This window comes from Pinus tabuliformis, chromosome 9 (assembly GCF_031772625.1).
Source record: "Pinus tabuliformis cultivar Carrire ecotype Pingquan chromosome 9, CPIR1, whole genome shotgun sequence".
NCBI lineage: Eukaryota > Viridiplantae > Streptophyta > Pinopsida > Pinales > Pinaceae > Pinus > Pinus tabuliformis.
In genome coordinates, this window is record NC_142307.1 from 611,262,827 (window position 1) to 611,407,005 (window position 144,179).

A 144,179-nucleotide genomic window follows, 5' to 3' on the forward strand; every position below is an offset into this window, starting at 1 on the left:
GCGTTGATTTTGACCTTTGGATGATTTTGAGCAAATGCTGAAGATTTCAAGAGCATTTTTGGATCCCTTGGGATGATTTTAAGCAAATTTGGAAACTTTAAGAGCATATATGGATCCAATTTTGGGCCTTTTGCTAGCGAGGCTAATAGTTGCCACAACAATTGCATTGCGGTTTTCCTGAGATGGGGCATTATATTAGAGCTTGTTTATAAGGAGAATTTGGTCGAGACTCTATAGTTTACCATCCTCGGTCATATTTGAAAGAACCTACAAACTTGTAGACATAACATCAACTTATTTACTTGGACATAGGTGTTAAAGCTTTGCAAAACTAGTATTAAGAATGTTGCTAATGAGACATAGGTCCCTTACTTACAATCTATAACCAGGGAGGATAATGTTAGAAGACAGACAAATATTGCCAAAATGAATAATTCAATTAAACTAGAGACTAAGAATGGATCTCTTGAAAATCCATTTTGCCCTCAAATTTCGAAGCAACTATTGCAACAGTGCTCATCTGAGACTGGAGGACAAGAGGGGGCTGAAGTAATAAAAGCACAAGCTAGCAAACCAATCATTTGATAGCCTAATTGTCAAATCTAGATTTCTTGGCACATTTTATTTAACATGAGGCATAAAGGAATCCCTGGCAACAAATGAAGGAGCCCCTCCCAGTTTTGTGGCAAGGTATTGTGAATTTGGTAAACATATGTCCATATTCTAGTTATAAAATAGAAAACAATTCCAAGAGTGACATTTGAATCACAATGAGTATCCTTAGGAATCCAATCAACAGGTCAAATAGTGACCAAATAAAAGTGTAGAGGTTGAGATTTTCTAAGCTCAAAATCAGCGACAACATTTCGTGGCGGATTTTTTTATTTTTGTTAGGATCCAAAGGACCATAGCTGGGAATCTAATGAACACTTGGCAGACAATAGATTCTAAATATGATGCTAAACACTCTAGCAATACTTACGGCTTGAGACACTTTGTAACAATTTTCCAGATTCTAAGGCAAAGAATTTGAAAACAGTTCCAAATTTCTTGCAGACTATTCAGAGATTGTTTTCTTTTTAGTATATTGTTCAGGATTTTATTCCATAATTATTGTAACAGTGAGGAGAGATTTTGTCTATATATTATTTCATTTGTAATAAACAAGGGTTGGCTTTTGAAGCCAAAACCTTTCAGCTCTGTAAAACTTCTATTATAGAATTCCTAATCAAAGCCTTTTGGCTCCAGTTTATGAAAGAATTTATGTTTCTAGTATGTTTTTCTAGTGTTTCCATAACTTGTTTTCTGCACATGTTCAAAGTATTATAGGAGATCTAGGTAAGAATAGATTGAGTTTCAATCTCTCTTAAATCCCCTGCAAATTTATAATTGTTTAAAGAGATTAGTATATGGGACTGTCTATCTAAGGTAGCTCTTCTTTGAACTAGTTATTATTTGTCCTTCTATCTTCTCTTGAATGTGTTTTGTTGGGTTGTAGAAGTATTCTACACGCATCCAATTTTGCCTAGTTAATTAAGTATTATATTTGACTCCTTAATTATCAGGAACGCCCTTATATTCTTCTTTTAAATTCTTTAAAAGTTAAGCTCTTCTGTCAGGCTGGAAGCTGACACTTTGAGAAAGGACTCTGCAAGAGAGGGATTTATTCATGAACATGAATTGTGCAATCATTAGCAACCACCCCATTAAATCCTAAATCTAGCCATTGTGCTTCATAGGTTGTTGTTCAGTGATAAGTGAACAGCGTTAAACAAAGCCTCGTAACAATTGAGGGAGCCCCCTTTGGTTCAAGGGCTAGCTTGATCCTAAAGACTAGTCGAGTTAGTTTCCTGGCATAGTTTTTGCAGCCAAGGACTCAAGAAACACGTACAACAACGCAAACTGGCACTTATTGAGATTTGCCAACAGTTGGTGCTTCTTCAATGTTTCCAACACTTATGTGAAATATGCTCCTCCCAGGTAGCACTATATACCAGTATATCATCCAAATAGACAATAACAAATGAATCTATAAAAAGGCGCAGTACATCATTCATTAATCGCATAAATGTAGTCGGTGCATTACATAGGCCAAATGGCATAAATAACCATTCATACAAACCTTGCATGGTTTTGAAGGTGGTCTTCCATGTATCTTCTTCTTTGACTCGAACCTGGTGATTTCTAGACTTCAAGTCTAGCTTGGTGAAGTACTTTTCTTGCTGCAATTGATCTAGCAAATCGTCTATCCTATGCAAGGGGTATATGTTCTTGAGCATGAATTTATTCAACGCCCTGTAATCTATACACATTTGCCAAGTCCCATTCTTCTTTAGCACAATGATGATGGGTGACCCAAATGGTGATGTACTCAGTGGAATGACACCTTGTTCCAACAGTTGTTGCAATTGTTTCTTCACCTCACTTGCTTCTATAAAAGATTGCCTGTATAGCCCAATATTTGGAAATGGGAGTCTGGCAATAGTTGGATCTCATGTTCCACTTCTCTCTTAGGTGCTAACCCTTTGAACTCTCGGAACAGATCCTTGTATGTTTGTAACAACTCCTCCAATTGTTGTTTATGTTTCTTAGTACACCCCTCCAGGGATGCCTTTCCTCTTATTGACTCCTCTTTAGATTGACTTTCTCTTAAAAACAATAAAACATACTTCTTTCTAGAACTGATCAATTTCGTGGCTTGGTTGGCACATACCAGTGAAATTTCTTACTTGTCTTTGTGCGCGTTGATGACAAACGATTTTCCACCCTTAACGTGTTGGTATTGGTTGGCTCTCCTCATGAATATTGCATCGCACATGTACATGTATGGACTCCCAAACACGAATCCACATACATCAAGGGGAACAACATCTAGATCTACTTCATCAATAAAATCAACAATGATAGCAAATCTAATTTTACAATGTTTTGATACCTTCAAATCTGCATCTTTATTTACCCATCCTAGTGGATATGGGTTTGGATGATCACAAACTTCCAGCCCCAACTTCTTGACCAGCTCCGTTGAAATGAGATTCGCCTGCAATCCTGAGTCAAACAAAGCATCAATATTTGTCTTCTTGACTTGTATCTTTACATGGAAGAGTTTGGTCATTTTTTTCTCTTCATGTTGTTGAATGCTACTCAGATTCACCTCCTTTTGCACTAACGTACAGACGATCTTCTCATCCATGTCCGAGTTGTTTTTAACTTGGTTGCTCGACGTTGTGGCCATGAGATTCTTCTTCTTATTATCTTTCTTCTTGTTCTTCGGGTTTAGCTCTAGTTGCAACTTCTAACACTTCTTCTTTGTATGGCCATCAATGTTGCAGTGGTTGCAGTGGTTGCTAGGATCTTTGCACTGGTGTGTTGTGGTTGTCGTCTTTTTATCTTTTCCCCCTTTTTGCTTCTTCTTTCCCTCCTTAGAGACTTCCTGTTGCTCATTTTGCTTCGATCCACTTTATTGCGCTCTTTTCAAGCCTATGTTCTCCAGGTATTGCACCTGTACACAAGCCTCGTCCACCGATTTGGGCATGAACAACATCACTTGTTCGCACAAATGGCGGTGCAGACCCCAAAATACTTGAGTACATTTGGGTTCTTTGGAGAGATACCCAACATTATAACCATCTTTCTTAATTTTGTGGTGTACTCCTACACGCTTTGGACCGGTTTTTGCCTGAAGTGATGCCATCAGATCCACTGGTCCTCCACGTACCCAATGGGATAAAACTAACTTAATGAGCGTTTTGAAATCTTCCCACTTAGTCACTGGAGGTTCTCCCTTTAACCTCAGAGTTTCTGTGTGGCTCTCCCACCAAGTCAGTGCATGGCCCTTTAATTTCAGTCACGTGAATGGGATCTTTTGCCCTTCCTTGATCTGATTGACACTGAAATAAACTTCTAGTTGTTGCAACCAATGGTTCTACTTCAGAGCGCCGATCTCGCCATGATATGTCTTGATATAGACTTTTTCTTCCATTTTAAACAAGGACTATGATTGGTTCACAACACTCAAACCAGTTTGATCTTTTTCAGGTTCTTTCTTCCACTGGTTCTCTTTTTCTCCTCGATCTTTTGATCTTCGTCTAATTTGTCCTCTGCATTCGAACCCCCATCTTCTCCAAATATTCCCAGCTTGTTATTCAAGGCCGCCATGAGGAGGTTTACATTGCGGTTGATATTTGCAACTTGTTGTTCCATCTGCATAAACCTCACCTCTACAAGATCACAAGGTTGGTTTACATTCGTCGACCATGATTAGGGTTTTACGATTTTCGGCATCGTCGATCTAGATTCCTGCAATCTCCACAAAATACCCAAAGAAACCTACTTTGATACCAAATGATCTGTAAGCTATCGTGGATATTCCACTAGACAGTTCGTCACAGCATATATGATAATAATATATTAAACTTATGAATTTTTACACTAGTACAGTTTTATTAACTTCTACATCTGTAAATTTAACTGTAATTAGTATATGCATGCGAATGGAAATTATGTAGAAAAGTAGAGAACGACAAAGTAAGCACACACACACGCACACAAGACACAAGATATGTTGTGGGAAAGCCTTTCGGAAGAAAACCCAACTGGAAGGTGAGGTTGCTTCACTCTCTTTCTATGTCTGGAAATATGGATGCAGGTACAAAGAAATACATGTGCCCGTGGGGTGCTACAATGAACAGATCATCTTTGTGTGCCCTACCTCCTATCTCCCATGGCTATCTTTGCTCAGTTATGGAACAAAATGCTCTCGAAAGAATGGAATGCATCTTCCTCCTAGTGGCCTGGTTATAATACAGTCACATAGCCTACTAGTGGTTAAGTTTGACTACATCAACTCTTAACTAGAGTTACAATATAGACTCTTCTAGAGTCTTTTACATCAAAAACATGTGGCTAGCCTCTTTTCCATGAATAATGGGGGCTGACGCGGCATCCTCCCAAACTATATGTGTGAAAATAAGAAAGTCAACTTCTAAGTAGCATAATGTTTACATACGAACTCTAATTAATGCGCTTCTTGGGTCATTGGAAAGATCTATGCATGTAGAACAGCATGAAAAAGTGTTGCGCTAAAGCGCCAAAGCTTACCCCCAAAAAATGTCGTTTGATGCCTCAAAACACTCCCAGAAGGTTTCAAACCTCGTTTCGCCAAACTGGGTCTCCCCAGTAAAAATGGTCCCATGAGTTGACTCCACTTTTTCCACTCTGAATGCATCGAGATTGATGACAAACAATATAATGATCCAATCTGGATCAGTGCATGACACATGGAGAATGCAGTGTCCATCAAGCTACTTGTTTTCTGTGGAGATATTAATAGTAGCTTATAGGTCTTCTAGATCTTTGTAGGGCTTAACAGCTCCTAATAACATCACATCATATCAAACTTCAACCTTCCTGGATCTTAACAATCATGATGCAACTTTGTCATCAAAATGGTTTATCTATCGTGTTCAAGGAGCCAAACTTCCTCACTACTGCTAGCATGTGCCTTCTTCCTTCATAATAGATATATGCCTCATATTCTTCAATAAGTCACATCAACTTTCCAAATATCAATTCTTCCCTCATGCTCTTCCAAACCATCAAAAGTGTTGTCCAGACAATCCATGTGCTTTCAAATCAAATCAAACAGTTGCCAGATATGATATCATCAAACAAGTTATCTCCATTGTTATCTTTCCAACCTCTTCACATACTTCTGCAATATATCCTTCCAGGGAGCCAAACCATATTCTATCATTATTAGAGTTGCCAAATCACAATAGCCTCCAGTCAAGGTGTGGGACTCTTCATGTCAATTTCTACTACTTGCTCCCTTTGAGGTCAACATTCCTTTGCATGGTCTATCTTCATATTGCAATAGATACCTGCTTCATGCTCGTCAATGTTACCTGCTTCATGCTCGTCAATGTGTTCCAAGCTTTAATCAATATTGTATCCATCAGGGTCTTTAGAGCTCCCTCTTTCCATCTGAGGTAAATGAACTTCTTTTCCTTTTAATTGACTTCTTTGATTCAAGTTTCAAACTTCTTTCATCATCTTTATGCTTTGTCACATCTTCCACTTCTTCCTTTTGTTAGTCAAGCTTCTAGATAAATCTTGTCTTGACCTACAACCTTTGTTAGAAGACCATGAAAGAACAAGAAGGACAAGGCATAAAGATAATAAAGAATGAGATATAAAATACTTATCTGTTGAGGACTAGCTCCCTCTTAATCTTGGAACTGTTCACAGACCTTATTCTCACATTAAACATCAAGGGTTAGATCTATCTTTAACAATGAACATGATTATATAGGGTTTTGCTTCTAGGGTTTCTTTTAGTCCAAACTATGCTAGGGCTTATAAACCCTATATGCCAAAGTCTTAAGACCTATTACTCAAGAATTGTGAACCCTAGATCCTTAATTCATAGTTATCAAGACTTGCCATCCATGCATTGCAGAATTCTACTATCATGCTGCAAAACCCTAATGATATTGTTTGGCATGCCTTTTATCCATCACATTTCTTGATCTATTCTTCATATGCAGTTATCTTCTTGGTGTGCTACCAAATCAGCGATATGTCATTGTCTCTAGTTTATATTTATGCATACCCTTTTACTATTTTTTTCAAATGATCATCACTAAGGTCTAGTAATCTTAATATAGGTGACATGGATCATAAAGTGTACAAAAAAATTGTACATACCTCTGCAGCCTTACATATGCCTCGATTTCTTCAATCTCAAAATTTTCATTGAGCTGCTTCTCAGAGGTATTTGGACTTCTTATTTAATTTTGTCCATAACTTTCATATGATCTTCTCATATATTTTAGTCCTTTGTCCTTCAAGCTAGGCATAGAGATGAATGCAATCTTCAAAATGCCACATTTCTATTATCTATTGGCAATGTTATGGCTTCACAGATAGGTCTGCTTCATTGATAGATCCTTCATTTATGTATTGAAAGGAAGATCATGTCACTGCCCCTCATACTTGTGCTTCTGATATCTTCTTGCAGAGATATATTTTTTATGTTTGTTCATAGAAGAATTCTTCGAAACTAAATGTTGTAACAAACTCGTGATTTTATACCATAGTGCCTCTCTAACTTTTAGGCTAGCCACAACAACATGGACCTCTTTCAAAACTCGTCATTTGTTACAGAACTAGAACTAATTTCAAACTTTCCTCAGGATTATAACTTGGAGAAAAGTATACTACATAAGTCACATAGAGATTTCACATCTTCAGTGCTATAACAATTTCAAATGTCATTATCACAGGTTCATATCTATTGTATATGCTTCTTGTCTTTGTTGATTCTTTAGTGTTGATGTAGACTGTCCACAGAGAATTATAGTGTTGTAGAAAATACTTGTTCTTGTAGCTCACGAAAAATGTTGTTACTGTCATATAAGGTTTGGATGGATGTCTCATAGAGGATTCAAATACCTCTTATCATAGTTTCGGCCTTCTTTTTCATATGTCACAATTTTTTGGTTATTTTATTCCAATTTGAGGTAATTATCATTGTCATGCTAAGATTACTGCCAAGTTATCACATGTCATAGCTACATGACTTGCCAACCAACTACCTTATATCAAGTACGCAACTTAATCATGTTATGTCTAACTGCAAAGTCACTGTCCATACATCATAATGTGAGCCATAACAATAGATGATATGAACCACAAAGTGATGTCATATATGTGATGCCATATAGCATTGATGCCACAGACCATTATAATATAGAGCAAGATCATTGTAATTGAGAGGTCATAAAACATTGGTGTGAGACAAGCCACAATTACAACTCATAGAGTAACTGATGTGCCACAGAGAATCATCAAGCCACTGTAAAATTGTGTGCCACAGAGAATCATCGAGCCATTGTAAAATTGCATGCCACAGAGTAATCATTGTATATACGAATCTCAAATGATACTAATATGAGCCATGTTGTAGCATGTATCAGAGTAGAGTGTGAGTTTCTTAGAGCAAGTTGCTTGTCACAGAGAATAAGCGAGCTACAGTGAGGAGAGCTACCATAGAGAATGTGATCCATTGTTCAGAGCATATGTGTCAATGAGCCATATTGTACGCCATATTGTAAATCTTTTAATTGAAAGTTGCAAACCTCATATCACAGTAGAAACATAGAGAGGTAATTCAAACTGTTTCATAACCTCAGAGGGAGAGTTCAAATTTCATCAAAAGGGAACAACAAAAACTTGTATTGACCATTCGCATTAACTCAACTCATTACTTGCTCACGGACCATCACAAAAGGAACAACACACTGTAACATGAGTGATTTTCAAAATTGCCATCCATTAACCTTAGCTTTGATACCATGTTGAGAAATCAAAAAGTGATGATTTCTCTTACTTGACAATTACTTGTGAAATTATTGTTGGCTTATTAGTATTACATTTGTATTCTTCTTTTCATCAAGAAATTATCAAAATGCAAAAATACAAAGATCGTAGAGAACAAGAGACACAAAATATAGGATCCAAGCCAAGGCAAAAACCCCACAAGGGAGAAAACCCTAGAAAATCTCCTCTTCTTATAGAATTAGATCAAAGTGAGAAATCCAAGACCCAAGATTGATACAAGAATCCAACCTCCAAGAAGCCAAGTCAAGCCCTCCAAACTTCAGTCAACAAATCTTCATCTTAGCTCGTGTTACTTCACAGAAATATAGCCTCGATCCCTTGCAAGTTGCATCTACTTCAGAAATATAGCCTCAAGAGACTCGCATCAATTGCAGAAGGTAAGCCATAGAAAATTCACATATTTTCCAGATTTCATACCATAGAAAAACTCTTATATTATCCTTTCGAACTAGCCACAGAACATCAACGAACTTTCTTGCCAAAAATGAATGAGAACAAGTGTCAATATACAGTTGTTCTCATATGCAAAAAGACACATCTTTTGAGTGAGCTAACTTGTTCATCTAAGAGGGCTAACTTGGCTTCTTGAGGTGAATTATCCAAATTACATTTAAGGATAAAGACAAAAAAACAAAAAAAAAAAACCTTTTTTCTTTACTAGAAGTCCAAATAGGGCTTTGACTCTTTGACTCAATAAATTCTAGAAGCATGAAGAACATGTTTAACTAATAATAATAATAATAATAATTTATTTTTCTCTCTTTTTCTTCTTTTTGTTTTTTACATAAAATATAAGATAATTATGAAAACTGAACCTAGTTACACTTTTCAACAGGATTGTCCACCTTCTAACATATGCTCTTGAAAAATGGGCAAGGGGCATATGATTGATAGGGAGCGGAGATCGAATGGCATAATACATTAGCTAAATCGATGGCTGTCAAAGGATGTTGGTTGCTAGTTGAACAGATATTGAGGAGAAAAATTCTCCTATGGGGTCGCCCACTTTTAGTGGGTAACAACCTACAGGCCATACTAAGGATAAGTGATAAAAATATTTATCTCTCGACCATAAATAAAAGATTTCGATGTCCATATCAAATAACATAATCCTATATCAACTTTATAGAGAAATAAAGTAGTTAAAAGTAAAAAGAAATTAAAAATTAAATAAAAATTAAAAAATAAAACTATATTTATATTATATAAAGCAATTGGAAAAAATATATTTTTTTTTATGGTTGAAACAATTTAAGCACTATCGCTATTTTATGTCCTAGTAAATTTTGAAGACGTTGAATCTATTTTATACATTCAAAAATGCAACTTAAACAATGAAAAATTACACATATATATATATATATATATATATTCAAAGAGATCAAATATGTCAAGGTGCAAACTTTTTATTCAAATTTTGCACTCTAAAAGAGGTTTGCACCTCGAGATTTCATGCCTCTCGGCTCTTGATAGATTTGTGGTTAAGATGGATCTATAGTGCTATATAAATAAATATGGCAAAAACTAGATGAGTCACTTGTTAAAAGAACAATAACAAACATCATAGACATAATAGGGAGTGTAACAATACTATACAGCAAGTGGCATTGGATCATATATGGATCTCAACGGCGTGAATGGGTCTCAACGGTGTGAAAGGATTGTAGAGGACCATACTCTAGTGTATCACTCAAAGGGTTCAAAAAGATAGCCCCCCATCCTATAATAACTAAATAGTTCCATTGAACGTTATGTTGCTAGGATGTGTGCGATTTTTATTGGTAAAGATATTCTTATACCTTGTTTTCTAGTGGCTAAACCAATTCTTTTTAAATTGGAAAGACTCTTCCATAAGGAATTCGAAAAACTCTTTCATTTAAAAGTTATAAGTTTCATCAATGATTCGTGACTAAACCAATTCTTTTTAAATTGCAAAGGTTCTTCCATAAGAAAATCGAGATAGTAGGGGAGTTTTGAGGTTTAAAATGAGTATTCTAAAGAAAATAATAAAATATGAATTATGAAATGTTAAAAGGAAAATAAAAAAAGCAACTTGTTTAATTGTATTTTTGGCTTATCTCCTCTTAGGTTTACTCAAATGTCCACTGTAGACTTAGATGCAGAATTAAATTAGACATCCAATGAGTACAAACTCTACATACTTTTGAGTCGACCCACACCATAAAAAATTGAGAAACACGTTTTTTCATGTATTTTTAATTATTTTTTTGGTGTGGGTATATACTCAAAAGTATGTAATGTGAGTACTCGTTGGATGCATAATTAAAGTTTACATTCAATGGGTGTCTAGACTTGACATTTAATTAAACCTATAAAAAGATAAGCTGAAAATACAATTTAACAAAAACAAAAAACAAAAAAACAAAAAAAAAAAAAAAACAAATAGTTCCTCCAAAAATATTTACTCCATAATAATAACAGCATTATCTTAAATCTTACTGATTCTTTTAAAGTTGATTTTTTGTATACATTTTTTTGTCATTTTTATCTCAAAGTTCTCCTAATTGAATCCCTTTTTAATCCTTTCTTTAAAATTGCACATATGTATACTAAAGGCTACGGCAACTAGTAGATAGATTTCTGTCTTGTCCATTTAAAATGGACTATCCTGCCAAGATTTCCTGATCTACAAAGTGAATTTACCAAAGCCTCGCCCTGGTTCAATTTGTTCTTCTAACAAAAATTGGGGACTTCTATATATATTTGGGGTTTCTATACATATTTGGAAGAAGCGTTGAAGAATAGCATCACTTCGATGACGAGCTTGCTATCTGCCTCTCTTTTGCCATCTTCAACTGCTTGTACCACATCTTTTCCATTATCAAACCTTTATTGGGATGATTTTTAATTCACACTGCTTAATCACAATCATTCCTTTCATCCACAGAACAAAACACTTTTGACACCTCCGAAGCTGAAACGGATACTATAATCTGTTTTTTCCAAACATGCCTATAAATGTAAGATATTTCGACAAAATACAATTGATTGCCTAATTGATATACCATCATTTGTCCACTTACCCAGTCAAAGTCTGCCAACAAGAAGTTTCACGGATTAGTGGATCTTCTCGGATGAACCAACAAAACACTTTGGCGTATCAAGCAAATCATTTAGAACACTCAATCGATGCGAAATCAGGAGAAAGAAACTACATGAACCAGACAACTGGATAGGATCTAAACAGATGCCCAGCGTGTTTTTAAGTAGCCATTTTATTCACTCAACCAAAGTGCCTGACAGCCACGGACCCGATATTTTCTTCAATTTGTCTGACACAAAGTGTCTGGGGTACTTTTACTTGCACTTGCACTTGCCCACCTGATTTTATTGTCTTTAGGAAATTATCTAACGCCTTCTGCTGTTGTGTTATTATCAAAAGAGATAAATAAATTTTCCTGATACAGTTCTGAAAACCTACCAACCCTTCGAACCCACGATTTCCTGAAAGTCGGGAATGTTGTAGATCAGCTCAACAAGCAGACAGAAATGCATATTGTAGAAATCATAATGACCCACAAAAATGTTTTACAATGGAATGTCAAGTAAAGAGAATGACAGATGAATTTGCATATAATACATTTTAGACTCATCTCAAAGCTTAAGGAAAGAATACCAGTTGAATGAGTCACATAGAATTGTTTCTCAAATTCCAGTTGAACATCCATAACCGCTATAATGAGGATTACGTTGTGGATATCACTTACGAGAAGGTATATTGAGAGCAAGAGAGAATACCAGCTGAGTGATAAAACATAATGTACATTTTAGTGTGTCATATCAAGCAGAGAGAGTCATTTCTCATATTCACATTAAAAATCCATTACCAATGTAATTAGAATTATATTCTGGATATCACTTATGAGAAGTTCAACGTGTAGTGCAACAAGAAGCTATACAGCTGGCTAAATATTACCTCCAAGCAATATGAAAAACCTAATTCAAACATACCAATCTCTGTAGGTTACAAAAAACAGTGATATCTGAAGGATCCCTAGAAAAATATCTTAAATCTACAAGACAATCAGACTAATATTATACTAACAGTTTCGAAAATCTCAATCACTAGGACTGCGATGATGGCCCATGGGCATATTCATAAAATTATTCTCACCAGTTTCTGCATTGAAGTACCAAATTAACCTGCAACACCCGAGACTAGCACCATCAGAAGGTAAAAAATGACTTCTCTCCGAAAAGAGAGTATCTTCCAACCCAGATTTACTCATTTGTCACAGTTTTCAAGGACAAAATGGTCAATGGAAAATTGAAATCGCCTAATTGTAACTTTCAACAATTCCTCAACATTAGCACACCTTTTAACGCTTTCTACTGTAAATCGTGAACCGTTGTAACAAAGCACACATAACAACAGTATCATTATTGTATCTACAAGGGTTAAGAAGCCCATTACATACAAAAGTGCAACAAAGGATGTATTGAATTCAAGAAGTATGCTTCCTTTCCTTTTCAACTCTTCAAAAATCAATCAAGCTAGAGTACAACTAGGAAATTTCCTGAAGATGACAACATTTCAAAAAAGTTCAACCAGCTACTTTTATCCGAGAAAATCTATAAAGAGTTGGATACTGAAGAGGTATCGCTCCCACCAATCTAGCATGTAGAGTCCGTAAGTCACATTATATAGAAAAATCTTGCTTCGTATCCATGCGCCAATACGACTGAATGATAGCTTCGACATTGTTGTTGACCTTGGAAAATGACCTAGCAACTGAGCATACAATTAAAAATACAGTTGAACCACGTCGCCTATACTTTCTGAATGGATAGTGTAAATAATAAATATGAAGCAATATATTACATTCAATCCCATGACTGCATGTGTTGGTAAATATTACTAATGGCAGTTAGCCTAGTCAAAGTTCAAACCAGAAGCATTTTTGTTCTGTATAATATAAACACAGCAACGAAAAAGCTCAAAATGCCCAAAATCTGGAGTTAAAATATAAAAGGCATTATGTAGAGCTTTGTATACTAGATATTAGATTGCAAGGACAACACAGCTTCTCCACCGGCTAGGTATATACCGTTTGGTTCTCCATCTATCTCAATTTCTTGGCTTGGTTTACTCGGCTATGCTCAAAGCTGACATTTCCATCCTTGGTGGATAATTAGTCGTAGTGAGTTTGGAGAAGGAAGAATGTTTAGAAACACAAAGTGACTCAATTAGGGCCTTGATATTGAAGATGCAGGTTGTATAAAAACAGGGGCTGATAACTCTAATATAAGCTATTGAGGCAGAAAAGTTGAGTCAGGGGTAATACCATAGCATTGATTTTCTTGAATAAAAAGGTCTTCTTTAACATTCAAACCAGTAATTCAAATAGACCACCACTATTTTCTTGAATAAAAAGGTCTTCTTTAACATTCAAACCAGTAATTCAAATAGACCACCACTATCTTCTTGTTTTGTCCTCATGACACAACTCATCCAGATATTTCCACTGTAAGCCTCTCATACCAAAATAACACATGCAGCTAGGTTCCACATGAGACATGCCAGAAATAAAAATCTATCATTCTCATACCAAAATAATATATGCAGCTAAGTTATGCGAGACAGTCAAGAAATAGAAATCTACCATTCTCATACCAAAATAATATATGCAGCTAAGTTATGCGAGGCAGTCAAGAAATAGAAATCTACCTTTAGACGACTACAAAACTATTTTTAAAATCATTCAATTACCTATTATACCAGGCAAAAGTTCAACTAGGGAATTGCATGTTAGACATAGTACAACTAAAAGATAACCTGCCTTTTGCTGCTGCTATTTTTCAATCACAGTAATTACAACTTGCAGACAACCTGTGTAAAGGAGACGTTCTTGTAACTTGAAACTTACTACAAGTTAAGTTTAATGGTCCTTAATAGGTTTGAAGATGATTCACAATAATAAATTAGAAATGCTTAATAATTTATTTAATATCGAAAACTGTTGAGAATCGCGATAGAGTAACACTATAAATGATCCCTTTATGGAAAAATCAACTTCTGTTCACTTATCATTTTGAGAGGGAAACAAGTTAAGCTCAAATACATGATCACATAAGTAGGACGCCATCCCTATTTATAACTACCTAGCAACTACTAACCATAACCAAATGCTAACTACCTAGTAGACTTTCTTTAATAAGGCCACATTACATTTATTCAATGCTCACAGCCTAGTCGATCTTCTTTAATGAGGCCACATTACATTTATTCAATGCTAACTACTTAGTGGGCCTACTGCACATTTCATTAATTATCCACCATACCTATCCCAATGTTAACTCTAATGGGCCCATAGGCCTATATTACACCCTTAGGGAGGATCCCACCATTGCATCCCCCTTTGAGGAGCATTGTCCTCAACTTTTTAACAATGATATACAACCATAAACCAAGGTCTCATGTACAAGTTCTAACCACAATGTTGAGTAGTCTAGAAAACCAAGGTTCCATGTACAAGTGCTAGCCTACACACTAGAAGTACAAGAGTTGTCCATAACACATGGTCCCATGCATAAGTGCTAACCTCAAAGCTTGCCCATACACCACAATCCCATGTGCCAATGCACACACTGACTCCCAACTGAAGACACATGAATGGCCACGTATGATGCTCAAAAGCTCACCATGATCATGTGGATCCAAAAAGAGAGAACCCTCCATAGCAAAAATAATATCCTCTGTATAGCCAAAAACATCCTTTGTTGTTCTGTCTAATATACACACAGCAATGAAAAAGCTAAATGCGCCCAAGTTCTGGACTTAAAAGATAAAAGGCACTACGTAGACTTTTGTATTCTAAATGTTAAATTGCATGAACACCACAGCTTCTCCATCAGTTAGGTATATACTGTTTGATTCTCCATCTATCATTGCATGGATGCCACAGCTTCTCCGTCAGTTATGTATCTACCGTTTGATTCTCCATTTATCTCAATTTTTTGGCTTGGTTACTCAGCTATCAAAGCATTATAGAGCGTAGATTAGCATTTCCATCTTCAGTGGATAATTAGTCGTAGTGAGTTTGGAGAAGGAAGAATGCTTAGAAAAATAGAGGTGACTCAGTTAGGGCCCAGATATCGAAGATGTAGGTTGTATACAATCAGAGGTAGATAACTCTAATATAACCCATTGATGCAGAAAAGTTAAGTCAGGGGTAATACCATGGCATGGATTTTTTAAATAAAAAGACCACCTTTAAGATTCAAGCCAGTAAATCGATTCGACCACCACTATCTTTATTTTTGTCTACATGACACATTGCTCAGCCAGATATCTCCACTGTAAACGTCTCACACCAAAACAATACATGCAGATAGGTTTCACACGAAACATGCAAGAAATAAAAATATCATTCAATCACCTATTATATCAGGCAAAAATTCAACTAGGCCATTGCATGTTAGATATAGTACAACTAAAAGATATCCTGCCTTTTGCTGCTGCTATTTTTCAATCACAGTAATTACAACTTGCAGACAACCTGTGTAAAGAAGGCGTTCTTGTGACTTGAAACTTACTATCAGTTAAGTTTAATGGTCCTTAATAGGTTTGAAGATGATTCACAACAATAAATCAAAAATGCTTTATACTTTATTCAATATCAAAAAACTTTGAGGTAGATAAGGTAACACTATCCAATGGTTCATTTATGGAAGAATCAACTTCTGTTCACATATCTTTTAGAGATGGCAATCTCTCGACAAGTTGGGCTCCGATACATGATCATAAGTAGAACACCATCCCTATTTATCGCAACTACTAATCATAACCAAATGTTGACCACCTAGTAGACCTTTAATGAGGCCACATTACATTTATTCAGTGCTAACTACCTAGTGGGCCTTCTTTAATGAGGTCATGTTACTTTATATGGGTGCTAACCACAATGTTCAAGTAGTTTAGGAAACCAGGGTTCTATGTACAAGTGTCAACCCAAACAATAAAGTAGTCCAAGAAGTTGTTCATAAGACAAGTTCCAATGTACAAGTGCTAACCTCAAAGCTGAAGTAGTCCAAGACACTTGTCCATTCACCACAATCCCATGTGCCAATGCTCACATTGACTCCCAACTGAAGATGCATGAATGACCATGTGTGATGTTGAAAACGCTCACCGTGGTCATGTCGATCCGAATAGAGAGAACCCTGAATAGCAAAAATATCCTCTGTACAGCCAAAAATGGATGGCTCTAGAAGGAACACTACCATTCTAGAAGAATCACACAAGAAACTAGTAGGCACCACCTTTTCATGTCTTCCCTCAAAGATGTGCTCTTCATATGGAGGGGTATGTACATCAAGGAGAAGCTGGAAGTACTTGTACTTCCATAATAACTTCTGTCCATATACCTAAGCCTCCTTTAGATTGCACCAACCATATAGATCGTTGGTATACTCCCATTCACTAGTCACCATGATCAACATTTCCTTGGCTAACTCCAACATTGGATCACATAGTATCCTCTGTTTTTTAAAAGATTCCATCACTGCTATTCAGTGTTTCCACAAGGGTTTAGGGGCAGGAATTTACAAATGCTATAGTGCACTAAATAATCGTCGGATGTATATCATATAATATACCAAATCAAGGCCACGGAAGCACTGTCTCCCTGCATTCTGGGCACTCTGTCCAAAGATATCTACTTCACAATACCTGCAGTCGTCACTGAAAGCACTAAAGAACACATATTTTTCCAACTGCAATATCTCGTTCCGACCTTCAATATGGACTGTTTTTTTAAAATCAAGCATTTTTGTGAGAAGAGGATAGATCTGCAGTTGATTTTTCGGAAATTTTACAAATAAATACTCAAAAACAGATCTGAGTGTGGCAACTGTAACAAACAAACAAAAAAACCTAAAACAATAGATTTTCGAAGTGCCATATCTTCTTTGTCTGACCTGCAATTTGAGTGATGTTTGTTTTCAAATTGCTTGTTTTTGTCCAAAGAATCCAGATTTACAATATGCTCTAGGAAATTCTGCTTAGAAGCTTCACAAATCAACTAGAGTGTTTCAACTCTAAATCTGAGAGAACCAAAAAAAAAAATTGGCCCTTTTGCCCTCGAAAATGCTCTGATGCCACTTTTAAAGTTACTTAATAGATCTGAAAGTGATTCACAGCAATAAATCGGAAATGCTCAATAATCTATTCAACATCAAAAACCCTTGACGATGATCTTTTATTGGAAAGGATCAATTACTATCCCCTTGCATCTTTGAGGAGGCAACCTCCCACTAAGCTAAAGCCCCAATACAATAATATTCCAATCATCGTTGACAAATTGGCATTGGAAAAAAATTAGCAAGGATCCATAACAGCACTTCTCGGCAACATCAGCAAAAAAATCAATGAAAATCAGAAAACCACAACAAACATTAAAAATTACAAAATAAATTTGTTTTTTTCAATTTTTAAACACACAAACCAACAACAATATCAAATAAATAAATTGGCACATAAATATGGAAAAAAACATCAATATCTATGATATGGTAGGTGCCAAATCAAAAATGATACTCAAAGTCAATACTGAGCAGCGAACCCTATTAGTTATCCAATCAAAGACTCCAAATTGGACAGCTAATACAAAATGAAATCAAACATATAAATGTATCTCATCATCACGAGTCAAAACCATGGTGTACCACTTGGCATTTGTATAGGATGGTTGAGAGCAGAGGAGTCCATGTAGGTGTATAGTCCATAGTCCTTTAATTGGAAAATTTTATCCTCTTAGCTATGTTCATAAGACCTTTGTGGTTCTCAAGGCTTACATTGGAAGTATCTGAGCCATAGCATGAACAAAGAGTAATTGCAACCTAAACCCTAGATCCACGAAAATGAATGTATACGTATATAATATTTTTTTTGGTGTCTCCATGTTGAATAGTAGTGTTGCAAAAGGTGAAGGTGACAGTCAATTAAAGAGTGCAAGAAAATAACTGAATTATGTCTCTAAGGTTTTCTTTAACATAGATGTTGTTCTAGAATATATCCATGTTTCAATATTTACTAATTCAATAACTCCAACCCTACCATTCAATCAAAATTTAAACCCTCATTGTACCAAATGTTGCACATAGATACAGAATAAATCTCAGTTTTCACTAGTCATCTTGCATCAGAATAAAAGGAACAAGAACAATAGTTTGTGTTGAGAAATCTATAGGGCAATGATTACAGTGATTTCTCTTTACTTGATAACTGCTTGTGATTTCTTTTTAGTTATTAGCTTTGTTACTTATTATTATATGTGTGTATCATTAAACAGCTACCAAAAACAAGAACAAGAACACAGAATATACACTGCAAGCCAGGGCTAAAACCTCTCCACTTGAGAGGTAACCCACAAAATCTCTTCTCTTCCTTATAGATTCTTCAATTGACAAATTCCAAGACCTTAAAGACCAACTCCAGTGCCCTCCAAGACCAAGACCAACCTCTCTGAATGATGTGCTAACTTTGATCCAATCAAACCCAATCAAATCTCTTCCAGTAGCACTTCTTCGACCTCCCGCTGCAAAACTTCGGCCTCCACTGCAGATCTAAAATCCCCCCCCCAGCAGTTGTTGTTGCCACACATGTGAGCTTCGATCTGCCTTCTGAGCCTTCCTTTTACCTTCGCTTGCCTTTACCTCACTTCTGGAACTTGAGGATGACCCTTGGAGACCTTCGCTTGACCTACTTGCCTTCTTTCCTCCAAGATCAAACTTGTAGATAGAAACCTTAGATCTGTCGGAAACCCCAGTCCCCCTTAGCACGTGTGAGATAGAAATAGCCCAAACAAAAGTTTCCTTTGTCCTCTTACTTTTCCATTGCCACCTTCTTCCTCCTTCTTTGCTAGAATGAGAGATAAGTGAATGTATCTCAAGGAGGATGAGTTCCCTCCTATATATAGGCTCTTCAAAGTGGACGTGGCTCTTCCTTTTAGGCCGACTTGCCAGCTACCGGGCCAACTTGGTCTTAGAGGGTATTTGAACACTTTTTAAGACAAAAAAAAAATCTTCACAAGTTACACTGTGCTCGATGGGGTCTTCAACTTATGACAATGACTCTTTTGACTTCTTGACCTAAAACAAACCCTAGAAGCACTCAATGGGTGCTTGACCTATAAAATAAAAGACCTTGAGCATGAAACCCATGCTTCAAAAATAATAGTAATTTTCTTTCATTTTACACTTTACAAGAATCAAAAGTACATTTCATCTTTATGAAAACCGAACCTAGTTACACATTTTTCAACACTCCCTTCTAACTAGGGAGGTATTCATATATGGTTAATGGACATTCTCAATCTGAAGAGATCTCATAAGAAGCATCGGATTGGTAACCCATCTATTTTAGCATCATACGAACCAGCATTGTCATATAGCAAGGCCTTGACTAACAGCTCTATCTCTCCACAAGATCAAAGCACAATGCTGGCGAGACCAACAATTTATAAACACCATCATCATTGTCTCTCAAGGTACATACTCCACCCGGGTGTTCAGAGAGTATGACTTCTTTGGACTATTCTTATCTTGTATAGCCAGTCCTCAAAGAATATTGATCCACGACTATTCTCATCTTGGATGCCCTACCACATCCTCATAGAGTATCGGATGCCAGATGCTTACCCAATCCTCTATTTTGTCTTCCCAAGTGAAGACAAGAATGATGTGCCTATCTCTCCCTCTCAACTAGGGAGTATACATCAACCAAACCACGCTTGTCTCTCAAATCTCTCAAATACACAAGCTTCTTATTAGGAGGAGATTTTTTTAATATGTCGACTACTTGTTCATCAAGGGAGACATGTTGTAGCTGCAATACACCATCTTGTACTAGATTCCGAATATAGTAATACTTGTTGTTGATATGCTTTGTCTTTTCATGAAATACTGGGTCTTTAGACAATCGTATACAACTGGTGTTATCACAATGTATCACTATAGGGTCTATAGGTCCTACAAATAGATCAGATAGCAGCTTCCTTAACTAGACCGCTTCTCTACTTGCTTCACGAGCTGCAATATACTCAGCCTCAGCACTACTCAAAGCAATTGTATCTTGCTTTTTGCTCATCCACGAAATCATGGAGGATCCCAAACTAAAACATCCTCCTGTGGTGCTCCTTCCATCCTACTCACTACCTCCCTAGTCAAACTCTGTATATCCCATCAAGTGGAAATCATTCCCCCTGCCATATTTCAGGCAGTAGTGGATGGTTCCTTGCAGATATCTTAGATATGTTTTGTTGTTATCCGATGATCATGCTTCAGTTCCACTTGGAATTCACTAAGAACATTCATTGCAAAGCATATGTCTAGCCAAGTATTCACCAAGTACATCAGCGAGCCAATCAATTATCTATGCTTGGAAGGATCCACAGGGCTTGATTCGGAACTCCTTAGTCCTTTCAAGTTTGTGATCATTGGAGTTGTCATTGGTTTGCAATCCATCATGTCAAACCTCTTCAACATCTTGATCACATACTTCCCTTGACCTAGATAGATCTCATCAGGTCCTTGCCAGACTTCTAGTCCCAAATAGTAATGCATCAGCCCTAGATCCTTCATGTCAAATTTTGTTGCTAGTTGCTTCTTACATTCTTCAATTCGACCTTCTACACCTATCAAGAGAAGATCATCTACATATAGAAGAATGATTACTGGTTCACCCTTCACAACCTTAATATAAAGGTTTAGATCAACAGAACTCTTTGTGAAGCCTAATCTCTGAAGGTATGCATCCATCCTGGCATATCATGCCCTTGGTGCTTGCTTGAGGCCATATAATGCCTTCTTCAATCTGCAAACATATGCCTTTTTGTCTTTGACTTCAAATCCCAAGGGTTGTTCTATATAGACTTCCTCATCAATTGTGCCATTCAAAAATGCAGTCTTGACATCCATTTGGTGGATGTTCCATCCCATCGATGCTGCCAAAGAGACCAATGAACAAATCGTTGTATACCTTGCTGTCAGAGCAAATGTCTCTTCATAGTCAATGCCTTCTTGTTGAGAGAACCCCCTAGCCACAAATCCTGCCTTATATTTGTCAAAACCTCCATCTGTGACATGTTTGATCTTATAGATCCATTTGGAAGTTACCACAAATTTATCATCGGGCCTAGGCACGATCTCCCAAACTCCATTCTTCATTATAGATTGATATTCTTCATTCATGGCATCCTTCCATTCTTGATGATTGACAACTTCTTCAAAAGTGGATGGCTCTGCTTCTATTAGTTTTGTCATGTAGGTTGCATACCCAGAATATCGTTTGGGCTTCTTGCTTTCCCTGAATGTGCCTTGAGTTGCTCCATGACCTTCTGCATCAAGTAGTGTAGACTTCAACCAATTAGGTCTCTTTCTTGATTCGGGGATGACCATAGGTTGAATAGGTTCACTGGGACCTTCATCTTCATGGTGAGATTCTTCTTCTTCCCTGTCAACTTCTTCTTCAAATACTAGAAGTTCTTCATCATCAAAGTCCATGGGAAGTTCCTTTGATTTCTTGAATGCAATACTTTCATCAAATATGACATCTCGACTGACTTCTATATGGTGTCCCTTTATGTAGATTCTATAGGCCTTAGAGGAGTTGTTGTAGCCAACAAATGTTCCTCTCATGCCTAATGGATCCAGCTTCTTTCTTTTTTCCTTCAGTATATGAATATATACAGGATAACCAAAGATTTGGAGATGATCTACAGTTGGTTTCTTCCTAGTGAATACTTCTTCGAGAGTTTTGTTATCCAGTGACCTGTGGGGACTTCGATTTTGAATATATAGAGTTGTCTCCGTGGCTTCTCCCCAGAAATTTCGATAGATCTTGATCATGCAACATTGCTTTTACACTTTCTTCTATGGATCGCTTCTTTTGCTCTGCAACTCCATTCTATTCTCGATTATATGGGACTATTAGCTCCCTCTTAATCCTAGACTCCTTACAGAAGGCTATGATTTCCTTGGATGTATACTCTCCTCCATTATCAGACCTTAGTATCTTGATTTTCCTTTTTGTAAGGTTCTCAACTTCAGCTTTGAATTCTTGAAATTTTGTAAATACTTCGTCCTTGGATTTCATCAAGTAAACCCAAGTTTTCCTTGAATGATCATCTATAAATGTGACATAATATAGATGACCTCCAAGTGATTTAGGAGTCATAGGACCACAGACATCAGAATGAATAAGATCCAAGATTTCTTTTGACCGTGAAGCACTGCTTCCAAATGGTCTCTTGGTATTCTTACCCAATGCACATCCTTTGCATACTCCTTCGTGATCTTCTTTCAATTCGGGGATTCCTTCTACTATAGAACTTAGAGTTGGAAGGATTTTGAAATGAAGATGGCCAAATCTTCTATGCCAGAGTTCACATGGGTTGATTTCAATGTGAACCAAAGCTTGTGCAAGAGGAGATATCAACCTGTAAAGTCTTCCTTCACGAATACCAATTACTCTAGCATTCTCTATGCTTGAGTTCTTACTCCATACTACAACTCTTCCATCAATGAAAGCTACTCTATCACCCTTATCTTCTAAACTTGAAATAGAAAGTAAGTTCTTATGCAAACCTAGAACAAATAGGATGTTGTTGAGATGAATGTTGCTTCCATTTTCCAGCTCTATAGAGGTTGATCCAATTCCTCTTACAGGATAGCTCTTATTATCTCCAAGTTCCACTGAGTAAGAAGATTTTCCCTTTGATAATGTCTTCAGTTGTTTGTGATGACCAGTCATGTGTCTAGATGCACCTTGATTACCCAAATGTTCTCGTCTTGGAATGTGCGAGTGTTCAGAAGAGTCCTTCATCCTTTATCTTAGTTACTACCTTCTTTGCAGTGAATAGAAGATTCCATGTTTCCTTGATGCCTCTCTTGAGATGGATTGCTACCTTTGAACACTTCTCGAAGAGCTTCCTCAATGTAGTAGAGATCTTCATAATGCCCTTAGCCAACATTAGCTCTGATACCATGTTGAGAAATCTATAGGGCAATGATTATAGTGATTTATCTTTACTTGATAACTGCTTGTGATGTCCTTTTAGTTATTAGCTTTGTTACTTATTATTATATGTGTGTATCATCAAACAGCTACCAAAAACAAGAAGATGGTCGGGAATTACACATTTAACACGTGGGCAAAAGCCAAACATGAGCTCTACCCCCTACCTACGACCATCACCCTGGTTCCTATGGGCCCTAAATGAGCACCCTCCATTATTAAGGAACCCATGATTTTCCTAACCCCCAGTGGGCAATGAACTGCCCCGACCTAAGGGGATATCCACTGCTATATCCTACACATCATTCTCCATCCCCTAGAGCCCTGAGCAGTTATAAAAAAAAATTAATAAAAGGAAGAAGGCATATGAAGAAGGGTGGAAAAACAAACATTGGGGTAACTCATGTACCACAATTGCGTTGAGAATTCAATAGGGCAATGTATATGTTAATTCTCTTAACTTGATAATTGTTTGTGTTACCTTTTCACTTATTAGCTTTGATCTTCCTCATTCCAATGTGCAATATATTGAACAGCTACCAAAACAGTAAGAACAATGACATAGTATATAGGCTGCAAGCCAGGGCCAAAATCCCTCCTCTTGAGGGGAAAACCCGCAAAATCTCTTCTTACCTTTTAGATCTTTCAATTGACGAATACCATGACCTAGACTCAAACAAATACCCTCCAAGATCAAGTCTTCCTCGGCCCCCTGCTGCAATATTTTCGACATCCCAGTAGATCCGAAATTCTGCTCCCCAGCAACTGCTGCTGCTTCTCTAGGAGATTTCGATCTCCCTCTAACAGCCTTACTCTTAACTTCGCTTGCCTTGACTTGAGTCCTAGGGCTAGTAGGATGCCCTAAGAGACCTTTGCTTGCCTTCCCTTCTCCCTTGCCTTCAAAATCAAACTTCGGACTATCCTAGCATAGAAACCCTAACTTCACACTTCCAGAAGAATAGAGAGAGACAAAAACACTTCGACTTCTTCATCCTTCTCTTCTTCACACTTCCTTCTTCAACTTTCTTCTTTTGGCTTCTTCACATAAGAGATGAGTGAGATGAATGATCCAAGTGGAGGACGAGTTCCTCTTATATATAGGCTTCCTCAAGGGTGGACGTGGCTCTTCATGTAGGCTGACTTGACAGCTCATTAGGCTAACTTGATCTTGGAGGTATTTTGACACTTTCAAGAAAATAATTTTTTCTTTACAATATACAATGTGCCCATAGGATCTTCCATATATGACAATGACTCTTATACCTGGGACAATCCCTAGAAGCACTCAATAGGTGCTTGACCTATAAAATAAAAAAACTTGAGCATGAAACCCATGCTTCAATAATAATAATAATTTCTTTTTCATTTTACATTTACAAGAATACATTTCATACTAATGAAGACCAAACCTAGTTACACATTTTTCAACACTCCCTCTTAACTAGGGAGGTATTCATTAGAGGTACATGGTCATTCTCAATCTGAAGAGATCTCATAAGAAGAGTCGGATTGGTAACCCATCTGTCTAACATCATAATAACCAACATTGTCACATAGCAAGGCCTTGACTAACAACTCTATCTCTCCACAAGATTAGAGCACAATGTTGGCGAGACCAATGATGTATAAACACCATCATCATTGTCTCTCCAAGGTACATACCCCACCCAAGTGTTCACAGAGTATGACCTCCCATTGGACTATTCTTATCTTGGGTAGCTAATCCTCAAAGAATATCGGTCCACGACTACTCTTGTCTTGAATGCCCTACCACATTCTCAAAGAGTATCGAATGCCAGATGGTTACCCAATCCTCCATTATTTCTTCCCAAGTGAAGACAAGAATGTTGTGTCTATCTCTCCCTCTCAATTAGGGAGGACAAATCCACCAAACCAAGCTTGTCCCTTAAGTATACAAGCTTCTTGTTTGGAAGTGATTTCGTCAATATGTCAGCTACCAGCTCATCAATGGAGATATATTGTAGCTGAACCACACCATTTTATACTAGCTCTCGTTTACAATGATACTTGTTATTGATGTGCTTTGTCTTCCCATGAAATACTATGTCCTCAGACAAACGAATACAACTGGTGTTACCATAAAGTATCACTGTAGGGTTCATCGGTCCTTCAAACAAGTCAAATAGCAGCTTCCTTTACCAAATTGCCTCCCTGCTAACTTCGCATGCTGCAACATATTCAGCTTAAGCACTACTCAAAGCAACAGTGTCTTGCTTTCTGCTCATCCATGAGACCATAGAAGATCCTAAACTAAAGCATCCTCCCGTAGTGCTTCTTCCATCTTGTTCACTGACTCCCCAGTCGGAATTTTTATAACCAATCAATTGAACATTATTCCTTCTATCATATTTCAGGGAGTAATTGATGGTTCCTCGCAGATATCTCAGAATATGTTTTGCTGCTATCCAATGATCATGCTTTGGCTCCACTTGGAATTCACTGAGTACATTTATTGCAAAACGTATGTCCGGTCGAGTATTCTAGAAGGATCCACACGGCTTGATTCAGAACTTCTTAGTCTTTTTAAGTTTGTGATCATCGGAGTGGTCATAGATTTACAGTCCATCGTGTCGAACTTCTTTAGTATCTCGATCACATACTTTCCTTGACCTAAATAGACTTCATTAGGTTCCTGCCAGACTTCCAGTCCCAAATAGTAATGCATCAGCCCAAGATCCTTCATGACAAACTCTGTTGCAAATTGTTTCTTACATTCTTCAATTCGACCCTCTAAACCTGTCAAGAGAAGGTCATCTACATACACAAGAGTAATTACAGGTTCATTGCTTACAACCTTAATATATAGGTTCGAAACAAGGCTTGATTCGAAACTTCTTAGTCTTTTTAAGTTTGTGATCATCGGAGTGGTCATAGATTTACAATCCATCATGTCGAACTTCTTCAGTATCTCGATCACATACTTTCCTTGACCTAAATAGACTTCATTAGGTTCCTGCCAAACTTCTAGTCCCAAATAGTAATGCATCAGCCCAAAATCCTTCATGTCAAACTCTGTTGCAAATTGTTTCTTACATTCTTCAATTCGACCCTCTAAACCTATCAAGAGAAGGTCATCTACATACAGAAGAATAATTACAAGTTCATTGTTTACAACCTTAATATATAGGTTCGAATCAACAAAACTTTTCGTGAAGCCTAATCTTTGTAGGTATGCATCCATCCTAGCATACCATGCCCTTGGTGCTTGCTTGAGGCCATATAATGCTTTCTTCAATTTGCAAACATATGCCTTCCTATCTTTGATTTCAAATCCCAAGGGTTGTTCTATGTAGACTTCTTCATCTATAGTGCCATTCAAAAACGCAGTCTTGACATCCATTTGATGGATGTTCCATCCCATCGATGCTACCAGAGAGACTAATGATCGAATTGTTGTATATCTTGTTGTTGGAGCAAATGTTTCTTCATAGTCGATGCCTTCAAGTTGAGAGAACGCTCTAGCCACAAATCTTGCATTATACTTATCTATACTTCCATCAGTTGCATGCTTGATCTTATAGATCCATTTGGAAGTAACCACATATTTGTCTTCAGGCCTAGGTACGATCTCCCAGACTCCATTCTTCATTATAGATTGATATTCTTCGTTCATGGCATCCTTCCATTCTCAATGTTCTACAGCCTCTTAAAAGGTGGATGGTTTTGCTTCTATTAATTTTGTCATGTATGCAGCATACCCAGAATATTTCTTAGATCTTTTACTTTCTCTAAATGATCCTTGAGCTGCCCCATGACCTTCTGCATCAAGTAATGTAGACTTCAACCAATTAGGTATTTTCCTTGTTTCTTGAATGACCACGGGTTGAACATGTTCACTAGGTCCTTCTTCCTCATGGTGAGATCCTTCTCCTTCCTTGTCAACTTCTTCCTCAAATATGGGAAGTTCTTCGTCATCAGAATCTATAGAAAGTTCTTTTGATTTTTTGAATGTTATGCTCTCATCAAATATGACATCACAACTAACTTCAATGTAATGTCCATCTTTCATATAGATTCTATAGGCTCTTGATGAGTTACTATACCCAACAAATATGCCCTTCACACTGAAAGGATCTATCTTCTTTCTTTTGTCCTTTGGTATATGAATATACATAGGACATCCAAAGATTCGGAGATGAACTACATATGGCTTCTTCCCAATGAACACTTCTTTCGGAGTCTTGTTGTCTAGAGATTTGTGAGGACATCGATTTTGTATGTAGATTGTTGTCTTTGTTGCCTCACCCCACAGAAACTTAGGTAGATCTTGATCGTGTAACATTGCTTTTACACTTTCTTCAATGGATCTGTTCTTTCTTTCTGCAACTCCATTTTGTTCGAGATTGTATGGAACTATCAGCTCCCTCTTAATCCCATATTCCTTACAAAATGCTATAATCTCTTTGGATGTATATTCTCCTCCATTATCAGATCTTAGTATCTTGATTCTTCTTTCTGTAAGATTGTCCACTTCAGCTTTGAATTCTTGAAATTTGGTAAATACTTCATCCTTGGCTTTCATTAAATAAACCCAGGCCTTTCTTAAGTGATCATCAATGAATGTGACATAATAAAGATGTCCTCCGAGTGATTTTGGAGTCATAGGGCCACACACATCAGAGTGAATGAGATCAAAGATTTCTTTTGATCGTGAAGCACTGCTTCCAAATGGTCTCTTGGTATTCTTGCCCAATGCACATTCTTTGCAAACACCTTCATGATCCTCCTTCAGATTTGGTATTCCATCTAGTATGGAATTTAGAGTCGGAAGTATTTTGAAATGTAGATGACCAAACCTTCGGTGCCAAAGTTCACATGGACTAATCTTAGTGTGAACTAGGGCATGGTTTATGGGAGATATTAATTTGTAGAGCCTTCCTTCTCGAATACCAATCACTTTTTCTTGTTCTATTATTGAGACTTTTGCCCATACAACTACTTTACCATCAATGAAGGCTACTCTATCTCCTTTATCTTCTAAGCTTGAAATAGAAAGTAGATTTTTGTGCAAACCTGGAACAAATAGAATGTTGTTGAGGTGGATGTTGCTTCCATCTTCGAGCTTTATGGATGATGATCCAATGCCTTTCACTGGATAGCTTTTGTTGTCTCCAAGTTCCACAGAGTATGCGGATTTTCCTTTTGACAAGGTCTTCAATTGGTGGGAGTGACCAGTCATGTGCCTTGATGCACCGCTATCAATCACCCAGATGTCTTCGTCTTGGAATGTCCTAGAGAGAGTCGAGAAGAGTCCCTTATCCCTTTCTTTGAGTGATACCTTCTTTGAAGAGAATATGAGACTCCATACTTCTTTGATACCTTTCTTGAGATGGCTTGCAATCTTCTTGATGACTTTCTTCATTGTAGAGGAGATCTTCATGATGCCCTTAGAGAACCAAAGCTCTGATACCATGTTGAGAATTCAATAAGGCAATGTATATGTTAATTCTCTTAACTTGATAATTGTTTGTGTTACCTTTTTACTTATTAGCTTTGATATTCCTTATTCCAATGTGCAATACATCAAACAGCTACCAAAACAGTAAGAAAAATGACACAGTGTATAGGCTACAACCCAGGGCCAAAACCCCTCCTCTTGAGGGGAAAACCCGAAAAATCTCTTCTTATCTTTCAGATCTTCCAATTGACGAATACCATGACCTAGACTCAGACAAATACCCTCCAAGATCAAGTCTTCCTCAACAACATGCTGCAATATTTTCGATCTTCCAGTAGATCCGAAATTCTGCTCCCCAGCAACTATCGCTGCTTCTCTAGGAGACTCTGATCTCCCTCTAACAGTCTTCCTCTTGACTTCGCTTGCCTTGACTTGAGTCCTAGGGCTAGTAGGATGACCTAAGAGACCTTCACTTGCCTTCCCTTCTCTCTTGCCTTCAAAATCGAACTTCAGACTATCCCAGCACAAAAACCCTAACTTCGCACTTCTAGAAGAATAGAGAGAGACCCAAGCACTTCGACTTCTTCGTCCTTCTCTTCTTCACACTTCCTTCTTCGACTTTCTACTTCTTCCTTCTTCGCATAAGAGATGAGTGAAATGAATGATCCAAGTGAAGGATGAGTTCCTCTTATATATAGGCTTCCTCAAGGGTGGGCGTGGCTCTTCATGTAGGCCGACTTGACAGCTCATTACGCCAACTTGATCTTGGAGGTATTTTGACACTTTCAAGACAAAATAAATTTTTCTTTACAATATACAATGTGCCCATAGGGTCTTCCATATATGACAATGACTCTTATAAATAGGACAATAGGACAATCCCTAGAAGCACTCAATGGGTGCTTGACCTATAAAATAAAAGAACTTGAGCATGAAACGCATGATTCAATAATAATAATAATTTCTTTTTCGTTTTACATTTACAAGAATACATTTCATACTAATGAAGACCAAACTTAGTTACACATTTTTCAACATATTGCTCCCTCCTACACTCATATCCTCGAGTGTGGGCCTCCCCTACTATAGCTACCCTTGTCCCATGGTGTGTGGCCCAGAGCTTCCCCTTCATGCCCCATTCCATTTTATCATTATATCACATGCCACCTACCATTTGATGGATGTACAATGGATGGACATGTCACCCCCTTTAGAAGTTGAAACCACCTAATAGGGTCCTTGGTTAACCCCCTTTTGAGCTTGGAGACACCTGTACATGCCAAAGCCCATTATGGAAGGGCATGCCATTATGAAATGTCCACTTGCGATTCATGATTTGTAAGCGCTTTTACTTGATTACTCTAATGATTTGTTGTGTTGGAAGCCGAGGAGACACATTGGATCTTATGCAGGATTGTAGGTGGGTCTCTATTTGGCACTCGCAAGGTGAGCGTAGAGAGCCATGGGCCTCCACCATAGCAGAGAGCACTTCATGGATCCCCAACACCCTTCAGTGTTTTCTCATGTTCCACCTTTTGGATGAGAATGATGCACTGGGATCACCATGCCCAACTGGCTTCACACTTGTACCACACATTTGGCAGATGTTCTAGGGTCCAAATGAGGATGTGTCTCACCGAGGGAGATCAAGGGAGGGTTTATGTCATCATCCTATCCCTTACAGATGGTTTACAGGCGTTATCGATCCACTTGGAGACCCATGAGGATGTCATTGTGCCCCCACACCCACTCGGGGACATTACTTGTGACTTGCTTGGATATCAACAGGCCAACCCCTTATTCACTATGTTTGGAGCCTCTTCTTGCACCTTGGCACACTTCGGACTCCATTAGGCCTTCTCACTGGCCCAACAACTCATCATGTTTACCATCTTTCACTCTTGAAAGGCTTTTTCTTTGTATTATTGAGCTATCTTGGTGGGCTTGTCACCAAGTTATATCATTATTGTAGATTATTTTATTATTTGGGGCATTATTAGGCTAATTAGGCTATTCGAAACCCCTTATGGATTGTATAAATAGATGAGAGGCTCATTCATTCCTCTCATCATCACTTGGATTGGATTAGTAGCTCTTTGGAGAATTTTGCATTCCCTTTTGGAGGATGAGTTTGGTTTCATGGATGAATTTTGATGTTTGGTTACTATTCTCTCAGTCTTGAAGCTTCAAATTTGTCTTCATTTAATGATTGAATATACTCATTGTACATGTAAGTGCTCTTTTTCATGTCTGTTCTTTACATATATCTTATCACATGAAGAATGTATGGGATTTTGTCTCTCTAGATCTGAAATTTTCCCTCAGTTATGCAAAATTGTGGAAGTTTTGGACTTTTGAAGTGTTGCATATATTACATGTGCCATGTATGATGAATGAATGTTCCTAGAGGTTTAATTTCATTGAATAAACCTTGATAAGTCATCAATTTTTGCACATCAAAGTATAAAATCCTTTGGTAGTGGCTCTCATGCCTTGATTTGCCATGTGAAGTTGCCTAAAGGTCTCCTTTATCAGGTTAAGTCCTTCCAAATCACAAAATCACCTTGACTCCATCTCTCCCAAAGGCAAGGCACTGATCTAACCATTGGTGGTCACCTTAAAGTTTATTTTTCTCACCTTTTCTTCTCCTTCTAGGCCTAACCCTAGTAGGTCACCTAGGGCATCAAGCAAATTTCTTTGCAGCATCCAAAGCCCTTGATTTTTTGTCCTCTACTACGATGGGGTCTTCTCTAGAGGCCCTCTAAATTTAAGGAAAATCTGACGATGGAATCTCGAGATAGAGCAAGCCATAAGACCAATTCTTTCCCTAGGTTGGTTCGGGTTAGCGTCCTCACTTGGATCATTGCACTCAAATATCAAAAAGAAAATTAGTCCTTTGATCCTATTCTCTTCCCTAATTATGTCAAGCCCCTCTTTGGTCAATCAACTCCATACCCTTGACCTAGTTTGGGCCCACTTGGGTTCTTTGTGGTCCTGCAACTCTATAACTCAAATTCCACAAGGATTACATAGAATCTATTTATCCACAAGGATCGTTAGGTCTAGAAGCCTCTTGTCAAGGCATATCCTCCAAACCTAGGCTCAAGTGTCCTCTTAGCCCTTCATAGAGAGCCTATCACCTTGCTTCTCAAGCAAGCTATTTAATTGAGTCTCTCTTGTGAATAGACTCTAGGAATCACTCTCCATCCATTGATTGGTCCATTTATCCAGGTGATTCCTCTTATATCGGGTCTCCTCCCATAAGTGAAAGTCTGTAAAGAGCAAGGAGTCTTAGCTAAAGTGACAGTGGGTTATCGCTCCATTGTTGCCACTTGACCTAGTAGTTGCTCTATAGAATCCCTTCCTGGTACCCCTGCTAATTTGATCGATAACATTTTGGCATCATTGTCGGGGACACAAGGTATGTGTCTTGTTCCCTTACAACAAATATTGACATATCATTCTTGGCAACTCCATTTGAAAAATGAAGCCCTAGTTCTTCATCGAGCTCTAAATATTAATGCTTGTAGGGTGAAGCAAGCATCTATCAAGGCACTTAGATTCACCATGGCAACTCCATTTTGGCATTATATGCAAGATCATGAAAAATGGATGATTTTGATAAGGAAAGTATCCATGATATTAGCCTTGAAGAAGTCCAAGACCTGTGGGAAAGATTGAATTTGTGGGCTGAGCTTTGTGACCATTTAATAGAGCAAGAGAACGAAGACTTCATACTCAATTTCTATAACAAGAGCAGGTTAAACCTCCACAGGTAGGAGTATGAAGAAAGCCCAACAGATTATCTCTTCTCTGATCTTGAATATTATACTAGTGCATTCAATTCCTTATCTCACAAGATCAAAGAAAAATATGGCTCATTACCAGATGAGGATTTGGATGACCAAGAAGATCAAGAAAGCAAGGACGATTAGGAAATATCAGTTGTAGAATTGGAGACAAATAGCAATGAGGTGGGGAACATCTCCTCAGGGGATGACGAAGAGCTTGATCCTAAAAGCCACCAAATCCTACAAGAAAGAATGGACAAATATAGTAGGTCACGCAGGGGGTTAGTAAGAAGATACAATGCTAAGGACTTATTCTTCCATTTATACAAGAAAGAGGAGAAGCTCTATAAAATTAAATGTGAATATAACATGAACCTTACTAATGCTTTCCTCCTAGAAGCATTATACCAAACTCATGTAGCAAATACCTTAGCTATTGTTCTCCAAGAAAAGAGGGAAGAAGAGAATTTTGCTTGCCTAGTAATGAAGGTGATTTTGAGGAAAATCAAAATAACCAAGAAAGTGAAGAATTTTTTAGAGATCTTGATTTGGGAATTGGTATGAATGATGCCCCCATTGAAATCCACAAAGAGGAGCATGATGATGTGGGGCCTCTCATTCGAGAAAAGACACTAGAGGAGCCCTGACAATGCCCGTTCTCATACCATCTCTAATAGTGATCCCTTTTCCCCCTTTTTGTATGAGGTTGAGGAAGAGCCATCCACTGGATGTACCCCAATCCCCCTCATACCCTCGAGATTGTGAATGCGATTATTCCATTAAACAACCTATTTGTTGTACCCTTCCGTGTCCCCAGTCCCCTTTTCCTTCCCATCATAACCCTATGATGTCCATGAAGCATAACAATATCAAGGGCCGTGAGAGGGAGTTCTTGAGTTTGATCATTCATTCTTCCATCGTGTTCGGAGAAGAGAGGCTCTACACTTCTAGATTAACTTACTTTCCTTCTTTTAGGACTTCCTTTCACATCAAATGGATATCATATTTTCTCGCATCCCTCCTGCACCATCCTCCACATGATTCTATCCATGTTCACTTTGGGATTTGTTACATGAGTAATCATATAGCCAGGCATATTTATATTGATCTATGACTACACTAGCTTTATGAATACACTTAGTATTAGTATTGTATTACATGCATGTTAGGGTAGGATGCATTGCATGTTGATTTTTGTATTAGAACTAACATCATATGATATTCTCACGCTAGATTACTTGCATTTAGATTGAAATTGCATTGTAAAAAGATAAAATTTATTTATTGATTGATTTTTAATGGCCTAATATAAGCATGTGCAATCATGAGACGTCACGAAACCATGTTGCCTCGTGTGTTCGATTTGTGATATGTGCAGGTAACAGGTTTGCAGTCCCAAGAGATTGTTGGTATTCTCTTGACCTCCTTGTTCGAGTACATTTGTTCACTCTTCTAAGAGATCACATCCCAGTTGGAGCCAGATGTTACCCACCACTTTGTGGGTGGCACCCATAGGAGAAAATTTCCTCCCAGATAGTTCTCAGCCAGCAACCAGCAACGACTTGAAGCCCCTGAATAGCTCGATGTGCCATTTTCTCCACCACTTGAGCCAGCGATGTGGTCCCTCGCCCATTTGTTATGATTGTATGTTTGAAGGTTCACCTTCCAAACCCGAAGGTATGGCTTATCATTGTGTGATCATGGACACTCTTGAACATGGATTAGTGGGGGAAATCGGCGGAAAGTGTGGACTAGGTTTGTACTCTTGTCTCCTCTACCCCTTTTGGTGGTTAACCTTGTATTCTAGTTCCGTGGGATCTCTTTTACTAGCTACTGAGCTTTAGAGATGGCACTACATGGGAAACCCTGATATTGGGTGTGTGGTCCCGCTTCCCAAAACCATATACATCACATCCCTTCTGCTCATTACAACCCCGTTCATCATATTTCCCATCTGGGTCCACAAGAAGTTAGCCTCCCCTCCCCTTGTCCACACCTTGGGTCAAGCCTGGAACGATGCCCGGCGGGTTCATGCAACTAAAAAGAAAAGTAAAAGCATATTTGGCCACTCTCAACAGGAATTTGTACTATAGAATGCAAAACATGGTCGAGACATACACATTTAACACGTGGGCAAAAGCCAAACATGAGCTCAACTCCCTACCTACGATCATCACCCTGGTTCCTATGGGCCCTAGATGAACACCCTCCATCATTAAGGAACCCATGATTGTCCCAATCCCCGGTGAGAAATGAACTGCCCCACCCTAAGGGGATATCCACTACTATATCCTACACATCATACTCTCATCCCCTAGAGCCCCAAGCAGTTATAAAGAAGAATTTATAGAAGGCAAAAGGCATATGAAAAAGGGTGGGAAAGCAAAGGTTGGGGTAACTCATATACCACGATTGCTCCCTCCTACACTCATATACCTAAGTGTGGGCCTCCCCTACTATAGGTACCCTTTTTCCATGGCATGTGGCCCAGAGCTTCCCCATCAAGCCCCATTCCATCAACTATATCACATGCCACTTACCATTTGATGGATGTACCACAGACCAAGGTTGCGAGGGAGCGCCCCCCCTCGAATCTGCTCCTAGAGCGCGCTCCGCTTGGGAGCGGATAGGGAGCGACCTCGGGAGAGCGCTCCCTTAAAAAATTCACTCCCTGTTTTTAAGGAACCGAATGAGGGAGCGATCAGGAGCTGTCGCTCCCTGACCGATCCCTTTCACTCTGGGAGCGAATTTTTTGAGGGAGCGGTCGAGAAGCGAATACTCTCGACCGCTCCCTCCTTAAAAAATTCGCTCCCACTGGCAAAAAAGCTACGTAGCAGACAGGCAAGGAAGGGGAGGGAAGGCGAGAGAAAAAAAGATAAAAGGACCTCCTCCCCTCCCATTATTCACCATTTGCATAGTGAGAGAGCAAGAGATGAGGGCTTTTGGAATTGGAGGCTTGAAGGAGGGAGATTGAGAGAAATATTGAGAGGATTGCTTGGGAGCTTGAGGAGCTTGCAAGGGAGATTGGAGCTTGGGATTGCAGGACAAAGAGGTAGGATCTACACTCTAATCTAGCATTTGTGTTTTTTATATGTTCATTGCTAAATGAAAATGTTCTCCTCTCTTTTCCATTCCCATTCCTCCATTTTATTGCAGGCTCAAAACTTCAAAAACCATGGCTATATGGCTTGGCATTCTCTTGTTGTTGGTTCCTTTTTTTGTTATTATGGTTTTGGAGAGTAGAAGGAGGAGGGTTGATCATGATGAAGAGGAGAGGGGAGATGATGAGGGCACAAAAAGTAAACCAGACCAAACCACATTATGGAAATATGTTTCTAGGCCTAAAGGAGGGAAAGGGGGTGGAAACACTAGGAGAGGGGAGATGATGAGGGCACAAAAAGTAAACCAGACCAAACCGCATTATGGAAATATGTTTCTAGGCCTAAAGGAGGGAAAGGGGGTGGAACCACTAAATTTACATGCCTCCATTGCAAAAACACTTACACGGGTTCATACACCTATGCCAAAAGGCACCTCTGTGGAAAAAGGCCATTGTATTGAGATAAACAAATAGGAATCAGAGCTTGTTTAAGTGTGTCAGCACACAAAAAGAGCCAAATACATAAGGGAAAAGGAGGAAGCCCAATACAAATCTAAAAGATCAAAGGGTGTCTTTGAACATAGCCCACAATCACATGCACAAAGAACTCCATCAACATCCTCCCATGGCAATGGATATGGAGGCACAAGAACAAACATCTTTTTAAAGCGTAGAACCATATCAGATTTCCTTGACGAAGGGTGTAGGAATGATGTGGATTCAAAAATTTACTGGTTTCTCTATGCATGTGGGATACCATTCAATGTTCTTTGCTCACGTTATTGGCATGAAATCGTTTCTGCAATTAATGATGCCCGCAAAGGATACAAGAGCCCTGGGTATGACAAAGCTAGAACAGTGAGACTTGATCATGAAAAAGCAAAAATAGCACATTCTTTGTGTAAAATGACAAACTCTTGGAATGAGCATGGGTTGTCCATTGTATATGATGGATGGACAAATGTAAAAAGAAAGCCATTGATAATTGTTTTTGTTGTGTCTATTAATGGTACAATCTTCCTTTCAACATATGATTACTCATAAAAGTTCAAGACCACCATCAACATTGCAGAACCATTACTTGAAACAATTGAACGTATTGGACCATACAATGTCATCCAAGTCATCACTGATAATGCTTCTAATTGTAAGGCAACGGAAGCAATTATTGAGGATAGATACCCCAACAAATTTTAGTCTAGGTGTTTGGTTCACACAATTAACCTTTTGACGCATGATATTATTAAGAACAAAAACCATCAATACAAATGGATTGGTGATTTGTACAAGAGAGGCAAAAAAATGATAAAATTTATTACAAATCATAGCAATACCCATGGGCTTTTCTGCAGTCACTCAAGATAGGAGTTGTTGAAGATTGCGAAGACTAGATTTGCTAGCTACTACCTCACCTTCGGGATCCTTTTGAAGGTAAGAGATTCATTGCCTAGCATGGTATCAAGTCAACATTGGCAGGTATTAAAGGATAGGGCTCCAACCACAATTGACAGGCAAGGTTTTGAACATGTGGAGGAGACCGCTCTTGATGCTCTGTTTTGGGCACGTGTGAGGGAAGTTTTGCAAAGTTAATCTAGGTTGTCATTGATATCAATATGGCACTAGCCGAGATGGAAAATATTGTTGAGATGCCTGGTTCCAAATAATGATGTCATAACTCCTGTTTCATAAGAATGTCATCAATTAATATGTCAAGTCACTACTGAAGAAGTCTCGAGAAATGCCAAGTGCCAAGTATTTAGAAGCCCTTGATGACATATGGAGGACTACATTTGATGATGTCATATTCTTGATGAATGACCACAATTGATGATGGCACTTAATGAGGTCTGGATAACATGGTTGGAGATCATTTGATGGTTAGAAGATTATTTTGGAGTTATCTTAATGATGTTGCACTATGATTGCACTAGTATATCATGACATTGTTCATGCGTCATGCTACATGGATGTTGCACTCCTACATAATGACTCTATGATCCTATGATGACATTGATAACAATGAAAAAGCCAAAGAATGAAGAAGCCACACTGTCCCAAACATTCCTCATGATGTCCCAAACTTTTTATGCATAAAATTTAAGGACAGTCACAAAGAAAAAATATTTTGGACACCTTGGAGGCATCCTTTGAAAATGGATCCTAGACCATCCTAAAGAGGATTTTTTCCTCTTTCTAACGAGCCTTTATATGCCCTGAAACTCCCAATAGTTTGTGAGATATTGAATTTTTAAGTTAAGGAAATTATTCCTAGCAGTGAGCCGACCTACACTCAATCAAACAAGTTGGCCTCACTTCAAATAGACGTGTGCCTTCAATTATAAATGAAATCTCTATAAATAGACATTTAAACACTTCATTTTGATCAGCAATTTGGGGAAGAATTCAGAGATACGAATTACAGGAGAAGACAGACGGCCGAGGAGAAGAAGGAGACTATTGTTTAGGATGAAAAAAAGGATAAATTTGTTTGGACATAAAATCTTGGTCAAAGCTGCCGTATTTGTCGTGGTCGAAGCTGCCGTAGTTTCCGTGGTCGAAGCTGTCGGTCGTGGTCGAAGTTGTTGTAGTTACCGTGGTCGAAGTTGTCGTAGTTGTCGTGGTCGAAGCTGTCGTAGTTTCCGTGGTCGAAGCTGCCGTAGTTGCCGTGGTCGAAGCTGTCGTAGTTGTCGTGGTCAAAGCTGCCGTGGTCGAAGTTGTCATAGTTGTCGTGGTCGAAGTGTTGATTTATTGCGATTGGACAAATAGAGCTTGTTGAAGTCTTCTCTTGAGAACAGAAAAGGGCAGAGTTTAGGAACTTCGTGAAGCAGTATATTGAAGATTTGTGGAGATCATTGAAGACCATGATGCATTGAAGCCATCATGAGGTGACCTTGAAGAAGTTTTGTTTGGGTAACATGAAGAGTAGTGGTGACACCTTCATGTGAAGAACAAAGTTGTCATTGATGATGTGACATGGAGACTAAGTGAAGGCGTAGCTAAAGATTGATAGGATTTGTTGAAGAAGACAATGGGAGCCGTGAAGTATAACCAAACATATCTTGATGAAGTAAAGCTAAGGGTTGGAGCCTCAAAGACACAAGGTTGGTACCTTGCAAGACAAGGTTGGAGCCCTAGAGGTTGGAGCCTCAAAGAGACAAGGTTGGTGCCTTGGAAGATAGGGTTGGAGCCCTAGACGTTGGAGCCTCAAAGAGACAAGGTTGGTGCCTTGGAAGATAGGATTGGAGCCCTAGAGGTTGGAGCTTCAAAGGGACAAGGTTGGTGCCTTGAAAGATAGGGTTGGAGCCCTAGAGGATAAGAGACCTCAAGAGACCAAGTTGGTACCTGTACCAGAGATAGGGTTGGAGCCCTAGAGGTTGGTGCCTCAAAGTGACAAGGTTGGAGCCTTGGGAAGTCCAAGTCGATGCTTGGCAGAATACAGGTTGGAGCCTGGGGAACTGAAGATCGGTGTCTTCATCTAGGGTTGGAGCCCTACATATACTGTACTTGATTTATTGTAAAGAAGAAATTAATAAAAGCATTTATTCTTATTGTTCATTTTGTGTTCTAAATATAAGTGATCTAACTGGTAAAACTAACAATTGAAAAGAAATATTGATTCACCCCCCCTCTCAGTATTTCCAACAATTGGTACCAGAGCCAGTACCTTCACTCAAAGCCTAACAGCTTGAAGGTTGATCATTAGAACACAAATGGTGAAGCCAAGGAAGAAAGTCTCCAATCCTCCTCAAAATGTGTCTCCCTCAACCACTGAAAGTGAAGTCAATCAATTTGTGAAGGCTCCATTGTTCAATGGAAACTTTGATATATGGGAAGCAAGAATGAGGAATTTCTTAAAGACTCAAGGAATTGAAGTGTGGAAATCGGTGATTGCTGGTAGCATGATGGATGGAGAATCCAAGGAACATAATACAAGAGTAATGAAAGCAATATTGAATGGGCTCCCTGATTCTATGAAGGCCAATTTTGAAAAATGTTCATCAGCTAAAGGCATATGGGATAAACTTTATGATCTTCACTCAAAAGGAGCATTGACAATGATCTCTAGTCAAGAAAATGATGGAAAACAAGAAGGAAATCCAGAGCCCATCAAGGAAGCTGAAGATAAGAGTGATAACATCAAGGCTAAAGAAGATCTAGGAGATGAAGAAAATGAAGAAGATTGTGAAGAAAATCCCCACTAAACTTATGGCTGCCATAGAAGAGATTAACAATTTGAAAAAGGAAAATGAGGAACTTAAGAAGAAAGCGCAAGTTGTTGACCAGGACAAGACAAGGAAGGAAGTTGACCTTGTCAGGGTTCAAGTACAAGAAAGAGATGAGGATCTCGCCAAGATTAAGGAAGAATTTCATCGAAACAAAAGAAAGCATCATGAAGAGGTCATATCTATGACAAATCAATTGGATAAGGCAAAGAAACAGGAAGATACCTTGTCAAGCCACCTTGAACAAAGGCACAAGAGTTTGAAGAAACTTGAAGCAGAGATTGGTCAAAACAAGGGAGAGGTCTCCTCCCTTAGATCTCAACTAGAAGAAGCAAGGAAACAAGCACAAGGAGCTGAGGAGATGATGGAAGCTTTGACATTCATAGAAGGACAAGTTGATGAAGCAGAAAAACAGAGAAACACCATGATATGCCAACTAGAAGAAAAGGATGATGACATCACCAAGTTAAAATCAGAAATCACTTCGCTTAAGGCCCAATCGTGTGAAGTAACCAAGATGAAGGAAGAAATGGAGATCATTCTATCAAAGAAGGATGAAGAATGCAAGAAAATGAAGGAAGAAATTGTCTTTCTTAAAAAGGAAGTTGACTTGCTGAATAAGAACTTGAAAAGTTCTCAAACCCTAGATGACATCCTAAGTCATCAAAGGTCTCCCCTCGATAAATCAGGTCTTGGCTATGCAGGTGAATCCTCAAGCAAGAATGATGCAAAACCTAATGTTTCAAACAACAAGGATGTGAGGAAGCCTGGAAGAAATGTTGATGCTCCCAGTTCCAGCAAAGGCAAGGAGAAGAGTCAAGACAACTATGGAAGAAACCCTCCTCCAAGAAGACATGCAGATGGTGTCAAGGATGCAAGAAGCAATGGTTATCATCAAAGGATCCCAAGGAAAAAAGACTTCAAAAGTACATCATGGAAACCTTCTTCTCCTAGGTACCAAAGTATATTTCTTGGTTATTGTTATGCTTGTACAAACTTTGGACACATGGCAAAAGATTGTAGGGCATATAATGGTCCCCGTCAATCTCCAAGAATAAATTTTGCAAGAAGTCATGAATTCTTATTCATGAACAACATCGAGTGCTTCAAGTGTCATAACATTGGACATATGTCACGTGATTGTAACTTGACTTGGGCCCCTACAGAAGGAAGAACCATGCCAGAGAATAAAGTTATACAAGTATGGAGAAGGAAGCAAATTGAATCTGAAAGTCCCTTGAACACTCTAACCAACAACACAAGTCGTTGACTTGATGAAGTCATCCTTAATATTCCAAGTATTTGATGGGGAGACTCTACCAAAAGGAAGGCCATGCATACAGTTAGGGGGAGCTTATGATGATTAAGCATTCTTGCAGAAGCTACCTATGAATGGGCCCTATGAAATCCTTGATGAGCCACATGGAAAATCATCCTTTGATAGATCGTCTCTCGAGAGCATTTCTATTGAAGAACATGATCCCTTATTCATCCATGAACTACTATTGAAGATCTCTTCCACTTGATCACTAAACAGGTAATATTTCATGAGCTAGAAGAGGTCATGCGAACAAGGGGAGTTGGTTCATCACATGAAGGAATTTATGCACATCCATCATGGACCACATTGCCAGAAAGAAGAGCCTCATGACAGGGGGAGTAACATACCTATGAAGAACTACTATTCGTAAAGAAAAGAAGCAGCTTGACAGGGAGAGTACTTGGGCACCCCGTTTGCCATTGATGTCAAAGGGGGAGAGGATGTTGAAAGGGCAAGAATATTGCCATCAATGACAAAGGAGGAGATTGTTAATCTAGGTTGTCATTGATGTCAATATGGCACTAGCCGAGATGGAAAATATTGTTGAGATGCCTGCTTCCAAATGATGATGTCATAACTCTTGTTTCATAAGAATGTAATTAATTAATATGTCAAGTCACTAATGAAGAAGTCTTAAGAAGTGCCAAGTGCCAAGTATTTAGAAGCCCTTGATGACATATGGAGGACTACATTTGATGATGTCATATTCTTGATGAATGACCACAATTGATGATGGCACTTGATGAGGTCTTGATAACATGGTTGGAGATCATTTGATGGTTGGAAGATTATTTTGGAGTTATCCTAATGATGTTGCACTATGACTGCACTAGTATATCATGACATTGTTCATGCGTCATGCTACATGGATGTTGCACTCCTACATAATGACTATGATCCTATGATGACATTGATAACAATGAAGAAGCCACACTGTCCCAAACATTCCTCATGCTGTCCCAAACTTTTTATCCATAACATTTAAGGACAGTCACAAAGAAAAAATATTTTGGACACCTTGGAGGCATCCTTTGAAAATGGATCCTAGACCATCTTAAAGAGGATTTTTTCCTCTTTCTAACGAGCCTTTATTTGCGCCGAAACTCCCAATAGCTTGTGAGATATTGAATTTTTAAGTTAAGGAAATTATTCCTACAAGTGAACCGACCTACACTCAATCATACAAGTCAGCCTCACTTCAAATAGCGTGTCCCTTCAGTTATAAACAAAATCTCTATAAATAGACGTTTAAACACTTCATTTTGATCGGCAATTCAAGCAAGAATTCAAAGATACGAATTACAGGAGAAGACAAAAGGCCGACGAGAACAAGGAAACTATTGTTTAGGATGAAAAAAAGGATAATTCTGTTTGGGCATAAAATCTTGGTCAAAGCTGCCGTATTTGTCGTGGTCGAAGCTGTCGTAGTTTCCGTGGTCGAAGTTGCCGTAGTTGTTGTGGTTGAAGCTATTGTAGTTGCCGTGGTCGAAGCTGCCGTAGTTATCGTTGTCAAAGCTGCCGTAGTTGTCGTGGTCGAAGCTGCCATAGTTGCCTTGGTCGAAGCTGTCGTAGTTTCCGTGGTCGAAGCTGTCGTAGTTTCCGTGGTCGAAGCTGTCATAGTTGTCATGGTCGAAGCAATCGTAGTTGTCGTGGTCGAAGCTGCCGTAGTTGCTGTGGTTGAAGTTGTTGTGGTCGAAGTTGTCATAGTTGTCGTGGTCGAAGTGTTGATTTATTGCGATTGGACAAATAGAGCTTGTTGAAGTCTTCTCTTGAGAACAGAATAGGGCAGAGTTTGAGAACTTTGTGAAGCAGCATATTGAAGATTTGTGAAGATCATTGAAAACCATGATGCATTGAAGCCATCATGAGGTGACCTTGAAGAAGTTTTGTTTGGGTAACATGAAGAGTAGTGGTGACACCTTCATGTGAAGAACAAGGTTGCCATTCATGATGTGATGTGGAGACTAAGTGAAGGCGTAGCTGAAGATTGATAGGATTTGTTGAAGAAGACATTGGGAGTCGTGAAGTATAACCAAACATATCTTGATGAAGTAAAGCTAAGGGTTGGAGCCTCAAAGACACAAGGTTGGTGCCTTGGAAGACAGGGTTGGAGCCCTAGAGGTTGGAGCCTCAAAGACAAGGTTGGTGCCTTGGAAGATAGGGTTGAAGCCCTAGAGGTTGGAGCCTCAAAGAGACAAGGTTGGTGCCTTGGAGGATAGGGTTGGAGCCCTAGAGGTTGGAGCTTCAAAGAGACAAGGTTGGTGCGTTGGAAGATAGGGTTGAAGCCCTAGAGGATAGGAGTCTTCAAGAGACCAGGTTGGTGCATGTACCAGAGATAGGGTTGGAGCCCTAGAGGTTGGTGCCTCAAAGTGACAAGGTTGGAGCCTTGGGGAGTCCATGTAGGTGCTTAGCAGAATACAGGTTGGAGCCTGGGAAATTGAAGATCGGTGTCTTCATCTAGGGTTGGAGCCCTACATATATTGTACTTGATTTATTGTAAAAAAGAAATTAATAAAAGCATTTATTCTTATTGTTCATTTGTGCTCTAAATATAAGTGATCTAACTGGTAAAAGTAACAATTGAAAAGAAACACTGATTCACCCCCCCTCTCAGTATTTCCAACAATTCACCAAGGCCATTTATCACATGATTCATTTTGCAGATACAATTAAACCAGTTATTGGGGAGATGTATGAGCAGATGGATAACATGTTGGGGCAGATAAAAGATATTGTTCAGGAAAATGATCCCAACTTGTATACAATGATTCACAATTGTGTGTGCACAGTGGAATAAACTTAATGTTCCACTACATGCCTTGGTGTATATCCTTATGCCAAAATACTACTATCCATCTTGGTTGGGCCAACCTGCACCTAGGGGTGGGGTTAGGATCAAACCCCATACAAATCCAAAGGTATCTAAAGGATATATGGAAGCATTAGAGAAGTTGGTCCTTGACAAGGAGTGTGCTAGTCTGCATCTTGAATTAGGAAGATACTTCAGTTGCACTGGTTCGTTTGGTTCTTTACATGCAATGGAAGATAGACACATATTTGATGCTCTCACATGGTGGGAAGCATATGGCGGCCAGGGACTTATGACAAAATTGGCAAAAAAAGTGTTCTCACAGGTTGTAAATTCTTATTTTGCAGAGAGGTGTTGGAGCACCTATAGCTTCATCCATAATGTGAGAAGTAATAGACTGAATGAAAACCAGGCAAAAAGCTTGGTTTATGTGCACTACAACTTCAGGTTGTTGAGTCATTATTGTGATCGGGCTTATGAGGATATATCATATAAAACTTGGGACAACAACCCAGAGGACGATAATTTGGATGATGACACTACACATCTAGAAGAATTGGAAGCAGAACTTTGAAAGATGATGATGAAGCAATAGTAGCCATGCCATCCCCATCATCCAATAGCAGTGCTCGAGTTCCAACAACTGTTCCTTTGTTATCGTCGCCTCATTCTACATCCTCACGTGGAGGGCATGTGCCTTCTGGTTTTGGTCGTGCGACTATGTGGGAGGAGACTCCTAGAAGACCACCACGACTTGCTCAGAAATTAGACATTTCTCATAGCAAGAGGCCCAATCATTACCAATAGATAATAGATTTACTTGTCTTATCTAGTTTCTAGTAGTTTTTATCACTGTTGACTCTTTCATATTTATTATGATATTTTATCTAAACAATATATGACAAATTAAGTTTGAAGTTGGCAATTATAACTCATTGGTAATGAATTGTGAATATGATGCTTCGTGAAAGTTGAAAGTTGTTTCATTTCATTTCATTTTATAACCTTTCATTTGATGTTAGAATTTTTATATAATTTTGGTGATCAATGATGATAAATGTTATGTATTGAATTTTGAAAGCTTGAAACTTTAAGATTGATGAATCATGAGACTCGATGTGTTGTATGTTACTAACTTGTGGACGTGGTTGATGAAGATTATAACTTCTAGATGATTGAAGTTATATCGTTCAATCTATGTTTTTATGCTTTTTATATCTAATTCATCATTCTACATGCTTTTGTTGACATATATGCATCAAAATATATATTATGTAAAAATGCGGGAGCTTTTGAAAATGTCGCTCCGCACTCCCGCTCCCGCTCCCAAGTAACCTTTCCATGGACATGTCACCCTCTTTAGAAGCTGAAACCACCTAATAGGGTCCTTGGTTAACCCGCAATTGAGCTTGGACACACTTATACATGACAAAACCCACTATGGAAGGGCATGCCATTATGAAGTGTCTACTTGAATTTCATGATTTGTAAGCTCTTTTACTTGATTACTCTAATGATTTGTTGTGCTGGAAGGTGAGGAGACGCATTGGATATTATGCAATATTGCAGGTGGGTCTCCATTTGGGGTTTGCTCTCCCTCTACGGGGTCCAAGCCCTCCAGAGGGTCACATTGGCACTTGTAGGGTGCGCATAGAGAGCCATGGTTTTCCACCATAGTATACAGCACTTCTTGGATCCCCAGCACCATTCAGTGTTTGCTCTTGTTCCACCTTTTGGATGAGAATGATGCACCTGGATCACCATGCCCAGTTGGCTTCACACTTGTACCACACACTTGGCAGATGTTCCAACGTTCAAATGAGGATGTGTCTCACCGCGGGAGACAAAGGGAGGGCTTATGTCATCATCCTAGCCCTTACAGATGGTTTACACTGTACAGGCGTTATCGATCCACTTGGAGACCCATAAGGATGTCATTGTGCCCAGTGTTTTTAAAACCAGAACCGATGACCGGACCGGTCCACCTAATGAACCAATTTACCAACCGATACTGGTTTGGTCTAAACGAACCGGTTTTAAAAAAATACATTAAATAATTAATTTTTAATGAAACAAAACTATTTTTAAGATTTAAAACCATGATTCCAAGCCAATAGAGACAAAATATGCAAAATTTGCTCATTTATATACCATGTAAAGTTGAATATATCAAAATGGCACCGAGTGCAATACATATCATCGACAAAATAGCAAAATACATCAGCAATGAGGCTCTAAATGGCCTATAAAGTCCAAAAACAATGTTGCAAGCTATGAGGCCATTGGCCTACTACAAGTCTACAGTGTACACATGATCAATCATCAAGTTCATCACCACTACTAGCCACAGGATCCTCATCAGGAGCTACATAGACATCATCTGGTTCAGAGTCTGAGGATGCCTCAGCGTGATCTGCAACCTCAGTATCAATGCCACCAATAACAATAGAAGTGGACCTAATGGAAGTGCGAGTTTGTCGACCTGCACAACTAGTGCCTTCCATTGGTTCTTTGCCTTTCCTTGATGTCGCTACTGATCCTAGTTCTGATGCTGCCACATAATCTACTTCATCCCCCGCTAAAGCCATGTCGATATCAAAATCAACCTCAAACACAGGATCTTCAGTGTCCTCCACCCATTCTGATGTTGGATCAATATCGTCCAACACAATGGGATCTAGATCAGGAGTTTTGCTCATCATTTGGTTCCTCCTCAGTCGAAGGTTGTATTGCACAAAAACAAGATCATTTAACCGTTTTTGTTCCAAACGGTTTCCCTTCTTCGTGTGTATGCGCTCAAAAACAGACCAATTGCGCTCACAACCTGAAGCACTGCAAGTTTGACTGAGGAGTCTAATTGCAAGCCTTTGCAATTGAGGACACTGGCCACCAAATGACTCCCACCAATGTGCTGCAAAGAAAAAGACAGTAATTAGTAACTTAGTTTATAATTTGAATTGTAAAGAACGTAAATAATTTTAACTTGAAAAGAAAAACAAATTGGAAATTGGAATTGCTTACCTGGTTGGTCCACATCTCTTGCCATCTTTGCCAAGTTTTTGCCAAAAGTACCACTTGCCATAGTGAAAACAGTAAGTTGTCTATGTATTTCCAACTAGTCTGCATGGCTAGGGACCATGCGCTCCAAGCAATCAATCAATCCAGCTCTGACCTCCCCATCATGCAGATCTCCTAGTCGATTTTTATAATGATACTTTGGGTTCAAAAAATACCCAGCTGCATGTATAGGACAATGGAGTTGATTGTTCCATCTATTATCAATGATCTCCCATATACGGCCATATTTAGCTAACATATCCTTGTAACCTGCTCGTATCTACTCCTTTGCCTGATCCATAGCCTCATAAATGTAGCCCATGGCCAATTTTTCCCCATCCACCATCCTTAGCACCTTAACAAGGGGCTCGGTAATTTTCACAAGCTCTACAGACCTTTTCCAAAAATAGTTGTCTAACACTTTCTTTTTGGTGTCTTTTCCATCTGGTCTACGAGCCCACCGAGATTCAAACCATTCTTTAGAGGAAAACATTTTTTGCAAGTTTTTATGTTGACCATTGAGACATTGCAACGTGACGAAGTGAGTTGCAAATCTCGTAATTGCAGGCCTAACAAGCTCCTTTCCCCCAGTGTTTTTCCTCATTAGGCTCAATACCCATGAGTGGTTGTAAATGTATTTTGTAATGCCCTTGGCATGTTCTACAGTGTTTTTTATCCACTCCACTTTGCCTATATCCTCAAGCATGAGGTCTATGCAATGTGCAGCACATGGAGTCCAAAATATGGTCTTATATTTGGTCTCAAGCATCTTTCCAACAAGAACATAGTTTGAGGATTTATCAGTGATGACCTGCACAACATGCTACTCCCCAACTTCCTGAATAATGTTATCCAAAAGCTCAAATAGAATGGCTGCATCCTTCACCTTATCAGATGCATCAACTGATTTCAAAAACATGGTTCCTTGAGGGCAAGAAACAAGGAAATTAATGATAGTGCGGTTCTTTCCATCGGTCCATCCATCTGACATGATGGAACAACTTGTTTTGAGCCATGAATCTTTAAACTCAACCAAATACTCATCAATGGAAGATATCTCTTTTTGCAAAAGAGCTCCCCTCAAGTCATGCAAACTAGGGCCTTTGAAGCCCTTTCCTGCAGCTATAACAAAGTCCCACATAGCTTCGTAATAAGGTGAGCGAGCAGCATTAAATGGGATATCTGAATCAAACCACCATCTAGCAATGTATTGATGAGAAGTTTCTTTGCATTGTCTTTTCCAATGTTGATCCAAAGTGGGTTGAGAACTTGGCTGGGAGGAAGTGGGATTAGAAGAGGCAATGTTGGCAGAAGATGAGAAAAAACTTTGGATGTTTGTTCTCTTTGTTCCTTTTGATGGTTGGCCAAAAGAAGGATGAACATAGTGAAAGGGGTCATTGGTGGAAGGGATAGAAGAGGAGTCTTGAATCTCATAATCATCATACCCACTCTCTTTCATGGCTTCTAATAATTCCCTCTTCCTTGCAATGTCATCTTAGATGGCCTTCTCCCTAGCCTTATCCTCATAAAACTTTTCAAGCTTGGAAATGTATTTTGCCCGAATAGGACCTAACAGTGCATTTGGTGCATCACATGGCTTTACTTGGCCTCTTATCCCAGCCAAGTGTTGTTTCAATCTAAGAATACCCCCACTTCCAATAGATTTATGGCATAATTTGCATATCATTTTTCCATCAATTACATCACAATGAGCCCATGCACTGTCCTTTCCTTTTGGAGACATGTTTGCTTGAAATAATAACAATTTGCAAAGAAATCTGCGATTTAAAAAAAAATTGCAACTAAACAACATGGAAAACCAAAGCTAAAAGTAGGAAAACAAATGCACATGCAAGCTACAAAATTTGATAGCATAGAGCTAGAGAGTTGATAGCATAGATGATAGAAGTGAGAAGTTTATAAATTTATAACACATGAAAAAATTTAATTCATGGACAGCAGTCAAATGAGGAATTTTCAAGTGAAAATCCTTACCTGGAAATGCAAACTAGCTTCCTTAGCCTCCTCTTGAAGATGGAAACTCCACTGACAGGTACAAACTATCTCCAAAATAGCTCCAACTCCAACTCCAAGATGACTACTCCAGCAAAAACTCAACACTCTCCAAGCTCACAAACAAACTCACAAACACTCATTAACACTCCAAATCAGATGTGTGAGACAAATGAGAGGGAGAGGGGCCTCTTAAAGGCTTGGAAAGGGTGTTTTTGGAGGGAAAGCACCCTTAGTTTCCCTCCAAAACCCATAAAACACATTCAAAAAGTCGTTCACTAGGCTCACGGTGGGCTTGCCTCCTAACCGGCCGGTTCTGTCCTAAACCGGCCGGTTAGGACCGGTTAGCCGCATTTTTAGGCGAAAGAGGATGTCTGACTGAGTTTTTTGACCAGTTCCAACCAATGGGCCTGCTAACTAGCCGGTTAGACCGGTAACCAATTAGCTAGGTCGGTTTTGAATACTATGATTGTGCCCCCACACCCACTTGGGGACACCACATATGACTTGCTTCGATATCAAGGGGTCAACCCCTTATTCACTATGTTTGGAGCCTCTTCATACACCCTGGCACACTTTGGACTCCACTGGGCCTTCTCAATGGCCCAACAACTCATCATGTTTAGCATTTTTCTCTCTTGAGAGGCTTTTTCTTTGTATTATTGAGCTATCTTGGTGGGCTTGTCACCAACTTATAACATTATTGTACATTATTTTATTATTTGGGGCATTATTAGGCTATTTGAACCCCTTTATGGATTGTATAAAGAGATGAGAGGCAAACAGTATTGGACTCATCTGTTCTGGCTAGGGTTTGAGTGGTTTGACAGAAACATGTTGAGCAGTGATTGAGCAATATTGATGTGATGAGCAGAGCTAGTCATGTTGTGCGGAGCTATTGACGCAGGTGTTGTCATTGTATGACTGTAGATTTGTGGCTATGATTGAACAGACACAGATTTGGTACATCAGCAAATTTGATTGTGCTAGGGTTTGCTATTTGTAGCAGATGACTGCCAAGAGTTTGACAAAGGCACATTGAGCAGAGAAGAGTTGTTCAGCAACTAGGGTTTGACATGCAGATTGAGCAGAGGCAAAATTGGATGACAGATAGCATATAGTAGTTTCCTGTATTACAAGATTGACATTGAGCACAGGTGGATCCAGTCTGAAAATATATGAAACGTGGTATGTTGGTTGATTAGGGTGGCAGGGTGGTGCTAGGGCAAGTTGGAGCTTGCATAGGGCATTAGAGAGGCCTCCCAGTTGCAGCTGGTAAATAGGGTGTTGGAGCATCCTTCAGGTGGGAGCTGTAAACTAGGGCATTAGAGTGTCTTTCTAATTGGAGTTGGTGAACCAAGGCATTGAGTGTCCTTCAAGTTAGAGCCTGTAAACCAGGGGGTTGGAGCCTCCTTCAGTTGGAGCTAAAAATGTTGATGTAAACTTTATTGAAGACAACTATTAAGAAGTGTTCGATGGTTTTTCTCCTGAAAGGGTTTCCACCCAAAATTTGTTATCTATTGTCTTGATGTTTGTTGCAATGTTAAATGATGTTGTTTACTGTTCATATGATGTTGATTTATGATGATCTAATGTTAATGATAATTAATGCTCTGTGAAGTTAAAAATATACTAATGGAAGAGATATATTGACTCACCCCCCTTTCAGTGTTTCCAACAATTAGTATCAGAGTCAGTTCCTTCAGATGTAGCTTAACAGCTGGAAGGGAGACCACAAAGTGCAGAGATGGGAAAGTTGAAGAAGCAAGCCGCCAAACATTCAAAATAATCAAAGGAAGCCTCTAATGTGATAGTTAGTGAACTTGGTCGTCTAGCTCCTGAGTTTGATGAAGTAAAATATTCGATATGGGAATCTAAAATGATAGTTGATCTGAAAGCTCATGGACGATGTATGGAAATTTGTTGTTTCTCGAGACACATCTACCAACAAATCTAGAAGGTATAATACAATAGCCATGAAGGTCATTATTGATGCTTTGCTAGACACTATAAAAGCCAAAGTTGGTCAATGCTCAATAGCCAAATTTCTTTGGAAGAGGCTCCATAATCTCTACTCAAAGAAGCATGCAAATCAGGATGATGATGATTCAAATCAAGCAGATCCTCATATCAAAGAATCTGACAATCATGATGAAGAAGCGGAAGAGGATGTGGAGAAAGCATTAGTTAGTGCCTTCAAAGAATGGAAGAACACAAAGAAGAAGTTGCTCTCTTGAAATTCCAAGTGCAGGAAGCAAAAAAGAAAGAGAAAGACTTGGCAAGCCAATTAAAGGAACTTGGTCAAAGGTATTGTTGGGCTTCAAAAATGTCATCCACTTTCACCTTAATGTCCATCATTTTACCCTCATTCCGTAACTCTATAACTACATAACCCAACATTAAGTAACCATTTTCATGATCATATGGGTTTAGCATTATATTTTCCAAAGTCATTTATTTCAAGTATTTTAAGTGAATTTGTGATTAAATATTACAAAATTAACATGTTTTCATATATACATGAAAATGGTATAAGTTTTGTGATATTGTAGGCCTACTTGGAGCTTCTAGAAAGGTCCTACTTGGCCTCCTAACTACAAATTCGAATTTCAAGTTCCAACTCATGAAGATTTGTGGAGTAATTATAGAAAATGAGGATCATTATTTATGCATATTCAAAGGAGAAGAATCATGGATGAGAGGATTTTGAGAGGATACGTATCTCACATTTTTAGGAGATTGGTTGTAACCACATGAGATAAATGTGGATTTAGGCGAGATTTGAGGGATCTGCATTTCTTGATCAGTCATCCTCAATTTTTGTATAAATAGGGGTGCGTCCTTCAAAGGAACCCATCTATCTATCTATGTATTCCATTCTTCCAATCAATAAAATAGCTCAATCCAAGATTCTCCAGCATATTGTTACTTTGAAGATGTGATGGTAGTTTGGTGTGCTTGCTGAGGAATGGAGGGCCCCCATCAACCACAGTTTGCACATCTTTGTACATTGGTAACATAGTATAGTTTTGTTATTTCATTTCTTTTCATGCAAGTGTGTTTTTACTTTCAGCAAGTGTGTTTCCATTTCATGCAAGTGTGCTTTTACTTTCAGCAAGTGTGTTTCCATTTCATGCAAATGTGCTTTTCCATTAAGTAGGTGTAATTAACTTTCAAGCAAGTGTGATTTCCTTTATGTAAGTGTGATTTCAATTTATTTATGTTTGATTTCAATTTGGTTTGGTTTTGATTGATTTAATTTGTTTTGTAATTAGTTTTAGATTGCATTAGATTAATCTAATCTGAAAGATAACCACCTAGTACATATAGTACAGGTATACCTCATCAGTTTACGAAACCCCCGGGTTGACAAATTAAATGACAGGGATTTAACTAACCATTAAATCACCCAACGGGTACATAATTGAAGTTGATCAAACAAAAGGAGCTAGATGCATCTTTAGTAGAAATTAGCAAGCTCAGAAATGAAAATGAAAGACAGAAGGAACAAATACAAGATCCTAAAAGAGTAGTAGAAAAGGTCACTGTTCTAAAGTTGCAAGCAGAGGAGGCAGAAGAAAGAAGAAAAGTATTAAAAAGTCGATTTCAGGAAGATATTGTTCAAAAGAAAAAAGTACTTGACGCTGCCCTAATTGAAATAGACAAATTCAAGAAGGAGAAATTGTTGAATGACGAAAAGAAGAATAATGACATGGCCAAATTGAAGACGAAGACAGAAGACGCAGGTGAAGCTCCATGCAACGAAGGCATAAGCTCTAAGTCCTCGCAAAGCAAGATTGATGAGAAAATTGATACCAAGATCCCTCAAAGGCCAAATCGAAATGAAGGACAGAAGAAGGTTAAAAATGTTGTTGCTCCGAGAAGTAATCAAGAAAAGGTTGCATCTCCTCCAAAAAGGGATGACTTCAGAAGGTCTACGGGACCAGACAACACATCCACATACCCAAGCATGTTTAATGGTTATTGTTTTTCATGTTCTAACTTCGGGCATATGGCTAGGGATTGCAGAATGTATGACAAGGGTGACTATCAAAGGCATTATCAAAACCCTAGAAGCAGGATTGCAAGATCACAAGACAGATTTCAAAATGACTTTGCCAGCAGGAAGTATATGTCATTTGCTCTAACATTCAGGCCCAACATTGAATGTTACAAATGCCATAACTATGGGCATATAGCTCACGGTTGCAAGTTCAAGATGGAATCTTCTAGCCCTAACACTAGGTACAGGAAGTTTTGGAGAAGAAAACATATGTAAGAAGACCAAGCAAATGAGAAAGTCTCAGCAGTCATGCTTTCCGGTGTTGTAAAGGCAAAAGGGCATGGTTATCCTCCAATGGAAGATGTTGAAGTTCGGGACAATCCGATTGAAGAGTTGGTTCATACATAATTCTCAAGAATCCAACGTGATGACTCCTTGTCCTGTGAACGTTGAAGAGGGGGAGTCTATGTAGCAACAGTAGTGCTTTTGAAGATCTATCCTTTGAACAGGTTGACAAATGGGATATATGAAGTCGTCATCAGCATTTTGAACAAATTGGTCAGCAAAGTAGCAGAATTGCATAAGGCCTCAGCTATGGCAAACCATGAGAAACATAGCATATCAAGAAAAGGAGTTTTGCAGAAAGATAGAGGAAGGCATTTCCTCAGGGGGGGCAAAGGCATGTTACAGGGAGCCAGCAACTTGTCAGGGGGAGTAACCCTTTGTCGTTGATGTCAAAGGGGGAGAAAAATCAAGGAAAGAATATTAGAAGCATGAAGTTAGGGGAAGCAGTGATTGCACGGGGAGTATGTGTTGTCATCAATGACAAAGGGGAAATTGTTGAATGGTGTTGTCATTGATGTCAACATTGTTCTTGAACGCTCTTAATATTTGTCTCGATTGCATCAGCTGGAAGCTCCAAAGGAAGAAGCCCTAGAAAACCCTAGAAGCCCCGCACTTGTTTGACTTATTAAGGACAAAGATCAAATTGTTTTGGCTCAAGACCACCATCATTTGAAGCTCCTCGTCAAGCCGATTCCAACTGTATTAGGAACGTTACGTAATTCAAATTTGGCACGTCACGTAATTCAAATTTTGATCCCCTCCAAAGTCAGCCTCCAAAGAATTATTTTGGCCCACAAAAAACACAAAAAATTAAATTACAAACTCAAGTCAGCTCCCTCCAAAGTCAGGTCAGCTTGACCCTCTTAAAGGCACTTTGGCCTCTATAAATATAATTCATTCTAGCCCTCCACAACACAGATCTTTTGCGACTATATCCTCTGAAATTTTTGGCCCTGTCGAACATTGAATATCTAAAGGGAGGTCAAATTTTTTAAGCTTCTGGGTTTATACTCTTGGGTCACGTTTCAGTAGGGTTTCATTGAGCCTTTTGGACTTGTTTTTGCAGGTTATAACCTCTGAAATTATTCGGACCTATGAGCAATGCTTAATCTTTGAAGAATGAAGCCATTTTTAGCATATATTGATTGAAACTATCTGATTTTTCAGGCATGTGATAATTCTGTTTGGACATCACCTCTGTAAACATTGGCACTATTTGTAATTCAATGATATTTAGGGCTATTTCAGTGGCATATTCCTGCAGTCCCTTCTGAGGTCAATAATGCGCAGACCTAAGGTATTTTGACCAAGTTTGGACTGGTTTCAAGGCTGATCAAAGGAGGATTCGTTGGACTAATCTGAGCACTTGTATCATCAAGACCGTGGATTCCTGTGGTGAAACTATCTTGCAAAACTCAGAGACTGATCCTGAAGTGCTTGCGGCATTATTGAAGGATTGAGTTGCAGGTATACTATTCTGTGTGGCTCTTAGATCAACAAAGCAATCTGAGTGCAAACAATTTCCTGAAATATATCCCTCAAGCGAAGTTTTTAATAGATGAACATGTGCGACTTTTTGGATACATCTGTGCTTGCAACTTGTGAAATTTCATGAGATCTACATGCCAAACTGTGACCGATCTGAAGTTAAAAAAGGCCCTAACCAGTGATCTAATAGAGGTCTTGGAATTCCTGCAAGTACTTTTCATTGTAACAGATTGTTGGGATGGAGGTACGGTGAATACTGGAATCCAGTCTCTATGGCATCAGTAAGCATTCTTATTGACACCTTTTGACTGTATTCAATCTGAAGCATTTAATATTGACTACCATGAAATTGGCCTAATTGGATGTCACCTAGATCTATTCATCATAATTGTTGCATGCTCGCTCTTAACATAGATTTGACTCGCAGTGTTGCAGGAACCCCACCCCCAAGGATCCAGAGCCAGATCAACGTCCTGTACGGATCTGCCACCAATCCTTCAGCAGAACCGTAGATCGAAAAATCAGATCTGTGGTTCCACCTTTTTTTGGCAATTCCTGGAAAATTGGATCCATGGAGGCCCGATCCACGGTTCCGGAAAGGGTCAGGTGTGGATCTATGGAGGCTCGGGCGTGTATCCACCGCGGATCGCGAGCAGATCCGAAAGAAGGTGGACAATTCACACGGTTCCATTGGGCTTTTTTTGTTTTTTTCTTTTTGGAAATTTCGAAATGCTATGTGAGGAACTACACTTTCCGAATACTCCCAAGGTGCCCCTTGATGATCCCTAGAAGCTTCCTAGATGCTCCCTGATGGTAATGTTAAATTATTAAAGTAAAAGTGACATTCTCCTTTATCTTTCATTTCCATCATTTTACTTAAATTTTTAACATTATCATGAAATGACTCGGGATGTTTGAGAGGTTCCAACCTCATCAGACTTCATATGGAGAAAATAGAATTTCATATCCCATTCAAAATTCAGCAGACTTAACAGTTTTCAGGATCAATGGGATTGTGGCGTTTCATTGGATTATATCATGTATGAGGGCATGTGATTGGCATTTAAGCAAGAGCATCAAGCCCTATATGTACCCCAGTGTTGGTGTTATTGATTGTTGAACTCCTTTGTCATGGCCTTAGCATTATGTACCCTTCACTCAAGTCAAAATCATTGATTAGGCATGTTAAGCTTTCTCTACCATATTATAAGGCTTGGATTAAGTTGTTTGATCAAAATTAGGCAATGTTGACTAAAATCCCTATAGAATTGAAGTAGAGGCAAAGGCTAGACAAGAGAAGAGGAATCTAGATTGTAGATGGTTGACGCTGGAATAACTAATCATTGGTGTACAATGGATGCCATATCTATTTTGATTTATGTAAAAATATGCATGTTTTCATGTCTTCTACAACTAATTTGGTATTTTGGACGTTTTTAATATAAATGCAAAAAAATATAAAATGTATATATATAGTAGACGCTTCCCTTCCTAGATTTTTGGGAAATGACGCTTCCGTGTCCTTGCTTCCAAAAAACGTCCCCGCTTCGTGCAACGTTGGATTTGAGTCTTTTCTTAAGCATCAGTGAAATTTGTCAAGCATAAGACACTCCTGGGCAGCTTGCTTTGCATTTGGTGCCTTGATCTACAATCTCTTCATAACTGTAAGGGTTTGTATTGAAGCTTTGATTCTGAATACCTCATCAAATGTCCGATCACCCTCCTAACATTGGTGTTCTGAACTCTAGAGATTGTACAAGAGACAAGTTTGACAGAGTCCAGAGTCTTGAAATTGACCAAGTATAACAGAATTTTGTGATGAGTTATGATAGCTACTTTGAAGCAATTATTGTTGAATTGTGATATTATCAAAGGTTGTGTCTGTCCAGAGTTTTGGTGACATTTATGGAAAGGATAAATAGGTCAATGATAAACTTCAAATCATAAACTTCTTGTCATTTTGCTAGTCCTTAAGAGGATGAGGGTGTTGTGTATTGTTATTATTGTTCGAGAAATTTCTTTGAGTGCTTGATACATTGTTGGATACAATTAACACTGAGATATTAGGTGGAACCTTAACTATTAAGATAGATTGTCAATGCATGGGAGAGATTTGATTCGACATAAGTTGCTTCACTTGTAGTAAGGGTTTTAATATCACAATCCATATCATGTACAGACCAGCCAGTGGAAGATGACAGAGTTTTGAGTATAATGAATTGTTGATGTTGCCAGAAGACTGATAATGTACATGGCAAATAGTATTGGACTCATTTGTTCTAGCTAGGGTTCAAGTGGTTTGATAGAAATGTGTTGAGCAGTGATTGAGTAATATTGATGTGATGATCAAAGCTAGTCATGTTGTGCAGAGCTATTGACACAGGTGTTGTCATTATATGACTGTAGTTTTGCAGCTATGATTGAACATAAGCAGATTTGGTATAGCAGCGGATTTTATTGTGCTATGGTTTTCTATTTGTAGCAAGTGACTACCAAGAGTTTGACAAAGGCACATTGAGCAGAGGAGTTGTTTAGCATCTAGGGTTTGACATGCAAATTGAGCAGAGGTAGAGTTGATTGAAAGCTAGTGTATAGCAGTTCTTTGTATTACAATATTGACATTGAGCACAGGTGGATCCAATCTGAAAATATATGAAACGTGGTCCACCCGCTAATTAGGGTGGCAGGGTGGTGCTAGGGAAGGTTGGAGCCTGCACAGGGTGCTGGAGTGTCCTCCCAGTTGCATTTGGTAAACAGGGTGTTGGGAGCATCCTTCAAGTGGGATCCTACAAACTAGGGCATTGGAGAGTCCTTCCAATTGGAACTGGTGAACCAAGGCGTTGGAGTGTCCTTCAAGTTGGATCCTGTAAGCCATGGGTTGCAGCCTCTTTCAGTTGGAGCTGAAAATATTGATTTAAACTTTATTGAAGACAAATATTAAGAAGCGTTCGGTGGTTTTTCTCCCGGAAGGGTTTCCACCTAAAAATTTGTTGTTTCGTCTTGATGTTTGTGCATTGTTGAATGGTGTTGTTTACTGTTCATATGATATTGATTTATGATGATCTAATGTTAATGATAATTAATGTTGTGTGAAGTTAGAATATACTAATTGAAGAGAAATATTGATTCACCCCCTCTCAGTATTTCCAACAAATAGGGCAAGGTATCCAAGATAAGAGTAGTCCAGAGGAGGATCGATATTCTTTGAGGATTGGGAATACAAAATAAGAATATTCCTGTAAGGATATACCTAGTGAACATCTAGATGGGGTATGTGCCTTGAGAGGTTGTGGTGGTCTCAAAATGTATGCTCCCAGCATTGTGCTCTAATCTAGTGGAGATTTTGAGCTTGTCAGTCAAGGCCTTGCTATTTTGTAATGGATAATGTTGGTTATGATGATGATTTTTATCAATCCAAACTCTTCTTATGAGAATATTTCAATTTGAGAGTAGCCTTGTATCTTGTTATGTAATTATGAATACCTCCCTAGTTAAGAGGGAGTGTTGGAAATGTAACTAAGTTCAGTCTCCATAATTATCATTGTACTTGTGTCATTATATATTTCATGTAAAAGCAAATGCAAAAAAAAATATTATTATTATTATTTTAACTAGTCAAAGCATGTTCTTCATGCTTTTAGGGTTAATTGAGTCAATAAAAAATATTGTTGTGAGTCAGTCCCATTTGAATTTTGGACTATTTGTTATAAAAGAACATTTTTATTTTGAGTCAAAAGAGTCAATTTTTGTCAACACAAGACCAAGTCGTCCCTCCAGATGGACAAGTCGGCCAACCCATAAGATGTGTCTCTTCGTATGGTCGAACAACTATATATTGGCAATTGTGCTCCACCTTTTGGCAACTAATTCGATTTATGTGAAAGCAAGAAGAACAAAATCAGCGAAGTAAAGAAAGAGAGAGAGAGAACTCAAAAGAAGGAGAAAGGTTTGTTTTCTGCCCTAATTTGTCTAGACGTGCGAGATTTTTTGTGGTATTTCAGAGCTGGCACAAGCTGAAATTTCAAGAAGATGTTGAAATTTGAGGAAGAGACCAAAATTCAGAGATTTGACCAGCATTGACTTTTGTTGACTATGAGTTGTTGAAGATGGCTTGAAGGAGGGTTGACTTGGGTCTATGTGGCAGTCTTGGTCTTCGTCTTGGTCTTGGGCATTGGATATCTCACTTTGATATGATTCTATAAGAAGAGAATTTTTTTGGGTTTCCCCTTGTGGGATTTTTGCTATGGCTTGGAGCCTAATTTCTTGTGTCCTTGTCTCTTGTGATCTTCATGTTTTTGTACTTTTGGTAATTGCTTGATGAAAGAAGAAAACATTAAAATCTAATAAAGAAGCCAACAAATTCACAAGTAATTATTAGGAGAAATCAGCCCTAATCTAAACGCACTATGATTTCTCAACAAATTATTGTGAGATCACTATTTTTTGTTGTTTGAAATGTATTTTGAATTCATAAATGGATTCAAATCCCTGGAAAACCCCCAAGACACTCACTTTGCACAGATTTAACAACTCAACACTGCCATTACAACAATTTCTAACTGAATTTGTAACAAAACTCATCAAAAAATATGTTTGGATAATGGCAAAAGCATGGAACATTTAGACTACACTTTTCATCTTACATCAAATATCTGTTGGAATTGTAACTAGGTTCGATCTTCACAAATGTCACTGTATCAATATGTATTTTATGTAAAAACAGAAGAAGAAAATTATTAATATTTTCTAGCATGTTCTTCATGCTTTATTTTAGTCAAAAGAAAAAGAAAAAGAGCATGTTCTTCGTGACCCTATGAAAAGAAGAAAATTTGAATTTTTTGAAGTGTCATTAGTCCCTCCAATTTGTCAAGTCAGCCGTCATAACCATCAAGTCAACTCCGCTCATAGAGGCACCTTTTCAGACAGGAAAACAACCATATATTGGCATCTATCTTCCACCATTTAGAAACCAATTCGGTGATCATCCTATGGAAGAGTAATTCAGGTTTGTGGCATGGAAATCTAAGGGAGTGAAGTGTCATTAGTCCCTATGAAAACAAGCACAATTTTCTGAAACTGGTAATCACTTCCTATGATTACTTTAGCATATTTAGAACATCATTAAACAATTATGCTTTAGAAAATTCAACCATAAATGCAATAATGACAATAGGATCATAAAGAGATAGCCAAGCACAAGACAAATTTTTACCCTGGGAAAACCCTAAATAGGGAAAAACCCAGCAATCTTTTTACAGTCTGATTTTCCCAATCAAAATTGGTTAAACTAACAACAAAATCCAATAAGTCAAACCTGGTCAAACATACCACTTGTTTGGCCTCTTGCAACTTGGTTAAAGTTTGGTCAAACTGGTCGAATTTCGACCTCCTGCAAACTTCCTAAGAACCCTAGTCAACTGCAGTCAAACTTCCCAAAAATAGATTCGGTCAACTGCCCAAAATATCGGTCAAACAGAACAAAAATAGCATTGCTCAACGAAGGTCAAACTTCTGCCTTCTTCTCCTCTCTCTCCTTCACACATGTGAACAAAGAACAGATGATTTTTGGTGAGATCTAAATTGTGTCAAGTGGAGGAGGTTGAGTGACTCATTTATAGTGATCTAAGGTGCCCTAAGGGGTACATCGCTTAGTGTTGGGTCGACTTAAACAATTGGAGCCAACCTCACATTTTGGAGGCAAAAATTGAATTCAAAATTTTAATTTCAAATTTCTTATTTTTCATTTTTCTTTAGGGTCGACTTGTAGTGAAGAATACCGACCGCAATTATCAAAATTCAACACTTCCTCTTAGTGAGGGAGGTATTCTCTTTGACTTCCTCAAATGTACATTTTGATGAAAAATTTCTCCATCCCAAGAAAAGATTGAATGAGCTAGCTATGTTGATGTATCCATCCACTACATGTGGAAAGCATCCTACATCAGCGTCATGCAAAGGGATCTAGTTACCTACTAGTCATATCTCCTTTGCAAATGGATCTAGTCACCAAGTGGCCAAAAGCCTTCTGGGGTCCAACTGGCCAAATACCTTTTGGCCTTTTGGGGTCAACAAGACTAGTCTTGTGTCACCCATTATCCAAGTCGTCACCTAGAACCTGGTCAGCACCTATGACCTATGGTGAAACCCTAGGCAATTACCATTCTTGCATGCAAATTGAATGCTAATACACTTGCCCAATGCTAAAGGCACTCGCTCTACCCACTAGCCAAGTACCTGTTGGCAATATGGTCAAAACCTTCTGACTGGGGGAGCACTCTAGGCCTTGATGCTCTTTGGACCATTTCGGCACTCACTCCAACCACTAGCCAAGCACCTCTTACCAAATATGGAGCACTCTGGACCTTGATGATCTTGGGACCATTCTTCCTAACCACATTACATGGCAACCTAGTTAGTACTTTTGACCTAGGGATAATGTTTGTCCTTGATGCTACAACATCAACACTCCCTCTAACTAAGGGAAGCATTCTCAACTACTCTAAGCTTGTCCCTGAATTATACAAGCTTCACCCTGGGACAAAGGCTCTGTGAGAATGTCAGCATCCTACTCATCTGTATAAATGTGTTTGAGCCTTACTGCTCCCTTTTGTACCATATCTCCTATATATAGGTACTAGATCTCAATGTGCTTCGACCTACCATCATGGTTGTCTCCCGCACCTGTTCAAACAATCTTGTGAGTAGCTTCTAAAGCCACACTGCTTCACAAATTGCTAAACTAGTTGCAATATACTTGGCCTCTGCAATGCTTAGCGATAGATGTATGCTTCCTGCTCATCCTAAGACATCATCTTGATGTGCTCTTCCTATCTTCTTCACTCTCTGCTCGATTTGTATATTCCTGCAGTTGTACTTCATCAATAGAGACATATGTCAATCCATAACTAACTGTGCCATGCAAATATCTCAATACATGCTTGAGTCGTGTGCCTTGGCTCAATCATAAACTGACCTACATCCTTCACTAGATTCGTTCCCATGGTTGTTTTCCGATCACCTTGACTGGGTGTTCCCTTTGACACTAGATTCTGGAATAGTTCCTACTGTGGCAATCTTGGTTGTTCCATCTGCCACTGTTGCCTTCTAGTCACTAAAGCATATATGTTGTCGTCAAAAACAAGTCATGTAATAACAAGATCAACCAACACACAAAAAATATCCATTGATCCGAGAATACCATGTTCAATGTTTGTACAAAGTTTTCTTTAGACATGAGACTCCTTCTCATGTACCTCAAAGGCCTAAGGTATCTTTATGTACACTTCTTCTTCCTCAATTACTCCATTGAGGAAAGCGCTCTTTACATCCATGTGACGTAACCTCCAATCTATAATAGAAGTAATAGAAATAATAATTCTAATAGAAGTGTACTTGGCAACTGGAGAAAATGTCTCTTCATAGTCCTCTCCCTCTTTCTGGGAGAACCCTCTTGCCATGAGTCTCGCTTTGTACTTCTCTATGTTTTCATTTGTTGCATACCTGATCTTGTAAAACCTCTTGCAAGTCACTACTTGACTTCTCCTCAAGTCTCAGCACAATTTCCTCCATCATGGCATCCTTCAAACTTCTTGGCATGCCTGCTTCCTCTAAACTAGGAGCTCTTTCGGCCATCAAGCACGGTTCTAGATGTCAGTACAATTTCTCCCCCTTGAACACAAACCACTCTAGTTGACTTTATGCTCGAGCCTAGAAGAATCCTCTTGCCGCGAGCTTTTCTTCGTTCTTCTTAATGCTTCCATCTGTTGCCAAAGCCTTGGCAGCCTTCACGATGTACCGGCAACCCTCATTAGGAGGTCATGGAAGAAACAATTATAACCAAGCAAAAGATGCAAAGACAAGAGGCTGACCAAAAAACAGGAAGAAGGATATAAAGTACTTATCATTTGATCCGAGGATTGAAAGGAATTTGTCAACTCCCTCTTGATAATCATTGAAATCCATCTGCAAACTTGTCATCCTCGTCCTCATAATTAGCATGTTACTTTCCTTTCCTTCCTTGCATGTGCTAGGGTTTCTTTATTTAGCAAAATCATCGATCTAGGTCCAGTTCTAGGGTTTTATCCCCAAACCCTAGGGCTTTCTAAATCATAATCTTCTTTCGTAGGGTTTACAAACCCTAAGTTTATCAGTTCTTTCAAGAAGGGGTCATATTCTAGCACAAGTGATATGGCTTTTCTTGCTTTATATGAGAAATCCTTTCTCCTTAACTCCCTCTGGCTTTGGAGTAACTTTCATTCAAATCTGGGAAAATCCTAGCACCGTATCTTAGCCAATGTAAACTTCACAAGCATATATATAAGGCATCTCTTACACATACATGAGCATCATTCTTGATTATGTCTCTTTCTAAACACATTATCGCTTTGTCCTTGAAGATGCTCAAATGGGCCTAAACGTGAGTCCTCGTATAGGCTTAAACTTGGCCCTGCAACACAGCTCTCTAGAGTTTTATTCAGCCTTATGCTCAAGTCTTTACCCTTTCTACACTGTAAACTTTTGAATGTTGTTGACTTAACTACATCTTTAGGTGGAAATCAACACATTAAGTCCGCATTATGGCAGAGGTACAATCTTGAGCTTGAGTTTGCACTTTCAAACCTATTTGCACTTTCAAGAGTACAGTTTGTACTTGAGTTTGAGGTACTCATCTTCCTGTTCAAACCTTTAAGGTTCACTTTGCAATTACAAATTTTTTAGAGAATTGTTTTATACCCTCTTCAAACAATTTCTTTGGTAAGAGTCAAAATGATCCCAATCTAAGAAATAAGAAGTCAAGCTATTGAATAACCCATTTAGCCCAGACTTCTTTATAAAACAACCATTAGCAACTTCTTCTTCTATTATCAACTCCTTGTAACTTATTTCAGCCTTTGGGGTTTCCTTTGACCAATCCTTAATGGATGCTCAAATAGCCCTTAACACCAGCTCATTACAACTCCTTAGACATACCAGACAAAATGCCTTAAGGAATTGATCTGTCTTAGACCTAATCAAGGATCGAATGCAGTCTTAAGTGTCCCTTCCGCACCCTTCACAAGTTCGAATTTGACCTCCTTTCAGCCTGTAAATGGCCAATATCTGCCTTGCTCAGCTACTCCTTATTTGGTCATGGTTGTGGTCTTATCTCGGTTGGTCTCCATAAGTTTTAGGTCCCTTTTGTTCACGGAACAGAGGTTCTCAACTTCCTCTAGCTATCCTGCTGAGGCCTTTCGACCTACCTAAACTAACCCTAAGGTTTTTCAGACAGTTTGGATTGGTCACTGAGGCCCTCGGTCCAAACCTAAAAACATTCTTAACTTATTTAGGCCAGCATCTTCACATGTAAACAGACCCTCATCCCTCTTCTGGCAGTCTCAGCTTCCCTTATAGTGATCTTGTTCAGGTCTTTTTACTCCTGTTCATGGAATTTGTTCAGAGAGAGAGGTTTTCGGTCCTTTTCTAGGGCACAAACAAAAATATGCTTATCAGTTGAAAACATTCGTCCCTTGATCTTCACCGTGACCTTAATCAACTCAACTTCTATTTTTCCTTAGACTTATCCTCTCTTGTTGGTTTGAGGTTTTATGCCCTAAACTTAGGGTTATAGGACTAAAATTTCAACACGGTTGCTCTTTAACCATAGCTCTGATACCATGTTGATTTTTCAAGTGCTAATAGACAAGCACAATTTTCTAAAACTGATAATTACTTCCTATCAATGTTGCACAAAGCGCGATCGGGATTTAATCGGCGCCGGGAAAAAAGCGGAAAAAATCGACAAAAGCGGGAAAAAAGCGGGAAAAAAGCGTTTGGCACAAAAATATTCATTTTTTTTCATTTTTTTTCAATTTTTTTAATATCTAAACCATCTACAACATAAAATAAATACATTGACACATAAATATGATAAAAAAACTAATATATAAGATGTTTAATATCATTTCTAGCGCTAAAATCACACATAACATTGAATCATGTCCTGAATAGTAAGTCCTGAGTCCCAAGTCCAACTCAGCCTCAAAATATCAACAAAAAATATGATAATGTATCTCATCGTGTCATAATGTCATATACAATAAAATGAAAGTCTAATCCTATTGATTTCCTCTGCCCCTCTTGCGAGAAAATGGCACAGCTTTCTCTTTCCCTCTAGATGTAGAAGCTGGTGCCTGTGCTGGTGGAAATGGCAGTGGAGTCTGACGTGCTCTAGAAGCTGAAGAACTAGTAGTAGCAGCTACAGGAGGCTTAGGTGGACGGAGACCACGTCCTCTACTGGTGGTAGTGGTAGCCCGGGTAGCCCGGGTAGGCGGTGTCACCTCCTCCTCCTGCTCCTGCTCCTGCTCCTGCTCCTCCTCCTCCTCCCCCTCCTCCTCCCCCTCATCCTGCACTAACCAATCCTCAGTGGGATCCATGAGAGGCCTCTCGGTCTCAACCCTCCATTCAGCAGTGGTGTCAATCCCATCCAATGAGATGGCTTCCGTATCAGGTGTCTTACTCTTCTCTAGTTGTCTCACCCACAATCGAAGATTGTAGTAGACATAGACCATGTCATTAAGTCTATGGGACTCCAACCTGTACAAAGTTCATGAAATAATAATTAATAATTAATATTATAAAAAAAATATTGTTTAAAACTTTAATGAATTCAAAAATTTATTTGGAAATTTGCAATATTTTAAATGTTTAAGTGTTAACCTATTGCGCTTCTTGTTGTGTATTTTTTCAAATACACTCCAATTGCGCTCACATCCCGAGGAGCTGCATGTTTGGCTGAGGATGCGTACGGCAAGATTTTGCAAAAGGGGTACTCTGCCACCATACATCTTCCACCATGCGTCTACAACAAAATTACAAATAAAATTTTAAATAAACATAAGAAAAAAATGGAATTTGAAGAAACAATGAAATTTGAAAGTTGAAACAAAGTTACAAAGTACATACTACAAACTAAAAAATACCTGGCATTTTAATCGTCCTATCAATGACAGCCATCTCAAAGCCAAATTTGCCACCTGACAACTTATATTGCTCAATTTGTCTAGAGATCTCCATACGTTCTTCTGGAGATCTCACCATCTTCTGGACACAGGTTAATAATCCTTCCACGACCTCAACATCAAAATTAAACCCACATGCATAAGAAAATGCAGGGTTCAGGAAAAGCCCAGCAGCATGAATGGGACGATGGAGTGTGTTGTTCCATCGCTCATCAATGACTTCCCATAGAAGGAGTTGTCTCTGAAACCCATCATCTCCCTTATCATCATAGTAGGACCGAATGGCTTCTTTGGCCCTGTCCATGGCTTCATACAAATAGCCCATTGCGGGCTTCTCACCATCAACCAACCGAAGAACCTTTACCAAAGGTTTTGTAACAGCGCACACCTCCTGCACTCCCGCCCAGAAGTCTTCCTGGTATGAAACTAGTCTGCAGACGGCCTCTCCTTCTGGTTTGCGGCTCATTGACGAAGCACGCCACTCCTCTGAAAGAAACATTCTCTTCAAATCCCACATAGAATTCAAGAGGGATTGAAGAGATATGAAACTCGTCGCAAACCGTGTAATGGCGGGGCGCACCAACTCTTTGTTGTTGGTGCATTTTCTCATCAAGCTAAGCACAGATGTGTGATTGTAAATAAATTTTGTGATGCTTTTTGATGAGTCAACAACCTCTTTGACAAAGGGAATTTTCCCTATGTCCTCTAACATCAAATCAATACAATGGGCAGCACAAGGTGTCCAAAATAAAGCAGGATGCCTGTCCATAAGCATTCTACCAGCAGCAACATAATTTGCAGCATTGTCCGTTATGACTTGGACAACATTTTCTGCACCCACCTCCAAAATAAACACATCCAGCAAATCACATAAAGTTCTTGCATCTTTGATTTGATGAGTTGCATCAACAGATTTGATAAACATAGTCCCCTTGGGACAACTAACCAAGAAGTTTATAAGGGTTCTCCCCTTTTGGTCAGTCCAACCATCTGACATAACAGTGCATCCTGTTTGTGCCCATGATGCCCTAAAATCCTCCAATCTTTGGGTGCAGTCACGCTTTTCATCTTGAAGAAGCCGGCCTCTGAAATCATGAAGAGAAGGGATTTTGTACCCCGGGCCAACACTGGCAATAGCATCAACAGTAGGTTGGAAAAATGGATTACTCCTTACAATGCTGAAAGGAATATCACTCCAGAGGAGAAATTTTGTCATCAACTTGTCAGCTTGTTCTTTTTCAGTTCTTTTTAGCATTGAACCAATAGTTGGTTGTGAACCAGGTGTGGTTCGAGGAACAAAATATGATGATGCAGCTACCGGATTGACTGACGCTGCAGTAGAACCAGTGCCACTTGGCCCACTTCCTTCAACTGACCTTTTTAGTTGCCTTTTGAGTTCTTCTTTGGCATCTCTAGTGTGCTCTAATTCTCCCAATGCTCTCATGGCTTTTTGGATAATTTCAGCATTTGTATTTAGACAGGGCCCCACATCATGTCCAGGGATTTGTGCAAGGTGGAACTTCAACCTGTACACCCCCCCGAATATTTCCTTTCCACACAACTTGCAATACAAGTTTTGTCTATCATTCGGAGTTTTAGGGTCACCATATTCCCAGAAAGGATCCAATTTCCTTGGCATGTTTGTTTTTGAATTTTGAATTTGCAAACCTATGGAAAAATAAGGATTAGGAAATAGGAATTTAGGATTACATAATACAAATTACAATTTAGCATTTGCAAAATTACAAGTTAATTATTTCCAAAATCCCAATTTCTAAACCCAAGTTACCCAACCAAATGCCAATGGCAAATGCCAAAAAACAATGAAAATTCAAAAAAAATAAACAATGTTTAAAAAAAATGAGAAAATAAAAATAAAAAATTGGTTCTCATAGTCATAACAAATTACCCATCCCAAATCAATGAAAAATTTCAAAAAATTCTTTAAAAACAATGAAAACCAAAGTTTTTATAGAAGCAAAACCAAAAAAAATTAATCTACATACCTCTTTTATGGACAAATTGGTGATCTTGGCTTGGATTCCTCCTAAAAACGCTTGGATTCGCTCCAAAATCCGACGGAAACCCTTCAACTCCTCTCCCTCACCTCTTCTCCTCCTCCTCCGCGCGGCGACAGCACAATGAATTAAAAAAAAATCGAATTTGCCATATAAAACCCCGCTGCCCGCGCCTCCCACGATTTTTACGCAAAAAATCGCGATTTTTTCGAAAAAATCGCGATATTTTCAAAAAATCGCGATTTTTTCGATAAAAATCGCGATTTGATCGGGCAGAGGAAAAAATCGCGATTTTATCGCGATTTTAACAACACTGCTTCCTATGATTACTTTAGCATATTTAGAACATCATTAAGCAATTATACTTTAGAAAATTCAACAATAAATGCAATAATGACAATAGGATCAAAAAGAGGCAACGAGACACAAGAGACACAAATTTTTACCCTAGGAAAACCCTAACTAGGGAAAAACCCAACAATCTTTTCTTAGGAGAAATTATTCAATTCATCAAAAGTACAATTTGATTTTCCCAATCAAAATTGGTCAGATTGACCACAAAATCCAATGAGTCAAACTTGGTCAAATAGACCACTTTTCATCCTCATGCAACTACCTCAGAAACCCTAGTGAACTACGGTCAAACTGCCCAGAATCTCGGTCAAACAAAATAAAAATAGTCTTGTTCAACACAGGTCAAACTTCTGCCTTCTTCTCCTCTCTCTCCTTCACACATGTGAATAGAGAATAGATGGTTTTTTGTGAGATCCAAATTGTGTCAAGTGGAGGACGTCGAGTGACTCATTTATAGTGATCTAAGGTGCCCCAAGGGGCACATCTCTTAGTGTTGGGCCGACTTAAACAATTGGAGATGACCTTACATTTTGCAGGCAAAAAAATAAATTCAAAATTTAAATTTCAAATTTCTTCTTTTTCATTTTTCTGTAGTGAAGAATATCGATCACAGCTTTCAAAATTCAACAAATTTGAGGATAGATTGGATGGTGCCCTGAATTTCATAACATAGAAAGTGAGGGTTACACTCTTACTATAAGAGAATGATCTATGGGATATTATCAAGGATGTTGTGACTCCGCCTATAGATCCACAAGACTTGGAAGCTCACAACAAAAAGGAAGTGAAGGCCAAGTGAATGATCTTGGATGCCATAAAGGACCATCTAATCCCTCATGTATCCAAGAAAACTACAGAGAAGGAGATGTCCAATGCCTTAGTTAGTCTTTTCCATAGTCAAAACATAAACAAGAAGATAGTATTGTGGAACGAACTCAAATCCATATAGATGAACACAAATAAGATAAAGTCACCAGTTATCTTATCACTATCGCACAAATTCATTATTAGCTTGCAGTGATTTGGGAGGAGGCTATAGATGCAGAGCTAATTAACATGGCACTGAATGGTTTCCCAACTTCATGTAAAGCATTTGTCAAAGGTATTTGTGCTGAGGAAAACCTTCCTGACTTTGAGAGGCCTTGAGATGACTATATCCATGAGAAGACTTGGATGGAATCAATGGCCAACAATGTAATATTCCTAATTAGCCATGGCTAATTCGAATATTCGATTTTGCTTATTTTTGCCTTCTATAGTTATTTATGAAGAAAAAAAGTGAGGAAAAAGGGGACATGACTCACTTTTAGAATAAAAGTCACTTCCTAGTAGCACAACGTTGTGACTTAAAGGGGAGCCAAGGGGGCCAAAATGGGGACACAGAGATGGAGCCCATGTAGACACTTGGAGGGACTGCGCACAAGGGAAGAAACACGTGGCATGAGAGGAATTACACTGTAGGTGGGCCTTGGGATTGAGAGAGGCAAAGGCTATAAAGGAGAGAGAAGCTTCCTCATTTTGGCATCCGATTATGTGCATTTGAGCTAGTCACTTCGACTTAGAGCATGCTGGCTGTTTAGCTAGTCTGCAGCACTGTTTAGTGCATTGAGTGTCTCCGTTCGGAGATCTCACCTTAGCCTCGGGGGACTTTGAGTGCCTGCTTGGGCAAGGTATTTCCATCAGTATTTTTGCAGTAGTTTCAACAACATTTTGGGTAGGAGGATTGAGCATCTTGGATGACTGTGTAGCACTGGGAGGGGTGACACAATTCTTTTTGGCAGGAGTTTTGGATTGGGGTTTTGCAAGAGGATTTGTACTGGGTGATTGAGCAAGGGACCAGCCCTTGCATATTGGAGGATTTTGGGCAGAGTTTTAGGCAGAGTTCTGGAGGGGTTTCTTCAGTGGCAGTGCAGAGCATTGAGGAACTGTGCAGATCCCCAAGGGGGTGATTTTTGGAGGTCGGCCATTTCAGAAAAGCTTTCTGGGTTTTTCTGGGTTTCTTGAGTAGAGTCTGATTCCAGAGTTTTAGCCTTTTCTGAGGAGGGGAACAGCCCCAAACCTTCATTTGATTTTCAGCAGCAGCAGCAGCACGACAGTTTTCCAGCAGCTGGGACGCAGTCCAGAGAGAAGCCATTCTTTTGCTATTCTGAGTGTATTTCTTCACTTGCCTTGTGCAAGTTGAGGTGCCATCTTCCTGATCACCTCCTGTACTCATTCTTCTACTCAGTATAATAAAATGGCTTAGTATTTCTCGCTGCATTTCTTGAGTATCTGTTTATATTTCATATATACATTATTGTTGTTGTACTACTGTTATTATATCTCTGTGATTTTCTCGGCTACTATACCACTTGTACATTTTGCTGGTTGAGATTTTGCTGGGGTTTGAGGAATATTCCGGGTTAGGGATATTACAGTGGTATCAGAGCATAGATCTAGCTCAGCCTGTGGAGCTAGCAATCTATGACACCAGGGGAAAAGCCCTACATCTGTTACAGAGGTAGGAAATACAGAGACACTAGACGTAGGTTGGAGAACACCTACGGGGAGGGAGATTGTGTTCCTGTGGTGGACGCAGAACAGGAAGAGCCTGTGGTGGACGCAGAGCAGATGGCAGACGAGGACGGGAAGAGATTTGTGGATATGCTCCTCAAATCAGTACAGGATCTGTCGAGGCAGATCGAGGTGATGGGGCAGAGATTCACAGCAGTAGAGGCTAGACAGCGTGAGAGCCCACGGGTTTTCCAGGTCGGTGAGGGATCGGGTGCATCCCACCATTTGCCAGAGCAGCGTGATACTACCCAACAAGTGGCCTCACATGCCCCTACACACTCTACCATGCACACTTTCTTAGGAGCAGACACGGGGCCAGAGCCCAGCAGGAGGCAGAGCCCAGTCATATGGGTGATTATTTTGCAAAGTACCAGGCCTATGGGCAAGAGTTCAGGGAGGCTCTCTCATTCAGAGATTTTGTTCAGCTCCAGCGGGATAGTAAACCCCGCAACCATCACAGAGGGTACCGGCATTACCATGATGGTGACACCCACCGTGCAGTGAGTAGATTCCACTTGCCTACGTTTGATGGTTCATCAAACAGTTCAGCAAAGTCTTGGGTGGAGAAGTTGGACATTTATTTCCAGCTTAACCAGATGTCGGAGACAGAGGCCATCAAGGTGGCAACATTGCATTTGGATGGTGAGGCTCAGGATTGGTGGTTTCATGGGATGGTTACACTCGGACACTCCACAGTGACGACATATGCCGAGTTCACCAAGAGACTGATGGAGCGATTTGATCAGAGGGATCCAGAGCAGCATTTTGTTGAGCTGACGAGGCTCAAACAGACAGGAAGCCCAGATACCTATATTGCAGATTTCTTGAGAGTCTCAGTGATGGTGCCAGATCTATCCACGGCACGGAGAATCTATATGTATGTTGAGGGGTTAGTAGAGCCACTTCGGGGTTTAGTCCGATCCACTAGACCAGCCACACTCCAAGACGCTATTAGCAGGACCCGGGACTTATAGGATGTCTTACCCAGGACCCGGACACCTTACCCCCAAAGACAAACTTTCCAGTCTAAGGGGAAGGATGTGAGGATTCCACCTCCAAAGGGGAATCCAGGACAAGCACAGATTGACGATGATGCCAGGAGGGAGCTGAAGAAAAAGTGGTTGTGCTTCACCTGTCAGGAGCCGTGGGCACCAAGACATAGATGTGTTGCTGGCAAAGCACATTTTATTGAGGTCTTCTCCGAGAGCAATGGGGAAGAGGATGATGAGGATGATGTGGAGGCAGGAGATAGTCATGCCGTGCAGGGACCTTTGCCACCTCCACCGCCAGTAGCAGGTGGTGCATCTTTTGCACCTACCGGAGGGGCCCTTGCAGCATTGCGAGGAGTTCCCAAGTATCTGACGCTATGCATACGGGGGACAGTACGTGGCCAGCGAGTATCAGTTTTGGTTGACAGTGGGACAACTCACAACTTCATCAATGTACAGATGGTTGAGTGGAGAGGTATACAGACAGAGAGCTTCGATGGGTTTTCAGTCTTGGTCCCAGGAGATCAGACCATGATGTGTGCTCGTTATGTTCCAGAGCTGTCAGTGACGATGGGCACCTACACATTGACTAACCACTTTTTTGTGGTCGATATTCCAGACACCAATGTGATACTGGGTGTTCAGTGGCTTATCACTCTAGGGAAGGTCACAACAGATTGGAAGACCCTAGAGATGGAATGGGATAATGAGAAGACAGGGAGACATGAGAAGATACGGGGACAACACACATATCCACCTCAGACTGTTTCGGCTCATCGGATGGAGGCAGTCTTACGGAAGGGGGACATAGAGTGGGCAATGGAGCTGCGTGCATCAGAGGTAGGGACTATAGGGCAGACGGTACATCCAGAGATACAATCCATCCTTGACCGGTATGCCATAGTGTTTGGGGAGATTCCGCCAGGACAGCCACTGGACCGGGGATTTGAGCACACCATTGAGCTTGAGCAGGGCATACAGGCAGTGATTACCACCCCCTACAGGCACCCCAAGGCCTGCCGGGATGAGATCGAGCGGGTTATCCAGGAGTTGATGGCTCTTGGGCACATTCGGCTGAGCACGAGTCCTTTCGCTTCTTCCGTGGTGTTGGTGAAGAAGAAGGATAGAACATTGAGAATGTGCATTGACTACAGGGCCCTGAACAAGAAGACACTGAAGAACAGGTACCCCATACCCAGGATCGACGAGTTGATGGATGAGTTGAGAGGAGCACGATTCTTCTCAAAGATTGATTTGAGATCTGGGTACCATCAGATTCACCTGAGGAAGCAAGACATTCCCAAGACCGCCTTCAGGTGCCACTATGGGCACTTTGAGTTCTTGGTGATGCCCTTTGGGCTAACCAACAACCCCGCCACATTTCAGTCCTGCATGAATCACATCTTTCGTAGTCACTTGAGGAAGTTTGTGTTGGTATTCTTTGATGACATTCTCATTTACAGCAGGACTTGGGAGGAGCATCTCCAGCACATTGAGACAGTGTTGCGTATCTTGCAAGAGCAGCAGTTCTATGCCAAACTCTCCAAGTGTGAGTTTGGGTTGACAGAGATGTTGTATTTGGGGCACATCATAGGGGTGGACAAAGTGAGAGTCCACGAGGAGAAGATCAGGGCCATTAGAGAGTGGCCGGAGCCGAGGAACGTGACAGAACTCCAGGGATTCATTGGCATTTGTACTTACTACCGGAAGTTTGTCAAGAGTTTCTCACAGCTTGCTGCACCCCTGACAGATTTGACGAGGAAGGGGGCTTTCAGTTGGTTGGATACAGCGCAGCGAGCCTTTGACAGGCTCAAGGAGGTTATGAGCAGCTGCCCAGTGCTTGCATTGCCAGATTTCACGCAGCCATTTGTTTTGGAGTGTGACACGTCGGGAGAGGGGATCGGCGCAGTATTGATGCAGGGAGGACACCCTATAGCCTTTGAGAGCCAGAAGCTCCTTCCGCACGAGAGGTTGTATTCTATATACGACAAGGAGATGCTGGCCATCATGCATGCATTGGCCAAGTACCGGCAGTATTTGGTGGGTAACAGGTTCAGGGTGAGGACTGATCACAACAACCTCAAGTTCTTTTTGGAGCAGAAGCAGCTACAGGAGAGGCAGCAGAAGTGGATCAGCAAGATCCAAGCATATGACTTTGACATTGAGTATGTCAAGGGTAAGAACAACGTGGTAGCAGATGCTCTTTCACGTAGACCAACCACGTTGTCTCTTATGAGCTTGGACACAGACTGGAGGGCTCGACTCTTAGTAGAGTACTCCAAGGACAGGTTTGCATGTGAGGTTTTGGATGGGCAGGGAGCGAATGACAGGTACAGGGTGGTCGATGAGATCATCTACTACAGGGATCGGATCTTCTTGACTGAGGGATCTCAGCTCAAGAAGAAGATACTCCAGGCATCACATGATTCACCATTGGCCGGCCATCAGGGGTTTACCAAAACCTACAAGACCATCAAAGGGAGGTTCTCATGGAAGGGCCTCAAGGAGAACGTACTCCAACATATCCGCGAGTGCGACGTTTGCCAGAGGAACAAGGGGGAGATGAGCCATCCCGCGGATTTATTGCAGCCTCTTCCCATTCCGGAGGGGAAATGGGAGAGTATTTCGATGGACTTCATCACAGGGTTGCCCATGGTACAGGGCAAGGATTGTATCTTTGTCGTCATTGACCGATTGACGAAGTACGCAAATTTTTCTGCCATATCCGCACACTACACAGCAGCACAAGTGGCCGAGTTGTTCTTCAGAGAGGTCTTCAGGCTACATGGTCTTCCTAAGACCATCATCAGTGATAGGGATAGTCGTTTCATGGGAGGGTTTTGGCAGGAGCTTTTTCGACTAGTGGGGACGGAGTTGACACCGAGCACTAGTTATCACCCACAAACAGACGGACAGACAGAGATAGTTAACAAGTGGCTGGAGGGCTACTTGCATAACTATGTCAATGGGCAGCAGAGGGCATGGCTGAAGTGGTTGCATCTAGGGGAGTACTGCTACAGCACTACACATCACATGTCCATTGGTATGTCACCATTCTATGCTTTGTATGGATATCATCCTTTATCTTTTGTTGGCATGATGTTTGGTGATAGCAAGGCTCCGAGAGCCAAGATTTGGATCCAAGAGAGTCAGGATATCCTCCGAGCTCTCAAGGATAACATGGCTACAACGCAAAACCAGCAGACGTTGTATGCTGACAGGGGTCGGGTCAAAAGACAGTTTGAGGTAGGGGACATGGTCTACCTACGATTACAGCCATACTGACAGTCGTCACTGAAGCAGAAGGGGGCTGAGAAGCTCAAGCCCCACTTTTATGGGCCATACAGGGTGATACGCAGGATTGGACAGGTTGCATATGAGTTGGAGCTGCCCCAAGGCAACAAGATTCATAACGTTTTTCATGTATCATCCTGAAGAAGGCATTGGGGCAGCAGGTGACAGTGACAGATGAACTACCACCCATGGATGATGAGAGGCATTTGGTGTTGCAACAGAGGCTATTATTGATACCAGGGAGAGGCAGCTGCGGAGTAGGACGGTCCAGGAATTCTTGGTGAGGTGGAAGAATTTGTCGGATGAGGATGCCACTTGGGAGAGTGAGAAAATCTTGCAGCATCCATCACTTCAGTTGCTTGAGGACAAGCAACATTTTGCCAGGGGAGACTGTAATATTCCTAATTAGCCATGGCTAATTGGAATATTCGATTTTGCTTATTTTTGCCTTCTATAGTTATTTATGAATAAAAAAAGTGAGGAAAAAGGGGACATGACTCACTTTTAGAATAAAAGTCACTTCCTAGTAGCACAACGTTGTGACTTAAAGGGGAGCCAAGGGGGCCAAAGGGGGGACGCAGAGATGGAGCCCACGCAGACACTTGGAGGGACTGCGCAGAAGGGAAGAAACACGTGGCATGAGAGGAATTACGCTGGAGAAGGTGGGCCTTGGGATTGAGAGAGGCAAAGGCTATAAAGGAGAGAGGAGCTTCCTCATTTTGGCATCCGATTATGTGCATTTGAGCTAGTCACTTCGACTTAGAGCACGCTGGCTGTTTAGCTAGTCTGCAGCACTGTTTAGTGCATCGAGTGTCTCCGTTCGGAGATCTCACCCTTAGCCCCGGGGGACTTCGAGTGCCTGCTCGGGCAAGGTATTTCCATCAGTATTTTTGCAGTAGTTTCAGCAGCATTTTGGGCAGGAGGATTGAGCATCTTGGATGACTGCGCAGCACTGAGAGGGATGACGCAGTTCTTTCTGGCAGGAGTTTTGGATTGGGGTTTTGCAGGAGGATTTGTGCTGGGTGATTGAGCAGGGGACCAGCCCTTGCATATTGGAGGATTTTGGGCAGAGTTCTGGAGGGGTTTCTTCAGTGTCTCCGTTCGGAGATCTCACCCTTAGCCCCGAGGGACTTCGAGTGCCTGCTCGGGCAAGGTATTTCCATCAGTATTTTTGCAGTAGTTTCAGCAGCATTTTGGGCAGGAGGATTGAGCATCTTGGATGACTGTGCAGCACTGAGAGGGATGACGCAGTTCTTTCTGGCAGGAGTTTTAGATTGGGGTTTTGCAGGAGGATTTGTGCTGGGTGATTGAGCAGGGGACCAGCCCTTGCATATTGGAGGATTTTGGGCAGAGTTCTGGAGGGGTTTCTTCAGTGGCAGCGCAGAGCATTGAGGAACTGCGCAGATCCCCAAGGGGGTGATTTTTGGAGGTCGGCCATTTCAGAAAAGCTTTCTGGGTTTTTCTGGGTTTCTTGAGTAGAGTCCGATTCCAGAGTTTCAGCCTTTTCTGAGGAGGGGAACAGCCCCAAACCTTCATTTGATTTTCAGCAGCAGCAGCACCACGGCAGATTTCCAGCAGCTGGGATGCAGTCCAAAGAGAAGCCATTTTTTTGCTATTCTGAGTGATTTCTTCACTTACCTTATGCAAGTTGAGGTGCCATCTCCCTGATCACCTCCTATACTCATTCTTCTACTCAGTATAATAAAATGGCTTAGTATTTCTCGCTGCATTTCTTGAGTATCTGTTTATATTTCATATATACATTATTGTTGTTGTACTATTGTTATTATATCTCTGTGATTTTCTCGGCTACTATACCACTTGTACGTTTTTCTGGTTGAGATTTTGCTGGGGTTTCAAGAATATTCCAAGTTAGGGATATTACAAACAAGAAAGGTGGTAATGAGAAACCAACTCTTCTTTATCACTCAAATAAGGGCAGAGGCAAACGACCCAACAAGGGTGAGGAAAATAATGAGGAGTCAACCTCACAACCAGAAAAGAAGAACTTGAGTATAATCAAGTGCTTTGTTTGTCATAATTACGATCATTGTGCATCACAGTGTCTAGAGAAGAAGAAGGGTAAAGGGAAGCAACAATAGAAGCAAGTAGTAATTTCTACAAAAACTCAAATGGACAAGTTAGCTGCCAAGTTCAAGAAGGATTTCTCGATGATATCTTACCTTTCTACCAATGCAATTCCAATGGATGTGTGGCATGTGGACAATGGGGTATCTTGATATATGACATTAACATGGCAGTGGTTTTCTAATTTGAAGAAGCAAGGCTCAGTAATACAAGTCGAGCTTGGTGATGATGCCAAGTACCCAGTAGCAGGAGCTAGTATTATTCCTTTCCAACTTGAGCGAAGGAATTCTTTAGATTTTGACGATGAATTATTTGTTCCAAGTCTCAGGAAGAATTTGCTTTCACTTTCAGTCATGGAGGATAAGGGCCTTGTGGTGGAGTTCGAGAACCAACAAGTCTTCATCATGCCAAAGGATTCTAACCTATATACAACTTGGGTAATAAGGGTTGGAGAAGGTAATTTGTACTGAACCTATTCGAGCTTTGGTGCATAACAATGGCAGCTTGTGCAAGTTGTGACACGAGAGGATGGGAGCTTGCATCACGATCATTGCGTATTCTGAGGGAGATAGTTACATGTCTTCTAGAGTTCAGTATTGAGCAGCATGGTGTATGCAAAGGATGCACACTTGGCAAGCATGTCAAGGCTACTTCCCAAGTAACAAGCATTGGTCTAAGGGGATTTTAAACCTAGTGCATTCAAATGTTTTTGGACCGATGTCAATAGCATCAATAACGAGAAGCATGTATTATGTTTCATTTATTGATGATTTTTCTCACAAGACTTGGATCTACTTCTTAAAGACCAAGGATGAGGTATTTCGTAGGTTTCAAGAATTCGAAGGTCTAGTTGAAAACTAGATAGTGAAGAAGATCAAAGTCTTGAGATCAAACAATGGGGGAGAGTGTTTGGTAATTTATTTGCATAAATCATGTATTGTTTAATTATCAACTAGAGGACGTAATCTTGTAAATTGCGGCCATTATTTGTGCAAAATTAGTTCATTTGTGACTCAAAACCCTATTCAAGTTATTCTACTTGTATGCAATTTTAATATAAACCTAATCAAAATAAAGAAAACAAAAGGGATCAATTTCTAGAAAAAAACCTCCAACTTAGAGAAGATTTACAAGAGGAATGGCAAAAAGAGTAGATGGGGAATATATAAAATAAAAATCTAGCCACGAGGGGTCTATTGCTTGTGTTTCAGTTTTTCAAAGTCCACCAAAATGAGCTCTAACAAGGTATTCTACAATTGCTTCTCCAGTACAACAAGAGATATTCAACAAAATTTTGATGAAATTCAATGAATGAAGACAAGGTAGATTATTTGCATTCTACTATTACCTTTTTAGTTTCGAAGTTGCAAAAGAAAGAGAAGAAAATCAAATAGTTAAAAAAGGAAATCATGGAATTCGGGGTTTTAAAAAGATATATCAAAAATGAAAATAATGAGCTGAAAACTCAAAGTGCCAAAATTGTGGAACAAAATACATAGTTACAGTCTAAGAACAAGTTGTTAAAGAAGAAAGCTCACAAATGGTACAAGCAAAATAAAAAAATGAAGCTTCTAAATTAAAGTTATGATGCAAAGGCTGAGAAGAGAGATTGGCATACACTCCACTTCCAATCTTGACCATTTGATTAGAGCAATAGAGAATGTCTAAGCAACAACAAAAGTGGGCCACAATTTTGTTCCAATTTTGAAATTGCAACATTTCATGTAGACATGCAAAATCTTTTATGTGGGGGCCATGTTGGGACTACATTTTGTCACTATTTGCACTAGGAACCAAGCTAATCTTAACCTTTTTGACCTCAAGTATATTCATTTTCGATGGGTTAAAAGTTGTTAAAAGTTGATTTACTAATCTACATGGATCTTGAAGGAAAAGGCACTAGAGGCATTCACTAGTGTGAAGCAAAAGGCGAGTCATTTCCGCATATTTGGTTCTCCAATTTATATCCATGTAGCAATAGAGAAGAAGGCCAAGTTGGGGCCCTCCAACACGAAGGGTTTATTTGTGGGTTATAGTGAGACTTCAAAGGCTTACAAGGTCTATAATCTAGAGCATAAGGAGATAGCAGTGAGCTAGGATGTAAAGTTTGAGGAAGATTGTACAACCAAGAAATCCCATGAGCCTATTTCAATGATAAAGGGTGAGGAGCAAGATGCTTGGAAGGTTAAGCCACGGTCACCATTGATTTCCAAGGCAGCACAATGGCTTTCAAGTGAAGAGGGGAAGACAAGAGCCCCTTCTACTTCTATCAAGAGACCTCAATGGTTTAGTCAAACATTGAGGGATGCTCAGGAGCATGTTGAGACCTCAAGGAGCACTTTCAGAGAGAGTAGACCTTCGAAGAAGTTTCCAGACTATATGGCATTGACGAGCAACATTCTAGATTCCAAGTGCACCTCCAACTTAGAGAAGATTTACAAGATGAATGGCAAAAAGAGTAGATGACGAATATATAAAATAAAAATCTAGACACGAGGGGTCTACTGCTTGTGTTTTAGTTTTTCAAAGTACATAAAAATGACCTCTAACAAGGTATTCTACAATTGCTTCTCCAGTACAACAAGAGATATTCAACAAAATTTTGATGAAATTCAATGAATGAAGACAAGGTAGATTATTTTCATTCTAGTATTAACCTTTTAGTTTCTAAGTTGCAAAAGAAAGAGAAGAAAATCAAATAGTTAAAAAAGGAAATCAAGAAATTAGGGGTTTTAAAAAGATAAATCAAAAATGAAAATAATGAGCTAAAAACTCAAAGTGCCAAAATTGTGGAACAAAATACATAGTTACAGTCTAAGAACAAGTTGTTAAAGAAGAAAGCTCACAAATGGTACAAGCAAAATTAAAAAAATGAAGCTTCTAAATTAAAGTTATGATGCAGAGGCTGAGAAGAGAGATTGGCACACGCTCCACTTCCAATCTTGACCTTTTGATTAGAGCAATAGAGAATGTCTAAGCAACAACAAAAGTGGGCCAAAATTTTGTTCCAATTTTGAAATTGCAACATTTCATGCAGGCATGCAAAATCTTTTGTGTGGGGGCAATGTTGGGACTACATTTTGTCACTATTTGCACTGGTAACCAAGCTAATCTTGACCCTTTTGACCTCAAGTATATTCATTTTCGATGGGTTAAATGTTGTTAAAAGTTGATTTACTAATCTATAATAATGTTGTTATAAATTGATTTACTAGCCTACAATTCTTGTATGAATATACTTGAGGTCAACAAGGAGGAGAGAAGGGTCAAGATTAGCTTGGTTCACATTGAAAATAGCGACAAAACACAATCCCAATAGAGAGTACACCTCCAAGGAGTTCGAGGTTTTTCGCAAGGAGGCAAGAATCAAGAGGGAGCTCACAATTTCGTACAACTCAAAATAGTATGGGGTGGCCAAGCAAAAGAAGCAATCCATCATAGGAGCCACTACTAAGGCCATGATACATGACCAGGACTTGCCAATGTCTCTTTGGGCAGAGGCATGCAACACAATGGTCTACATCCAAAATCAGTTTCATCATGAGATCTTGGAGGAAAAGGCACTAGAGGCATTCACTAGTGTGAAGCAAAAGGTGAGTCATTTCCGCATATTCGGTTGTCCAGTTTATATCCATGTAGCAATAGAGAAGAAGGCCAAGTTGGAGCCCTCGAACACGAAGGGCTTATTTGTGGGTTACAATGAGACTTCAAAGGCTTACAAGGTCTATAATCTAGAGAATAAGGAGATAGCAGTGAGCTAGGATGTAAAGTTTGAGGAAGATTGTACAACCAAGAAATCCCATGAGCCTATTTCAGTGATAAAGGGTGAGAAGCAAGACGCTTGAAAGGATGAGCCACGGTCACCATTGATTTCCAAGGCAGCACAATGGCTTTCAAGTGAAGAGGGGAAGACAAGAGCCCCTTCTACTTCTATCAAGAGACCTCAATGGTTTAGTCAAATGTTGAGGGATGCTGAGGAGCATGTTGAGACTCCAAGGAGCACTTTCAAAGAGAGTAGACCTTCGAAGAAGTTTCCAGACTATATGGAATTGACAAGCAACATTCTAGATTCCAAGTGCACCTCCATCATGAAAAATGATGTTCGAACATAGTGCCAGATCAGAAGGTAAGTCAGTTGTGAGTTTCAAGTGGCTCCAAGATCAAGCATGATGCAAATGGCATCACTGAGAAGTTCAAAGGAAGTTTTGTGGTGGAAGGGTTCTCCGAAAGAGAGGGAATGGATTATGAGGAGACTTGATTAGGGTTGTTATGTTCCTGGTTTCATTTATGGGATGGAGGATATTATCAAATGGATGTGAAGACAATGTTCCTTCTTGGGATCATTGAGTAAGAAGTGTACATAGAGGAACCTCAAGGCTTTGAGGTAAATGGGAAGAAGTCCCATGTGTGCAGGCTTAAAAAAACCTTGTATGGACTCAAGCAAGCACAAAGAGCATGGTATTCTAGGATTTATAGAGACATGCAGAGTAAGGGCTTCACTAAAAGCAAAGTAGATTCTAACTTAGAACATATATTTGTTCAAATGGGTCTGCTTATTTGGTATTGTATGTAGATGACTTGTTTTTTACAGGAGCTGAGAAGCTCATTGTAGGGTGCAAAGCAGACACGGCAACTGAGTTCGAGATGAAGGACATCGGCTTGATGCATCACTTCTTGGGGTTGGAGGTTTGGCAAAGACCATGGGAGATTTTCATTGAGCATGGTAAGTATGCAATTTAGATCTGGAAGAGGTTTCAGATGGAGAATTGAAACTTATGGCCACACCCATGATCACTAATCTAATGGAGGTGACAACTTCAAATTCAAAATTGGTGGATCCCATAATGTACAGGCAACTGATAGGTTCCTCAATGTATTTGGTCAACACTAGAACAAATATATGTTTTGCAGTGAACATCTTGAGTCAGCTCATTGTGGAGTCAAAGCAAGAGCATTGGTTAGGGACAAAACATGTGCTCAGGTATTTGAGGGACACAATGGAGTATGGTTTGAGATATCTCAGGGACGATGAAGTGAAGTTGCAGGGTTACATAGACTAAGATTGGGAAGACGGTGCAGCAAATAGGAATAGCACTTCACAATGTTGCTTTGGCTTAGGATCAGTGATTGTATCCTGGTTCAACAGAAAGCAAAATTCTGTGACACTTAGCTCAATAGAGACAAAATTCATGGCAGCTAATATTGCTAGTTCCAAAGCCATTTGGCTTCACAAGTTACTTGCAGGATTATTTAATCAAGAGTTGGAGCCTACAATCATTTACTATGATAATCAGGGTTGTAACAAACACTCTGAGAATCTAGTGTTGCATGATATATTCAAGCATATAGAGATCATATATCACTTCATACGAGACAGGATTCAAAAGGGAGCAATGAAGTTCCACCATATTCCCATGGATTAGTAGCTAGTTGATATTTTGACCAAGCCCTTTGCAACAGCAAAGTTTGATGCATTGAGAAACAAACTTGGATTGGTCCAGAATTCCTACGCAGTCAATGTGAACATGCAAAAAGTAGTTCAAGATATTTTCAAAACATAACACACACACACACACACACACACACATATATATATCAATGTTATCGTAACCGAACCTGTTTCAGCAAAACCGGTACGAACCGGCCCTCCAAACGAAAAATACCGGTTCTGCCGATCCACGAGGCCCACGGTTGCACGACCTGGGCAATAAAAAAATATTTTTTCTTTTTTTTTTTTTTTTTTTTTTTTTCTAATAACCAATCCTAATTTCTAACCTAACCTAGCCCCCTCTAAAGCTATTTAAACACATCCACCCTCTCTATTTCACTCACTATTCATTCGAGTCTCTTGCAATTCTTGAGCTGAGTTGTGTGAGGAGAATTAGGAGAGTTTTTTGTAGGGTTGTTCTGAGGGAGATTTTTTGCAAACTTAAAGAGTTGATTGGAGTCTTGGAGAGCTGTTGGGTTGGAAGATTTTCGAGCTTCGTCAAAGATTTTTTTCACAAAGATCTTTGGGTTTTCTTTAGTGGTTTTTGGTGCTAATGGAAGAATTTTTTTTATTTGTTGGAGTTGTTATATTGTTGATTTCAAAGGATTTTGGAGTTGGTTTTCTCCAAAAAGTTTAGAGGGTAAATCAAGGAAATTTTTGCCTTTATTTTTTTGTTCCATTTTCTCCAAAAATCAGTGTTTTTTTCAAAAAAATTAAAAACCCCAGTGTTTTAATACAGATTTGTAAGGGCTGCTCCAGAGCTGATTTTGGAGCTAATTTTCTTTAGAACATTAAGAGGGAATTCAAGGTTATTTTTTCAACCATTAATGTTCTATTTTTCTTCGAAAATCTAATTTTTTCCCCAAAACTTTTAAAACCCTAGTGTTTTTATACAGAATTCAAATTTGTAATTTTTTGTTGGAAAAAAATTGTGCCCATTATTTTCTTCTATTTTTTATTCAACAATTGTTGAAATTCGCAGGGTTATTTTGAGAGATTTTGTTGGCAAATTCATGAGGAAAATTTTGGAGTTGAATCAGCTAATTGAAAAGTTTATTTTCATATTGGTTAAAGCTTCTTCTCTTCTCAAAATTTACAGACCTTCTCCAGGTATTTCATTGCCTCTACTCCACTCTTTTATTTTTCTCTAAAAAAAATGTCATAGAATTATAAAAACCCTAGGGTTTTCTATGCATATTTTTCATTTCTTCCTCATGGTCCCCCAAAAACAAGAATGATCCAACTTGGGTTCACTGTCATTTAAATGAACAAGGGGTAAAAGTCTGCAACTATTGTGGGAAAAAAGTTAAGGGTGGAGGGATCCATAGAATTAAAGAACACCTAGCACATTCGAAAAGGCAAGTAAAACCTTGTGAAAATGTTTCTAATGATCTTAAAGCAGAAATGCAAAGTTTAATTGAAGCCTACAATGAAGAAAAGGGAAAAAACAAAAGAATTAAAAAAGATATAGGCAAAATTCAAAAGGATGATGCATTGCTTAGTGAACCTGATTTTGAAGAATATGTGCCCAGTTTTGAAGATTCCTCTAGTTTCCCTGCTAGAGTTGGAGAGGGTAGTTCAAGTGCTTTTAACTTGCCGAGGACAGCAACGCGTAAAGGGATTGACTCCTTTGTGCCTCGCACCACCCTTGGTTCTCAACCAACCCTTGATGTTAAATGGAAGAAGATAGAGAAGGAGGTTGCATATGAATGCATTGCTAGATGGTGGTATGATGCAGACATACCTTTTAATATTACTAATTCTGCATATTATCAGCCCATGATTGATGCTATAGCTTCATGTGGAGCAGGCTTCAAAGGCCCTAGATTTCATGATATCAGGGGGCCACTTTTACAAAATGAGGTCCAAAGAATACAAGAGTACCTTATAGAGTTCAAGCAATCATGGACCAAAACAGGGTGCACAATTATGTCTGATGGATGGACTGATGGTAGATCTCACACCATACTAAATTTCTTAATTGCTTGTCCAAAAGGTACTATGTTTCTCAAATCTATTGATGCATCTGATCAGGTGAAGGATGCACAATCGCTGTTTCATCCTTTGGATGAAGTAGTCATGGAAGTAGGGGTTGAAAATGTTGTACAAGTTATCACAGATAATGTCTCTAACTATGTTGCAGCGAAAAGATGTTAGAGGAAAAGCACCCCACCATTTGATGGTCTCCATGTGCAACCTATTGTTTGGACCTCATGCTTGAGGATATTGGCAAAATTGAGTGGGTGAAGAAGTGTGTGGAATATGCAAAATCCATAACCAAGTACAGCTACAATCACTCATGGGTTTTGAACTTTATGAGAAAGCACACAGGGGGTAAAGAGCTTGTTCAATCAGCCATCACACGATTTGCAACCAACTTATTTTCATTGCAATCCCTTGTTCAACAAAAATCGTACTTGAGGAAGACGATTTCATGTGATGAATGGAATTCATCTCAATGGAGCAAAAAGGTTGAAGGAAAACAAATGGTTGACCAAGTATTTGACAAAAGGTTTTGGTCAAAGGCAGAAGAATGTGCTATTTAGTGAGCCTCTTGTCAGAATTTTGCAGATGGTGGATTGTGATAAACCTACCATGGGGTTTGTTTATGAGGCCATTGATCAGACCAAGGAACAAATAAAGGCAGCATATGGGGATAAAAGACAAAAGTACATTCCTCTATCGAGAATCATTAATGAAAAATGGAACAAAAAACTCCATAGACCTTTACATGCAGTCGGCTACTACTTAAATCCAAGGTATGTAATTTTGGATTTCAATGCTCATTGCTTATAAGTTATAAGTTTTAACTTTTAGTTTTTTTTACTTGATTAATATGTTTTTGTTTTCTGAATTTTGAAGGTACCATTACACTACAAATTTTGACGCTGATGGGGAGGTTTTAAGGGGATTGTATAAATGCATTGAGCGCATGGTCCCATATTCCAAGACTAAAGATCAAATTCATAACAAGCTCTTGAATTTCAGTGAGAGTATTGGTACCTTTGGAATTTCCATGGCTATAAGAAATAGAAAAAAGAGTCCCCCGAGTAAGAACTGTCAAAATTTGCAAATTCTTATATTAATAATTTACTTTCAAACTCATTTGCTAATACTTTTTTTCCTTCCACCCTTTTTGCAGCCTACTGGTGGCAACAATTTGGTAGTAAATGCCCTCAATTGCAAAAAAATTGCAATTTGAATTTTGAGCCAAACATGTAGTGCTTCAGGGTGTGAACGGAATTGGAGTGTGTATGAGCGTCTACACACTAAGAATAGGAACCATTTGGAACAAAAACCATTGAATGACATGGTTTTTGTTCAATACAACCTTAGGTTGAGGCACAACCAATTGTTGAATAAAACCCCTGAATCAAGCAACATTGTCTTGGCGGACTTTGATCCAACATCAGAACGGGTTGTAGAGAGTCAAGCACCAGCATTTGACAAGGAAGACCTTTCTTGGTTGGACTTGGACCCACCTCCACAGGATGCAAAGATAGATATATCAGAAGCACGAGTAGCAGCTTCAGGGCCACGGGAATCAAGCCATAATCCCATTGCAGACTTGGATGCTACTCATTCTTCAAATGAGGATGAGGAGGATGATCAAGAATCAGATGATGATTGATGATTTGATCATTGATTTGTTGTATTTGTAGCTTGTAGTATTGTAGGTTGTAGTATAATACTATGATCTATCATGTTATTTTGGACTATAAAGGCCTTTAGAGCCTACTTCTTGATGTTTGTAACAGTTTTGGTTCATTGATCTTTTGCACTAAGTGCTATTTTGATTATATGCACTATTACTTGCTATATAAATGAAAACTTTTGCATATTTGTGTATAAATGGTTTGGATTCATATGGATGCACATGAATATATCTGTTTTTTCTTTAAAATATGAATATTTTATGTGTTTTTGGTAAACCGGTTTTTTTTCCTGTTTTTTCCGGTTCCGACTGGTTCTCGGTCCACAAGGTTTTTCGGTTCGACCACCTGTTTGGTTCCGATAACATTGATATATATATATATTCGAAAAGTAATTCTATTTTTGGAAAAAGTATTCTATTTTGTAATTCACTTTAGTATGTCTTATATTTAGCAATTAAGTTTAAAATTGTATGTCATGCATGACTTAGACTAGGAGAAATATTGAAATAGATTCTTACTAAAAGTATAAAGACAGAGCAAGGTAGAGGCTTTTTAAACATACTTGAGCAGTTGAGAAGATAAGTCACTGACAGAGACAGAAACAGCAAAAAACCAGGGAAGAGGTGTTCTCGGGCAACATGTAGTTCGAGACAATAGTCTGCATAGTTGTGTACAATCACATAGAAGCCCATACAATTGTAAGAACATATCAGTATAGATCCATATAGTCATATGAACAATTCCCTACAATCGTAGGAAAAGGTCGTGCAGGCTATCCTGCAGGCCATACAACAATTTTCTGTTGTTTCTAGTTTTTCCAGCAGACTGAACTTTCTCAAATAGGTCTCGGAAGCTCAATTCAAGGTGCTTTTAGTGTTCATACAGTATTGTTTCTTTGGGGCAGCATGTGAAGGTTTCCTTCAAAATTTCTTCAAAGGAATGATAAGGTAATTAGAAGGAGTAATTACCTATGTGTGAAACTAATTTTCAAACTTTCACTATTTAATTTCTAGCTAGTGTGATTGATGCTATGGTCTAAATTAAACTCAATGATCTGCTTGTTTGATTGAGATCATAAGGACTTTAAATCTTCACATGGCCCACTGCATTTTCCATAATCAGTCTACCTTGGAGCTACTAAAGATTACAAAGATTAGATTTGCTAGCTATTGCCCCACCTTCAGGCTTCAGCCTTCTTCTGAAGATAGAAGAGGTTTTGGCTAGTATGGTCTCGGGTGATTCATGGCATGATATGAAAGACAAGGCTGCATACGCATCTAATAGACATAATTTTCGAGAGGTGGAGCCCAGAGTTATTGATGGTAAGTTTTGGCAACAAGTTAGATATGTTATCCAGTCCACCAAAACCATTTATAGTAAGATTCAATTTGCAGATGCAAATCATCCAGTGATTGGGGAGGTGTATGAGCAAATGGTTAACATGCTAGGCCAAATCAAAGACATCATTGAATCCATGTGAAAACAAAGAGTGCACCAAACAGTGCTAAATCATATCATATCTGGTATGATCATATCCACTCCATGTGAAAACAAACAGTGCATCAAACAGTGCTTAATCATATCATATCTTGTATGATCATATCCACTCCATGTGAAAACAAACAGTGCTAATTTAAAATGATGTAGGGCCCTAAACCCTGCTTCCAACACCACAGATCAACATTATGAATAGATTTATACAAAGAGAGTATTGTGCAGACAGCGGAATCCTTCAGAAAAACTTCTTGAAAAATCGGTAAAACATTCTTAACGATCTTTCCCATTCTGAATGGATTTATACAAAGAGAGTATTGTGCAGACAGCGGAATCCTTCTGAAAAACTTCTTGGAAAATCGGTAAAACATCCTTAACTATCTTCCAAGCATTGCAGAGCCCTCTACTTACCAATCCAAAAACACCTGACCAACTGATTTTTTTCTCCTAAAATTATAATGTTTATGTTTCTAATGTTGGAACAAGTAGCCAACTATCTCCTAATTTATAACTTCCTCTCCACAAAACATGAAGAGTTCATTAGGATTATGTTGAGCTGTCAAATGCCTCTAAAATTATGCATGTTGTTTCTCATAGGTGCTCCTAATTTATATGTTATTTAGGGTGGATAGGGCTTAAAAGCATCCGCGTTAGTAATTAAGTATTTTAATCTTTTTAATCTTTAATTAAATATTTTGATTTTTTTATTTAATAAAAGTTTTTTATAATCATTATAAATAAGGAATTAAGATGGATTTATATTTAAAAGCGTAAATCAGAGGACAAGGTGGATCATGTTACTAACTTACTACAGCATCTTCTGTTTTGTCATATTTTGATTTTCCCCTGTTTCATTATGTTATTGATACCGATTTCGGTTACTGCTATAGACTTCTCTTTCTTTGTCTGGCTTCAACCATTCGTTTCTCCTATTTCTCTGGGTTGTTGACCCCACCTTCCCTCCCGCGCTCCCTCTATCGATTGATCCCGCTCTCTAAATTGTCTTCCCAGTTTAGTTCAGTTATTTTAATTATACACTCGTGGTTTGAATTGAAGAGAAAAGGCGTACCTCTGGAGCGCCTCTCCCACACCTACTCCAAAATATCCTTCTCAAAAGTCTTCAATGGATGGCTACGGACAGGAATTTCTCTTCAAATTCAACATCTCAAAAAACCTGCCTCTGCATCTTCTTTGACAGATGAATGTGGCAACCTACCTCTGCTTTTATAAACAATTGCGAACAAAATATCACACAAAAAGTACAAAATGTCGAAGAAATTCCTATCATAGGATATGGCAAGTAGAAAATAACTCACAATTGCGGACATCATCTAGACATCATAGAATATCACAACTAGAAGTGGGTTCAGAAGGCAAATGAACCAGTTTCCGGACTAGCAAAGGCTAAAACACCAAACCCCCAAGCCAATTTCCAGAATAGCAAAGATTTTGGTGCTCGAAACAAGAATTCATCTCAAAAAAGGGCTTTACCTCTGCAAGAAACACTGCCGCCACTTTAATGGTTACCTCGGCTGCCTACACCCACCCCGAGCAACGCACGCCCAACGGGAATTTACAAGCTGCCAAGCACGGATCTACAGACAGGATTTCCCAGAAAATTCCCCACGACTTGGGCTTCAAATGGTCTTCAAATGGCTTCTAGCCCCAAAGCCTTCAGTGGCACCTTCCACGTCAGGGCTTCATTACCTGTGCTGGCGCTGAGAAGATTTCCACTGATTCAGACTGCGGCGCATCATACCATTTTCTGAATTGTAAATAGGACAGACGTGGGACCGCACATTATATATAATATGCGCTCACCATTTTTAAACCTCCTCGAACGATTAAAATTTAAAAAATGAACGACGACCACATAAAGCTTTTAAAATAAAATTGTAAATAAAGGTGGCTTTTTCATTTATGGTTGTATAATGTAATGTATTAGATGGACAGTAATGTATATAAGGGTTCAATATTCGTTGGAGAGCTAAAAATTTTATTGTTTAATTAAGGGAAACCTAAAATAAGCTTGGGAAAAGAGTATATATATTTTTTTTATTTTTTTTTTAGAAAAATAGAAACAAAAAATATTTCATTTTAGAATATGAGGCTTTCAAAGATTATATCGAAAGTTATGTAGATATTTTGGCAAGGGAGTCATCTAACGAGGCGGAGGAATTGCCCGGAGGGTCAAAAGTGGCCGGAATCCGGGCAAAAAATTTTCAAAAAATCCTACAGCGTTTGAATCGTGTTTTTGTTGGTGGAAATGGATTCAGCACCATCAAAAACATCTAGGACACCTAAACTTTTGAAGTTTAACAACTATAACTTGGATTTACAAAAGTCCTTGCCGGATTTTCTCTAAATATAACCGGAATTTCCATAACTTTCTCGGCAACTCCTCCGCCTCGTTAGACTACGCGTTCTGGCAAGTAGCTTTTGGGATAATCTATTCAGCGAGGGGTTGGTCAGAAGCTAAGAGCATTTATTATGAGACTTCACAAGAAGAAAGTTGAATACCAAAAGAACCATATGGAGAAACAATTCATCTCGTAATAATTATAATTTTATTAAATATATATGATTTTATTAAAAATAATTAAAATAATAATTACAAAGGATATTAGTTTTTTTTTATAAATGTTATGTTTGGGATAATATATTCCACTAGTGGTTGGTCCAAAGCTATAAACATTTATTATGAGACTTCACGAGAAAAATGCCGAATACAAGAAGAACTTCATAATAATTATAATTTTATTAAATATATATGATTTTATTCAAAGTAATTATAATAATGATTACAAAGGATATTGGTTTTTTTTATAAATATTATTTTAATTAAAATTATATTTTAACTTTTATTTTTATTGGTTTTTTCATAAGTAAAAAGACAATAATTTTCATAAATAATATGATATCCAATTTTAAAGTCACGGCGAAGGAGATTTCACTATTATAGTTTACAAAGACATACATACTCTACTCTTCCAATTTTAAGGTCACAACAGCGAAGGAGATTTTATAAAGACGTACATACTCTACCCTTCCAATTTTAAGGTCACAGCAGCCAAGGAGATTTTATAAAGACGTACATACTCTACCCTTCCAATTTTAAGGTCACAGCCAAGGAGATTTTATAAAGACGTACATACTCTACCCCAACCAAGGAGATTTTATAAAGACATACATACTCTACCTCTTCTGGTTTTGAATTTGTGACCTCTTACAAGGAAAGAGGTGTTCTTAACCATTAGATTCACTCAAGCTGCATATAAAAAATCATTACATGAACGAAATTGTTGCTTAACAATAGGAAAATGCTATACCACAAACCAATAACAGCAAAAAAAAGCCACCATACAAAACAAGTAGTTTTGATTGATTAAATATTCATTTTTCTTGAAAGTTAAAAGAATAAAGTTAGCAATTCTAGATTTAAAAACATCTTACAAGAGTAAAAAATTACTTCTTTATAGATAATTGGTAAACCATTTCAAGTGACATAGTTTTACTTGAATAACAATGTTGAGTTAATTCGCATTTAAAAATAATAACAAATGATAATTGTCCTCACTATAGAGTAAGTTCATGATTAATTTTGCCACTTTCATATTTTGATAAATAAAAAAACATCTTTTTTAGATATGAAGTTACACTACAATTAAATATAATATATAATCTTATAGCCAATTAAAATTAAATATTATTTAAAAGTACATAACTCTATTTAAAAGTGTATGACTCAATTATTATGCTCTAATCTATAATATTAACTTTTTTTAATATTATATTTAATTAAAACCTTTTTTATAATTTAAAAACTAATCATTTTACTTCTTATTATTTCAAAATTTCATAGATATATATAAATAATTATTTAAAAATAATAATTATAAAATTATTATTATTATTTTATTTTAATTATAGATATTATTATATTTTTTTAATTACAACTATAAAGGAAAAAAATGAAAAACCAATTCAAAAACTACAACCTTACAAATGCATATTGAAATTATTCTCCTTTCATCTCTACTTTGCAATAATCAAATATAATTTATAAATAATTATATATATATATAAATAATTATCATCCTCACTTTGGAATAATAAAAAATAATTTATAAAACATTTATATTACATATAATATATATCAAGTTATTATTAAATATATTAACTAAGGTTGTGTTAAATTTATGAAATCTATTTTCTTTTCCAATTTTCTATGTTATAAATCTTTTCCAATTTTATATGGGAGTTTGTTTACGGAATGTTCCTTATGCTGTAGCTTTTCTTAAAAATGAAATGGTACAAAAACTAAACATAGGTATGTAATCATTGTTATTGTTATAATAGTGTGTAAAATTATGTATAAATTTAGATTTCAATCCGTTATTATAAATATAGATTTATTATATTTAGTATATTTGGTATAAATATGATTGTTATAATATTATTTAAAATTATATATAAATTGTCTACAAAGTTTTGAATAGATGGTGATTGGATATTCAATTTTTGTGTAAAATTATGTACAAATTGTCTATAAAGTTTTGGATAGATGGTGATTGGGTACTCAATTCCCTACTTTGATTAGGGTAATATATTAGACATGATGAAAATGTAGTCCCACGAAATTTACAATATATATATAATTTTAAATTTCAACCAACTATTATAAAAAAATTGATAGGTCTTGTCAACCAACTATTATAAAAAATTGAAAGGTCGTAAAAAATTAAATTAAATTTCCATTTACATTTTAATGTTTAATTACATTCTTTTCAACCAGCTATTATTAAAAAATTGATAGGTTGTTCTTTAAATTAAATTTCCATTTTCATTTTAATGTTTAATTATATTCTTTTTTTTAATTTAAAAGAATCAATAATTGGTTGGGATTATTTAGATGAGATTTAAGTTCAAAGCCTACTAACTATCAGTATAACCCCTAAACTATATCCATCATAATATCTTATTGGCACTTGCTATAGAAATCAGTATAGATTTATCTTAGTCACCGATCTAGCAAGAGTTGAGAGGGATCAAATCTCTTGACGTAAAAACTTGTTTTAGAGTGCAAAATTTGAATAAAAAGTTTGCACCTAGAAATATTTGATATATATATATATATATAGAGAGAGAGAGAGAGAGAGATTGATTTCATTGTTTATGTTGCATTTGTAATGTATAAAATAGATCAAAATTTTTTTAATTGCTTTATATAATGTGTATATAGTTTTTTTAACTTTTAACTACTTTATTTCTCTATAAAGTTGATATAAAATTATGTTGTTTCATATGGATATTGAAATATTTTATTTATGGTTGAGAGAGAGATATTTTAACCACTTCTCCTCACTATGGACACTGAAAGTGAGATTATTGATGTTTTATTATGCTTTTAATTAAACAAACCAAACACATAAATTCATTTTTTTTATTATTATATATTTCATTTATGGTTAAAAGTGAGTGGAATATTTTTACCACATTATTGATGTTTTATTATACTTTTAACTAAACAAACCAAACACATATATTCATTTTTGTTTTTTTATTATATATTTCATTTATGTTTGAGAGTGAGTGAAATATTTTTACCACTTCTCTTTAATATGGCAACTTTGAGTGAGATTATTGATATTTTATAATATTTTTAACTGAAGAAACCCAACAAGTTATTCATTTTTGTTAGTTATTTTATTTAAATAATTTTTATTTTTATTTTATTTTTTTATTTTTTGTTAAAAAGACACGTGTCAACTCCAAGTTGAACACATACATACTTACACATCTCTCTCATACTTGGTTGTAGAATAAGCCTCTGGATTCAACCAATAGGTAACAAAGTACATGCAAAATAAGTATGTCCATTTCATTAAACATTGCATAAAAAGTGTACCCATCTCATAAATGTTATTTATTGCATGGAAAATAAAAACTAAGTAAATAGTGACCTCACAAGCTTGCTATGTCTTTTCATGTAACAATCCAACATTTAATATTAGGGCAAATGGTATGTATGTTGTTAGATTTTAATTACTTTTAAATTTGATAACTTATGTACCACCTACAGCAACATTAGGTGCTGTATAGTCCAGTGGATAATCATGGTCCTTCACAAATAATGGTGAATCATTTAATGCCACCCAGAGCCCTTAATGAATAATTCATAGTTAAACATTTTAAAAACAACTAACATGATGATAAACATTATAATGTTCCTAAAATAAAATTTAAAAATAATGAATAATTCAAAATTAAACATTTAAAAAAAACTAACATGATGATAAACATTATATTGTTACTGATAAAAAATAAAAAACAATTATAACATGTCATTTAGATATCATAAAATTTCAAAACAAAAAGTTAAAAATGATATAAAGACAAAAACATTGAACCTCAAGACCAGTCTCTAAACTATAAAAATTTTCAATACCCATAATGTTTCATAAACCAATGTATATCACAATATTATCTACATACGAATTCATATCATAGGATTTTGCTTCTACTAAAAAAATTGCTACCACTTTAATAGTCAATTTAGTTGCTTACACCCAATCTGCAAAAACACACACTCAACATGAATTTGCAAGTTGCCAATACATAATCAACATGAATTTACAAGCTATCAAGCATAGATTCACAGACGAGATTTCTCACAAAATTCCTCACCACGAGTGCTTCAAATGATTTCTAGCCCAACCAAGCATGGAATTTCAAATTTATTTTGCCTATAAAATAAAAAATTAATGACATTTATTTGTTTTTCATTATGCCGAGAGACGCTCAACAACCTAGTATGGAAAAGATGTTATAAGGGTATGTTATGTAAACATTTTGACTTGATCAAATCACATAAAAATAAAATAATAAAATTATTAATTATAATTATTAATTAAAACATTTTGACTCAGTCAAATTACATAAAATTAAATGAAAAATAAAATAAAATAAAAATTGTTAATTATACTTATTAATAATTAAACCAACCTAGATTCATCTTAACTTTGGATCTATCAAGTGCCAAGAGAAATCAAATCTCTCAAAGTGCAAACATTTCCTCAAGTTTCGCACTCAAAAAAGAGGTTTGCACCTTGAGAGATTTGATCCCTCAGAGCACCTCTTGATAGATCCATAGTTAAGATGGGTCTAGGTTAGTTTAATTAATAATAATTAATATGTTGAGTTAATATGGATCTAGGTTGGTGTCTATCATTTTACATTTTATACAGATTTATGTGACAAATTATTTTGTATCCTTACATACAAATTTCATTGTCATATAGTTTCATTTTTATCTCATTTTTTTTATTAGACATTTTTCTATAATTGAAAAATAATCCAAAAAATATTCAAGATAAACATTCATAATCTAACCATCCCCTATAACTTGTATTATCAAAATAAAGTATCAGTAAATATTACATACTACATATTGAATTGAATATTTTGCAAATTTTGTTTTTAAAATATTATCACCCCACCAAGAGATTACAAAAGAAACATCTTAAATCCAATCCCTACATCCTAAGGGTGAATTCAAAATTTAAGACATTGTTAATTATAACATCCTGTCAACAACATGAAACAACAAGCAATCCTTCATGTAGTAAAGTGAAATGAAAATTTGTAACAACAACAATGAAGAATGGTTAGATTCTAGATTTTAAAAAATTAAAAGATAGATCCTTGAACAATAAAAACAACAATCTCGGTTTTATTAGTGAAACAATCTTAGTATTTAAATATTCAAAGAATCAAATGAATATTATTTAAAGAAAAAACATCTATCCATTCATTTTCCAATGAACTAGTCACCACTATTATAACTTCCATGATCAATAACATAGGCTTGCGCAAAAAACTCAAAATTTTCAAAACTTTGAATTTTAGAAAGGAATTAGAAAAAAAATTACAAGAGGCTATTTACAATTTTTTGTATCTAACATAGCCATAATTTTTTACATTCCAATAGTAAAGATCATAGTTGAAAAATATGACAAAAGATTCAATTAACATTGTTACCTCTTTTTGTTCACTCTCTTCATGATTGAGGTTCTTCAATTCCAAAATGTGATTATACTTCATTGGAAACCTTCTCAAGTACATTAAATATTTATAAAAACCTCATCAAAAATTCCGCATAGTAAAAATATTATTGTCTTGAATCCTCCACTCAACAAAACCCACAAGATTCCATGCACATTAAACAAGATTGCAAGATAAACAAAATTTGTTGGGAAAGATAAAGAAGGCTAGCATCCTAACTTTCAAAGCTCAAGAGCTCTTCTTGACTTTGTGTCCCTCCATACACCATATAATACACTCCAATCCACATTTGATAATCTAGGTCCATTCAAAGATATTCTCATTAAAGCATCTAGTGCATCCAATCCTAGTCTTGATTTTTTTATGTCCTTGATGATGTTTTGTTTAGAAAAATCCCCTTTCACAATCCATTGTACTTGCAGGAATAATGAGTACAACTTGTTATAATTTCATTACATGAGGATAAATTTTGTGCCATTAATTTGTGTTGTGGAAGACCTCCTATGTTTCCTTCACTATGAAACCCTCACAAGCCAGATTTGATGAATTAACTAAAGGGTGAAACTTGCTTTTACAAGCTTAAACATTAAATAAAGGAACAAATTCGAGATCCTCCAATATGGTATGTTACAATTGTTGAAAAAGTTTAAAAAATCAATGCTTTGAATTTTTCTCACGACTACAATGAGATTGAACAATTTTGTTGCATTAAAACGATAAAGATTTAGGAATCTTTCAATCCAAGAGTCTATGAGAGACTCAATATAACTTTATTGGAGTTGTTGGCAACTCTCTTGTGTGCCTTCAATGTGAGGCTTCATAGTTTGTCTTCTTATATCACTATAATCAGTCTCCATAGTTGGGACATAGATGTATTATAACTCGCGTCTATTTATAACTATCCCTTCCTCTTTAATTTCAATATTATCTATTTTTTGAATCACTTGGAAATTTCAAAACATAAGTTGTACTTTCTGCAAATGTTTCTTTTCTTGTAAAACATTTAGACAATGTACTTGTAGTTATTTCAAGAGCCAACCCAATAGTTGTAATGTCTACATTTTCTTGTTGAAAAGTCAGGTTCAACCTGTACAAATAACCCAACACATTAGCCAACATATGAAAACAAAATTGAATGGAGTAAATTTGTCTCTTATCTTTACCATGATGAAGTTTTCTTTTCATTTTTCCACATAGTTAAAATTGTTGGCATAAGCATAACAAGCCTTATAATAACTTCTCCCCTAGGTAACCATCTCACTGAGTGCATTTGTGAGACATAAAGAACATCAATTTGTGGTACTTTAAGCTAATAATTAAGTTCATTATTTTTCTTTGGTGAGTTTTGAACCCACAAATACACTTTGTTTGTAATTTTTTAAAGATATAATAACTCAGGTATTGTCTTAAAGCATTTTTTATTGCTAAATAATCACAATGAGCCACACAATGCATTGCAATAAGTTTTGCAGTGTCTTTTTTTATAAATGAAACAAATCCATTTTCATGTCCAATCATTGTTGAAGTTCCATCTGTGGAAACGACTATCAAATTTTTGTCAAGAAATCCTCTAACATTTATTAAGTCCCTAACACAATCATATGTTGTTTTCCCTTTTCCATTAATAACATTCTTGAGCTTCATAAACTGTGAGATAGGTGGACCAAGAACCTTTGAATCTAAATAGGTCACATACACAACAAGTTGTTGTTCCAAGCTTTAATCAATGCTTTCATCAACCATGATAAAGGACTTTACAACATATTTTTTATCCGAATTTGCTCAAGATATCTTCATATACAATATATAAAATCATTTGCAGACTTATAGTTTGTGTATGAAGAATATTATTGAGACTTTGATATATATAGTGTTTATGCTTCCATGAAGAATTTGCGAAGCTTTTCATACTTTGATAAAGATAAACCTTCTTGGAAAACAAAAAAAATGATATTATCATTGTAGTAATAACTCTTTCCTTATGTTCATCTTCCATCTTACCATAGTGTCTTTCGACACCAATGTTTTTTCATGAGTAACATGAACATTATGTTGTAACGTGGTATAACCATTCCCTAAACTCCATGGTCCACACATCCTATATTTCTCACAATATCTACATTTCACCTTGATTATATCATCATGTGTCACATAATTCAACCAATCAAACTTATCTAACCATTCCCTACAAAATTTTGTTTTTGTTTGGACTTCAAGTTTCTTTTGATTGTTAGTCTCTTCTTCAACTTCATGTTTTTCTTTGTCTAGATTATCATTAGAAAAACTTCCAATATTTTCATGCAATTGTTGTTCCAATCAAGTATTACAAGGTTCTACTCCTATTTCTAAATCATTTTGAGTCTTAGAAGTTTGTGTTTTGTCCATCCATCCATTTCTCCAATTGTAGCTTGCATTTTTCTTTTTGAGACATTTATAAGTTACTATCCACCTATATGATAGAAATAAGTTAAAGCTAAGAATCAGCTCAAGCATGTCCAAAAAAAACATATATAAAACTATATTTGTCCATACAACAACAACAAAAACTTACATATAAAATCTATGAAGATAAGAACCAATAACTATTAAAATTAATAAGTGTCAATATCTATAATAAAATTGAAATTTATTAATTATAGAGGTTGGAAAAAAAATCATAAAACAATGTTTTAAGAAAAAAAATCACTACCAAGACATATCCATTAAAATGCTTGTAATCAATACACGTAGATAATTGTAAGTTATTATAGTGAATAGTAACCAATAATCTTATAATTCTTTGCATACCCAATTCACTTGTTTCACTTGAAAATCATTAAACATAAGAAATAACATTTCATCCTATAAAGAAATTAAGATAAAGAATAGTTAAACAATATTATAGCTAAAAAATATACATTCATATGCAAAAATCAACATCATATCCTTAAGACAAGAGTGCGGTCATATAAAAATATCATTAAAATATTTATGAAAATGTAAAATGACTATAATATGATGTATATAACCAAAAAAATATTAACTTATCCATCACTTTCAAAATGATACATAAATTATATAAAGTACTTAAAAAAATCAACCAACTTCAAAATTATAATCTCATTTTTTTTTAAGTAAATGAAAGAATTTGTATAAATTTATAAAAGGAACATGCTTTTGAATGGAGACCGATCTCTATGCGTGCAATAAAATATAAAGGCACATAGGCATATAACAATCCTCCACTCTATAAAAAAAAGGAGTTGTCTATAATGCGACTTTTTGAGATTCCGGTGACGGAATCCGGCGGAAGAAATTGAGATGAAATCATGATTTGTTGCAGTTAAAATGGTTTTTTAACTGCATATTCGGATTCAGCACCCTGAAAAACCCCTACGGTTTCATTGTGCAGAAATTAGCTATCAAACTTGGATTCCAATAAATTACTGCCTCAAAAAAATCGCCGGAAAGGCTTTCAAAAAGTCGCGTTAAAACTACTCCTAAAAAAAAATTAGAGGATAATTTTGGTCCATCATTTTATATTTCGTTAAAATCTATTAAATTCTTATCACATTAAAGTTAAATTTTTGGAAAGTACTACCTAACAAATTTGATAAAAAAACAAAGTTATAGATGAGCATGATCATTAATGGCCTAGCGAATGGGTAATTACATAAAAGACATTGAAATCTTAATTCAAAACAAGGAAGCTGCAAGCAGCAAGTCCCTGTGAATAAAATTTGTATGAAATTTATATAGGTAATTAACAATCCAACCAAATTTGTTCTTTGCCAATGAAATTTATATATATATATATATATTAAACAACAAGTATTGAAATTTGTAAATTTGTTCTTTGCCAATGAAATATATATACATATATATATAAAAATTAGCAAAGTCGAATAAAATTTGTATGAAATTTGTATACGTAATTAACAATACAACCAAATTTGTTCGTGCCCTGGCCTTCCTATCAATTCCTGGCCTGGAAATAGGCGTTACACTTATCGATTATAATCATTTTCTATGTTTTAAAGTGATCTCAAAATGTATTTGATTAATTAAGTAATTGTTTAAAAATAAAAATAAAAAACAAATTAATAACACAATCCAAAAACTTGTGGTAGGACTGAAAAACTATTATTGAAAGAGTTCAATGAATTATTTCAAATAAATAGATAGATGCTGGGGGATGACAAAATGCCATAAGTTGGCAATCTGCGGTAGTGTGTGCGCAGATGTCATTCACAAGGTTACAACTTATATTTTCTACCTGTAATTTTTCTAGCGGGTTTCATACCAACGAAGCTTTTTGGACGAGCTCCAGATTCTTACTATGGCAGACTGAGACCAGATCTTAGGATTCGATGATAGTAGTATTTTACTTGGGTAATTAGGTAAAACAAAATCACCGAGAATGCACAAGTTGTGAATGTGTTCAAACTTGGGAAGGCAATACCCAAATCTTTCATCTCTCCTGCATTTTCCCTAGGTAATAATGGATGGTTTTCTCCCACTATTTATTCATGTTTTTCTCTTATTTAATTTAAAGATTCAGCTTCCGGTGTTCTAACTTGTCGATTCCCGGGAACTCAATTTTTTTAGCTGGTTTTTTTCGTATATTTTCAATCTGTTTATTGGTATTAATCTCAATCATAATCAATGGCATATTTTTTTCTTAGTAAAATATTTTGTAAAGCAATAACAGGTTTGAAAAACACAACAATGCATATTCTCTGTACAAATATTTAAAAATCTGATACCATCTCTGTAAATATCTGCACTATTAACCCCTTGGACTACCTGGAAAACCCCGTGTTTGAGTGATCATTGATATTTTTATTTGGGTTTGTTGTAGGAAAGCCTTTTGCAGGCGCAACTTACAATTACAGACCAAAGCTGCTTTATTTACTGTTTGCAGTTTATTTTTCTTTCATAAACTTCTCATTTTTCCGTGCTTCATATCATGTATTAGATCATATTTGATCCGACTATATCATAATTAATCTTACTACCTACATTATTGTTTATGGTAGGAATGTTGCTTACCACATCAATTTAAAGCCCAACCCAATGGATGATTCCAAGTCTGAACACTTTTTTGCAATGAAGATTTTGGGCCCAGAAATCAGAGATAAAATATGTGATTCAGAAGCATGGAGAGGCTGCTTATTTTCCCTTTAAAATCATTTCATTCCATTGGAACGGATTCTCACAAAATGTAGAGAGATCTGAGTACAAAAGAGTTTTCTATCATTCAAAGATTTTGTAGTCTGCATAATGATGTGTGATTTTGGCTATACACTGCTTGAATTCAGGTCCTTGAGTTTTAAACTTAGAATTCAGGTCCTTGAGTTTTAAACTTAGATGTAGTAAGATCACAATTGGAAGAGTTTTTCATACCATTGGCTGCGAAATCTAGTACTTATATTTTATTGGAAAATTATTTAATTTTCAATATTTTTTGTTGTTGTCCTAATGGAAAAAAAAAATGAATATATAAGGTTAAAACAAGATTTCATTTTTCGTCAGGTTTATCAATTAGAAATGTAGGAAGTTACTGAAAACAATCTAAAAACGGTAAGAGAGTGTTTGTGCCTTGTAGGAATACAACCATAATCCTTGAGGGGATGGTTTCTTCCTTTTGTGTTAAGCATCGACGAAGAACAAATCTTCCTTCTGCATTAAGCACTGACGAAAGGATCGACGAAGAACAAAGCCTACAGTGGGCCGCTTGGAATAGAAAACATAAACATAATCGCTAGCCAAGAATAAAGCACTAAGCGCTATTGCAAGTTCCTCTGTAGCTCACTCAATTACGATATGTCAGCATCAGTCAGGTCAGTATTAGTCAGGCCAGTTCCTTCCATATATCAAGCGATCAGTTCCTTCCATATATCAGCAAGATAATGATATGAGAGCATCAGTTAGGCCATTTCCTTCCATATATCAGGCAAATACCATGCAACCTGGCTACGAGGTTAGAGAAAGTAATTTCAACATCAAATGAATAACTAAAATCATAGTTTTAGTGGGTAGCCTTTGTAGTCCATTCAAAGAGATTTTTTGTTTTGTGTTGAATGAAGGCCTCCAAGATTTCATGTTTCTTGAATTTACAGTTGTGGTTAAGATTGATGAAAGGAATCAAGCTTTAGACTGACAAGACTGTAGCTCCTTGAATCACTTAGACATTTCATGGTTTATCTTATTCAATAAGTAAAAGCATAGTTTTAGTGGAAAGTCTCTATAGTTTGTTGAAGGAGATTCTTTATGTTATATTAAATAAAAGTCTCTAAGATTTTAAGCTCCAAGGGTTAGATTAATCAGTGGAGTCCCTGTCGTTAAAGCACATTTGTTATTGAGAGGTTATATGTTAAATTCTCTCAACACTCTTGGGGTCAGGCTCCGTGGTTGAGTTGACAAGAATGTCGGTTTTAACCCTGTACAGAAATTACCTACATATGAATTCTAAAACATAGAAAATAAACAATGTGAGAGCATAACACATAAAACACATATACACAGAGATTTTCCCTTGGATCCCAAAACCAGGACTACCAGCTTGATTTTTCATTATGTTCCTTTCAATGTTACAATACATATTTATACATGCTGAAGCATCCAATACCATGGGCCGAAAACCATCGCGTCCAAAACCATGTGTGAAAAATCATGCACAAAACCATAGGTAGGTCTGCCCAACCTAATATAGGGTCCAAAAACAAAATTTTCCGAACCTTTTTGTCTTCTATCATATCCCTTACAAAGTGATACTGAATATCAATGTGCTTTGTCTTTGAATGATATGCAGGGTTCTTTGCCAAGAAAATTGCACTTTGGCTGTCACAGTCTATCCTTATAGCTCCCTGTACTAACCCCATACTTGAACACAATCTCTGCAACCAAACTGCTTCCTTGCTTGCATGAGTGGCTGCCGTGTATTCTGCCTCTATAGTTGATAGTGCCACTACAAATTGTTTCTTACTCATCCAACTGACTGCACTTCCAAATAGGTTAAACACATACCCACTTGTAGATCTTCTTTGATCCAGATCTCCAGCCCAGTCTGCATCAACAAAGCCACGAATATCCAACACTCTGTCCAATCCTGGTCTTCCTTGGTAGCATAAACCATAATCACTAGTGCCACGCAAACACCTGAAAACCCGCTTCACTGTTATCCAGTGCTCCTTCCCTGGTTTTGACATAAACCTGCTCAATACTTCCACTGCATGTGCAATGTTTGGTCTAGTACACACCATCGCATACATCAAGCTATCGACTGCACTTGCATATGGAACACGGAACATGTCCTCTTCCTCTTCTTGTGTCTTGGGACATTGTTCAATAGATAACTTTACACCTACAGGAATATGAACTTTCACCGGTTTACTATCCTGCATATTAAACCTCTGCAATATTGTCTCGACATACTTCCTTTGGTTTAACCAAAGCTTCCTCTTTATCTAATTTCTTTTAATTTCCATGCCCAAAATATAGTTTGCAGCACCAAGATCTTTCATGTCGAATTTGGAGGACAAATGGGTCTTCAAATCCTGGATAATTTCTTTGTCATTTCCAACCAGAAACATATCATCTACATACAAGACCAAATAAATAACACGGTCACCAATTAATTTAAAATACATACAGTGATCTGCTTTGCTTTTGGTGAAGCCAAATCCCGTTATAAATGTATCAAATTTCTAATACCACATCCTTGGTGATTGTTTTAACCAATACAAAGACTTCTTTAACTTTCATACCAGATCTTTCTTACCCTTCATCGCAAAGCCTTCAGGTTGCTTCATGTAGATTTCCTCTTCCAGATCCCCGTGAAGAAATGTTGTCTTCACATCCATCTTTTCTACCTCAAAATCAAAAGCAGCAACAACAGATAAAATTAATCTAATAGAAGTTACCTTAGCAACAGGAGAAAAAATATCACCAAAATCAATTCCCGGCACTTAGGAATAACCTTTTGCTACCAACTGAGCTTTGTATTTCTCCACCTTTCCTTCTGCATTTGTCTTCTTCTTGAACACCCATTTGCTGCTGATGGGTTTCCTTCTAGCCAGCAACTCCACCAAATCCCAAGCCTCATTTTTGTGCAAAGATGCCATTTCATCAACCATGGCCTCTTTCTAGAGTTTTCCATCCTCTGAATCTACTGCTTCCTTCACAGTTTCGGGATCATCATCAGTAATAGATAAAGCAAAATTTGAACAGAATGAAAATGGACTATACCTTTTTGGCTGCCTTTTTTCTCAAATTGATCTTCTCACACCCAGAGTCTGTGGCTCTTCATCTTTTGATTCCTCCTCTATTGTAGAGTCTGATTCTTCCTCCTTTAACTCAAACTCTATCTTCTCAGGTTCCTTTGGTTGGACTTCATGTTTAGTAACATCTTTCACCTCTCTGAACACCATATCTCGGTTGTACACAACCTTCCTTGTTACTAGGTTCCAAAGCTTATAACCCTTTAAACCATCCTTATACCCAATAAGGATGCACTTTTCAGATTTACTATCCAACTTGGTTCTTTTCTCCTTTGGAACATGTACATATGCATCACATTCAAATACTCTCAGATGTGAAAGAGAAGGTTTCTTACCAGTCCATACCTCTTGTGGAGTCTTATCTTCCAATGCTAATGAAGGTGATCTGTTGACCAGGTAACATGCAGTCTCTACTGCCTCTGCCCAGAATTCTTGTCCTAAACCGGCACCACTGAGCATGCTTCTTGCCCTTTCCATCAACGTCTTGTTCATTCTTTCTGCAACTCTATTTTTCTGAGGTGTATATGGAGTAGTCTTCTGCCATGCTATACCACACTTCTTACATAATTCTTCAAATTCCTTACTGCAAAACTCTCCACTGTTATCTGTCCTCAGCACCTTTATCTTCTTCTCTGTCTGGTTTTCCACCAGAGCCTTAAATTCTTTAAACCTGTCAAAGACTTCAGATTTCTTCTTAAGGAAATATATCCATGTATTCCTTGAGAAGTCATCTATAAATGATACATAGTACACAGACTTACCCAGTGATGGAACCTTCATAGGTCCAAACACATCACTGTGCACAAGCTCCAATATATGTTTCGCCCTCCTACCACCAGAGGGGAAACTCACCCGATTTTGTTTCCCATATACACAATTTTCACAGAAATCAAAATCCAGAGAGCTATTACTCATACCTTCTACCATACCTTTACCATGAAGTATTCGAAGGCCCTTCTCTCTAATATGTCCAAGCCTTTGATGCCACAACATGGTCTTCTCTCCAGATACCACTAGATTTTCTGCTCCACTTTTAGGAACCAAAGAACTGTTGCAACCATCAACAACAGTGCTACCTTGCAGCTTGTATAAAGTTCCAATTTGAACTCCCTGCATCAATACTAGTGCCCCCCGAACCATCTTGCAGGTATCCTTCTCGAACACTGTTTTTACACATGCACTATCCAGCTTGCTTACAGAAAGCAGATTTCTAGCTAATGCAGAAATATGCAGAACACCCGAAAGTGTTCTAACCCCTTCACCTTGCAACTTCAACTTTACTTTTCTGCGACCAACGATTCTAGCCTTCCTGTCATCCCCCAAGAAGACATCACCACCATCATATTTCTCATACTCGCAGAACCACTCTCTATGGGGAGTGAAGTGAAAGGATGCACCTGAGTCAATCAACCATGCCTCATGATCTACATGTGTACTTGAAGAAGCCAAGTACACATCCCCACCTTCATCTGAGGTGGTTTTCGCCTCTACAGAAGGAGCATCATCAGATCCCTTTCCTTTGTTACGAGCTTTAGATTTACAATCCCTATTGTAGTGCCCTTCCTTTCCGCATTTCCAGCACACCACCTTACAGGTTTTCCTGGAGATTTAGATCTCCCTCTAGATTTAGACCTCCCACTCAATGACTTATATGTTCTAGGACCGTCCTTGTACAGAAAAGGCATCACCATTCTGGCTCTCCATATTTTTCCGTCTCATTTCCTCCGTCAGCAAGGATGAGACTATTTCATCAAACTGCAAGGCAGTTGCATTGCTACCTATTGCAATAACCAGACTATCCCATGAATCTGGTAGAGAACACAACAAACTGATGCACTTATCTTCATCTGAAATTTTAATATCAACAGATAATAACTAACTTACCACAGTATTAAATTCATTCAGATGCTCTGTCACCAAGTCACCATCTTTCATCCTCAGATTATACAGCTTTTTCTGTAGGAACAGTTTATTCACCAGAGACTTAGATTGGTACAAAGTCCCTAACTTGTCCCACAAAGCCTTCGTCGTAGCTTCCCCTAATACATTCAGCAATACTGAATCTGAGACACACAATCATATTGTGCTCTTTGCCTTCCGATCCAATTTCTTCCATTCTTCATCGGACACTCACGTTAGTTTAGTACCCGGATCTACCGCGATCCACTGATCTTTATCCACCAACATATCCTCCATCTTGAGTTTCCACAACTCAAAACTCTGACCATTAAATTTCTCAATCTCTATCTTTCCACTGCTTTCCATCTTCTTTCACTACCAGAATCGATCGCGCAGATCTCCCACTGAACAGGGTCTACCACAGACCCGAGCGAAACCCCTCAGCAACAAAGGAATCCCCTTGAAGCCAAAACAACTATGATATCAGATGTAGGTTTTAACCCTGTACAGAAATTACCTGCATACAAATTCTAAAACACAGAAAATAAATAATGTGAAAGCATAACACATAAAACACATATACATAGAGATTTTCCCCTGGATCCCAAAACCGGAACTACCAGCTTGATTTTTCATTATGTTCCTTTCAATGTTACAATACATATTTATACATGCTAAAGCATCCAATACCATGGACCGAAAACCATTGCGTCCAAAACCATATGCGAAAAATCATGCACAAAACCATAGGTAGGTCCGCCCAACTTAATATAGGGTCCAAAACAAAATTTTCCGGGGCGTTACCCCAGACCCCATAGAGTGGGGTTACATGCACCTCTCAAACCCCCTGTGAATCCCCCCGCTACATAATCGGCACAAAAAAGGGGGGGATCTGCCCCCCTTCTAACCCCTCGGTTAACTATGTGGGCTAGTCGTGGAAAGAATATAACACAACCCAACAAAGAAATGTTCCTTTCAGATGGTTTTGCCTGGTACAAATATTTTAAGGATGTAGCGGTCACTGATCTCTTGATCTCTGAACCACCAAAAAAAACTTCTGACATTTCATGTTTGTAACCACCCCATCCCACATTTACCTGCTTTTACAAGCTCTCCAGGTAAACATGAGATGAGAGTTACTATGACATGGACCAACATCTAATTTCCAGTCAAGGAAGTGGGTTCTGCTAACTAGAAACTTACGAAAACCTCTCAGGGACATTAGATCACCTAGGTGTCAAACCACAACCCCTGGTCCTCAAACCCTGAGTTGTAACTTCCTTTTAACTCATCTCACAACCCATTCACACGCATAAGCCACTTTGAGTGCGGTTGGAAGGCTCTAGCCACACACACATACCTCCTTCCGTGTGGCTGTAGTAGAAATTTCCCAGTTCCATGCATGTGGTCGCGAAGTCAGTGCCACATTTTCAAGGCCATCCTATAGGCCACTTCCCAAAACAACCCAAAACTTTCTAGAATCAAGTTTAAAGAAATCATAAGTCAACACAAGCCATACTAGGCTCATAACTTGCCAAAACATACCAAACATGTGATAAACATTTCGTTAAACACTTGGTAAACATAGCACCTACAGGTCATGAATACATATTTGTACAATAACTCGTTAAATTTATGAGAGAATCATCCAGAAGACTTGTTGTCTTCTCAATCTAGTTGCAACAACACTTGTTAGTCCATGCATTCACATAACCATTCAATAACTTATCAAATCATGAATAGGATCCATAACAAAAGTACATCATTTAGTCAGGTCTATAACCAACATATAACCAAAATGAATCCATGACAAACCAATTATAAAATCAACACAATAGCCAGTACATGTGCTTATTTATCACAATAAGAAAATGACTTATATTAACATATCAAAATGTCAACCAAGTCAGGGACTTCCACCTACCATCCGACCATAGATTGGGCTGAACCAAATATTTCTTTCAGCCAATCACCCCTGTGCCATATTCCAAGCATGAATGTGGGATCATATGGGTTAAACCAATATAGAACCAACCAAGGCTTGCAGAGGCCAAACCACCTCAACCCTAAACTAAAAAGATTTCACTTAAATTGGTCTAGAAATCACTAACACCAAACAAGCTTGGATGCCTCCAACTTTCTTCATCATAACCAGAGGAATTTTCCTATCTCATGCCATATGTCAATAGTTCCAGGAGAAAGCCCATATCCACCCTTGACCCTTGGGAATTTCCTGAGACCACCTCACCAGGATCCAATGTCAACCAACAATCCAAAGCTTTAACCAAAACCCCACAACACCATGGCTATCTAGAAATGGAAAGGCAAGGTTGAAAACCACTGTCAATCTAAGAAAATTCAATGCCAATGGCAGCAAATGAACCAAACAACCAAATGTATGCACCATGCATTCGAATGTCAGCAATGAAATCACACATGCAACCTTTTACCTGCAATGTACTCCTGTTATAGCTACTTTTCCAACCTTTTCCTTGTGATCCCTTGCTTTCTTTTGCTTGTCCTTTTCTTTCTTGTGTCCAAGTTCTTCCTCTCCCTTTCCTTAGAGTTCTATTTCTGAGAATGATCAAAGCTAGAACTAACAAAAGCTTTGAATCATTTCTTTGATGCCTTTTTATTATTGATGTCTAGTCTCTTCATTTTTTTATTTACTTCTCTCTAATTTCTTTTGCATGCATATTTGTGTCTCTTCATCTCCCTTTTCTCCTATTTTCCTTTATTTCTCATATTAAATTGTCATTTATTGTCTCTTTTCTTTTACCAATTTCCATAGCCATTAATTAACCGTAAGTGGTGCCCACTATAATGTTTTTCCCTCCATTCATCTTGGAATATGTGTCGCATGACCTTGGTCTTGTTTTATTTGCATTGAAAATTAACTCGGGGTTGTTAGAAACCCGTCCCCCTTGGGGGAACACCTCCCTTGGTGTTCTATGACACTTATGACCAACAAAACATACTACCTATGGAGCTTTATAACACAGCTCGATACAATATTTACAATGACAACTATTGAAAACCATGACAAACATACCACTTATTGGAGCTTTATAACACAACTCGTTGTGATATTTATAATGACATACAAACATATATTTACCCAAAACACATTTGCTTCAACTAACAAAGAAATAAGGATATAATGCATGCATCTAATCAACCATCTCCCATGTAGCTTCATTGGGCCCAAAGTGCTTCCACTACACTTTAACCTGCTATATTGCTCGGTTCCAGAGCATGAGTTGTTTTTGTTGCAATATGAATTTCAGCTCTAGCAGGAACTCTCCCTCTAGTTCCACCTGTAATACAGACCAATCAATCACATGATCAACATCCTACACATATCTCTTAAGCAATGAAACAAGGAAAACATCATGGATTTCATTTTTGGTGGTAGTGCACGTCTGTAGGCCACTAGTCCAATCCTCTCCACGATCTCAAAAGGCCCACAATACCGAAGAGCCAACTTGGCACATGAACCAATCCTCAAGGAGCTCCTCTTGGGCTTAATGCACAAATACTATTAGAAAGTGTAGCAAGAAAGGCTCAATTTGACTTTAGCCTTAGTCAAATTGAGTAAATCGAATTTCCACATTAGCAAGACAATGTGGAGGCAGTTAACTAGCAGGACATGGCTCTTGTCACTCAATTAGCTCAGCAAATTTGAGTTAGTAGGCTTGGATTTTAGTCATGCATGTGTTGATTGCTAAATTTTAGCAATCTAGTTCAATTTTATTTAGTTGTATTCAATTAACTGACCTCTAACTATTGATAGAGTCAATTGAAGGCTAGTTGCACAGTGGGACAACAGTCTAACTCAGAGATTTGTCTATTAACTAATCAATCAACCCAAAATAGCTAATGCATGCATGGAATTTGAATTCCTCAGCTGAAGTGGAGATGAAAAGGAAATGTAACATGAGTTGTATACTAGCTTGAGTGTATAGTTGTTGCATGAGGTCATTGATCCATCATTGGGAATTGCACAAACAAATAGGAGGAAATTCCTATCTTTTAGGAGCTAATTTCCTCAGTAACTGTGTAAGGAAACAAGAGGTTGAAGGAGAAAATAATTGGTTGTGTTGGCTAGAGTTTCTCAGACAACAAAGAGAACAATTATGATTTTGCAAGTTGTGATCAAAGATGGAGCAAGCATTTGTAATAGTTTTTCTATTCAACTTATTAATGCATAGAGGCTTGAGGGGTTTTTCCTAGTTGGGTTCCCATAGAAATCACTATGTACTTGTGGTTTTTCTTGTTGCATGTTTATGCATGTGTCTCTAAATTGTGATTTCCATTCTGCATAATTGTAGAGTAGAATATTGTGTCTTGATTTCAGTTCAATTTCTTGAGCAGTTGGAATTTCTATCAAATTTCTACATGGTATTGGAGCCATAAAATCACATTAGAGCCTAGTGTTTTGAATTTGTTCATCAGGAATTTCAAATTGCAGCTTCCATGTAACAATTTTTCTTCAAATTTGGGAGAATGTCTTTCAACGAACTAATATTGGAGTATGCCTTGGAGGGTAGCTCGAATTTCATAGCCTAGAAGGATCGAATGGAAGCAATACTTGATGATAATGGTGTGTTAGAATATGCTAAAACTAACATTATGAAAGCCCAATTCTAATGCACAACAATTAGCCCAATGGAAGAAGGATGTTTCTAGAGATAGGAGGATCATCCTGGAGGGTGTGAGGGACCACATAGTCTTGAAATTACATGGCAAGGAGACTCCCTTTTCTATGTGGAAGACCCTCACTGAGCTATTTGAAAATAACAATGATGCCATAAAACTTGGTTTGATGAACAAATTGAGGATTGAAGACAAAGGGTATGAGGTAGTCTTCAGCAATGGGAAGGCCTACCTCAAGCATTTTGCTTCAAGTTAGATCAAGAAAATTGGTGTCAGGATCAAGAGCCTCTACACATTAGAGGAATATGCATGTGCAGCCTTGAGGAGCAAGGCAAAGATTAGAGATGTGGTGGTTGAGAGGGAGCAGGATAAAGATCTCAAGATGGAACCTTAGCCAGTTGGCAGTTGAGTTGACCAGTAGGATGATGATGATAAGGACCAGGTAGAGACCTCCAATAGAAGGAGAGTTTAAGCCAAGTGGGAAGATGGAGAAAATGAAACTATGCCTCTAGGAGTGAGGTGGGGCGATGTCAAGCCTTAACCCCATAGTTGCTAAGATTTGGGCAGGACCAATAGGAGAGCAATTGCATTATACTTTCCTCATGGATCATTACCTTACTACAAGGGCCCACCATGCTGAATAGACAAAGGATTAGTGTCAGTTGGTGTAGTCAGATGTTGAGGAGCACAAAGGGGTGTTGATAGCAGTGCAGGAGGCACAGTGAAAAATCAACATCAGTGCAGTCTTCCTTGTAGACAGTTGCAGAGACATAGTTCATTCAATGTTTTTGGATGCTTCTCAGTTTCAGTTATTGCAATAATAGTAACAACAATTAGAGGTAGTGCTAAAGTACTTTCCATAAGTGTTGGATAGGGGTGGCACAAAACCCATTTCTTTCTAAGAGGGAGTGTTAGAAAGTGTAGCAAGAAAGGTTCAATTTGACTTTAGCCTTAGTCAAATTGAGTAAATCAAATTTCCACATCAGCAGGATAACAGGGAGGTAGTTAACTAGTGTGACATGGCACTTGTCACTTAGTTAGCTTAATAAATTTGAGTTAGTAGGATTGGAGTTCATTCATGCATGTGTTGATTGCTAAATTTTAGCAATCTAGTTTAGTTATTTTTAGTTGTATTCAATTAACTGACCTCTAACTATTGATAGAGTCAGTTGAAGGTCAGTTGTGCAGTGGGACAACAGTCTAACTCAAAGATCTGGCAATTAACTGATCAATCAACCCAAAATATCCAATGCATGAATGGAATTCAATTTCCTCAACTCAAGTGCAGATCATAAGGTAGTGTAACATGAGTTGTATACTAGTTTGAGTGTATAGTTGTTGCATGAGGTTAGGTGATCCATCCTTGGGAATTGCACAAGGAAATAGGAAGAAATTCTTATCTTTTAGGATCTAATTTCCTCAGGAATTGCGCAAGGAAATTGGAGGTTGGAGGAGCAAATAATTAGCTAAGTCTTGGCCAGAGTTTCTTAGACAGCAGAGAGAACAATTATTCTTTTGTAGGTTGTGATCAGAGTTGGATCAAGCAATTGTAATAGTTTCTCTATTTAACTAATTAATGCAAAGAGGCTTGAGGGGTTTTTCCCAGTTGGGTTCCCCTAGAAATCACTGCATACTTGTGGTTTTGCTTGTTGCATGTCTATGCATGTGTCTCTAAATTGTGATTTCCATTCCACAAAATTATAGAGTAAAATCGTGTCTCCAAATTTCAGTTCAATTTATTGAGCAGTTGCAATTTCTATCAAATTTCTACAAATACACATGCTCCCCAACCTAAAACTCCTTGAATGTTCTATGTTGATTTGCATAACTCTTATGCATGTCCTGTGTTACCTTCAAATTCCTTTTAATAACCTGCATATCCTAATCCATCTCAACCAACATAATTGCTCCAATCAACACCCTGTTCACTAGATCACTCCAGCTAATAGGAGTATTACAACTTCGCCCATAGAGAGCCTCAAATGAACTCATCTTCAAGGATTTCTGATACACATTATTATAAGAAAACTCCACTACTGGAAGATACTCCTCCCACCTCCTCTGTTGATGAATTAAATACATCCTCAACATATCCTCAAGGATCCTGTTAACCCTCTTTGTCTGTCCATCTATCTGTGGATGATAAGTTGTACTGAAGGTTAACTCTCTTCTCAAGCTTGCAAACAACTCCTTCAAAAACTTGGAAGTGAATTTGGCATCTCTATCTGATATGATCTTCTTAGGAACTCCATGCAACCTCACTATCTCCCTTATGAAGATATGATCTACCTCATTATCTGAATTAGTAGACTTGACTGCGATGAAGTGAGCTGCCTTTTTCAACCTGTCAACCACAACCATGATGGAATCATGTTGTCTCGATGTCCTCGACAATCCTATGTTGAATTCCTTGGAAATGACCTCCCATTTCCATTTTGGAATTGAGATAGGCTGCAACAAACCACCTGGATGCTTGCATTCATCTTTCATTGGTTGATAGTCCAAGCACCTTGTAACAAACTTAGCCACCTCTTTCTTCAAATTTGGCCAATAGTATAACTTCTTAAAAATTGTCAAAGTCTTATGTTATCCTGGGTGGCCTGACTACGAATTAACATAAAACTCTCTCAAGATAAACTTCTTTAACTCACTATTATCCGGCACATAAATCTTGCTCCTGAATTTGACCAAGCCATCTATTATGAGGTGATACTCCTCATCCTGATCACATTCACCCTGTTACTACAATATCTTCTTCAGTTGTTGGTACCTCTCATCATGCTACCCCTCCTGCAAGATACGCTCTTACAAATCTATCCTATAAGAGCTCATAGTTGAAATATGATTCACCTGCACTCTCCTACTGAGAGTATCTATAACCTTGTTCTCTTTGCCCTTGATGTACCTGATCTGAAAGTCAAACTCACTAAGAGTAGCCAACCATCTAGCTTGCCTAACATTTAAATTGTGGGTTGGTAAAAAAAAAACTTAAATACACTGTGATCACTCATCAAGACGAACCTCATGCCAAGAAGACACTATCTCCACATCTTCAACGCATGAATTATGACTTCCAACTCAAGATCATGAATCGCATAGTTTTGCCCATGCTCATTCAACTTCATTGATTCATAGCAAACCACCTGCCATTTATGCATTAGGACTCCACTAAGTCCTTCTTTTCAAGAATTTGTACAAACCACAAACTCCTTATCAAGAACTGCAATCTTCAAAACCGGAGTATTTGTAAGCAACTGCTTGAACTGCTTAAAACTGCTTGCACACTCTTTAGTCCATTCAAATTTCTTCCCTTTCCTCTACAAGGATGTAATAAGATAGTCGATATTTTGAGAAGTTCCTGATGAACCGCTTGTAATAACCTGATAGTCCCAAGAATGATCTAACCTCATCCACATTCCTTGGAGCTGGCCACTCCATGATAGACTTAATCTTTTCCGCATCTATTGCTATCCCTTCCTTGGAAACAACATGTCCCCAAGTAATGAATTTGAGTATGAAAGAAACTACACTTGCTGAGCTTGGCATATAACCAATGCTCTCTCAACAACCTCACTATCCTCCCACCCATGGTTGATCTGAAGTGGTCCTTGTATATGCAATTCCGATAAACTATGAAGGATTACTACATTGACTTCTGCTTGTTTCTCCTATGCCTACATGATTATGTCATTATGTGCTTTAAAACTTCTTTATTCTTTCTTCAAGCTTCTCAACGTGTCTACTAAATTAGAAGAGTGCCTAACACCACACTGCTCATCTTATCCATAAGGAGAATCATGGGAATTGTAGTCTTCCATCTTTCCATTCATCTTTGATATCTTTCTTGCAAGTGCACCATGTCAGCTAAAACCAAAACATAACATAATCAACATACCTTAGTATAGTTTAGGGGAGGATATCTCATCTACAAGATTAACCAGATTAGCACAATACATGTATAGACATAATGATAACAATACATAAATATCATTTCAACCATTATCAATGCATGACCACACTGACCACACACCATGCCCTCATACACGACAATTATCACCATGCCAATGTATGCATAATCAACATATGTACAACATGCATGTATACACAATGATGGGCCTCCAAATTAGACATAAATTAAGGTTCATTTGACCATCCTTCAACACATTAAACCTCTCTTTTTGCATTAGATAATGTATTTTTAACTTTAATATGTTCATTAGGAAGGTTTATGGATAATTGCATATTTGTTCTTAATATTATTTATTTTTGTGGAATATTGTGAGAATATTGGGCAGATTATGAAGGTTTGGAAGAGAAGATAATGTAGGGACTTTCTCCCTACTATAGGAGGATCAATATTAAATAATAAATCAATAAGATATTATGAAATTATTGCACAGATTCTGAAACTCCAATGATTGAGAATATCTAGGAATGTGTTCCCTGTCATTTAATGTAGATTCCTAGTATTGAGAACCAGATGCATTATTTGAGGGATTTTGGTGGGGAAAGCTTCCTCCTTTCATGGGGAATGCTTCCTAATCATTTTTTATAAGTACAAAGCCAAATTTTCCTCTAGGGGTTGATTTTTATTAGTCTTCTTGTGGACATAACTCCTATTTTTGCAACTCCACTTTCATTTCTTGTAGGGATGTAATTGTATTGATGGAAATAATGAAGATTGGTGCCATGTTCAACTTATAAATATTGGTCTCCTTCATAAGACTCTAACTTTCCTTCGGCTTGGCCATCTCAGGAGCCTCAAAGCCCTTTTTTATCATTTACTCTTCTTCCTTTCACTTCTTATTCACATGCATCTCTTGTTGTTTTTTTTCCTATTTCTGCATTTAGTATTGATGATTTCTTGTTGTAGGATTGGGTTAAATGGTTGAAGTAAGTTCTTTTGCAGGATCACAAGCATCATTTCATCCTTGGAATATCTATGTAAGGTCATATTAATCATTGAGCTTCTTGGATTAGTTTGCTTATTCCCAAATTTAGATTTCTAGAAGTCCCTTGTGGAAAATAATAGTAAATTTCTGCTGAACATGGTAACGAGCTTCAATTGAGTTGATTCCAGTTGAATCAGATCACAAAAACATTATATTTAATAAAAAATATTTCATTTTCGCTTCATTAGGTTACGCATTTGATAGATTTACTAGCTCATTGGTTCTCAAATTTATAGATTTTAGACTAGTAATTTTATACTATTTTTAGCATCGGTTAAAAAAGGTTTTTTGAGTGATTCCACTTGGAATGGAGACGTAATACATCCCAGTCAATAAAAAAATTTGTCCCATCTAATTTGGATTTGATTTTCTTAGTCATTCGATGAATTATAACTTCCTGTAGTAAATCTGTAACATCCTGTAGTTTCTTGTAGTACTCTTCCAACGTGTATATACTTGCTCAGATTTGGTAAAAAATATTGGTTTTGGTCTCTTAGGGTTGAATCATGACCCCCAGGCTCTAAATAAATGGTTGAGGATGGGTAAACACCACTTAGGACTTACCTTTTTACCCATGCAAAACATGTCAACGATTTGGATTAATGGACAAATTTATGAATTGGATAATACAATGATGATTTTCTTGATTGCCACATCCAATGAACTCTATTAATGGATCTAAAGTATTTGAATTATAATGATTGACATTTAGTTCGTGATATTTACTTTATTCAATTAGAATAGGTTTATTTCCTTGTATTTTCTTTCTTGCAATAGGTTAAGGTTTCTATTTCGAGCATTTCATTTTCTGCAATTAGTTTAGGATTTGATTTCATTACATGCACTCCATTACATAATGACAACAAAGAAAGGACACATTGTATGCTGCACATATAGTGATGATACCTCTTAAGTTTGTACAAAACTTGGGTTGATAATTAAAGTTGGTAGCGTTGGGAGTTGCAACATTTTTCGTTGTAATACCGAGGCTCATCACTTTTTGGCGCCATTGCCGGGGAGGTGTCAAAGTATGCATTGTTTTCTTCCCTAGTTGTTTCATTTCTTTTTTAATTTCTACAAAAACAAAAATAAATCGCATTAGACGTATTTCATTTCAAGAACATAAAATTGCATTGCATTAGCATTCTTATTCAAAAACAAATTTCTCCAACCCCATCCCCCCATTTGATCACGTGGTGCAGTAAGAGCCACATCACCATCCAATTTTGCAAGTATAAGAAGAGGAGGTGAAAGAGAAGGTAGAATAAATGGATGGAGATGATGACAATGAAGAATATATTCTTGGATTTCTCATTCAAGATACTTATGTCAGTGTGCATATGAAGGACATCCCTCTATCTTTTCTTCCCAACTTCCATGGTATGAGGTCAGAGGATCCAGAAACCTTTCTCTTTGAATTTGAAATCCTTTGTAGATATTATGGTTACTTACTAAACACAAAATTGAGATTGTTTCGCAAACATTGAAGGATAGAGATCTTAAATGGTTCATGAGTTTAGGGACTAATTCAATAAGATCATGGAATGATATGCAAAATATATTTCTAGAAAAATATAAAGGTCATGATCTTAAGGAAGAAATATTTAGAATGAATAAAAAAGAAGATGAGAGCCTTGAGGATCTAATATATAGGTTCATGTATAACGTTAAGAGGTAAAAACTACATCATTTAGGATCCGACACACTAAAAACCCTCTTACTTAGAACAATTAGGGATGAGTGGATTGATCTCCTTGATCTCACGAGTAAATGAGATGTATACAAATTATCATTTGAAGAAATTTGTGAAACATGAAAACACATATCAAGAGGAAAGGCAAGAGTAAGTCAATGAGCATCAAGATCGGTAAGTCAAGCTAAACTTGGAGATTTGCTTGATAACTTTGAAACAAAAATTCTTAGTAATCTAAGTGAACAAGTAGAAATTTTAAGAATACAAAATGAGAAAAACGAAGATGTTGATATTTGTGTTGTCCATGTAGAATCACATGTTGTTAAATATTGCTCCTCATTACCAAGGTTGAAGGAAGTTTACCAAGAGGACAATGGAGCAAGTCAATTGTCAATGCAACTATGTTATGTAGCTCCAAGAGGACCATGGCAGCCTATTCAACCTGATATGATGCAAGAGCCTAATTCACAATTTCAAGCTTATGCACATCCATCTCAAAGTAATTGGAACACACCCTTTCCTTGGAAACCTTGGCCATCTCAACCCCAAAACCGATCTTGGCAATAAGGTTGGAAAGGAACCTATGGAATCCATCCACAATAGCCTCAATATTTTCCTCAATATCCTCCATACCCAACTCCATGTTATCCCTACCATTCACCTCCACCATAACCACAACCCCAACCACATCCATCTCAAAGATCCATTCCAACTCAACTACCTATACCACCATTTCCAAACCTACAACAAGGAAGTAGATTAACCCACTTACAATGTTGAGGCACAACACTTCCAAACATCTCCTCTTGATCTCATGGTATTCATCTTAGCTAAATAAGAGCATTGCAAAAAATAGATTTTGTTGATGCCATTGAAGGACAACATTCAGAAAAAGAAGATTCAAATGAGAAGACCAAAGAATCATGGGCTGCACTTGACGAAGAGAAGACATCAGAATCAAAGATTGGGAAAGTTCCCTCATGTTTACCATCAGATCCTCTATGTGTTCAAGAGAATAATCAACAAAAATAAGAAGATCTAAATTTCATGGAAGAAGAAGACATCCAAGATGATCCAAATCAGCAAGTGGACTAGGGGCATCACAACTATATTGAAATATGGTTCCAGACAGTCACTAAGTTGCAACAATACTCTCTTCTTCAACTATGCTTGATATCATCAAAGTCAAAGAATTTGGTCTCTTACATTTAGGTACATGTCAAAGAATATGTTTCGAGCCTACACATGATTTTATCTGTCATCCAGTTATGCAAGTGGCTCCATTGGAAGTATTCCTACACTTGAAAATGATTTTGTTTTTTAAAGTAGAGTAGGATAGGAAAAGAAGTAAAAAATAAAAAATAAGAGAAAAAATAAAATCTCATGTGAAAACCTCTTTTGAGGGGCCTGATATTGGATCATTGATTGAAAACCTCCATGAGGCAGTCAATGGGTTGAAAAAAAGAGAAAAAAGAGAAAAAGAAAAAATCATAGGTGAAAACATCCTTTGAGGTGCCTAGGTAGACTTACTAGTTGAAAACCTCATTGAGGCAAGTAGTAGTCCTAGAAGAAAAAAGAAGAAAAAATAAAAATCTTTGCTCCATGTATCTCTCTCTCATGAATGTAGGTGTTCTCCAACCTCTGCAAGCAACAAAAACAAGTTAGCCACCAAAAGAAAAGTTGATCAAAAGTCTAGTCAAATGAAGACAAACTTGGACTTTCTCCTCCTTTGTTCAGATGCTCCAAAAGGACCAAGACCATGCCAATCCATCACCCTCATCTATTTCCATTGTCCACTCATCATTCTCAAGCTTTTACCAGTCATTTTCATTGTTGTTCTAAAATGCTACAAGAAGATCCTGTAGTTACTACATGAAACAAAAATACATAGAGCAGAAGATTATTTTTGTCATATATCGAAAACCATGCATCCGTTTGCCAAGCTGTTTCACGGGGAGATGCATATGGATGATAGTAACATGCCCAAGAAATTTCAACAAATTTTGGTGCACACTTTTCGAGAAATTTACCTCCATCTCCTACAACCATTTTTGAATTTTTTCGATATTAGTGAATCCATTTGCAAATATGTTTCATGGGGATATGCATATGGATGATGGTAACATGCCCAAGCAATTTCAGCAAATTCCAATGCACAGTTTTCAAAAAATCGACCTCCATTACCTACAACCATTTTTAATTTTTCTCTAGATTCGTGCATCCATGACCAACATTTTTTATGGGGAGGTGCATAAGGATGATGGAAACATGCTCAGAAAATTTCAGGTCAATCCATTCTACCATTTGGGAGATATGGACAAAACAAGTCTGCTACAAGAGGTTGTCTTGAATTACTACAGGAAGATACTGTAGTACTACAGGATGGCTGAGAAGAAGCTACAGAAGGAAATATGATTGGAGAAAGGGGTCAAAGGGTCATGTATTATTTAGGGAAGGTTGATATAGGTCCCCCAACACCACTTTCATCACTCATCCACTCCATCTAACCAAAATCCATCTTCAAATTCTACTATGCCTTACATGAAAAAAATAAGAAAAAACTTTGTCATCAACTTTTCCACCACCTACACTGCCCCTTCATTATTTTCACCTTGTCCTTATACCTCCTATGACTTTCCATCAATCCCACATGCATTAATGCGGTCTCAAAGAGGAATTAAATAACAACTACATGAAGAGGATTCCTCCTATAAGCAGCCTACACAGTTACAACAAAACTCAACATCAATTCTTTTTTCACTCACACAACAGAAGATCTAGCCACCTTGAGTAGCATGAAGCCATTTCTGAAGATTGAAAAGGGGGCATACCCTCCTTAGGAAGAAGTCCATCCATTCCACTAGCAAAAGATTGAACATTGGAAAGAAAATTGCACACAAAAATCTTATTAGTCAAAGAATTAATAAGCCATGAATTCCTGTGCAGAAGAAAGCAAAGAAAATTAGTACCTCCAGGGAAGCATGGATCGATCACCAACTCAACAGCAACATGCATGCCTCTCCAACAACCATCAGGTAAGTACATGTATGCAATATTCTTGACCTCTTCTCTTGAGCATATTATAGTTATAAATTTTTTGTCAATGCATGAGAGGTGAGGTTTTATAAAGGTAAGGATGAGTCAACATTATCAACCACCCTCAACTAGTTAATTGCAACTAACTCTCTCACTCATGCAATGTGGAAAAGCCAAATTAGGAAGGATGATGATTTTGAGGAGTGGGGACAACAGTTAAAAGAGGAAATTTGTGTAAAGGCCAAGTCACCAAAACACTCCAAGCCCTCCATCTGCTTCATATCCACTATCTATACATTATTCATCCATCCCATTTCATAAGAAAAAAATGAACGTTTTTCTAGAACAAACCCTACATTTTATCTCACCCTAAAAATTTCTTGAAAAAAACACACAGAGCACATCCTCTCCATTTTCACAAGCCTACACTACTCCCTCTGAGCCCTAGTATCATCTTCCAAACCCTCAACATCATTTCTCATTACTCCCATACAGTTAGAAGACCCTGAAAGAGAAGGAATGACTGCTAAAGGAAGACATAATGCTGCTACAAGGAGTAAGAAAGGAACAAATTGCATTAAAAACCAAAATGGCAATACCTAAGAGAGACCTAATCAAAACAAAGAACTCAAAAGCCCATTAGGAAATCATCTAGGCCAAAAAAGAGAATAAGAAGGCAACGAACAAGAAGGCATTCACCATAGAAATAGTACTGAAACTGTAGTGATGAAAAGAGGCTTTCCAAGGGGTCTCTAATCTCTTTCTTGTTTTTATCCAAGGCCTAAAAGATGTTATAGAAAGGGGAGAAAGGCATGGAAAAGATGGTACAAAATGGCATTGAGGGGCATGGAAGTCAAGTTGAGGGCCTACCCTAGGCTCAGACTATCATTTCTGCTCAATACAGGTTTAAACAGGTTGCTACAGGGTTTCCTGTAGTTACTACAGGATGTCCTAGTTTACTACAGGATCTCATCTAAGAGCATTTTGAGGGTTCCAAAGGTGTCCAAATAATGGAAAAATGTACAGGATATTGGAAAAGGATGTGGGAGACCTTGCCAAACTGAAAAGTCTTAAAGAAAACATCTTGCATAAGGGGAAAAGGGTAGGAATGTACAAATCAGAGAGGCCACCAGGGCCATGAATGAGGCACAATGAGGTGATTAAGTTTCTCAGAGGATGAGCAACACTTTTAGCAGCGGGTATGATGGGCCTCTAAATTAGACATAAATTAAGGCCCATATGACCATCCTTCAACACATTAAACCTCTCTTTTTTCATTAGATAATGCATTTTTAACTTTGACATGTTCATTAGGAAGGTTTATGGACAATTGCATATTTGTGCCTAATATTATTTATTTTTGTGGAATATTGTGAGAATATTGGGTAGATTATGACGATTTGGAGGAGGAGATAATGTAGGGACTTGCTCCCTACTATAGGAGGATCAATATTAAATAATAAATCAAGAAGATATTCTGAAATTATTGCACAGATTCTAGAGAAAATCTAGGAATGTGTTCCCTGTCATTTAATGCAGATTCCTAGTATTGGGAACCAGATCCACTATTTGAAGGATTTTGGTGGGGAAAGCTTCCTCTTTTCATGGGGAATGCTTCCTAATCATTTTGTATAAGTACCAAGTTGAATTTTCCTTTAGGGGTTTATTTTTATTAGTCTTATTGTGGGGAGAACTCATATTTTGTAGCTCCACATTCATTTCTTGCAGGGATATAATTGTATTGATGGAAATAATGAAGATTGGTGCCATGTTCAACTTCTAAATCTTGGTCTCCTTCATAGGACTTTGATTTTCCTTAGGCTTGGCCATCCCAGGAGCCTCAGAGCCCTTTTGTATCATTTACTCTTCTTCCTTTCACTTCTTATTCACATGCATCTCTTGTTCTTGTTTTTTCCTATTTTTGCATTTAATATTGATGATTTCTTGTTGTAGGATTGGGTTAAATGTTTGAAGTAAGTTATTTTGCAAGATCAAAAGCATTATTTCATCCTTGGAACAAAATTGGAAGGTCATAGTAATAATTGAGCTGCTTGGATTAGTTTGCTTATTCCCAAACTTAGATTTTTGGAAGTCCCTTGTAGCAAATAACAATAAATTTCTGCTATTTTTTAGAACATGTGAACGAGCTTCAATCGAGTTGATTCCACTTGAATTAGATCATTTTTTTTTAATAACAATATTTACCCCATTGCATTTTCACTTGATTAGGTTAGGCATTTGATAGATTTACTAGCTCACTAGTTCTCGAATTTCTAGATTTTAGACTAGTAATTTTCTGCTATTTTTTAGCATGGGTTAACAAAAGTATTTTTGAGTGATTCCACTTGGAATGGGGACCTAATACATCCTAGTCAATAAAAAAATTTGTCCCATCCAATTTGGATTTGATTATATTGGTCATTCAATGAATTATAACTTCCTGTAGTAAATCTGTAACATCCTGTAGTTTCCGGTAGTACTCTTCCAACGTGTATATACTTGTGGTTTTGTTCCCTTAGGGTTGAATAATGACCCCTAGGCTCTAAATAAATATTTGAGGAGGGATAAACACCACTTAGGACTTGCCTTTTACCCATGCAAAACATGTCAACAATTTTGATTAATGGACAAAATTATGAATTGGATAAAACAATGATGATTTTCTTGATTGGCACATCCAATGAACTATGTTAATGGATCTAAAATCTTTGAAATGTAATGGTTGACATTTAGTTCATGATCTTTACTTTATAAAATTAGAATATGTTTATTTCCTTGTATTTTCTTTCTTGCAATAGGTTAAGGTTTCTATTTCGAGCATTTTATTTTCTGCAATTAGTTTAGGATTTGATTTCATTACATGCACTCAATTACATCATGAAAACAAAGGAAGGACACATTGTATGCTGCACATATAGTTCCGATACCTCTTAAGTTTTACGAACCCCGGGTCGATAATTAAAGTTAGTAGCCTTGGGAGTTGCAGTATTCTTGTTGCAATACCGAGGCTCATCACTCAATACATAAAAGCACCGACATGCGTAACCAATGCATAACCGACCTATACTCATGATAAACATATCCAACAACAACACCATCAACTTCCACATGGTGACACAACTACAACCATGACTAACGCCATGCATATGCAACAAGCACATAGACCACAAGTATAAGGAACACATACACAACCGACATGAATGCATGACCAACACACCACCCATCCAGTCCAAGGGGTGAACCATGCTTTGATACCACTCTGTGACACCCTCCTCCCACATTTACCCAAGTTAACCGGTCTGCTGGGATAAACATGTGACAAGAGGCTACTATGATCTAATTCAACTCCCCATGTACAATTAAGGAAGTGGAACCAACATAACACAACCAATCTAACCTTCTACACATGTTACAGAACCTTTGGGAGCTAACCAACCCTTTCAGGTGATCAACCCCTAAGGTAACTTGACATTTTACTGACCTAGAGCCTCAGTCACTCCCATGACATGGGCATATGGGATTGGGACCCTCCAGTCACTCCCACAACAAGAGAATGCTAATGATTGGGGAATTTATTAGCTATTTTTGAGCTGTGACCCTAGATTCTATGCCACTTTTTCAAGGTTAAGTCTCAATCCACTGCCCATAACTTCATGAGACTTTTAGAAATGAAAAATAACATTGAAACAATGACACTAAAGCAAATAATTGAACAAGGACTTGACCTGACCCCTACTAGCCATGATAGACATTTCGTCAAACATGTCACAATATGCATTCTACAGGTCATAACAACAGATCTGAGCATATGGGTCTCATATTTATCTAAGAATCAGTAAGAAGAATTGATGCCTTATCAAATTAGCTGCATTAACATCTATTAAGTCATATAGTCATTTTTCATTCATGTACAAATCAAAACATGATGAGAGCCATACATCACCACTGTATTAAAACATGCTCATAACCAACATATCAACAACATAATAATAAGGATACAACAACCATAAAATCCACATATAAACCAGTACATTTACACATGAAATACCAAGGAGAAGGAACTCTTATTAATGAATGCATAAGCCAACCAGATATGGGACCTCCATGAACTACCCGACCATAGATTGACTGAACCAAATATTGTTTCAGCCAATCACCCTCGTGCCATATTCCAAGCATGAATCTGGGACTCATATCAAAAAATCAACCAGGTCTTCCCGAGGCTAAACCACCTCACCCTCATCAATAGCACCATGCTTTATGGCAATCCCCACTAGATCACTAGGCCATAAACAAGCATGGATGCCACCAGATTTCTCCACGTACACCCTGAGGAATTTGTCTGTCTCCTAGTCTCTAGGCTTTACTGCAATCCCCACCATATCATTAGGCCCTAATAAAGACTCCACCCTCAATGATTTATCATATATCCTACCATTCACTGATCAATGAGTCCTAGGCTTGATTGAGGACACCCACCTCTAGTCTTTACTGTATATCCTGCCATCCACCGGTTGAGGATTCCTAGGCCCACCAAGGTAACACAAAATCTGACTTTACCGCATCCCATAGTCTAGTTCAGGAGTTGTTAGGCCAATGCTTTACCGCAATCCAAAATCAAATTCAGCGATCACTAGGCCATGTGTTCTTTCTTTCAGAGACCACCTAACTTAGTTTTGAATCCATTCGACAATCCAACTCAACCAAAACATGAGAATCCCATCACACCATGACTATATGAAAATGGAAAGGAAAGGCTAAAGAAAACTGTCACACCTAGCAAAACCCACGCCAATGACAACAAGAGAACCAAGAACATACATCCATTACCATGCACGCTAAAACTAGCAAGGAAATCACACATGCAAATCGATACTTGCAAATAATCCCGCTATAGCTGCTTGATCCTGCTCTTCCTTGCTTGATATTTACTTCCTCTTCCCTTCTTTCCTTTTCTTGATCTAATGCTGAAGTGCTCCAAGAAATTTCTAAGTGTCCAAGACTGTGTGAGAAAGAGCTCCAAAGCTGAACTGCCAAAATGTTAAAACTGAGAAAAAGGTACCAACTGATCCTCATAAGCCTTTTTATTAATGAGGCCTCTATTTTCTTCAATTTTCCATTATTTTCTTTCATTTTACTTCTCACATGCAACGTATGACCATTCACCTTCCTTTTCTCCTAATTTCCATTATTTTCATAAATAAAACTCCAATTAATGCCTCATGCCTTTCCAAAGCCTTTACCATTGCCTTTGCCAATTTCCTTAGCCATAATAAACCAAATGAACACCCACACTAGGATATTTTGCGCAACATTCAGCTTGGAATAAGTGTCCCATAATCATGGTTATTATTTTTCCTTTATTAACTTTTATTTACTTGGAATTTTCACCAGGGCTGTTACAAAAACACCCTGTTACCCTTTGCCCCATAGACAATAAATTATTTATTTATTTTTTATTAAAAACCAAAACCATTGAAAAATTAAACCTAAACTATTTCCATTCAAGTTTTTTATTCAATTTTAAATCAACCCAAGCATCAAATTTGCAATTAAAAAAATAATATTGTGTACTCATTAATAAACCGTGAGAAGTGACAACAGAGAGAGGGAAACAACAACTCTAGACTACTAGAAACAATACCATTTTCACATAGAGAAATACCACCCCTATCTGTATATGCTCCTATTATGGCCCACTATCATTCAAAGCAAACAAATGAATGAACAAACAAATTATTAAGAAGTTTTTTTTGCTATTAATTAGGTTTTAGTTTCAAATCTTGAGTAGATTTTGAGAGTGGGGTTACCTGGGTTTCCAATAAGTGATATTTTTTCTCATTGTGATAAACCTACTAGAGTAGATGTCCACGTGTCATGCCTAGTCACTTCTTAAGCCAAAATTTCTTACAAAACACTTACAAGTAATTAACATTATCTTAAAAATGATAAAAACGATAATAGTAACAATGTCAAATACAAAACACTTACAAGTAATCAACACTATGATAAAAATGATAATAATAACAATGTTTAAATCTAATAACCTCATTTATTTACTAATTTTCTAAAGGCACCATGGAGTCACCTCATTATAATTCAATTATAAATATTCCAAAAATATAAAAAAGATGTCAAAATTAAATTCCCTAGGATTCATTACATTTTCCAAATATTCCAGAATCCTCAAAAATAGCTCTCTCAAGCTTCGCTTATCTTTATTTTTTCGTAGAAAAGCAAATTTCATAATTGATGATGTTGAAACTCTACCTCAAAATCGAAGTGTGATGAATGGGCAATTTTCCTCGAAGAACATAATCTTTGGGGTCAACTTCATGACGTTTGTTGTAATCCACGAATAATCAATTTGTTTTCAGGTATATATACATTAATAAATTTGCACTCCAGAAGGATATCAAATCTTGTCCTCTCATATTGCTTTGATCATTTATTGTCGGTATGAGAGCATGCAAATCAAGCAAGCTTGCTGAGATGAACATCCAATTTAGGAAGGATGAATTTATGTTGATAAACTCTTCTTCCATGACCCAGATGGTTTCAAGATTGGGATCTGCAACTACGAAAATATATTGGTAGTGCCCTTTAATTCTATGGGATCTGCTTGCACTCTCAACTTATGTCAATCCCAGTAAGAACAACAGATATGAACACCATATTGTGTGTCAGCTGTAAACGCTACTAGTATCCCTCACAAAATTCTCCAAGTCCTTATTTGTTCAGAAGAAGAAAACAAAACACACCTTCATTAATAAAGGAATGTTTTAAATTGGCATGGATCAAAATCTTAGCTACATGCTATTCTGCTGCCCTACATCAGGCATGAAATACAAAAATATCAAAGATAAAAGAAAAAAATCCCCTGCTATCTTAGAAACAACAAGCATAGTATCCCAACACATGGGAATAACTACAAATCCAAAATGTCTCAGACAAGATGAAGGCAACATGAAGAAGATAGGAACCAAAACTCCAGGGAATGCAGACAAATATTGTTGCCAAGGAAATCTAAGATTATTTCTCGAAAGTACCCTGACCGCAGATCATACCTTCGACTGGCTGTTTAAAATAAAAAAGGGTCCCAAAATGTGGGACAATCCTCGCTTGGAGAGAGAATAGAAATTGATGTTTTGTTCTCTGTATACATGTTTAAAAGTTACTTCATATAAGGAGGCCTTTAAATCCCAAATATGTTGCATCCAATTACAAAGTGAAGGGACCTCCAATGCATTCTTCCCTTGGATCCAGTGAATCATGGATAGAAAATCCACTACAATCAAATTTGATCAATGTCGAGCAATGATGTACATTGTATATATCCCCATAATGCAATCATTTCAGCCCTACAATTGTCCCCAAAGCCTCCGTTGATGATGTTATACCCGCCAACATTCATGGGATCTCCCCGATATGAAGTTCCAACTAGAACTCACACTGTTTGGAGTAGGAATCCCAGCAGTGGGTCGTAGTGTAATGCCTTGGCTGCATAGCGCGTAGAGGAAAGTATGATAACTTTGGGTTAGAGCAAGTGTGTGACCCTGCGGAGACTCAAGTGTGATGCATGAAGGTTCTAACACATGGAGGGGAAAAAGAAGTGCGCCCCTTAGAATCCTATAATAGTACACAACTTGAAAGGAAAACACAAGCGAAATGACATCACAAGCTAAAATCAATAATAGTCCACAAGTTAAAGTGATGAGTTAATCCAACAACACACATTCAACTAGATTCATACAAATGCATACAAATTAGTTCATAAGCATATGCGTAAGTTAAATAACATACATTGCCAACGCAACAAGAATAGTCCTACTACATTAAAAACATATGCATGAAAGCATGTTGGCTCTGATATTATTATTATAAGTGAAAGTTCCATCCATACATACACCATTGACGACCACTAGCCCCAATAGTGGAACATTACAGTCAAGAACACCTACTCCTCCAAAGAATTATACTCTCTCTACGCTATGGAGAAGCCAAGGCTCTTCACAATACTCCCAAGCCTTCTCTAAGCCTAAGCCTACCCAAAATCTTGGCTCCCAAAAGCCCGTTCTATGAGTTATGAGGTTATTTTTATAACGACGGGTGGGGTGACCCTTGAAATTCTCATTTTTTATTCTTTGACTTCCCTCGTGACTCTTCAACTTCTTCACTAAATGACACATTACATTACATGATGACTTTTGATATTCCAATATTGACACTTGGAATTTCAATTACAACATATTTACAAATATTATTACATTTTCCACATGTACCCATATAAGGCAAAATAGGTTAGAGACAACTGAACAAGACACAACACTGCGATTCTAGAGTTTTGGGAAATTCCAGCTCAACAACATACCCTTGATGCTTCTTAGTCACATATTGGTGCCAAGCTTGGTATGTGTGATGGTGTCTTTCTGGAAGCGGACTCTTGCCTCCATGGAGTCCGGGTATATGGTCTTGGAACCTGTATCCAACTCATTCTGAAGCATGAGCAACATGGTGTTGACCTTGACAGGACCATTGATATAATTCTGCATGTTGTGTGCATTCATCTCCAAGTACTCATCGATCTCCAACCGGACTTGGTTTTTGGGTTTAGCATCGGTGAGGGAATCGATTGATGGGATCCTATGCGGTCTCACCATGACATCCAAACTATTGTACAACCATGCATATGAGGCATGTCTGCTATCGATGAATGAGGTGAGATGCTCATAGTTCTAGATTAACATTCAGACCTTTGCTTTCTCCATCTCGACATGTGGCTTCATCTTCTTCTCTAAGTCAAGCGGGGCCCCTTTGTACCACATTGTCTAGTATTGTACATGGGCGATGGCAGCATGTATGTTCTTGAGTGTTTGAACAAACTATTTTCTCCGATGATGTAAGCCATGCATATAAACAACTTCTTTATGCATGCTGACATTTCCATCATAGAGCTTCTGCATGGTATCACCAAGCATTGATACTTGAGCAAGTATCACTGTCTTCATCTCTCCCAATACAGAAACTACATTTTGTGTTTATGATCAGAGTTGTTTTGCCTCTTACCTAACAACCTACAATTTATTTGCCAGTTGTTCATTCTCGGCCATCAGGTACTTAACATTTGAGCTTGTTTCTCCTGCATAGGCCAAGCTGGATTCGATAAGGGCATTTGGATGCTTCCTAATGTCTGACACTATAACCCTTTCCTTGATGAATGCAGGTGATGTGTGATCATCTGAAAAATGCTTTCTCTACGCCTGTACAATCCTCTTTTGGAATTCATCAAATGATAGATTGTACACATCCATAAACGGGTCATCCTTAAGGAGAACAACATCTCCTTGCTCGCTCAGGGATGACTCTGTTGTTGGAGGTGGTGGAGACTGAGGGATGACCTGTGGTGTTCTTGGCATCAAGTCAACGTTTTCATTTTGTGGCTCCTGTTCCAACTCCATGTAGCCACTTCAATTAATTTCTCAACCTGCTAATCAAGCTCCCGATACTACATTTTCTCACCTTCCTCCTCTACTGCTGGCTGTTCCAACTTTTCAACCTGTATGGGTTATATTTTCTCCATCATCATGCCTTGCCTTTGTTCTTCTTCCTGCTTTTTCTTCTCTTCCCATTCTTTCCTCCTCAGCTCCCATTATTCCTTCAGTTCTTGTTCTTCTTGTTGTGATCTCAGTTTTGCTACCTGCAAGCTCTGCTTTTATCTCTTCCTCATCTCTACTATCTGTATCCTCTGCTTCCTTTTGCTTCTGTTGCCAAAGCTGCCTACATGAAGATTGAATTCGATTTCACTCTACAACTTTGTTCTCCCTTTATTCTGTTAGTAACTTCCTCTTTCCCTGATCTTGTACTGGATTACTGCCTTCTGCTACTACTACTAGACTTGCTGCTATGTCAGTGTTGAATCCTTTCTATGAATAATTGAGTGTTCGCCTATATTGGCAATTTAACTAGTGCTTGCTCAACTGCTTCCCTTGTATTGCTTTCAGTGGTCTCTCTTGAAGCATCTCTCTTTGGTTCCATGGTAAAAATGAATGCTGGAGATAAGTGCTTCACGAGTGTGGTACCTGTGGGACATAAAGGACACTCATGGAAAGAAAACATTAGCTCTTGCAAATCTAACTTCACAACATGATCAAACGAAAATCAGGGAATTTGATGAGAGGTATTATGCATTTTTGACTGACAGGGGTGACTGACTAACTGTGGGAACTGTGCACTGCACAATCCCAGTAGTCAGTGTGGAAGCTTGATGATTGGAATTGCGCAATGTGTAGTTCAGTTTGGGCTAGGGCCTAGGAGAGACTGCACATTGCACAGTCTCAGTGGCAAAGCTGGGAGATTGGCTCCTAGAACTGCGTAGTGCACAGTTGGAGCTAGCCTAGGCTAGGCTCTGCGCAATTCTAGAAGCCAAGAAAGAGGCTTGAGTCTCCAGATTGCGCAAAGCTAGCTATGCACAATGAGATCCTGGGAAGGGGACCCAGATATGCCCAAGGGGAGTATGAAAAAAAACATATCTGAAGGATGGTGTGATGTTAAGTGCAGATCTGACTAAGTGTTGATGCATGCATGTGAAACAAGTGCAACAATTGATTAAATTGAAGGAAAGCGAAGCATGTGAAGAGAGTTGCCATAATGACGATCGTTGGTGCAAAAATGGGAAAACTCATGCAAAACTTGGGAAAGGAAATCTATAACTTGAAACAACACTTATACAAGCTAAAACAAGTTAAAACTCCAACATTTGTGAAAAGAAACAAGTGAAACAACACTCACACAAGCTAAACAACAAAAAGTGACATAAAAAGCAGTAAAAGATGATAAAAGCAAAAATCATCTGGAAAAGAGATGACGATGCTCCGGAGGTTCCTTGATCTCCTCAGGAATGTTAGATCTTGATGATTGAATGTACAAATGAGCTATGGATGCGTCCATTACATAGAATTGAGAAAATTGGAATTTATGATGTGCATGCCTGAGATTAAGGACACAAGTGACACTTGTCAGAAACTTCCATGCATTGCCCGGATAGATTGTACAGTTCTAGGAAGGACTGGACAGTTCCCAGGCTCATGCACTGCAAAGTTTCAGTGCATAGTGAGGTCTACACAATTTTTGGGCTTAGTGCTTGGCCATTCCTCCATGACTATGCATTTTCAAGGCTCACTAGCAGTCACGACTGCGTAATTCCCAACAACAAGGCCAACTTCCTTCAAGAATTTGTTGAAATATGGCAACAACAATATTCCAATTTAATTTGTCCTTGAATTAAATTGTGAATTAAAATCGAGCTTAGTCTTAACAACTACTTGGAAATAATTAATTAATTTATTTTAAATTAATTAGTTGGAGAAATTCAAGTTAGAAGTCTTTCTAAAGTCATGTAAGAGTTATCCCTTAAATTAAGGAGATAAGATTGAGTTATATTTGAGTTGTAATTAGTTAACTCAGTTTACTGAGTTAAGTTGAGTTAAATTAGTTCCAAACTATTTGAGGAACTAATAGTGAGTTAACAGTCAGTTGATGCATTGATGCACTCAACTAGTGCTACTCTAGTTAATTGAAGATTCCCTCATCAGAAACTCATGCATGTCTATTTTGAGAAAGACCCAGTTGAGATTAATGTTCAAGGATAGTGTACTATCAGTTGCATGTGTTTTCTCATGGAGAAAACTCATGCATGTAGTTAAGGATTTATCCTTGAGGATTGCACAGTTTTGAAGAAGGTTTTCCACTTGGTAACAGGAGAATCATCCACAAGGAACAACGCAAGGAAATAGGAGCTTGGAGGGCAGAGAGGAAGGCTGGAGAGAAGCCAAGATTGCCTGTGAGCATTTGTGAGGATTGTACTGAGAGCTGGCTAGCTGTGAGAGCTAAGGCTTTGTATAATTCCTATGTATTTCCACCATGTATGATAATACAATAGTGTGGGGTTTTTAGCTGAGGCTTTCCCCAAAGTATTTTCATGTGTATTGTGCCATTTATTCTTCTTCTTCTGGTTATATTGTTTAGCTCGATCTTTAAGCTTCCGCAAATTGATAGTAGAAGTAGGTTATAGTATTCTTCTTTGATTTATAGTATCAAAGCTGGATTTGTAGAAATTATCTACATGGTATCAGAGTAGTGAACAGTATACTGAGAAGAGAAGAGAATTTTGAAGTTCGGGGTTGCAGGTGCAAATCGAATTCATATCATACTTCAAGGTTGGCCAATGGCGTTCTATGGCTTAAGACTCGAGTATGCCTTGGAAGGTAGCTCGAATTACATAGCATGGAAAGATATAATGGAGGCTGTATTAGAAGACAATGACTTGAAGGAATTCATTGATCAAGAAATCCCAAAGCCAGCTTCAACTAATGCACAAGAGTTCGCTTAGTGGAAGAAGTGTGTGGCGAAGGCAAGACGGATCATCCTTGAGGGAGTTCGAGACCATATTGTCTCGAGTCTCCATGGGAAGGATACTCCATTTCAATGTGGAAGACATTGAAGGACCTCTACCAGAATAATAGCGACCAGAGGAAATTGGCGTTCAAGGATAATCTTCGAAGAATCAAGATGGAGAAGGGCGATACTATTTCCACATATCTAAACAAGCTCACCACCTGTAGAGATGAGCTTGGCAGTGTGGGAATGACTACTGCCAATGATGATATGGTGAGTCTTGATCTCCTTGGCCTTCCAAAGAGTTGGAATAGCTACCAGTACTCCGTGAATGGAAGGAAGAAAATTACGGATTGGGAACAACTGTGGTCAGATCTTATGCAGGAGGAGATTAGGAGGAGCACACGAGATGGTTCTTCATACAAGAATGATGATGAAGAAAATCTAGCCTTAGAAAGTAAGGAAAGGAAAGGGAAGGGGAAGGCTTCCCATTTCAAATCGAATTCTTCTCATGGAGGGAAGAAGGGTGACATGTCTAAAGTAAGATGCTTTAATTGTCACAAGATGGGACATTATGCGACTAATTGCCCATCAAAGAAGTCCAAGAAGGGATCCTTGTAAGGATAGGAAGGTGAGGCATTAGCCTCTCAGTTCGAAATGGACTTTACCCTCATCGCATGCATGGTGTCACCGATGATGGGTTGTGTCTGGTATCTTGACAGTGGAGCCTCATTGCACATGACCGGTGATAAAAAATTATTCAGTGCCTTGGAGGAGAAAGACCTCAAGATGCACATAGAGGTGGGTGACGACAAAAGGTATAGTATTTCAGGAGTGGGCACGGTTGCTTTCCAGAGGGAGCGTGGAGCTCCTCTCAGCTTGATAGATGTGATGTATGTGCCTAGACTGAAGAAGAACTTGGTATCGGTCGCGATGTTGGAGGAAAAACGCTACGATGTTGTCTTCAGTAAAGGAAAGGCATTCCTAAGACACATAGCCACGGGTTAGACCAAGAGGATAGGGATTCAGGTGAAGAATCTCTATAAACTAGAGGTAGATGATTGTGCAACATTGAGTATGAAAGCAGAATTGGTGCAAAGCCAAGACATTGGCGAGTTGTGGCATAGGCGGTTGGGCCATTTGCATCATGGGGCTTTGAAGATAATGCAGCAGATATCTACAGGACTTCCCAAAGGTAAACTTAAGCAAGTTGACACATGCAAAGGTTGTACCTTGGGAAAGTACACCAAGTCTTCCTTTCATGATCGAGACAGTCGAGCAGAGGCTATCTTAGAGCGAGTTCATACTGATTTGTGTGGACCATTCTTGACGACATCCACAATGAAGCAAAGGTATTATGTGATTTTCATTGATGACTATTCTCATAAATGCTAGATTTATTTCATGCAGAAGAAGGACCAAACCTTCACAAAGTTTTGTGAGTTCAAATCTTTGGTCGAGAAAGAGTCAAGGAAGAAGATCAAGGCCTTGAGAAGCGAAACGGTGGAGAATATGTCTCTCAAGAGTTTAAGGACTTTTGTGCAGTGGAAGGAATTAAACAAGAGTTGACCAAACCTAATAACCCACAACAGAATGGGGTGGCCGAGGGGAAGAATAGAACTATTGTAGGGGAAGCACGGGAAATGTTGCATGACCAAGGCCTACCACTTCACTTGTGGGCTGAGGCATGCAACACCGCGGTCTATTTGTAGAATAGAATCCCGCATCTCATACTTGGGATGAAGAAACTAGAGGAAGCTTTCTCCGGTAAGAGACCAGATGTGGGTCACTTCAGGATCTTTGGCTCATCGGTATATTGCCATGTGACAAAGGATGCACGGAAGAAGCTTGAGCCGACAACAGAGATGGGGATATTTATGGGGTACATTGATACACCTCAAAACTATCGGGTGTACTTGCCTACCAGTCGGAGGACAATGTTTCACAGAGATCTCAAGTTTGATGAGCAGAAGGCCATTCGAATTTCCCTTGAGAGGGAGCTCCAACTATAAGATGTGGAGGAACTATTGGTTCCTAAGGGGGAGGAGACTCAAACTGATGCGGAGCAGCCACATGCAGAGGTTCCAGGAGTGGAGACATCCACTCAAGCAGAGTCTTCCAGAGATGGACGGAAGCACACAAGAGTACCTGGAAGATTGTTGGAGTATGCGAGAGAGAATGTGGGAGCACCATCTTCTCAACACAGACAGAGGAGGTCACCTGAGAGGTACACTGGATACATGGCCCTTGCTGGGGAATGTGTTGAGACCGAGCCATATTACTTTGAGGAAGTAGTGCATCAGCCGATTTGGGTTAATGCTATGGTGGAGGAGTATGACTCCATAGTTTGTAATAGTGTTTGGGACGTGGTTCCAAGACCAGAGAACTAGTCAGTTGTGAGTTCCTGTTGGCTTTACAAGGTAAAGCAAGCTGCCGATGGTAGTGTGGAGAAGTATAAGGTAAGATTTGTTACCTGTGGCTTTTCATAAACAAGGAGGAGCATGTTACTGCAATATATTTCGACAGAGGAGCAAGATGTTGAGATTTTGACAAAGGCATTGTCAAAGTGTAAATTCGTGTTCCATAGAGACAGGATCGGGGTGGCAGATGTTAGCTCTGCTACATGTCTTGACATTTGGAGGACCAAATACTAGCTTGGCCGTGTGTTCATGCTCAAAAGGAGCTCGCAACAGTCTGTTTCTTTCTTTTCCTTCATTCTCTTTACACTCTCATAACCCCCCGCTATCTCTGTTTTCCTCCACAACTCGGCATAAGCCCCTGTTTCGTCAAGCCCCTAGGCGCTAAGTTTTAAGCCCATATAACCACATGCTTTCAAAAAACCCCTAACCCACCATCTCCCTGTCACATCAAATGAAACCCGCATGGATAAATCCCTACCGTCTGTTCACCTCCGCCACGATTGGACGGCGATCGCTTCCCTCGCTGCCATAACATAGCCACATGTTAACTCGTGATAAAAAGCAGTTTCTGTGTTTCCTCGCCGCCACGTGTCGTACGATGACTGGGACCGCTCGGCCATGTACGATTACCACCCAACCCCCGATAGCGGTGCGAGCAATACCACTTACCGCTCAAGCCTGCTCTCCCTGCCCGATAAAATCCGTGCATCTTCCACGCCTAAAGACCGTTGGATCTGCCCGCCTGAGATCCAACGGCCTGTGATCAACCCGCTCCCGCCTCCTCCGATCTCCTGGTTGGCTCATCTCCGTCGTTTACCTGCCCGATCCAATGACCGATATTGCTCCACCATCCGACTACTTCGCCCACTGTGCAATCCACGTACTGTAACCATTTTATGCTCCTGAAAGGACGAAGGTAGTCAATTTTCGGTACCAGGTGCATTTCCTCCTCAACAACTTCGTTCCACGGACAACATGGCCGAGAAGGAAAGGTACAGAGCCGAGCAAGTAAACACATTCAATAGCTATGGGACTTCATCCCATATAACACTCCACCTGCCCGAGAAGGACAACAGAGCACCCGAGAAGATCAAATCATTCACTACAGCAAGAAATTTCACTCAGAAGTTTTGCCAGGCAGTTAAAGCGGTTGGTGGTCCATTATGACCCCTCCACGCCTAGAATAGGAGAACATTTTTGTAATCAAACTCTATATATACCCAAAAAACAGATGTAATCAGGGTTGATGGTTGTTGTTTTGATGTAAGGTTCAACTTCTGGAGACTGTAACTGCTTTGATACTTGCAGCGTCTCCTCTTCATGTTAAGCCAATACAAGCTTCTTTTGTTGTTAATTGCTCACTTTCCATCTCTTTTCTGTTGTAGGCTGTGCTTGATATGCATTTTTCCTGAACTCTTGATGTATAGCATTAGAGGAGCTGTCATCCTACCTTTGTGTTTGAATCTTTCATGTATCAGTGAATCTGTTAATCAGGTTTCTTTTCACTTAATGACAGAGAGCTGTCATCCTGTCTGTGCACTAGGGAATTAGATTTGCAAACCTTTTTACTGGTTGCAGCCAGCCATATCAGGGTCTTGTGCATCTACTGGTGTGTTCAGTATTCTCTATATTCACCCAATCCTTACGCTGTGAGTAATTGATGGTCTAAAGCCTTGTAGTGTGGGGATGTTCACGCATGTCTGGAGTCAAGCAAAGTAGGAGTGGTTATCTGGCTTGAACATGCATCATTCCTTCCATTCATCCATTTCCAACATTAAGTTGAGTTTGTAATGTTCCCGAGCATCTTCGAGCTACAACCTAGGAGAGTTTCTTGGGGTGATAACATTGATTGGCGCCGTTGCCAGGGAGAGGAGATTGAAGCTCAGCTTCCCTGGGAGAACGACACAGTTCCAGCTTTGATGATAGACAAAGTCTGGACACATTTCTGGTTGTAATCATCTATCTGGTGACTCTACTAGAGAACCTACCTGGTGGCGACTCCACATTTCAGTTCTGGCTCAGTTTGTGAGGCATACCCGGAGAAATCCTCAGAAATCACCAGCTGACCCAGTGCTTGACCCTGAGAAGATTGCTAAGCAAAGGAAAACATCACAGAAAGGAGCATCAGGATCAGGTAAGCCTAAGAAAACTTATGCATCTCTGAAAGATAAGGTTGTAGCTGAGGATATACAGTTTGAAGATTTAGAGCCCAGCATTGTTAGTCAAGAAATTCCTTCAGAGATTAATAGAGCTCCTTGTTTAGTCAGTTCCCCTTTGGATCTCAGTCCAAAGAAAGCCTCCCATATAGTCCATCATTTTCCCTCAGTTCTGTCATCTATTTCATTACTTCCTACCGTTCAATCTGCCAGTATCCTTCCATCTATCCCAGTCATGGCAGGCCAACAAGCTCCCACGAAGATGGAAAGAATCATAGCTTCTAGGTATGGAACCCTCGTCTTTCCTATTCCTTTGAATGCCATGCCTGTAGGAGAATATTAGAAATATATGCCCAAATTCACTAGTACAGAGGGGGTAACAGCTGAAGAACACCTTGAGTCTTTTTATAGTTATGCTGATAACCTAGATATCAGTGGGATGATGTGTGGATGAGAGTGTTTGTTTAGAGCCTTGATGGAGAGGCTAGAAAGTGGTTCAGAGAATTGCCCCATAGGTCCATAACAGACATTGAGGCATTGGATGATGCATTCTTGAAACAATGGGGAGATAGAAAAGATCTGCTATATTACCATACAGAGTTTGGAAACCTAAAGAGGGAAAATGGGGAATCATTGCCTGATTTTAATAAAAGATTTAATCGTATGTATAGTAAGATACCAGCTGAAGTGAAGCCTACCCCCACCTCTGCCAAACTCACTTATGCCAATGCTTTTGACTCAGATTTTTGCCTGCTGTTGAGAGAAAGAAGATATGCCACTCTAGCTGATATGCAAGATGCAACATTAGAGGTGGAATCAAATATTATGGCCGCAGAAAAGCTTAAAACACATGCTGATAGAAGAAGGCAGAGAGGTGAGGCTTCTTCTTCCTCTGCTTCATCTTCAGAACCTAAACTAGATAAGATGACTAAAATGATAGAGTCATTGGCTGCTGAGATATCTAAGCTGAAAGTTGAGCAGAGTTCTAGTAAAGCAAGGTTTCAAAATACATTTGCTCCAAGAAATCCAAATCCATTTAGAAGAGCAAATGAACAATTACAAATCATTCAAAGGGGTAAAGAAGCAAATGAAGAACAAAGAGTTAAGGCCTCCTTCCAAAATATAGTCATGGAGGAGGAGTAGTTTGAAGAGGAGGATGAAATCCGTTGCATGGAAGATAAAGGTAGTGCTACCTTTTTGACATTGGCTGCATATGAAGAATCATTGCTGCAGGACCAAACCAGTCAAGAGTGGGACAGAGAGGTTGTCCTGCAGACTGGTGAACATCAAAGATATAATCTAAGGTCAAAAGCAAACAATGTCAAGGAGAATCCTGCCCAAAGGGCTGCTGTCCACACAGAGCAACATAATATCAGACAGAAGAAGCCAGCAGTTGATCCAATCATCCTCAAAACTCCAACTCAAGAGGTAAGAGGTCTTGATAAGTCCCCTTCCCCTTTTAGTTTTGAATCATAAGTCCAGAAGTTAAAAATATCTGTACTTCTGATAGAACTTGTAAAGAGTGAAGTTTTTAGAAAGCCTATCCTTAAGGCTCTTGAGCTGAAAGCCACACAAACCTCCACTGACTATGTCAATTTGCAAAATGATAAACCTGCAGTTGTGCTTAGCCGAATGATCGAACTTGCTGATAATAATTCTCCATCATTTTATGTCTCCTTGACCATTCATGACAAAATCCTCCACAATTGCCTGCTAGACACAGGGGCCAGCCACAATCTGATGCCTAAAGCTGTCATGGAAGAGTTAGGCCTTGATATCACTAGACCATATCATGACTTATTCTCTTTTGATTCAAGGAAAGTAAAATGCCTAGGATTAATCAAAGACTTGGCCATTACCCTAACTCAGCTACCCATGAAGAGTATGATGATGGATATTGTGGTAGCAGATGTCCCTCCCAAGTTTGGCATGCTGCTGTCTAGAGGGTGGATTAAGAGACTAGGTGGGACATTACAGAATGACCTATCTTATGCCACTGTCCCAGTTTTTGGAGGAGAAAGCAGGAGATTGTACAGAAAGGCACAGCTGGCATACATCATCAGTGATGACAGGAATCCTTCCAATCATCCCATATATGCCGTGGACACTGATTTTGGAGCATGTATCCTCCAAATAGAAGAATCTTAGAAGGCCTCAATGCAGATCAAGAAACCAGTAAATCAGGCCAAGGGAGAGCAAGGAAGTCTAGTTTGGGAGATGTTCTTTGATGGAGCATGTTCCAGGGAGACCGCAGGAGCAGGGGTGGTGCTGATATCTCCAAAACAAGAAAGCACACATCTGTCTTTCAAGCTGGCTTTTCAAGTCACAAACAATATAGTAGAGTATGAGGCTCTGATATTGGGTCTCAATGCAGCTAAAGACAGAGGAATCAAAAACATAAAGGTGTTTGGAGATGTTGATCTTATCATTCAGCAAGTAAACAGAACATTCCAAGCAAAGCACCCAAGGTTGAAAGCATACAGAGATGAGGTATGGAGACTTAAAGAGTCTTTTGATGATTTTTGTATCTCATATATCCTTAGAGCCAAAAATCAGCTCGCTGATTCCCTTGCTGTGTCTGCTAGCATGTTCATCCCTCCCATGCCTCCCAAACTAGTTTATGAAGTTCAAATAAAATACAGACCATCCTTGCCTGACAATGTCCAGCATTGGAAAGTTTTTGAGGATGATGCTAAAGTGAATAGTCTTCTGCAAGTTATTGATGAATTTTCCAAAATGCAAATTGACCAAGAGAATGAAGCCTTGGAAGAAAATCCCCAGTCCCAGCTTAGAAACATAATTGGTAAGGATAGCATTGTCTAACTGCCCAGCAATCATATACCTAAGGGTCTGGTTCCATTAGAAAAGCTGTTTGACCAAAATGATGTGCCTTATAAGGCTGCCCAAAAGGAAGACCAATCTGCAGTCTGTAGGCATAATATAGGGAGTTCTGATCAGCCCAGATACATAAATTTGTCCACTCACCTGTCTGCTGCCCATAGTGTCGAATACTGCAATTTAATGAAGCAATTTGCTGATGTCTTTGCCTGGGAGTATAGTGACCTGAAAACATATGACAAGAAGATCATCCAGCATAAAATCCCTTTGGAGAAAGACACCATCCCTTTCAAGCAGAAGGTGAGACCAATAAATCTTTTTCTCCTCCCTTTGATTGAAAAAGAAATAAAAAAGTTACTGGCTGCCAAAATCATAGTCCCTCTTAGATACTCAAAATGGGTAGCCAACTTAGTGGTAGTGAAGAAGAAAAGTGGAGAAATCAGACTCTGTGTTGATTTCAGAAACTTGAACAAATGCTCTAAAAAATACAACTATCCTCTGCCCATGATGGAGCATCTGTTGCAGAAGGTATCAGGAGCCAAAGTGATGTCTTTCATGGATGGATTTTCAGGCTATAACTAGGTTGCTGTACATCCAGAGGACCAAGAGAAGACTGCATTTACCACTCCTTGGGGCACTTTTATGTATTCAAAGATGCCTTTCGGATTGATGAATGTTGGAGCTACCTTTCAGAGAGCTATGGATATAGCATTTGTGGGGGAGAAGGACAAGTTTGTCCTTATTTACCTTGATGATATAACAATATACTCCAGCAGCCATCAAGATCATTTGCAGCATTTGAAGAAAGTGTTCCTGAAGTGTAGAAGGTTTGGGATTTCATTCAATCCTAAAAAGTCACAGTTTACTTTGGAAGAGGGCAAGCTGTTAGGACATTTTGTTTTTGCTACAGGTGTCAGAATTGACCCAGAGAGAGTAAGAGCAATACAAACTTTGTCTATCCCGAGATCAAAGAAAGACATCCAGTCCTTTCTGGGCAAAACAAATTTTGTAAGGAGGTTTATCCCAAACTTTGCAGAACTTGTGAAGCACATTACCTCCATGTTGAGAAAGGGGTCAGAGATCAAGTGGACTGATGTAGCAAGAAGATCCTTTGAGTCTATTAAGAAAGCTATTATGGAGGCTCCCACTTTAATTAGCCCAGAATACAGCAAGGAGTTCCATATATTTTCATTTGCCTCTAATGACACCCTTGCAGTAGTTTTATTGCAAGAAGATGAAGAAGGCTCAAAGCATCCAACGGCTTTTTTTCAGCAAAGCATTGAGGGATGCTGAGCTGAAGTATGATATCATTGACAAGCAGGCATATGCTCTTATCAAGTCTTTGAAAGCTTTTAGAGTTTATATTCTGCATTCCAAGATAATTGCATATGTACACTCTGCTTCAATAAAAGATGTCTTAACACAGCCTGATGTTGATGGAAGAAGGGCTAAATGGATTGCAAAGTTAATTGAATTTAATATAGAACTGAAGCCCACCAAGCTTGTCAGAGGTCAGCGCCTTGCCAAGTTAATGGCTGAAGAAAATTGCAGACATTGGACAAAGATTTCATGGGCACAATTGCAGAAAATGGTCAAACAGAAGAAGAGGGGGCAGCTGAACCAGGGAAAGAACAGTCATTGGCAGAAAATCTAGCTTCTTGTGATTGGTACCATGCAATAGCTCAATTTTTGCTGAAGCTAGAAATTCCTCCAGGCTTTAGTGCGAGCCAAGCCAGAACTGTTAAGCTTAGAGCAGCTAAGTATTGCATTCATGAAAATCTGGTCTACTGGAAGGACCCATCTAGAATGCTTTTGAGGTGTCTGGACAAAGAACAATCCATTGAAGTCATGCAACAATTTCATTCCAGCATATGTGGAGGGCATCATTATTGGAAAACTACAGCCCACAAAATTCTCAGAGCTGGGTACTATTGGCCCACCTTGTTTTCTAATGTCTTTTCATTTGTTAAATCTTGTGACAAGTGCCAAAGATTTGAAGGAAAGTAGCAATTGAAGTCCCTGCCCTTGAAACCAATACATGCTAATGGACCTTTTCAGCAGTGGGGCTTGGATTTCATTGGAGAGATCAATCCACATTCCAGTGGCCAGCACAGATGGATATTAGTTGCCACTGATTACTTCACTAAGTGGATTGAAGAAATTCCTACCAAAAAGGCTGATCCTAAGGTGGTCATGAGTTTCTTGACAAAGAATATCTTCACCAGATTTGGCTGTCCACATAAATTGGTCACAGACAATGCAACAGCCTTTAGAGCAAAAGAATTGGTGGACATGTGTGACTCAATGGGCATTAAGCTGGTTCATTCCACCTCATACTACCCTCAAGGCAATGGTCTCGCAGAATCTTCCAACAAAAGCCTGATAAGGATAATTAAAAAGCTGCTGGAAGACAATAAAAAGAGCTGGGATTCTAAGCTCAAATATGCATTGTGGGCTGACAGAGTAACCACCAAGAAATCCACAGGGAATTCTCCATTCAGGCTGGTATATGGCACTGAGGCCATGTTTCCAATTCAGTTATGTCTCCCTGTGGCAAGGTTCTTACAAGAAGAACAGAATGAGGAAGAAGACATGGCAAATAGGACCACTGATTTAGCAGAGTTACACCAAATCAGAGAATAGCTGGTTGAAATGTCTGCAGCACATCTGAAGAAGATCAAGGAAGTCTTTGACAGAAGGACAAAAACAGATAATTTTTAGGTTGGAGACTTGGTTCTAAAGTGGGATGCATTGAAAGAAAAGAAAGGCAACCATGGGAAGTTTGATGCCTTCTAGACAGAGCCTTTTATTATTTCTCAGATCCAAGGGAACAATACCTTCATGTTGAAAAGTATGGGAGGAGAAGCGGTTTTTGATGGCCCAGTTAATGGGCGTTTTCTAAAAATTTATGTGATTTAAGGTCTTTGGCCTTAAATTTGTAAATATGTTGTTTTATCAGTTTTAGTGTAAGATCAGTTAGACTCCATGCCCAATGGAACACTAGGAAATTTTTCTATTTTATTTTCACAGGAAAGGCATTGATCTGCAGTTCTTGAGACCTCATAGGGAGGATCTCATCCCCAGAAGGAGCCAATGTTAGCTCTGCTACATGTCTTGACATTTGGAGGACCAAATACCAGCTTGGCCGTGTGTTTATGCTCAAAGGGAGCTCGCAACAGTCTGTTTCTTTCTTCTCCTTCATTCTCCTTACACTCTCATAACCCCCCACTATCTCTATTTTCCTCCAAAACTCGGCATAAGCCCCTGTTTCATCAAGCCCCTAGGCGCTAAGTTTTAAACCCATATAACCGCGCGCTTTCACAAAACCCCTAACCCGCTGTCCCCTTGTCACATCAAACGAAACCCGCATGGATAAATCCCTACCATCTGATCACCTCCGCCACGATCAGATGGCGATCGCTTCCCCTGCTGCCATAACATAGCCGCATGTTAACTCACGATAAAAAGCGGTTTCTGTGTTTCCCCGCCACCACGTGTCGTGCGATGACTGGGATTGCTCGGCCATGTATGATTACCACCCGACCCCCGATAGCGGTGCGAGCAATACCGCTTACCGCTCAAGCCCGCTCTCCCCGCCTGATAAACTCTGTGCATCTTCCACGCCTGATGACCGTTGGATCTACCTGCCCGAGATCCAACGGCCTGTGATCACCCCGCTCCTGCCTCCTCCGATCTCCCGGTTGGCTCATCTCCACCATTTACCCGCCTGATCCAATGACCGATATTGCTCCGCCATCCGACTACTCCGCCCACTATGCAATCCACGTACTGTAACCATTCTATGCTCCCGAAAGGACGAAGGTAGTCAATTTTCGGTACCAGGTGCATTTCCTCCTCAACAACTTCGTTC

General features: G+C 38.4%; 3 protein-coding genes and 1 long non-coding RNA gene across 8 annotated transcripts; 1 reads left to right on the forward strand and 3 right to left on the reverse strand.

Annotated features, from left to right (window-relative positions):
* Positions 1-10,909: 10,909 nt before the first annotated feature.
* On the reverse strand, positions 10,910-12,167 carry LOC149150078 (uncharacterized). Its single transcript, XR_016263737.1, has 2 exons — positions 12,041-12,167; positions 10,910-11,868 (listed from the first exon to the last, which is right to left on the reverse strand). It is a non-coding gene; the product is annotated as an uncharacterized LOC149150078 (long non-coding RNA).
* Positions 12,168-12,247: 80 nt separating this feature from the next.
* Positions 12,248-89,724, reverse strand: LOC149150079 (uncharacterized). 5 transcript variants are annotated; one of them, XM_089445939.1, is made up of 5 exons: positions 89,432-89,724; positions 89,010-89,158; positions 13,015-13,149; positions 12,741-12,813; positions 12,248-12,567 (listed from the first exon to the last, which is right to left on the reverse strand). In XM_089445939.1, exons 3-5 carry the CDS (start codon positions 13,124-13,126, stop codon positions 12,483-12,485), a joined length of 270 nt encoding a protein of 89 aa, XP_089302065.1. In that variant the 5' UTR covers positions 13,127-13,149; positions 89,010-89,158; positions 89,432-89,724; the 3' UTR covers positions 12,248-12,482. The 5 variants fall into 5 exon arrangements, with proteins under 5 accessions (XP_089302065.1, XP_089302062.1, XP_089302063.1 ...); XM_089445936.1 differs by having other exon boundaries at positions 13,015-13,156; positions 89,432-89,722; XM_089445937.1 differs by having other exon boundaries at positions 13,015-13,156; positions 89,010-89,161; positions 89,432-89,722.
* Positions 65,083-65,992, reverse strand: LOC149150080 (uncharacterized). The gene is made up of 2 exons (XM_089445756.1): positions 65,705-65,992; positions 65,083-65,581 (listed from the first exon to the last, which is right to left on the reverse strand). Exons 1-2 carry the CDS (start codon positions 65,830-65,832, stop codon positions 65,104-65,106), a joined length of 606 nt encoding a protein of 201 aa, XP_089301882.1. The 5' UTR covers positions 65,833-65,992; the 3' UTR covers positions 65,083-65,103.
* Positions 85,386-86,421, forward strand: LOC149150081 (uncharacterized). The gene is made up of 3 exons (XM_089442691.1): positions 85,386-85,549; positions 85,653-85,840; positions 86,021-86,421. Exons 1-3 carry the CDS (start codon positions 85,386-85,388, stop codon positions 86,419-86,421), a joined length of 753 nt encoding a protein of 250 aa, XP_089298817.1.
* Positions 89,725-144,179: the final 54,455 nt, after the last annotated feature.

Coding starts and splice junctions, on each gene's coding strand:
- LOC149150079 (XM_089445940.1), bottom strand. CDS start 13,126: ATGTCGAAGCTATCATTCAGTCGTATTGGCGCATGGATACGAAGCAAG. Junction 12,814..13,014: donor GTGGGAGCGATACCTCTTCA/GTATCCAACTCT, acceptor TAACCCTTGTAG/ATACAATAATGATACTGTTG. Junction 12,568..12,740: donor ACAGTAGAAAGCGTTAAAAG/GTGTGCTAATGT, acceptor CGGGTGTTGCAG/GTTAATTTGGTACTTCAATG.
- LOC149150080 (XM_089445756.1), bottom strand. CDS start 65,832: ATGTATGGTGGCAGAGTACCCCTTTTGCAAAATCTTGCCGTACGCATC. Junction 65,582..65,704: donor CACAACAAGAAGCGCAATAG/GTTAACACTTAA, acceptor AACTTTGTACAG/GTTGGAGTCCCATAGACTTA.
- LOC149150081 (XM_089442691.1), top strand. CDS start 85,386: ATGGGGTTTGTTTATGAGGCCATTGATCAGACCAAGGAACAAATAAAG. Junction 85,550..85,652: donor GGCTACTACTTAAATCCAAG/GTATGTAATTTT, acceptor TGAATTTTGAAG/GTACCATTACACTACAAATT. Junction 85,841..86,020: donor TAGAAAAAAGAGTCCCCCGA/GTAAGAACTGTC, acceptor GTAGTGCTTCAG/GGTGTGAACGGAATTGGAGT.